The 116,369-nt window shown below is 40.8% G+C and overlaps 2 protein-coding genes across 6 annotated transcripts; one reads left to right on the top strand and one right to left on the bottom strand.

The window, feature by feature from the left end:
- Positions 1–1,297: 1,297 nt before the first annotated feature.
- Positions 1,298–54,414, top strand: PDE6C (phosphodiesterase 6C). The gene is made up of 22 exons (XM_073353864.2): positions 1,298–1,777; positions 25,061–25,213; positions 25,308–25,397; positions 25,662–25,802; positions 26,370–26,444; positions 26,536–26,600; positions 26,718–26,784; positions 27,683–27,730; positions 27,985–28,134; positions 29,182–29,325; positions 29,408–29,476; positions 33,693–33,839; positions 34,184–34,291; positions 34,407–34,516; positions 40,384–40,471; positions 44,766–44,866; positions 46,170–46,277; positions 46,557–46,620; positions 48,303–48,377; positions 48,518–48,601; positions 49,587–49,740; positions 54,222–54,414. The coding sequence occupies exons 1-22, from the start codon at positions 1,298–1,300 to the stop codon at positions 54,299–54,301; spliced, it is 2,601 nt and encodes an 866-aa protein (XP_073209965.1). The 3' UTR covers positions 54,302–54,414.
- Positions 23,934–111,609, bottom strand: LOC140914895 (protein FRA10AC1). Of its 5 annotated transcripts, none has more exons than XM_073353862.2 (14): positions 111,190–111,603; positions 104,856–104,932; positions 103,290–103,385; positions 103,166–103,211; positions 99,438–99,514; positions 98,345–98,428; positions 97,750–97,834; positions 86,384–86,429; positions 72,109–72,222; positions 69,010–69,052; positions 64,001–64,128; positions 63,432–63,470; positions 60,886–60,964; positions 23,934–24,671 (listed from the first exon to the last, which is right to left on the bottom strand). In XM_073353862.2, the coding sequence occupies exons 1-14, from the start codon at positions 111,220–111,222 to the stop codon at positions 24,668–24,670; spliced, it is 951 nt and encodes a 316-aa protein (XP_073209963.1). In that variant the 5' UTR covers positions 111,223–111,603; the 3' UTR covers positions 23,934–24,667. The 5 variants fall into 5 exon arrangements, with proteins under 5 accessions (XP_073209963.1, XP_073209961.1, XP_073209962.1 ...); XM_073353860.2 differs by lacking the exon at positions 23,934–24,671 and adding an exon at positions 34,415–34,579 and having other exon boundaries at positions 111,190–111,606; XM_073353861.2 differs by lacking the exon at positions 23,934–24,671 and adding an exon at positions 50,231–50,806 and having other exon boundaries at positions 111,190–111,604.
- Positions 111,610–116,369: the final 4,760 nt, after the last annotated feature.

Raw genomic sequence — 116,369 nt, 5'->3', positions numbered from 1 at the left:
TTGGGTCCTTAGTTTCTTAGATAATATGTTTCCCCACACATTTTACCTGGACAATTGACATCAGCTGAAATATTCAGCATTCACTTGATTTAAATGTTAGCAAGCAGGTTGCAGAGTGTTCTGGTGAACTCCAGAACTCACTCGCTGCCCACCCTAGTGTGAGAGAGAGCCCAAGTGTGTTGACATTCCGGACATGTTGTGAGTCTTGTCCATTCAACCAGACTTTTCCTGAGGGATCAGGGGAAAAGAGACAGTTTAAGTTGGTTAGAGAGCACATTTAATGCAACTCTTTTATAAGATGTTTTGTCATTGTGCAATTTGTGGTTTTAATTAATGTTTTTATCGCATGGATGATTAGAGGCAGATGACTGGACAACAATAGAAATACAACCATATGTATTTCATTCATATGGAACTCTGGGCAGACTAAGGATTTTGCCAATAAGGTTTAACACTGTAATTTGCATTTGGTCACTTTCTTTATTTTACCCTTTTTTTAGATCATGTCTATGTACCAAAAGAAAAAAAAAAGTAACATGGCAGTCCTGTTTGGTTTCCTGCATTTACTGTACCAAATCCTAAGGCTTTCATTCCATCCCTACACAGGTAAAAACCCTTTGACTTGAACAGGCTTTTCCTGTGTAAGGCCCATGTATAGCTTTATAGTTCTTAACTACCTGGAAGGGAAGAAAATCTTGAAATTTTAAGCAACTTTACTATGCAACTCTGTTTTCTATTCCCTCTTCACCCCGCAATCACGTGTGTCTGTTCATGTGCATGTCTGAGCACATGTATGTACATGCAGCAATAATTTGCAAACATATGGGGAGAGATTCTAAGAGGCATTCCCCACATTAACTGTCAATGGAAACCTTTTGTACAGTACGTCATACAGCATATGCAAGAGAGAGCATGTGTGTATATACATGAACATATTTACTCATTATCACACTGCCGCACAGAGCCTAAGACCGGACTGGTTAGTTTAAAATGCTAAAATGATTCCCTTGGGATTTATGAGCTAAGAGTGCTCAAGGGTTTAGTGTCCTGACATCTCTTTAATTAGCAGCCTCCAAGATCCCACACTAAGAAGACACTAAGCCAGTGCCTTCTGTCATATCTCAAGGGTTCCAGAAGGTTTGGAAGCCACAGAGCAAGCCTACTGTACTATGCCCGTGACCGCTACAGTATGTGCAACGGACTTTTTTCCTACTAGCATCAGATTTGGACTTCTTGCTGCTGCTCCTTCTTCTAGGGTGATGCAGTTCTAAAAAGCCATAAGAAAGAGCCACACAAAATGGGTGGGATAAATAAAGACGATGTTGAGAAATACTTAGAGAACAACCCCCAGTTTGCCAAGGAGTATTTCGATCGAAAGCTGAGGGCAGAAGTGCTGGGAACTGTCTTCAAAGTCAGCCCTGGGGAAGTGAAGGATGGAGTTTCCTTCAAAGAGATGTCCCGGCTGGAGGAGTCTCATTTGCTCTTTGAGCTGCTGACAGAAATCCAGGAGGAAGCAAGCAGCATGGAGAAGATAGTACACAAGGCCCTACAGAGGCTGGCACAGCTGGTGGCAGCTGACCGGTGTAGCATGTTCATCTGCCGTGCCCGCAATGGCACCCCTGAGGTTGCCACCAGACTTTTCAATATCACCGCCACCTCCAAGTTTGAGGAGAACCTGGTGGCCCCAGACAATGAGATTGTTTTTCCTCTGGACATTGGGCTAGTGGGATGGGTTGCTCATACCAAGAAGCTTTTTAATGTACCTGATGTGAAAAAGGTAAGTGAGTGTCTTGTTCTGGGGCCTGGGTCTCTATTCCTTTGCTGAATTTCTTGTAGAAGGCCTATGGTACAGAATGGGGTTTTTGCATAGACTTGTTCCTCAAAGTGCCAAACCCCAAACAGGAGACAGAAACCCAGAATGAGAAACATGAGAAAACCAACGGCATATGAAGTTTAAAATCAGGTGGGGTCATTTTATCTAGTGTGGTTTGTTACTTCATATTTCCTGATTCAACATTTGTGATGTAAATAATTTACTGTGCAACAAGGAGGAGGACATCAGATTAGTTTGGGACTGATGTAAATTTGAATCCTTAATGACCAAGGTAGGCTCCTCTCTGTTGTCCTAAGCAAAGTGATAAATGTTCTCCCTTATTATTCCATAGTCACCCATTCAGACCGTTACTGAATAGATCAGTTATTAGCATTTTGCTTCCCTAGGTCACTGCATGTCTGGTAGTCTGAGCTGGCAGTGATTTTTAAGGCGGTGAATGAGCTGAGAGAAAAGATGGGCACAAACCAGAGTATTCAGATTGAAGTCTAGTTTTCAATGTAAAACACCCAGAAAGCTTGAGGGTGTTAAAACCCTGGCTTTCGGTTCAGATCCGTCTCTAGCTGAGACATAACTGGTCAGATCTGCTCATCACCTTTCAGAGCACCTAATCTATTTTCACAGACTCATCCTTTTCACTTGTAACTTAGACAAAGGTTACATCATAAGTATCATAGGACGAGCATTACTCCAATTCCAAATGTATGAACGAAGACAGCTTCAGAATGTCTGCTCTGAAATAAATGGGGAAGCAGACACGTTCTCTCATGGATATTGACATCTGCAGACTTGCTGAATTTAAGTTATCGAATGATGGCATTTCGTCTGTAAACCTCTCAGCACCAGACATCAGCTGGTGTAAAGTGGAATACTCCAGTGGAGCTATGCCAGTTAGATCAGCTGAGGATCTGGCTCCTCGACATTTAATTCATAGTTTTATATCAAAATTCAGTGCCGTTTTAGAGAAAGAAGGCCTGATCCTGAATTCAATGAGAATTTTGAGTGTACAAACAATGCACAATGGGAGCCTTTATGGATTGCAACTATCCATGGCTTCATGGAGATAAACAAGACATTTTACATTTAATCATATTGCTAAGAGTCAGCCAAAATCAAGGCTATTTTAATTACAAGCTTATATTGGCCTGGTTTCAGGCTATTATTAAAACTCAAGAAAAGAGACAAGTATGTGTGAAAAGAACTTTTCCTAATTTTTAAAAAACAAAAGGCTCAGACCTGCAGTCATTACATAGATTAAACTCCTGCTGAAGTCAATGGGAATTTTGGGAGTCAAAGTACTGCAGGATTGGGCCCAATATCTGACTGACTGCTAAGATGCTGCTGCTTTTGTGACACAGAGTATCCTACTTACTGCCTCTTACCGACAAATGGAGAGACTGGTGGATAATCCTTCTAAATTCATAAGGCTGATTATGTGAGAAAAGATCAAGAGGATCAAGAAAGATGTGCATTTCTTTAGACCTTGCACTGTTCACTTCATATGATCATGTGTAAGGCTGCTTGCAGTGGGGCGGCTCATCTAGTTCTACTGTTCTTCTGTTCTGTGTCCAAAAAACTGTGCCAAGCTAAAAATAATCTGAATGTTTTTAAATAAGATCACAATGTTCTTTTTGCCCCATTAGTGGTTCTGTGTGTATGTTCTGGGAACGTAATAGAGCCAAGGTCTGATGTCCAATTATTATTCAACCAACCAATTTTTAAAAGTAATTTAATATAATTAATGAAATTATTGTATTTTTACTCATACATGCATTTATTAGGGAAACTGAAGTCTATGCCAATACAGCAGCACTAGAAACTTCGGGGCCAAATCCTGGTGCCACTGAAGTCAATTGCAAAACTCCCATAGATTTCAATGGGACCAAGATTTGGCCTTTAAAAATAATTGTGCAATCCTTAAAATGATCAACATCTCCATTCTACCAGTAAAAGAGTTAAAGGGTCCAAACTCACACTCCTTACTCATGCAAAACTCCCACTCACGTCACTGCGAGGTTTACCTAAGTAGGGACTGCAGGATTGGGCTTTTAATCAGTAATATTTCTTATGTCATGGGTTAATTATAATACTGAAGCAGGAGCTCCTGCTGATCAGACCTTAAATCCTTATCATGTAGTCTTGAAAAGGGAGTCGTTTTCATTCAAATTGCATTCTGCGTGCTTCCAGGAAAACAGGTCTGTCCACTACCTGAGTGCTAAGCAAAAATATGACGATGGGCCTTTCTGGCCCTGGAATCTATGAAATCATTTACACCTATATATAGGGCCCTACCAAATTCATGGTCCATTTTGGTCAATTTCATGGTCATAGAATTTTAAAAATCATAAATGTCATGATCTCAGTTATTTAAATCTGAAATTTCAGGGTGTTGTAACTGTCGGGATCCTGACCCAAAAAGGAGCTGTGGAGCGTCACAAGCTTATTGTAGGGGAGGTTGCAGTACTGCTACCCTTCCTTCTGTCCTGCTGCTGGCAGCGGCGCTGCCTTCAGAGCTGGGCAGCTGGAGAGCGGTGGCTGTTGGCTGGGAGCCCAGCTCTGAAGGCAGAGACGGTGCCAGCAGCGCAGAAGTAAGGATGGCCTGGTCTGGTATTGCCACCCTTATTTCTGCACTGCTGCCTGCAGAGCTGGGCCTTCAGTCAGCAGCCACCACTCTTTGGCCACCCAGCTCTGAAGTCAGCAGTGCAGAAGTAAGGGTGGCGTGAGATGGTATTGCCAACCTCACTTCTGCGCTGCTGCCTTCAGAGCTGGGTGCCTGGCCAACAGCTGCCACTCTCTGGTCTTCCAGCTCTGAAGGCAGTGAGGAAGTAAGGGTGCCAATACATGACCCCCCTAAAATAACCTTGCAACCCCACCTGCAACTCCCTTTGGGTCAGGACCCCCAATTTACGCTAGTCTCCCCTGTGAAATCTGTACAGTGTACGGTAAAAGCACACAAAAGACCAGATTTCACAGGGGGGAGACCAGACTTCACGATCCGTGATGCATTTTTCATGGCCGTGAATTTGGTAGGGCCCTACCTATATACAGTTTAATTTTATTTAGTGATGTAATAACAATACATAGCTATAGAATCATCTCGTTGTGTGGACGTGGCCATGGAGCGCAATGAGTGAACATTTTCACATACCGATGTCTCAAGAACATTTATGTTGTGACTTACTGACAGTAGGGATTTACCACTGCTGACCACTTTCCACTTCATATTCATTGTCTAGTATTTAACTGTGTGTCACCGATTAAGGAGAAGGGAAAGAATTCATCCCTATGTAACTTTGTTCAAGTTAATGTGCTGTGACAAAGCTCTGTCCTTGCCTCCGTGGGTCCCGCATTTCCTGGCGGATTTTGCTAGCCTTAGAGGCTCACCGTGACCCTGCATGTAACCCTTCTCTCTCTAGAGACAAGGGTCACAGTCTACTGAGCCATTTTCATCATAAGCCAGCGAGGGAGGTGAGGAGAAGTTATCCTTCCTTGCACAGTCCCTGTTGTCTCCCAGTCTCAGTGATTAATCAGGGGGCAATGGTGGTGGGGGGAACCTGGGCCCACCCTCTACTCCGGGCTCCAGCCCAGGGATGCTAATAGTATCAGCTATGGTAGCTGACCTTTTAGAAACATGACATGTACAATTCCCTGGGCTACTTCCCGCACAGCAGCCCTCACTTCCTCAAGCTCCACTTCACCCTTACCTCAGGGCCTCTTTCCTTGTGCCTGATATGGTGTGTACTACTCAGCCTCTCCAACAGCGCAACTTCCTCTCACAGCTCCTGACATGCACACCCACCTGACTAACTGGGAGGCTTTTAACTAGTTTCAGCGAGCCCCTGATTGGCTTCAGGGGTCCCAATCAACCTAGCCTTCTCCCTGCCTTCTTAATTGGCCCCAGGTGTCTTAATTGACCAGGAGCAGCTGCCATTTCACTTATCCTGGTACCAGGGATTTGTTTAGCCTGGAGCTAATATATCTATCTCCCACTACTTTTCTATAGCCATCTGGTCTTGCCCTGTCCCCTGCTCAACACCATAGAGTTGGGCAACTTGGGACGCCAGGCAGTATGCTCGTGACAGACCATCAGTGTTGCCATGGTGGCATCCAGCCCTGTGCCATATGTGGAACTGGAATGGTTGGAGAGATAAGAACCACCTGGTGACCCTTGCACTCTTTTCCTTATTCCGCTGCATCCACTGGAGGGGTTCCTGGTCCGTCACAAGAGTAAATCCCCAGCCTAAGAGGTAATAATGCAGTGTCTCCATAGCCCATTTGACAGCAAGGCATTCTCTCTCGACTACTGCATATTTCTGTTCTCTTGGGAGAAGCTTTCTGCTTAGGTAGAGGACCGGTGTTCCTCTTCTCCCACCATTTGCGACAGAACTGCCCCCAACCCCACCTTGGAAGCGTCTGTTTGTAAAATAAATTCCCTGTTAAAGTATGGGGCTATGAGTATGGGGGTCATTACAGAGGGCCGTCCAAAGGTCTGTAAATGCCCCCTCTGCTGCGTCGGTCCACTTTACCATGTCTGGACCTCGGGCCTTCACCAGGTCCGTTAGGGGACTTGCCCTAGTGGCGAAGTGGGGAATAAAACGTCGGTAGTAGCCTACCAGGCCTAGGAATGCATGGACCTGCTTCTTTTGGGTCGGCCGGGGCCAGTTTTGAATTGCCTCTAGCTTATTTGTTTGGGGCTTCACTATGCCCCTTCCCTCAATATATCCCAGGTACCTAGCCTCTGCTAGCACTATGGCGCATTTAGCGGGATTAGCAGTGAGACCAGCCCGCCTTAAGGTGCACAGTACTGCCTCAACTTTCTCCAAGTGGGTTCCCCAGTCTGGCGTATGGATGATGACATCATCTAGGTATGCAGCTGCGTAACTAGTATGGGGGCGCAGCAGCTTATCCATGAGGCGCTGGAATGTGGCTGGAGCCCCATGTAGCCCAAAAGGGAGGACGGTGTACTGGAATAGCCCATCCAGAGTGGAGAATGCTGTCTTTTTCTTTATCTTCTTTGATCAGAGGAATCTGCCAGTACCCTTTTGTCAGATCCAGTGTAGTCAAGAATCGGGCACTACCCAGTTGGTCAACCAGTTCGTCGATGCGTGGTATGGGATATGCATCAAACTGGGATATTTCATTCAGTCGGTGAAAGTCATTACAGAATCTCATGGTACCGTCGGGTTTAGGCACTAGAACAATGGGACTGGACCACTGACTGGACCACCAGATTCTTCAATAACCCATAATTCTAACATTTTCTTTACTTCGGCCTTGATTTCTTCTCTTTTGACTTCTGGGATTCGGTAGGGTCTCAATGTTACCTTGGCTCCAGGGATCGTGCGAATATGGTGATAGGTCTCAGTCATCCACCCTGGTTTTGTAGAGAACACATCTCAGTTGCAATTAATCATGTCGGCTGCCTCGATCTTTCGGATCGGCGTCAAGTCGGATGATATCCTCACTTGCTCGTGTAAGTTATCCTCTTGGGGAAGGGTCTCCTGCATGACTAAGCATGCCTCTCGATCATGCCAAGGTTTTAGAAGATTGATGTGGTAAATTTGCTCTGATTTCCGGCGGCCTGGCTGCCGCACCTTATAGTTCACCTCTCCTACGGCTTCAGTTATTTCGTAGGGTCCCTGCCACTGGGCCAACAGTTTACTTTCTGCTGTGGGCACCAGTGATGCCTGGTTGGAACCGTCGAAGCTTCGCTTGGTTCGTTGTGTCTCCTGTGCTCTCTCCAAGTGTTCCTGTACAATGGGTGTAATCGGGCTATCCGATCTCTCATCTGCAGTACATGCTCAACTATGTTCCTTCTGGGATTTGGCTCCTCTTCCCAGGCTTCTCTGGCTATATCCAATATGCCTCGAGGGTGGTGCCCATATAGTAGTTCGAATGGAGAGAAACCCGTGGAGGCTTGTGGAACCTCCCGGATGGCGAATATGAGGTAAGGCAATAGGGTATCACAATCTTTCCCATTCCGGCTCACCACTTTCCTGATCATGGCCTTGAGGGTCCTATTGAACCTTTCCACAAGGCCATCTGTTTGTGGGTTGTATACAGAGGTCTGTAGGGCTTGTACATGGAGCAATGAACAGAGATCTTTCATCAACTTGGACAGTCAATATCTCCTTGGATAGCCCAACCCAGGCAAAGATCTGTACTAGCTCCTTAGCTATTGTCTTGGAAGCTGTGTTGCGCAGGGGAACAGCTTCTGGGTACCGGGTTGCATAGTCCAGTACAACAAGCACATGTTGGTGGCCCCGAGCTGTCTTCTCTAGGGGCCCTACCAGATCGATGGCTATCCATTCGAAAGGAACCTCTATTATTGGAAGAGGTATCAAAGGAGCCCACAAGTGCGGGTGAGGGCTGTGTAACTGACACTCCGGACAAGAGGTGCAGTATCACTGGACATCTTCATGTACTCCTGGCCAGAGGAACCTCCGCAGGATCCGTGCCTGAGTTTTCTCTACCCCTAGGTGTCCTCCAAACAGGTGACTGTGGGCGAGACTCAATATGGATTTTTGATGTTTTCATGACACCAGAAGTTGTTGTATCTCTTGCTCCTGCATTTGCACCATGCGGTACAGGAGATCTTTCTTCACTATAAAGTGAGGTCCGGGACCCCGGACCTTCCCATCCACGGGTATCCCATCGATCTCAGCCACCTATTTCCTGGTGTTATCATATCTGGGGTCCTCCGCCTGGTCCCGCCCAAAAGTCTCTCTCCCAGGACTAACCTGCCCAAGCTCCCAGGGGCCGGCTTCTGCTTCTTCCAACGGCTCGCCACCATCATGGCTGGGGGCAGCTTCTGGCTCACCTTCTGTGGTGGAAGTTTCTCTGTTGGCTGCTAGCGTCCATCTGCCTGCTAGGGAGGTCCTCTGGCCCTGGGTCAGGATCCAGGTTCCAAGGCCTTCATGGCCTTCCTCTCTTTTTTTGTCTTCCGGGTCTTTCGGAGGGCTGAGAACAGATCCCGAGAAATCTCAGTGAACATCGGGGGTTTACATTCCCCCAGTGACAAGTCACTGTCCTCAGGGTCCCCATCTCCCTCCAACCTCTCCGGGGGGAGTACATTATCAAACCCTGGATAGTCCCTCCCAATGACTACAGGATATGGGAGTTTAGGACCTACACCCACAGTCACCTCAATGGGGTTTCCCTGAACCTCTATCTCCACTGGGATGGTGGGGTAATGGTTCATGGCCCCATGCACGCAAGTCACTGCTACGCATTTGGCTCATAGCAGCTGAATACTTTTTACCAGCTTACCCAATATGAGGGTGATAGCACTCCCAGAGTCCACAAGCGCTGTAGTCTCTACTCCATTTATCCTCACTGGCCTGGTGTAATTAAGCGGGGCTAATGCAACCCCCACAAGGTGGATAAGGGAGCATGGGGTCTCCCAATCCCCCAAGTTACATTGCATAGGCTCCTTGGTGCTGGGACACTGTGCTGCTATGTGTCCCCACTACCCACATGCATAACATCTATAATTGCTTTTAATCACTCCCCTATCCCAGGGTTAGGGGGTTTAGTTCCGGGGTTCCCCCCACTCAGGCCAATCCCTTCCTTCTGGGGTCCCTGCTGGTTTTCGGCCCCCCCCCCGCCTTCTTCCACCTAGGACTCCCCGGGGGTTTGACTGCCCAACCTTCTAGGGTTGGGGTCGGGTGCTTGCTTCGAAAGGGGCCTTCCTTGGGTAGTCGGGTCAGTTCCCTGGCTATCATACATCTTTCTACCAGTGTGATCATCTCGTCGTACGTGGACGGATAGTTCTGGCCTACCCATTTGCAGAGATCAGGCGGCAGTCCCCTCATGTAATGGTCTATGACCAGGGTCTCCAAAATCTCCTCTGGCCTGCACACCTCAGACTGTAACCACTTCCGCACAAGGTGTATGAGGTCGAATAGCTGGGACCTCGGGGGTTTGTTCTCCTGGTATTTCCACTCATGGAACCTCTAGGCCCTTACCGCTGCCGTTACCCCTGATTGTGCCAGGATCTCTGCCTTCAGACGGGTATAGTCAGTGGCATCCATGGCAGGCAAGTCAAAGTAGGCCTTCTGGGCCTCTCCACACAAAAAAGGGGTGAGAATGCTGGCCCACTGCTCCTGAGGCCACGCCTCACGCTGAGCAATCCTTTCAAATGAGAGGAGATATGCCTCTATGTCATCTCCTGATGTCATCTTTAGCAGACAACCAGTGGCCCTCAGGGTTCGCGTCCCGTCAGACCCCCGGGCCTAGGTGATGAGGATCTTCAGCTGGTCCACCACCTCTCTCAAGAGGGCATGATCTTGGGTCGCCTGGCTCATCAATAATTGATTGGTTTCCTGCTGTAGCCACATAGACTCCTGTTGTGCCATTGCCTGAACCCAGGTGGCCTCCTGCTGGGCTGCTGTGGCTTGTACCAGAGCTCTTACCACCTCCTCCATTGTGGTACAAAGCAAACAAACAAATCAAAACAAAAAAAAATCCAAACCCCCAGTGCACTGTTTTTTTTTTAACCTTTTTCTTCCGCCACACTGTGTATGAAGTCCCACTCCTGACACCAGTTGTGACAAAGCTCTGTCCTTGCCTCCATGGGTCCTGCATTTCCTGGCGGATTTCGCTAGCCTCAGAGGCTCACCGTGACCCTGCACATAACCCTCCTCTCTCTAGAGACAAGGGTCACAGTCTACTGAGCCATTTTCATCATAAGCCAGCGAGGGAGGTGAGGAGAAGTTATCCTTCCTTGCACAGTCCCTGTTGTCTCCCAGTCTCAGTGATTAATCGGGGGCAATGGTGGGGGGCCCACCCTCTACTCCGGGCTCCAGCCCAAGGATGCTAATAGTATCAGCTACGGTAGCTGACCTTTTAGAAACATGACATGTACAATTCCCTGGGCTACTTCCCCCACAGCAGCCCTCACTTCCTCAAGCTCCACTTCACCCTTACCTCAGGGCCTCCTTCCTTGTTCCTGATATGGTGTGTACTACTCAGCCTCTCCAACAGAGCAACTTCCTCTCACAGCTCCTGACATGCACACCCACCTGACTATCTGGGAGGCTTTTAACCAGTTTCAGCCAGCCCCTGATTGGCTTCAGGTGTCCCAATCTACCTAGCCTTCTCCCTGCCTTCTAGAAAGTTCTTAATTGGCCCCAGGTGTCTTAATTGACCAGGAGCAGCTGCCATTTCACTTATCCTGGTACCAGGGATTTGTTTAGCCTGGAGCTAATATATCTATCTCCCACTACTTTTCTATAGCTTGCCCCATCACAGCGCTTACACCAGGAATTAATTTGGTCCATTATTATCTTCCAGCATATGAACTGCACAACAAAGAATTCAAGGTTGCCACACTGCTTTAGAAGATGTCATGTCTAATAATTTCTAATGTTGATATACACTGTATTTCAACAGCAACATATATTGTTAAAGTACAGTACTAAGTAATCACTTTGGGACCAATATTTAAAAAGACTATTGCACCAACCAGTGCTACACATAAAAGAAAGAAAAGAATATAGAGTAACAAAATACTTCCTGGCCATAGGGGTGAGGAAGGAATCAGATTAAGATAGTGGTATATCTAATTCAATATTAACAAAGGACCAGATTCTGCCACTTTTACTCAAAACAGTAGGACTTTGTTCTAGGAGTAGTCCCACTGAATCCACGTGGAGTAAAATACTATTCAGTTGAGTAAGAATTGCAGAATCTGGTCCAAACTGTTTAGGATTTTCAGTATGACAAGATTCTCCCATGGGGTTTTTGCCCCTTCTTTCAAAGATAGGGCTACAAGGGAAAGAAAACAAAAGGCAATATGCAAACAGGAAAGAAAACTGATTTAAAAGTATAGGGACTATGTTATGTGTGTGCTTGTATACATACACACTGATATTAGATACTGTTCACTGTTTTATGAATTCATATTGGTAATTGATTCACACATTAGTAGGAAACCTGGTTGTTGTTTGTTTGTTTTTGTTTTGTTTGTTTTAGGTTAAATTGTTTGGGGCTGGACAGGAGATAGTTCAAATAGGAAAAGTGACTGTGGAACAAAATGACAGCAAGTAATCATTTAAAACATGAGACATTCCCCTTTTCAGCACCTGGTAACCAGTTCTTGAAGGATTATCTTTTTTCAACCTGGAAAAGTACCAATTAACGTGAGGAAGCTCCTCATCCTAACAGTTCACAAGAGAAAAACAAAGGAAAAGATCCAGACTTTCAATAATTACCTTAGTAACAACAGCAGTTCCCTCCCCGTGAAGAAAAAGAAAAGGAGTACTTGTGGCATCTTAAAGACTAACCAATTTATTTGAGCATAAGCTTTCGTGAGCTACAGCTCACTTTATCGGATGCATACTGTGGAAAGTACACAAGATCTTTTTATACACACAAAGCATGAAAAAATGGGTGTTTACCACTACAAAAGGTTTTCTCTCCCCCCACCCCACTCTCCTGCTGGTAATAGCTTATCTAAAGTGATCACTCCACAGTATGCATCCGATGAAGTGAGCTGTAGCTCACGAAAGCTTATGTTCAAATAAATTGGTTAGTCTCTAAGGTGCCACAAGTACTCCTTTTCTTTTTGCGAATACAGACTAACACGGCTGTTACTCTGAAACCTCCCCCTGAGGATTAGAGACCTGTTGATCTTTGGAGCTAATAGTGTTTAATCCAGGATTTAATAGTAGTGAGAAACAGAAGGCCAGGCAGGTCTGCTGTCCTGACAAATGGTGCTTCATTATTCTCAGTGATTGGTAGAGTATATTGCTCTAATATACAAATGCAAAATAATGGATTCTCATAAACTCTTATAGCTTGAGTCTATTAGCTTAACAAAAACCAGGAAATATAGTAAGTGTAACTGAAGGCAATGAGGTGCACAGTTATTGAGCATCTTTGGACATGCATCTCTCAGTGCCAGCCATTCAATATTTCAGAATTCTAAAAGATGTTATTACTTATGGGACTACTTCAGCAAAGACAGGGATTTTGGAGACTTACAAATAAATCCAGGGTCTCAGCCTTTAAGTATAAGTACATATGTAATTTTATAGTCAGATCAGTATATTGTTTTCTTTTATTCTTTAATTTAAACCAGTATATAATATGTAAATTTTTTTTTCAAATTTATAGCTAATTGAAGGCAATATATTTGACTAAGAATTAGATTCCAGTTCAAGAAACAGTGTTCCAAATTAGAACATAGCTTTAATGGTGTCATACTACATGAATGGTGAAAATTTGTTTCAAAATAAGCCAATACTGAGAACTGTGAAATCAGAACTCTTTTTTGGATCCAGGAAACAGTTTTCTATCGTAGATTGCATTGGAAGATAACGTAATGGTCAGGTCTGAACTTCAAAAGAACAAAAGAGGAGTTACTTAGGATAAAGCAAATGATTGTCTTAGAGGCCACCATTTCCAACCTCTGGCTGTTCAGAAGAGAAAGGGTTGTCACCTCCCTAATTAACACAGTATTATAATAAGGTGTGTCTGATGGAGAAGGAGAATCTTAAACCAAGCTTTGGAAGCTGGAGGGAGATTATTAGATCAGCCTTGGGAAAGGAGTTTCCAAGAAACAAGGTCAGGATTATTAAAGATTAGAGGAGGAGGGAGAAAGAGCACTATTCTAATGCTACGGCAACTCTGCCTTCTTGAAGATCTGAAAGGCTAATTGAATTTGAAGAAGAGATCCCAAGATCAACTAATGGAGCAGAATGATCTTTTTTATTGGGAATGTTGTAACTTGAGTAGTATCTGCTCCTAGGCAAATCTTCTGAATACTGATCTTCATGAGAAAAAAATAGACTACCTCAGTTCTCATGCCCAAGAGCAACTTGTTGGAAAAGGGACACAAATTATTCCAGCCCATTGTACTAGACAATACCCATTTGACTGACAAAAAAATATTTTAAAAACAGGAACCAATTTCCATTAAGCTTCCCAGAAAAGGGGGAGGCTGCCTGTCAGCTTGATTTTCTTTATTTTTTATGAAATGATTACTTACAGCAACCATACCTACAGATTGCTCTTCTTTTGCAAAGGTCTCAAAATGGTCACTACTTTACAACAAAATTACAGAGACATTACAGTTATTTCTCTGCTTACTTTCAGCTCCAAAAACCCTAATTATCTTGAAGATATCAGGGTTCAGTTTTTCTGTGTTGCTAATAAATTACATGGCAAAGAATACAGACCAAAACTGCTTTACTCTCCTGCTTTGAAATCAATGGGAATTTTGTGTAAATAAAACAAGCAGGATTTAGCTCCAAGTGATTTAAGTTACCAAAGATGTATAGGTTTCAGAGTAACAGCCGTGTTAGTCTGTATTCGCAAAAAGAAAAGGAATACTTGTGGCACCTTAGAGACTAACCAATTTATTTGAGCATAAGCTTTCATGAGCTACAGCTCACTTCATCGGTTTTCTTACCCAAGATTAGATATGCTTCTGATTCCATTCAAATTCACAATTGAATCATCATAAGCAAAACCCAGTGCCCACATAACAGTTGTGTAGGTTGGTCAGAAAACAAGGTTAGTGTATGTAAGAGGTAAAGTAAAAAGCATACCAGTTTGATGTAACTCAGCTGTTAACATCTTGTTTTAAAAGGCTGAGTCTCTGGTAACACTGACAACAGGAATCCAAAAATAAGTGTCGCTATCACAGAGAAGGGGCAGAAGAGGCTATAGCAGGAACAGAAACTAATGGGAGGATGTAAAATAAACCAGTACACCACCCTCCTTCCAGCTCCTTTAGTAGTAGGATAAAGAAGCCAGGCAGGCCTGCTAGGAAGAGGGCCCCACATTCACTTACCCTCTTTTTCAGTTGCTTTTTCTGCTACTCCCTTTCCACCTCCCCCCCTTAAATGTGTAAGTACTAAGTTACATTCTTTTAAACATCCAGTGAACATCATATTAGTGCAGGTTTCAGGACATTGCCACTTATGACAATGTTCCCAATTTCTGATACCATTTACCCCAATGAGAAATTTACACCACTGAAATTGACCCGGAGACTTGCATGGGAGTTGAACTCGTCTACCTGAGTCTGTATTTTGCCTGTAAATGCAGTCATAAATGCTGAAGACTTTTAGATTAGCTAATGATAATGTTATAGGATAATACACATTTCTGAGTCAACACTGCATTAAATGGTTGGATGAAGTCTAGACCGTCAGAACTTTGATCTGTATCACTGTTTTTAAGTCTGACGTAAACAATAAAAAAAAAAACCCATGAAATATTTGTAACATTTTGCATAACTTTTTTGTCAGAATACATTTAAGATTTTCAGGATGTCTAAAAGTAGAGAAATAAGAAGGGGTCATTGCAAAAGACACAAGGCTTGTCAAAAAATGTGCTGTAATGTTAAAGGAGAAAACATACCTTTCATTGAAGAACCTGAGATCTGGAATGAGGCCCATGGGAGGGGACAGATACAGAGCAAATAGCTTTTCCGGGGAAAGACCAGACAGTGAGAACCTCTCTGAACTGATTTTTAAACTAAGGCTGGATTCACTATAAATGAATGGTACAATTATTCCAGAAAATTCAAATGTGGATTTCAGTTTTTTAATTTATTTTCTTCTTCAGAAGATCTGCAGTGTTTCAACTCACTTACTCTTGTTTTACCCCATAATGGGTGTATTGTATTCAGTGCAGTTACCCTTGATTCACAGTGGTGTAACCTGGTATCAGAATTAGACTCCATATATGGTAGTCTAAATATGCAAGCTGGATCTTAATTACACATGTTCACATTTGCACCAGCCTTATGAAAAATATATGCAAGTTGTTTTCAGAAATAGTGGGCCTGATTTTCCTGCCAGTTACACTGATTTTACTGCATTGCTTTCACTAAAATTACTCTTGATTTCCGTTGGTGCAAGTGAGAGGAAGATTGGGCCCAGAGTCTAAAGTCATTTAAAACTTGAGATCAAATTATCAGTATCTAAATTTATGGAAAAATATTGATATATTTGGTTTTATAATCAACAATTTCAGGCTTTTTCTCATTATTCTATATGAAGACACTGTGGAGTTACACTGAGGTAAAACAATAGATAGGAGAAGAAGGACTTAGTCTGCAGCAAGGGAGATTTAGGTTAGCTATTAGGAAAATCTTTCTAGCTATAAGGGTAGTAAAGATCTGCAATAGGCTTCCAAGGGAGGTTGTGGAATACCCATCGTTAGAGGTTTTTAAGAACCTGTTGGACAAAAACCTGTCAGGGATGGTCTAGGCTAGGTCTACTTGGTCCTGCCTCAGTGCAGGGGGCTGGAGTCCTGGACTGGATGACCTCTCCAATCCTACATTTCTATGACTCTATGACTCAGGATAACTGAGTCAGATTCTGATTTCAGTTACACAGAGTAAATCCAGGGTGACTCCATGAGCTTATCCTGTTTTGTGATTCTTACCGGTGTAACAAAGAGCAGAATCTGACCCAGTGGTCCTGGTTCTCCATTCCATTACCTAAACTACTAATGCTAAATCTCCACTCTCTTTTATGTATCTTATGTCAAGACATTCAAAGATGCCAAAACTTACTATTATCCATGTTTGGGGTGACTCATCTTGATAAAAATTAAGATCGTTCCTCGAACACTGTATTTCCTACAAGTCCTCCCAGTACTGCTACTTACTTCAGATAAACAAAGAATTAGACAAAATAACAGCAATTTTAATGTAATAGAAAGTTACCAAGAATCAGCTTGCTGAGGGTCAAAAGAAAAAGGAAGGAGACACTGATCTCTTTGACTGGAAACTTTGTAACAGGGCAGCTGTAATGTGATGAATTTGGAACTGAGTATATTTTACAGAAACTCAAAACAATAGCCCCATATATCAAAGCACCAAAACTGTATATTACTCTCCTTTTATTCTTTCCAACTTGATTTATGGTGAAGATATTTTATTTCCTCAGGAGCTCAAACATTCTATACAAGAGACCACTCTGCAAATATGGTAGAAAGCATAAAGTACCTTGGTTTCGTGAAAAAATCCTCATTCCATTCCCAGATATGAAGACTACCCAGATTTGTGGGCTAGCAGATATTCCTCTAGGACAGAAAGATGCAAATTTTAAAAGATGGGATGTCAAAAGACTAATACTAAAGGAGACCTTTTCCAGGGAACAACACTAAAGACTTCTGAACAATTCAGCATTTCTATATTGGCCTACAAGTTAGACATTGGCTAACAACAATTATTAAAGGCAAAACTCCTCAAGTGGGAAAGCAAAGATTAGAGGAACACAGAGGTGGTGGCCCAATCCAAATACATTTCCATCTCTGCCATGCCACCTCTTCACTGAGAGACACTTATAAGTCCTCTACCTGGAACTCAAGATCTTAAAATTCCTCTTGAGGATACTCAATAGCAGAAAAACAATTGAATACCCCTTTGAAGCTTCTAATGGCAAATCTTAAAAGCCGTGTGGTACTTTGTACTCTGCAAACAGTACTATTTTCTTTCATTTTTGGCCTCCTTTTGCCAGTGCATTAAGATACAATCTAGGGCTGTCAAGCAATTAAAAAAATTAATCACGATTTATCACACTAACAATAATAGAATACCATTTATTTAAATATTTTTGGATGTTTTCTACATTTTCAAATATATTGATTTCACTTACAACACAGAATACAAAGTGTACAGGGCTCACTTTATATTTATTTTTTATTACAAATATTTGCACTGTAAAAAACAAAAGAAATAGTATTTTTCAATTCACCTAATACAAGTACTGTAGTGCAATCTCTTTGTCATGAAAGTTGAACTTACAAACGTAAAATTATGTAAAAAAAATAAAACAATGTAAAACTTTAGAGCCTACAAGTCCACTCATTTCTATTTCTTGTTCAGCCAATCATTCAGACAAACAAGTTTGTTTACATTTGTAGGAGATAATGCTTCCCACTTTTTGTTCACAATGTCACCTGAAATGAGCACAGGTGTTCTCATGGCACTGTTTAGCTGGCATCGCAAGATATTTACATGCCAGATGCACTAAAGATTCATATGTCCCTTCACGCTTCAACCAACATTCCAGAGGACATGTGTCCATGCTGATGACGGATTCTGCTCGATAATGATGCAAAGCAGTGTGGACTGATGCATGTTCATTTTCATCATCTGAGTCAGATGCCACCAGCAGAAGGTTAATTTTATTTTTTGGTGGTTCAGGTTCTGTAGTTTTGGAAGGCACTTCAGATTCTTAAACCTTGGGTTGAGTGCTGTAGCTATCTTAAGAAATCTCACATTGGTACCTTCTTTGCATTTTGTCAAATCTGCAGTGAAAGTGTTCTTAAAATGAACATGTGCTGGGTCATCATTTGAGACTCCTATAACATGAAATATATGGCAGAATGCAGGTAAAATAGAGCCAAAGACATACAATTCTCCCCCAAGGAGTTCAGTCACTAATTTTATTAACGAGCATCATCTGTATGGAAGCATGTCCCCTGGAATGGTGGCTGAAGCATGAAGAGGCATACGAATGTTTAGCATATCTGGCATGTAAATACCTTGCAATGCCGGCTACAAAAGTCCCATGCAAACGCCTGTTCTCAATTTCTGGTGACACTGTAAATAAGAAGAGGGCAGTATTATCTCCCGTAAATGTAAACAAACTTGTTTGTCTTAGCGATTGGCTCAACAAGAAGTAGGACTGAGTGGACTTGTAGGCTCTAAAATTTTGCCTTATTTTGTGTTTTAGTGCAGTTTTGTAACAAAAAAAATCTACATTTGTAAGTTGCACTTTCACGATAAAGAGACTGCACTACAGTACTTGTAAGAGGTGAACTGAAAAATACTGTTTCTTTTGTTTATCATTTTACAGTACAAATATTTGTAATAAAAATAATAATATAAAGTGAGCAGTCTACACTTTATAATCTGGGTTGAAACTGAAATCAGTGTATTTGAAAATGTAGAAAAAGATCCAAAAATATTTAATAAATTTAAATTGGTATTCTATTGTTTTACAGTGTGATTTAAACTGTGATTAATCATGATTTATTTTGCTAATCGTGATTAATTTTTTTGAGTTAATTGCATGAGTTAACTGTGATTAATCGACAACTCTAATACAGTCTTTAATTACACACTCAAATACTATTTTTCCACAAAAAGAAAAGGAGGACTTGTGGCACCTTAGAGACTAACCAATTTATTAGAGCATAAGCTTTCGTGAGCTACAGCTCACTTCCTCAGAAGGCTTATGCTCTAATAAATTGGTTAGTCTCTAAGGTGCCACAAGTCCTCCTTTTCTTTTTGCGAATACAGACTAACACGGCTGTTACTCTGAAACCTATTTTTCCACAGATTCCCTGCCTCATTCAGTTGACAGGCTGGATGGTGCTCAGTTAATGAACAGTTATTCATTATTTCGTTTTACAGTCATTGCTCAATGTGCGGCCATAGGCCTTATTTACTGCACACTATTTAAACCCTTCTCTGAAGATACAGCTATCCGGTTCCACATGGGTTTTCTATGGTGCTCATTAATATAGTATCTGAGTGCTTCATTAACATTATTTCATTTATTGTCACAACACCCCTGTGAGGGTGGCATTATCTCCATTTTATAGACAAGAAAATAGAGAGATTAAGGTCATAAGAAACCACTAATTTGGGGTGTCTAGTTTGAGATGCTTGGGACCTGATTTTTCAGTCTAGTTAGCATTATATAGCACTTTATATATTCGTAGGGTGACCAGATGTCCCAATTTTAATACGGACAGTCCTGATATTTAGGGCTTTTTCTTACATAGGCACCTATTACCCCCAATCCCATCCCAATTTTTCACATTTGCTATCTGGTCACCCTATATATTCGAGCACAGCTCCCATTAAATTCAGTTGCAGCTGTGTGTGCTCAGTACTTCTGCAAATCAGGCCCAAGGATCTCACCTTGGCCACCCAGAAAATGTGGAACACGTAATTACTGAGCACCTGTGAAAAGTTTGGTTTAAGTCTCTGATCTAGCATCACACAGGAACTGTGTGGCAAAGGCAGGGATAGAATCAAATTTTGACAGACTCCCTAGACACCTTTGAGGAGCAGTGTGTGCTGACTGGGATTCTGTGCTTGTTGTCCCCTCCCGGTTCCTTGATTTTCATCCTTTGATCTCATTTCCATTCCTATTTTCTCCTTTGTTGTCCCCCACAATCAACTGGAGTCTGAACTTCTGAACTGGAGCTCCCTCTATTGAGGGTAAAGGACTTTAGTTTTGTGCAGGCCTAGACCTGCTGATTTCCAGGACTTTCAAATAGTACACATCTTCCAGACAGTCTGTTGTTCAGTCACATCTCTGGACAGTGGCCACTGACTCCTTGGACACCCTTGAGGAGCAGGGGACACTGTCAGGGGTTCTTTACTTGGTGTTCTACTCTGGATCCATGATTTTTTACCTTTGATCTCACTCCCACTCCTGTTTTTTTCATTTGTTGTCCCCAGAAATCAATTGTGGCCTGAGCTTAGTGGTTTCTCCCCCTTAATTGAGGGGGATGGGCCTTTAGTTATGGGCAGGCCTAGATCCACCTTCCTCAGTGCTACAAAATAGTATACAACTCCCAACTTCTGTAACAAAAGAGGCAGGAGTCCTACAGACAACATTCTCCTTCATTGCACAATCTTGATTAATCCCCAGAGCAGATCATCCTAGGTCCTGGGGAACAAAAAAGTTTGTGATCATAATGCATATGCATAAGGGAACTGAATTAATGTTACAATGGTAACTTTATTCTGTCATTTCCTAACTTTTAGGAGCCTGATTTTGCAATCTTAATAATCTTCTTTTAACTTAAAGTTTGTGTGTATGTGTAGTCATCTCAGTTTTGAAAAAAAGCAAACAGAAAAACAGAAATTCCACTGTGTGGCATCATATTAACATGCAAAAGTTCATCAGCCAGGTTGGAACCTTTAGGTCCACACCACAGTCCCCTGCCACTTGAGCTAATTGAATGACTGATAGCATCGGAGATTGTCAACTAGAAGAGGATAAGGTGCATACTTTGCCAGTGAGTTTCAGATTTTGCTGATAGCAGAGGAAAGGTGAGACTCAGAAGTCTTGGGTTCCATTCCAGGTTCTGGAGGAAAGTATGTGCACTAGTGGGTACAGACTGTTCTGCTGGGTTTCCCCAAGCTTGACCTCTTCTGTCCCATTCCCTTCAACCTGTCTCTGTCCCAGTCCTGTCTCTTTCCTACTCCTGGCTCCTTGTCCCAGTCTCATTTTCCTTTCCTTCTCAGGCCCAGCCTCCACTCCTCCAGCTTCTCAACACAATCCCAGTCTTCTTGTCCAACCAGTCCTCGTCTTCTGCTCTGGGATCACTCTCCGAACTTCAATTTCCCCCATGACTCCCAGTCTCCTTGCTCAGCCTGCCCCAGTTCCCCACTTCTGTCCCAGCTTCTTGTCCCCAGTCTCCATGCTCAGGCAGTCCCAGTTCATGCTGCCTAGCTCCTCATTTGATACATCTCTCCCCTCAGCCCCTTCTCTTGCTCTCAGTCCCATCTAACCCCTCCAGGCTCCTCATCCAATCTCAGTGTCTCCCAGCAATTCCATACCCAGCTCCTTCTCCCAATCACTTTGCCCAGCCAGCCTCAGTACTTCCCTTCTCTGCCCCCCACACTCCAGCTCATCAGGTCTATCTCTTATTCCCTCCCTACTGTTTTTCCTCCAGTGTTTCCTAGACTCAGCCCCCTTGTCCAGCAAGAAGCAGTTTCCCTCTTACCCCCAGCTCCATGTCCAATCTCAGTGTTCCCCACTCCGCTCAGCCAACTGACTCCCATTTCCCATCCCATTTTGCTCACCAGCTCCTAATTCCAATCTCCCCCTCCAAAGGCCCTACAGGACCAGTCTTCTTGTCCAACAAGTCCCAGCCTCCTCCCACAGCTCCCAGGCAGTCCCAGCTCCCAGTCAAAGTGTCTCTCCCCTCTCCTGTCCAAGTCTCATCAGACTCCTTGTCCCAATTTATTCCATTCTCTCCCCTCCCTGCCCATCTGGTTCTTGTTCCTTCTCCATTTGAATCAGGTGGTTTCCTCTTCTACTCTGCCTACGTGCCAGCAGGTGGGTCATTGAGAGCACAAGACAGGCTCCAGGTTCTCAGTTCTGGGGCATGGCCCCACCCCAGCCTGCAGCAGCAATTACAAGGAAAGTCCTTCTGAAACCTCAGAGCTCTGGGCTGAAGCACGCTCAGTTGCTCTGTGGGGGTGGTGCATGCACGATCTGGTCAGCTCTAGGAGGTGTGACTTTGTGAGCATGCTCAGTGAAGATGGAATCTTCAGTGATTTTAGGTGTGAAGCTCTAGCAAGTCTCTAGTCAGTATGTGCAAACTTTTGATTTTTCAAAAGCTTTTAACATGGCCAAATTTAGAAAGAATTTCACAGAGACATTGAGAGGCTCATCCCTGCCACAAAGGCTCCCCCACCTCCACTACCAAATTTCAAGTCCCTGTTCCAAAGCATAGGAATGCCAAGGCATTTCAAAGAAAAGGCCTTAAGAATTTTTTAACATGAGCAAAACAACATATATTTCCCTAACTTTATTCTCAGAAATGGCTGGACCATTTTGGCTGAAATTTTCTAAACATTTTTCAGTCTGAAGCAAACAAATGGTTAATGTTTGGCAAAGTTACAAGCAACTGAAAACAGGGTCTTATAATGGGAAGTGTTGGGAGACCTTAATAATGGATGGTGCTACCACTTCTACCTATAATGAAAATTAAGAGAGCTTTAATGCTTGTATGGATTTCCTTCATTAGTTTATTTTCTAATCAGATTATTATTGAAAAGATACCAAGTAGCATTTTTACCATGGGGTAAAAAAGAATTCATCTAATACTGAAAGCTCTTAGCAGAAGCTATTTTGATGACTATGTTTGGATCAGGATAGACGGTTGGTCTATGACCCGTGCACTCTCTGCCAATAGGCCCTCAAGTGCTTTCTTTCACTGCTCACCTTCCCTGGAAATTCTCCATACAGCAAAGGAATTACAAGAAAAGACAGATAAACAGAAAAATGTAAAAACAAAACAGTAAACTCTGCTTATGTAGTGCCTGCAAAACAAGAGATGTTAGAGATGACACAGAAGCAGCAAGCAAATCAGTGTAGTAAAGTGACATGTTACAGACGAAGGTAATTAAAAAGGTACTTGGTCCACTGAAACACCTTGGGTTATGAATGCTAATAACATTAGTAGACAATGTTTCCATTAATAAACAAGAGGCTCTGCAACCTATTCCAGGTGCTATGTTATGATTTATACGAAGGTTAGAGACTTAATGACAAGCAATACTTAACTGAGAGGGTTATCAAACAGAAAACTGCTAGTGACATTTTTTTAAAAACTGTCTATATTTGTTTGTGTGTAAATTTAGGGAAGTTATTGTTTACAGGAGAGGGGTATTAGATATGCACATTGCATAATTTTAATCCAATGGGTAAAGGGTTAGTCTACAATCCTAAAATCTGGCTGTTGACTAGGCATCGCTTGGAAGAAAGAAAAGTTGAGACTTTGTTGCAGCAAATGTTCTGGTTTATTGTTGTATCTAATTAATTGGGGTCTGATCCTGCAAAGGAGCACACATGCAGTCAATGGGACTGCTCTTGTGCATACGTGTTTGCAGTATGGCCCCTTAGTCAAAAGTTAGGCAGTTGTGCAGAGAAGCAATTTAAAAGCTGCTACTGTGAATGTGCCAGCATCTTAGCTAGTTAGACTTCTGTATTGTTCTCTAAAAGCTCAATGAACTTTTCTTTTGGGGTAAAATTCATCCCTGTGCAGAAAATCAGCACAAAGCCTATGGACCACTTAAGTCTCATTTACTCCCTCAAAATAGGTCTTAAGGCACAAGCCTTTTGTGCTGGCTTTTATTTCACCCTCTGTGTTAAACAAAAGCTAATCATTTCATAAAAGAAATAGGATAATTTGCGATGCTTCTTCAAGTATAACAGCCATGTATTTTAGCTGAAAATTCAAATGGTCACAATCTCATCTTTAATATACCACAAAGGAGCATCATCCAGGCATGAAGAGATACTTTCCATCAAGTGCTGCAGTCTTCCTAGTTGCAGTCAGCTTGATGAAGCTTGGAGAGTGATGTCCACTGGCCAACAGCATTCACCATTTGACTGAAGTCATGCAGCCCCAATGAGCAGACTGACTGGCTAGTCTAATGGCGGAGCTACCCTTAACAGCTGGTTGCATGGGAAGGGTACAGCTTCCATTTTCCATCATCCTGGGGTTCTCAAGCAAATTGTGAAACCAAATATCTCCAGAGTTTGTGTTTTATCAGGTGTCCTTGATAATATAATGATTTTAAATATTACTACTTGTTACAAGCATTGCAAATGGATCTTTAAGTTTACTTCAAAATATAAATACAAAACAGCTGCACAGAACAGCAACTTATTCCCTAACAATAACAGCATTTTACTAAAGCACATTGATGACATCAAATCTTGTTTTCAAAGATCACAGATTCTTTGCTGCATCCAGTTTCAGGAGTGGGCTGTCAGAGAGAGGGCTCTGGTTTCTTGTTTAACTGCGTGACCATGGCCCCAAGGGATCAGATACAAAGTTGGGAATTGTCCTTCACACTCTGGTCATTCCCTCTGTCATGTCCTCCTAGCCCAAGCATGCCTTCTGTGCAGGGAGTGGGGGATGGCCAGGAGGGAAGTGTAGCAGCTATCTCTGCTAGGTCTATACCTGCTGGGAACTCTTCCCTGCCAGAAGCATCCGCAGCAGTACACTTGTGAGAGTTTGATCATTTAGAATGGAGCAGGCCTGAGAACGTGGCCTTATGTTTTTATGTCAGCTTCACAATCGTATGAGGAGGTAATATCAAGCATTTTATCTACAGGAATGATTAAATAATAAGTATTAGTAATACATACATAAATATAAACAATTATTTTCAAGTCATAGGCATTAGTCTCCCAAATAACCACATAGTCATATTATTCTCTCCTTTGTCCTTCCTCCTCCTGTTTGTCATTGTTTTAAGGATAACCTGTGTGAGCTCAGTACCAACACGTACTCACGTGCTTAATGTTAAAGTGAAGCACACACCTAAATGTTTGCAGGATTGGGGCCTCTGATCAGTGTGCTCTTTTGGGCTGGGAATCCATCTCTCTCTGTAGTGTGAAACTCCATTCACATATATGGCACCGTGTAAATAAGTAACAAATAATAAATGGTCTTCATCATAACTAAATGTGGTTTGTTTTTTGTTTGTTTTTTCAGAATAACCATTTTTCTGACTTTGTGGACAAGCAAACTGGTTACACAACTAACAGCATGCTGGCAACCCCTATTATGCAGGGCAAGGAGGTGCTTGCTGTTGTAATGGCACTTAACAAAATAAATGCCCCCGAATTCTCTAAAGAGGATGAAGAGGTAACTGTAGACATTAAAACAGGAACACTATTGTTCTTTTAACAATAAATATGGTTTGATATTTTGTCTTATTTTTGTTCTCTGTCATTTATAGGTCTTTAAGAAATACCTCAATTTTGTTTCTGTTGCCATAAAACAATACCATATCACATATCTCTACAATATTGAAACCCGAAGAAGTCAGGTAAAGAAGGATTTGTTAATGAGAACCTTTATTAGCTTTTTCTTATGTGAAATCATTACTAGTGATATGGTCTCGCACTGTTCCATAGACAATACATAAAAACAAGGGTAGGATATATTTATCATGTTACAGAATGGTATCAACATCCATTATTAATTCATTCTTTAATATCTGAAATGCATGAGGCTATGTTTTCTTTTCATCTGTAATACATTCTCTTTTCACCACCTGAATATTTACCCAGTTTTCTCTCATTGTAAGCAGATGCTTTTGTGGTCTGCCAACAAAGTATTTGAAGAACTGACAGATATTGAGCGACAGTTTCACAAAGCACTGTACACTATTCGAATGTATTTGAACTGTGAAAGATACTCTGTTGGTCTGCTGGATATGACCAAAGAGAAGGTAACCAGCATTTTACCAGTTAATTGGAAATGTAGAATTCACTTAACTCAAGATCATTATAAAAAATTAATCCCTCTAACTACCTAATCTGTCTGTCATGTCTAATGTGCCTTTCTCCATGGAATTAATCCGCTATACTTTCTAAGTTTGGTTTGGTTTGGTTTGGTTTGGTTGGTCCAAATGACATGAGGCATGGACTATATTCAACTAATATAAATCACCAAAATTACATGTGAGATATATAAAAATAGAGCCAGCCATATATGTAAGGCATGCAGATTAGGCTCAGATGGTTATTTTTATTTTTACTTCTCCCACCCACTAAAATGCTGAGAAAGCCATGCAGTTTTCTGGCATTAGTTTCACACTAACCTGCAAGTTACTTGCTAAAACTTTTGTTTGGTGTATGTTTAACAATGTTTTCTTCATACTGTTTTGAGATGTGACCAGACCAAGTAGGGTTATGGAGAAGTATAGCTTAAATTATGGTCCATGCATTTCATGTTACCTATTGGTATGTAACTGAAAAATGCTTTCTTTTGTTAATTTGTGGGTAATTATTTTTAGGAGTTCTATGATGAATGGCCAATCAAGCTGGGAGAAGTAGAGCCTTATAAAGGACCAAAAACACCTGATGGCAGAGTAAGTATAAATGCTTCCTTTTTACACATCATAATTTTGGAATTTAGTTGCACAGGATGATTAATGCATGTTTTTCTCATCTTTTCTTTAGGAAGTCATCTTTTATAAGATTATTGATTATATTTTAGTTGGAAAAGAAGAAATCAAAGTCATTCCGTAAGTATTCATTATCAGCTTGTTAACTATGTAGCAGTTAACGGTGTTGCTCAGGTAGAACTGCAACATGTTTATATCTGTGACATTGACTTATTTAATCTCATTGTCTCTCTACAGGTCACCTCCTGCAGATCACTGGAGTCTTGTCAGTGGGTTGCCAACGTATGTTGCTGAAAATGGATTTGTAAGTTAATTGCAAAAAAAGAAAGTTACACATTCTATAGAGTTCTTTGATCAAGCAGAGACTACAGAGGCCATCACCAAAACTTCCTTATATTGGCTAAAGGACTGGAAATATTCTCATATAGTCATTTATTGTATCACACTGTCTCCAGGATTATAGCTGTCATGGAGAACAGGGGCCAATCAGTAGCCTGGAGGGACAAACCCTCTATGCAGATGACCTGTGAATCAGTGGATTTCCTGACAGATCTTAGGACATCTCATGGGTAGGAGGGCTTAGGTCTCTGACTCACATTGCAGGCGTACAAATCCATTCTCGCAAAAGAATGATCTGTCAGCAACTCAGCAAACAGAAACTTGTAGAATTTTCTGTTTAGTTTTAGTCCTGGTACAGGTTATAAGCAGAAAGATGGATTGGCCCCAAATCTGAACCAAGGCTTCAGCATGGTGTAAGATATTGTCTTTCAGTGGAAATACAAAATTAAAGGTCTCCATGTGTACTGTAGTCATTGCTGATTCTGTGGCACTTTTTCTAACAGTAGGCATTAGCCCTAGTGAGCTGAGTTTCAACTCAACTATTTACTTCTTCCTAAAACTCCCCATACAGTTTCAAATTGGATATAATATTCTTCTTTAATGTCCTGCCATAAAATTTTGCCTTCTTCCTGCATATCGTTAAGTAACTATTATGCTTAATAAAATATATTATGAGTACCATACACAAGGCAGAGTGTTTTCAGAACTCCCAGAGGCATATACCAGAGTAGCTAATTCTACTTTAATAATAGTTAATTTTCTCTTAGAAATGAATATGTCTCTTTAAAATGCCAGACTATGGATCTGAGTGTATATACTGCACCTAAACAATGGGGATTTTTTTTTGTTTCCTTATATCACAGATTTGTAACATGATGAATGCACGAGCAGATGAGTATTTTTTATTTCAGGTAATAACACAGTATTTCTTTTATTGTAATTATTATAGGAAAATACCCTAATGCCATCTACCCCTTAGTCATAAAGTTGATTGCACAAATATTCATACATTCCACAGTTGTGGAGATGGCTGATAATTTTGTTATTGTACTTATTTGTGATCTTTGGGTACCAACTGTGACATTTACAATTATAATACCAAAATATTGTATGACTATTTTTAAAGAAATATGCAATAGGTCGTCTTCTTTTGGCTTGCTTGCAGAAAGGGCCTGTGGATGAGACAGGCTGGGTAATCAAAAATGTCCTGTCTTTGCCTATTGTCAACAAAAAAGAAGAAATTGTGGGAGTAGCTACATTTTACAACAGAAAAGATGGAAAACCCTTTGATGAATTTGATGAACAGATCACTGAAGTAAGTTTAATGAGACAAAAGATTTTGTAGATGATCATTTAATGTTAAGAGATATTTTAGTTAAGACTCAGTTAAAAATTACTAAAAGGATTATTTTAGGTAGCAATTATTCTTAATAGTAAAAGTATTTCCATTAAAACTCTTTACACACTTGTAGTTATGATGGATTGTGAACTTTTTTCCAGTAGTGAACAGACAGCAGATACCATAAAAAATCATTCTAACAAATAAACAAAAAAACCCATATTAGATTAGTTAAGGATGGTCAAAATCCTTTAACTAACATTAATTAGTATTTGTAGTCTTCAGGGCAGAGATGACAGACCATCTGATTCACTGGATGTCACCCCTAAGGCTCTGATCCTGCAAGGAGCTCCTTGAGAGCAAGCCTGTGTAAAGTCCCGTTGACATCAGTGTGGTTGTGCACCCATATACTGGGCAAGTCACTTAACCTCTGTGCACCTCAGACCCCCGTCTGCAAAATGGGAAAAATGCTTTCCTATATTACTTGGTTGTTGTGAAGCTGCATGTATTAAAGTTTGTGCAGGGCTCAGAGCATGGGCGCCGACTCTATGGGTGCTCCAGGGCTGGAGCACTCACAAAATAAAATTAGCGGGTGCTTAGCACCCACCAGCAGCCAGCTCCCCTCCAGCGCCTCCACCAATCAACTCCTCCTCCTCCCCCTCCCTTCCAGCACCTCACACCAGCCGCGATCAGCTGTTCCGGCCTTGCAGGAGACATTGGGGGGGAGGTGGAAGAGCGGGGACTGGGCACACTAGAGAGAGGGAGCAGAACTGGGTGGGAAGAGACAGGGGTGGAAGCTTGGGGAAGGGGTGGAGCGGGGGTGGGTCCTGGGGTGGAGCGGGGGTTGAGCTTTCTCGGGGCAAGGAAGGAAGCCAGTGCCTAGAGCTCAGAAGCTGTATTGGTTGGAGGCACGTAAGTACCCTGCTGGACATTTTAAGGAGTTCAAAGTGTCAGTTTTCCTTTAATATTAAGCCAAATTAATTGTCACTACATCATTTCCCATTTTCCCCTGTTTTGTTCCAGAGTCTTACACAATTCCTTGGATGGTCTGTTTTAAATACTGACACCTATGACAAAATGAATAAGCTTGAAAACAGGAAAGACATTGCTCAGGAAATGCTCATGTACCAGACAAAGGCCACCCCTGAAGAAATTCAGTCCATATTGGTGAGCGTCTTTCTAGTACCCCAGAATTCAAATAGAAATCTTGTGGAACAGAAACTTAAGTTTTCATTTATTTTCATTTTAGAAATACAAAGAGAAATTAAATGTAACCAGTATTGAAGACTGTGATGAGAAAGCCCTCCTCAAGATTTTGGTAAGTTATGAAACCTGATTCTTAAATTTCAGTGGCCGATTAACTTCAGTCTGTGATGGGACTCCTTTGTGTTAATAATGTGTTATTTAACCTTCTTCTACTTAATACAACATATTTATCTTAGTCATCAGCTCCAGGGATCTTGTGCAGGTGCCTCGTAAAAATATTTCTGGCAATATGTTACATTCTCTCATACACAGATATTCAACCTATACACTTCCCATGGTACCAACCCACTAAAACAGTATCCTCCCTGGATTGTCATATGACAGTCTGTCAGAGGTAATGCAGGAAGTAAAGACTTTGTACTGTTCAAGAGGAGCTGAACTAGCCAAGGATCATTATGATAGTATTCTGATTCAAAGAAAATAGACCAAATTCTATTCTAGGCTGCATGGTCAGCATCACCATACAGGGGTTGAAAACTGAATACATTGCTTGTATTGTTTGGTTGCCAGAAGTAGGTAAAAAGGGGCAAAATGCAAAATTAGGACCTAGGACTGACCTGAATGTTCACAAAGCAATCAATTAATTTTCAGTAAATAGACAACTTGCTACCTCTTTGCATAATACCTTTTGAAAGATGCTAAAGTCAGATAGGTAAGAGAGGGAAAAGAACAAGGATGAGTTAGGTGGTTTAAAAGAGACTTTGGGCTAATGTCATCTGTGTTGCATCTCTATCAGAATCAGCATCGTATCAGAAATTCTTTATTATTTGTATAGCATGAGCACCTAGCCACCGCAGTCTTTAACCAGGATTCCATTGCATTAGGCACTGTACAAAGCCATAGTTAAAATTCCCACCATTATGTTAACCAGTAATGGCATAATAGAGATCAAGAAAATAAACACCAAATGTGTTTTTGATATCTGGACAGATATATTGCTAACATACACAGCATGCTGACTTAGGGCCTGATCTTCCAAACATTTAGGCACATGCTTACTGTCACTCACATGAGTATTTCCATTGAAAATTACTTACATTCTTAAGTGCTTGCAGGCTCTTATTTCCCAAAGAGAAAAAAGGGACTATCCTAGTTACTATTGCAGGCTGAAGGAGTTATAGCTGCCTCCTTAAAATGCATTGCTATTTGTTTCTCTTAATAATTTTAATTTTTTTTTCATTTTATTTTATGATTAATTGGATTGACTCTGCTCATTCGTCATTCAGTCTGCATGAATGAATATTACTGAGTTTTATATGGGAACCTACTGTATATAAGAATGGCAAAAACTCAATTTAAAGGTATAGTTGTGTGTATATTAGTACAACATACATCGAAGGAAGAGGAAATTGGCAGGACACCAGAATAAGAAGTGAATGTATAGGGCATGAAGGGGGTTAATAACAGCAGTAGCACACACCTGATGTGTTTCTATAATTTGTTAGGATTTGAAAAACTTTAGTTAATTGGCTTTTATTTACTTTGCCATGTAGCAGGAATTTATGGTTAAAGTTACAGATAGTTATCAGTAAAATGAACTCTGCCTTTCCCCTACTTCCTTCTTCCTCTAAAAACATTGCAGATATCAGGTTTAGGACTGTACACAGTTTTTACAGTTGAAAGATTGTGTTAAATTACATTTGATTATATAAGCACATCCACTAGTGAAATGAAAAGTATGAATAGAAAATTATACCTTCACATTTTAAAGTAAATTCATTTTAAATTTAAGACTTACAAAAATTAATAGCAATAATGCATTTTTAGATCTCTCCATTTGCAAATCAAGGTGCCTTAATTACTCTCTGGGGGCATCCAAGTGGAGTAAAACACTGGAATGGATTTTTAAAACCTCTAGAAATGAAATTAAATAGCTTTTTTATACATCAGGGTATCAAGAACTGAAGGTTTGATATCTCATGCCGTGCCCTGGCTACATAGAAATGTTTAATCCTAGGAAGCCTGGAATGTCAGATCACTAATGGGATAAAGCAAGCAGGTGTTTTCTAGATCTGCTGGCTCACAAAACATTGGGCCTTAAAACTGTCACTGCTCCAGAACTGACCATTCTCTCTTCTTGAGCTCAGACCAGAGTAAATTTAAAGGGAAATTCCACATTTGGGAGAAAAGGCAGAAATATTTTTGCATGTACATTAATCAATATTTACAGCAAGTATCTCCAACCAAACAGCAACAATTGCAGAGGTGTGACATCACTGTTCCACATCCCATTCATTTCAATTAAGTGGGTACTCTAACTTGCATGTGCAGTTTCTTTTTTTGTGTTTTTTTAAACAAGAACATTAAATATAAAGTTATAGCATCAATACACAATGAAGATTCTCTTTTAAAGAGAAATCCAAATTAGAGTTCTCATCCTAACGTTGCCCACATTACACTTGTAATATATTCAGTTACCAGTTTCCCCATCTGTAAAATGGAATCTGACATTTCACTGACTTCCTTTGTAAAGGGCTTTGAGATGTACTACTGAAAAACAAGACCTCTGATCTAGGTACTTATTATTACCACCACTAATTATAGTATAAATATATATTTAATAGCTTATGTACAATGTGGACAAATTAAAGTTACTACAAGAGTCTTAATTTTTGCATTTCGTGACATTTGAGCATCATGAGTAAATACCCTTGGTGTATTATTTGTATGTGTATGAGTGCAACTAATATAAATAAAGCAAGTCATAAGTGAAAATAGAGATCTTTTGTGCTAATAACTCTAAAGGCTAGAGATCTTCATACACATTAAATCTGCTTTGTTGGTGGTCCCTCAGTGCAAAGCAGTCTTAAACCAAGCAGACAGGGTAGTGGTCATTTCTGACAGTAGCTACACTTGCCTCTAAAATAAAGGGTATTCATGAGGGGGAAGAGCATCCACTCAGGCAGTCCTCTGCTGCCAGAACTGTCCCTTGGGGTGACTGGAAGCCAGTGTAGTTTAGAGCAGAGTTTGCTCTAAACTACACGAGGGACACAACTGGCACAGAACCATCCACAAGCAGGTAGGGAGGGGCAAATGACTGTGATGGATTTGGAGTTTCCTGTAATCTACCAAATACATCAGTTCTATGTTTGCCTGAGCATTGTTAAGATATTTACTGTACTTTAGCCAGATGGTAAAAAAAACTACCCAGGAAGACAGACAGTGGCCCAGATAAGAGTTCCTCAGAAAACACCTAGGATTATTAACTGATATGCTACCTCCGCCTCCCTGGTGAGCTCGCCAGACCAGCTTTTCCAGGACTAAGTCACCCACTCTGTGAAGGTGGGGAGATCAAAGGCTGAGAGGGATTTATAGGGACATTCTCTGAAGGGGAGAGGGATTGGTTTTGTGAGATGCTTAAGGGGAAGAAACTGCCTTCCAGAGGTTGGGAGTGTCTCAAGGTAGCTTAGCTCAACTAGGGTCTCTGCTAAGGGAAGGCAGGTCTTTAGTCAAGATAAACATGCATGTAGGCCTTTTATTGCCCTAAAAATACTTTTCTCTGGCTATGCTGTATTCCTACTGATAAGATTCAGCAATACATAGTTTTAAGAAAGTTGTTTTGGGTCACTTTATTCACTGCTGGTCTCAAGTTCCTGAAGGGAAGAACTGCAGGTATTGAGTCCAGTCAGACTTGCTGAGTAATCTTTCTTGGTGGGAGAATCATGGGATTCTGCCATAGAGGGAAAGTGAGAGGCCTAAGACCTAGAGGCGGGTGCACTCAGAAGACACCAGAGAAGGGAGTCAGAGGCCCAGGTAGCCCTGAACTATGATCCCTCCCCACCCTCAGTAGCACCCATGATTTCTAGGGTAACAGTTGATCATCTGTCCCAAAGATTCACTGAAGTCCCACAGGTGAGGTATGTAATACAATAATAATAATAATCTGAAGTACAATAATTATATGCATAATTAAGAAATGCATTCTAAAATAAAGTAACCATTGGTTTTACCCAATATAGGGCTAAAGAAACTATAATTGTAACGTGGATTTTGTTGGAATACAGGTGGGGAAGAACTACCAGTTTGCAGGAAGCAATAAACGGTACCCATCCCCTCTGAGCAGAAAAACAGCAGTGATCTAAAGTATATATTATAGTTTAATATACAGTAGTGTGCATTGAAACCTGAGAGCTATGTACACATGATAGGCCTGACCATGAACTCTTTATACAGGGATAGAGTAAAAAAAGCAAGGAAAAAACTGAATTTACTCTAGTTTCCTTCTAACAAAGCAAAACTGTTGTGGTCCTTTTTTTTTTTCCTAACAGAGAGAGGAATTACCTGATCCAAAGGAAGTGGAACTTTATGAATTCCGCTTCAGTGACTTTCCCGTTACAGAGCATGGCTTGATTAAGTGCGGAATACGATTATTCTTTGAGATAAATGTGGTTGAAAAATTCAAAGTCCCAGCAGAGGTCAGATTTATTTTGTCATATTAGGTACATTTTTCCCCTTAGTACCAAGTTCTTTTAACTAGAACTGTCCCACAGTAAAATATTAGAAGCAACGGTAGCATACATTTGTTCTTAGCTTTTTATATATAAAACATTCTATATCTTTTACCTTTCCACTGTTCCGAGTAGATTTTTTCACAGATTCATAATAAGTATATAAAGTATGTTTATTTTAATTAGAAACAATTTCCAAAAGCTGCATATTTCCTGTAAAGATATGAAATTCCATCTTAATTTTACACACATTCCAGGACTTGGTTATATTTTAACACTATTGAGTAGAATATGCCTTTTATTTGAAACAGGTACTTACAAGATGGATGTACACAGTCAGAAAGGGTTATCGAAATATAACTTACCATAACTGGCGGCATGGATTCAACGTGGGACAGACAATGTTCACCTTACTAATGGTATGTTTTGTCACTGAAAACTTACCTTACATTCAATTTGTAGTTCTTTTAAATTCAACAGAAATTGTAAATTTCAAGCAGGTATATACTCAAAAAAGTCTCTCCTGCTTTATAGACAGGTAGACTAAAGAAATACTATACCGATCTCGAAGCCTTCGCCATGGTTGCGGCTGCTTTCTGCCATGACATTGATCACAGAGGGACCAATAATTTGTATCAGATGAAGTAAGTTCAGCTACACTGATTTATATGTACAAACACCTGTACATATAACATTTGTACCAGTAACTAAAAGAAAGATGTGAACATATCAGCACATGCAAAGATACGAACTATACTATTTTCCATAATTATTTGGAAAGCATGCACTGTGTGTTCAGCGCTATACAAAGCGCATCTATCAAGAGGGTCTGACACAGAGTATTTATAACCTATTTGAAAACACCAAGACATTGGGAGAGCCTGAGGAAGGAGTTCTCTTAGCTAATGTTTTTCCTAATTTGTCTTAAAGAGAGGGTGACCCACTTTTATGCTTGGATTCTGACTTCTTTTTTCAAGACTAAACATGTCCAGTTTTAACCTTTCCTCATAGGTCAGTTTCTAAACCGTTTATCCTTTTTGTTGCTCTCCTCTGGGCTCTCTCCAATTTGTCCACATCTTTCTTAAAGTGTGGAGCTGAGAACTGGATATAGTACTGAGGCCTCACCAGGACCAAGTAGAGCAGGACGATTAGCTCCTGTGTCTTATACATAACACTCCTGTTAATAGACCCCCAGAATATCAGCTTTTTTTTTTTTGCAACTGTATCACGTTGTTTATTCATTCAATTTGTGATCCACTATAACCCCCAGAACCTTTTCAGTAGTACTACCACCTAGTCATTTATTCCACATTTTATAGTTGTGTATTTTTCCTTCCTAAGTGAAGTACTTTGTACAGTTTTTTTTATTGAATTTCATCTGCTTGGTCTAATTTCAGAGCAGTTCTCCAATTTGTCAAGATAGTTTTGAATTCTAATCCTGACCTCCAAAGTACTTGCAACTCCTCCCAGCTTGGTATCATTTGCAAATTTTATAAACACGTTCTCCACTCCATTATCCAAGTCATTAATGAAAATATTGACCAGTATTAGACCCAGGACTGACCTTTGTGGGTCACAGTTTGACCATGAACTAGTCTTTGAGTACAGGTTTCAGAGTAGCATCCGTGTTAGTCTGTATTCGCAAAAAGAAAAGGAGGACTTGTGGCACCTTAGAGACTAACCAATTTATTTGAGCATAAGCTTTCATGAGCTACAGCTCACTTCATCAGATGAATTCAGTGGGACAGTGAATTCCCCCTTGTTGTTAACATTAATTATGTTATGTATATGGCCACAATTTACCTTTTTAATGAAGACTGAAGCAAAATAGGCATTAAACATATCAGCCTTCTTGATGTTGTCCTTTATTGCCTCTCCTTCCCCAATAACTAGAGGATCTACACTTTCCGTCCTCTTTCTCTTGCTTCTGATATATTTATAAAACCTCCTCTAATTGCCTTTATGTCCCTTGCTAGGTGCAACTCATTTTGAGCGTTAGCCTTTCAATTTTTGTTCCTAATTGCTTGTGCTATTCTTTTGTAATCGTCCTGAGCAATTGGTCTGTATTTCCATTTTTTCTAGGCCTTCTTTCTGATTTTCAGCCAACGAGCTTCTGCTGGAGCCATAGTTGACTCTTATTATTCTTCCTATCTCTCCTTCATATCAGGATTGTTTTTGGTGTTGCACCTTTAATATTGCCTCTTGGAGAAACTGCCAGCTCTCCTGAACTCCTTTTTCCCTTGGATTTTCTTCCCATGGGATCTTACCTCCTTTGCTTTGAGCTTAAGTCTGCATTTCTGAAATTCGTTGCCTTTATTCTGCTACTCTGACTCCTTCCTGTCCTTAGAACCAGGAAATCTATCATTTCATGATCACTTTGAACTGAGTTGCCTTCCACCTTCAGATTCACTACCAATTCCTTCCTGTTGGTCAGAATCAAGCCTAAAATGACTGCCCCCTGGTTTCTTCCTCCACCTTCTGAAACAAAAAGTTGTCCCCAACATATTTCAAGAACTTATTAGGCAATTTGTGTTTTGCCGTATTACTTTTCCAACAGATCTCTGGGGAGTCCTCCACTACTACCAGGTCTTGGATATTTATTATTTATTCTACAAATGCCTCATCTACCTCTTCTTGCTTATTTGAGCTATAATAGTCCCTCTACCGTGACTTTCCCCTCCTTTTATATTCACCCAGAGACTTCCAACTGGTCTGCCTCTCACCTCCTTTTGGACCTCAGAATAAGTGTATATATTCTTGATGTATAATGCAACACCTCCTTCCTTTTTTCTCTGCCTGTCCTTCCTGAACAAGCTGCACTCCTCTGTATCAATAGTTCAGTCATGAGATTTATCCCATTCATTCATATTTTAGCGTATGTACTCATACTACCAGTTCTTCCTGTTTATTCCCCTTGCATTTGTGAACAGACATCTAAAACGTCAAGCAGATTCCTCATCCCCACCCCGTGATCACTCTGGTTGCTCCTGTGGACCCTGTTGTAATTTTCTGTCTCTGCCCTCTTCCTGACTGAACATTTAGCTTTCTGTTAAGGTCATTTTTTTTATACCTGTGGGCTTTTGTCACCTGCCCCCTTTGAACCTAGTTTAAAGGGCTCCTTACTAGGTTGGCTAGACAGTGGCTGAATATGCTTTTCCCCTTCTCGGTCATTGTGGACATTCTGGCATGGACAGTGGCTTGAGCACAGATCCAGGGGGTCATGTGGGCATGGACTTGGGTGGCTTGCTCAAGCCACCACTTATGCCACAATGTCCATACCACTATTTTTAGTGTGCTTGCTCGAGCCGAGCTAGCGCTTGTCTGTCTACCTTGACTGGAAGGTATGTTCCCAGCTGCAGTGTGGACATACCCTAAAAGACCCCTACTGCCAAGAGCTGCGACTACAACTCTTGTACACATACCAAGCCACCTTTCATCTAGCTAGAGTGGCTAAATAGCAGTGAGGCTGTGACTGCACAGGTTTTCGTGCAGGCTTTAGCACGAGCTATAAAAGCTACCCCAAACTACTAACATTCCTAGCCTACACCAGGGTCCACACTGCCATATCTTTACTGTTGTATTTACCCACACTAGCTAGCTAGATTAAAGATAGCACATTATGCCTACATGAGCTGCAAATCACACCTTCAATGGCAATGTAAACATACTCTAAGCTACGCAGAGAAGCCCAGGTTTGGGAGGGTGCAAAGCTGGCTTAAAGCCACCTTAGCTTCCCCCTCCACTATGCTGCAAGGTCTTATCCTAGAAGTTTTAGCTGGATACTCTGTGTAAGGCAAATGCAGTGGAGCAACGCAGAGAGGGCTGTGACATATGATCAATTAACAAAGTATGACAGGTTTCAGAGTAACAGCCGTGTTAGTCTGTATTCGCAAAAAGAAAAGGAGTACTTGTGGTACCTTAGAGACCAACCAATTTATTTGAGCATGAGCTTTCGTGAGCTACAGCTCACTTCATCGGATGCATACTGCTGCAGTTTCCACGGTATGCATCCGATGAAGTGAGCTGTAGCTCACGAAAGCTCATGCTCAAATAAATTGGTTAGTCTCTAAGGTGCCACAAGTACTCCTTTTCTTTTTGCGAATTAACAAAGTAGTAATTTTGGCTGTAGGGAGGCCAAATTGGGGGAAGATGTAGTAGTTAAGATGGGAGATTAAAACACTGGTCTATGGTGTTGTAATTGTCAGGATGAAGAGACAAAATAGGATTTTCAAAATGTTAGAGAAAGAAGTGGCAAGATTTAATGGCAATGTAGGTGTGTGGGGAGCAAATTCATAAAGACATTATCATGGCTGGAATGCAATAACAAAGCCTGACCTACTTATTTTCTTGTACAAAGTTTGCCAAGTCCTTGTAATATTTTGTGTCAAGTCCCCTTAAGATATTGCTGCCAGCCCACTACTCATAAGCAACTGTACAACAAACTAGTGCGATACAGAAAAACAATTTGGTAAGGAAACAGATTTCAGACTTATTTCAAGAGATTATTCTAAAGCTCAGTTTGCAAAATATTACTTTTGAAGATAAGCTAAAATACTGTGTGTCCCTTTAGGAATGTCATCAGACAGAACAGACTTATGCTCGGTACAGTGATTTAAAAAAACTAATAGAGAGAGTCAGAGCCACAGTTGGTGTAAATAAGTGTAGTTCTGCTGACTGCAATGGAGCGATGCCAATTTACACCAGTAAGGATCTGGTGGCCATAGCTCTGTGTATAAAATATTGTAAATGATGGGTGGGGCGCGGAGGTAGAGGGGTTTCCTTTTCACTAGTAAATGTTTGCAGTGATCCAATATGTATACACACTTACATTTTATTTTTTTCTGCATTTTACATCTTGTAGGGCCCCACTTTTCATCTGTAGGTCAATTAATCTTTCATACATTCTTTCTCATAATATATACTGTACATTGTAATCACTTGCTTCTGTGCATTTGCTAGCCAACAAGAACTCCATAGGCTCTTAGTCCCCAGTAGCTAGGGAACATAATAATCATGATCTTTAGGAGACTATCCTGCCAGTTATGCAGAATGACTTATTAGGTAACAACCCTCATCCTCTACCATGAAGGAACTTTCAAGTTGTACTTTGTGGCAGTGGCATTAAGGGATTTTCTGATTATTGTCAGGGATTCTCCAGCTGACACAGGAGAGAGACAGACTGATTGCCCCTTACCTCTTTTCCCACCCCCCCACAGGCACCTTTTTAGCCAGCCTGGGGAGTAACACTCTGCAGATGAACTTTTGAACTCTGGGGCTGGACTTTTTTTTGGACTTTGGGTGATTTTTTTGGATTGCTGGACTCGAGAGATGTTTGGGTTGTGGGACTCAAGAACCCAAGGGAAAGGTCTTTTAATTGGGGGGAGGGATAGCTCAGTGGTTTGAGCATTGGCCTGCTAAACCCAGGGTTGTGAGTTCAATCCTTGGAGGGGGCCATTTAGGAATTTGGGCAAAAATTCGGGATTGGTCCTGCTTTGGGCAGGGGGTTGGACTAGATGACCTCCTGAGGTCCCTTCCAATCCTGATATTCTAGGATTCTATTATTCTTACTGAGCATCGCTCAGCCAAAGAACTTTAAAAGGGCTGAGGCCAGATCTTCCTACCAGGATCCTCCCTGACTGAAAGGTCCATTCATGAGGTCAGCCAGGGTGAGCAATCTATGACAGCTTTACCACATGTACAGATTAATGAATGGCATGCACATTCCTCCTTGGTTCACCCCAGAAATTGACCTGTTAGCTAAGGAAAAGAAAAAGAAAAGCTAAGCATGGCCCATGTTCAAAACAACTACAATAAAGCATGAATATGACCCTCTCCCTCACTGCCCAGAACTCTAGTGTAGACTGGAATTACTTCTGCTTAACACTCAGCATGAGGTAAGAAGAAGGGTTTCTGTGGCAGGCTGACGATGTATGAACTTCCACAGACTGCGCTGTCATAAAGCTATAAGTACTTTCTGCGGGATAGGGCCCAACGACATGAAAGGAATGAAATAGCATTGCATAGTCGATTTAAGCAAACCATAATAAATTAGAAATGCAGTGGCACGGTCCACTTTGAATGATACCAACCAAAAGAAAGGTCAAGAGCCTACCAAAGTTATAAATACAAACAGCTGGATAATAGGTACATTTCTACACAGGGAAGGTGCATTGATTAAAGAAACAAGAACTACTAACACACAGGACAAAATGGGGTAAATTTTCAAAGGCACAAATGGGAGTTATGCACCTAACTGTTCCTTGTGTTTTTGAAACTCTCTCCCTTGATCTTTTCTCAATGACAGTGCTGAAGGCATATACGTATTGTGTCATTTTTAACCAGGTATTGTTCTGTGTCATGCCACAGAACTAGGTTAGTCAAGCAATGTTAAACCATTTCAAACTCCCTCTGTGGAATATGCAGCTCGATAGAACGTTAATACTACAAACTTAAAACAGTCATAAAAATATGTATTCTGAAACACTGTAAACAATTATTTGTTTTTCAACAGGTCAGCTGCTCCATTAGCAAAACTTCATGGATCTTCCATTTTAGAAAGACATCATCTAGAGTACAGTAAAACTCTGCTACAAGACGAGGTTAGTATATAAGCACTTTCTACTAAAACTGATAAATACCAAAGCTCTTTTATAGATTCTGACCTTTCCAAGAGGCCTGGGTTTAACTTTGTATCTCTCTGATGAATTCATTACTCTTAGGTTGCTGGCTGGCTATTTTGTTTGGATTAGATTTCCAAGAAAATACTTTCTTAAAATTAGCCATATTCAAATAATGTTAAGGCTTTAACCAAAACTTACAATAGCTATGATGTTCAAAATAAACTCTTACACATGGGCTAAATTCTGGTCTCAATTATAGACATGCAACTCCATTGACAGTGACAGAACTGTTGTCTAAATACAGTCTGAATAAGGACTGTAGGATTTACCCTTTACGCTTAACTCACACTATTAGAACTTTTTTCTACTTTTGCAACACAGTTAATGATCTGCAACACAAAATAAAAGAATGCTTTAGGGATTAAGGCACTAGACTGAGATTCTGGAGATCTGGATTCAGTTCCTAGGCATGGTATCTGGTGCCCAAAGTAAGTGATTGGGCTGTGATTAGAAATAAGATTCCAGGCTCCCCCATACCCTCACTTTCACTCACAGTTGTTTCTGATTTCCCAAATAAAATCAATTGAACAGCTGGTACTCTTTCCCCTCCTTCGATAGCTCCTTTGCTGTAACTCCCACCACTAATTCTCCTTGCTCCTTCAGTTTTCCCTTCTTGGGACCCTGGTGTTGCTCCCAAGACACTGATCGTGAAACTCTACACTGAGACTGCTCAGACTTTTTGGGTATGTCTACACTGCAATAAAACACCTGTGACTGTCCTGTGTCAGCTGACCAGGGTCATGGGGATGAGGATACAGGGCTATAAAATTGCAGTGTCAACATTCCAAGCCCCAATATCTACACTGCAATTTTATAGCCCTGTAGCCTGAGTCAGCTGACACGGGCCAGCTGCAGGTATTTCTTGCAGTGTAGACATAGCCTTTGGGGATAACCAAAAGGCAGCTTCTGAGCATGTGCAGTGGAGAGAGGAGCTCATTTAGGATGTGGAGACTAAATAACCCCACATGTACCTTCCTCCCCAGACTGCACTTTATGGTGCTGCTTCAGAAGATGTTACAGATGCTGCTAGTCCCTCTCACCCTGAATGGTGCTGCACTGAAGGGCTGGAATCCTTCCCACCCCTGCTCTCCCCACTGTGCTGTTCAAGAGAAGTGGGGGGGGAGGGGGGGAAGAAAAGCATCTGCCACAAAGGTCATTGTTAGTTTGTTTAAAGAAATAAAGGAGAGGGTGAGGCTACTTCTACACTGCACACCTCTTGCGGGAGCAAGTAGGATATGTGTAGCTACACACTGCAGTGAAAAGCAAGCTGCCTCCACACAGCAGTTTGTAGCTACATACGGCAATGAAAGGCACTGGCAGGGAATGTCTCTAACAGTTGGGAGGCAATGGGATACTACACTGCTAAAAATAGCAGTGTAATGGGGAAGGCACTGCTTGGGGGAGTAGAGACACACATAGGGTACATACCTGCAGGGTTCAGGCATGTCTTTACTCACCTAAGCAGTGCCTCACCGTCTACACTGCTATTTGTACCCATGTTGGGGGGGAATGCAGTGTATGTACTCCACAAAAGGAGTGTGCATTGTAGCCGTTCCTACAGACTTCCTGTGTGCCCTTCGACAAGTCAACCACTCTCACTATGCCTCAATTTCCCACTTGTGAAAGTGTACTATTTCCCTCCTGCACAGGGAGGTTGGCAGGATAAATCCATAAATACCTGGGACATGCTTCAACACTGTGGTGATGGGAAACTAGCTGGGAGCTTCATGAATAAAGATGGCCTCAAACATTTTTGAAAATATTTTTCTACTTGTTTTTCATTCTAGAAATATCAGACCCTAACTTCCTCTTGTTGCTGGAGAAACTTGTCAAGATCTTTGGAGCTCCTGAATATTGATATCACAAGAGGCTGTAATCTGAACTGCAGCTCTCCTCCTCTCCCCAATTTAAGGGGGAAGAGAGAGAGGGGCCAGAAAGCTTAAACAGTCTAAGAAATATGTCAAAGTCTGAGGCTATCGAAAGCTCAGTATCCTCATTCTCTTCCATGGAGGGGAAGGAGAGCAGCAGCTTAGGTTAGAGTCAGATGTGATATATTATTAGTAGTACTTACATGGAAAAAAAGAATCACTGCCCTGAAAGGCTTAAAATCTAGACACATGAAAGGCGGGGAATGTGGCTACAACATACAAGCAAATGAACATGGGGAAGAATTGGTCCTGCTGTGTTACATGTATTGTAGGTTATGTTGTTTGTTTCTAATTGTGTATACAGGTAGCAGAGTTACATCTTCATAACACCCCAAGAACGGAGTGGATCTGGGGTCTAGTGCAATCTGGAAAGATAAGCTCTGGTCTATGTACAGTTCACTGACATGGGGTAAAGCCCATCACACAGCCATAGGTCACCTATCCCAGCCCCATCCAACCATCCCCTTTCCCCATGACTCCTCCAAAGGTAACAGATGTTTTCTGGGGTGACTGGCAGCCTGATCCTTCCTGCTCCAAAGGTGGTCTCTTTTTCTTAAGGACTTTAGGGCACTTGGTAGGCATTCCCTCCATCTTAAAAGAGGTGCTAGTTAAGGGCGTCTGCTCTCCAACCAATAAGGTTAGAGAGCAGTCACACCCTTCACCACTGAGTGAAATCACAAACACACCCACAGCCTTACTGCCAGCACTACTAAAGTGAAAGCAGGAGAATTAATGCTCCATAATTCCTAGCTTTCAAATCCATGAATCCCCGCTGGGTTCCATACTACGGGCTTCAAGGACACTACAATGCTAACTTTTAGGGGTTCCCCAGCTACTGTCTTGGAATCATCAGGCACTTATGACCCTGCTCTCAACTTAGCAGCAGTAGGAATGGGAACATGTCTTCATCCTGTCTGCCCTCTGAAGTCGAGGATGGTTAGGCTGCTATCTATCCTTATGAATTTCAAAAGGCCACGGGGCCCTTGCCTAGTGTCATCCCTTCCCTGCCCCCTCAATCTGCAAGATGTATGAAGGAGCAACTATGCCCCAAGAGGAGCTGTACAGTAAGGGAGTTTCTGCTACCAAGGACACCAAAAAAGGGCTAATATAAAACAAGGTGGCCCTTGGGCAGTTCTTCTAGATTCTGTTACTATAAAAAGATCAGATCAGATATTTCACCCATCTAGTTTAGCCACCACAAGGAATATAGGAACTACTTTATATATGTTTTCATAATCACACCTTATTAGAATCCACTGGTTTACATTCCAAGCAAATTCTTGTTTCATTTTAAGATAAATGCCACTCAATCTTTATTCTAAGAGGTTTGAAAATGGAGAACAGGTATGCATCTCCCAAAAACAATGTGGTCTGGATAAGATATGGGATGGGCAGGGATCCAGCCAATAAAAGATAATTAAACTTCATGGTGAGCATGTGTTGGCTGCTCACTGCATCATGCAAGCGAAGACTGTAGTTGCTCAGATATTCTCATAATTTACCATTCCACAGGAGCTCCAAAGCTACTTTCTATTTTGGTTTGTCCAAGGAAGTAGAAGTATTATTTATTTTAAAGAGACAAGGTGGGTGAGGTAATATCTTTTATTCAACCAACTTTTATTCAACCAAGAAAGACAAGCTTTTGAGCTTACACAGCTCTTCAAGCTCAAAAGGTTGTCTCTCTCACCAACAGAAATTGGTTCAATAAAAGATACCACACCTCATCCACCTTGTCTCTCCTCAGTTCTGGGACCAACACAGCTACAACATGGCATATGTATTATTTGTTTTGTTATTTTACTAAAAATTCAAGGATCTAACTACCTCCCAATTTCAACTGTCCTAGACCAAGCTATTTTAAGACATGATTCAACATTTGTAGGGCCTTTCAGAAAAAGAAGAAAGCCTGTGGAAATCTCACTCTTACCTTCACAAACACTGTACTTGTATATTGCTTCAGATAACTCAAAATCAAACGTCTTACTATTGTCACTATAATATCACATCAATAGTAACAGAAGTTTTTAGGCTATGGAATATAAAATAATTTTGGTGTTCTTATTAAACCATCTTCAACTCTCCTCACAGTACACCATAAGGTTACCTGTTTTTTTTTAAGCTACACCTGTTTTTCCAAAACTGCACCTAACATTTTATTTTGATTGAAGGAACCATAGATGGCTGTATAGCAGGCTTATTGTAATATACTAAGGTACAGCCTGTAGAGTACAAACCAAAGATAATTTTGTAAGAGGAACTGAATTTGTAAACTTTCCATCTTGCAGAGTTTAAACATCTTCCAGAACCTAAATAAGCGCCAGTTTGAAACCGTTTTACATTTATTTGAAGTTGCAATAATAGCAACTGACTTGGCTTTGTATTTCAAGTAAGTACTAAATTATGTATAACTTCCTACTGAAAAAAATTCTTAATCCTGTACAATTCATGACTGTAGTTTTTCCTAGTTATACACAGATTATAGAGCTATATTTTAAAATGAAGTTATTCTGAAAAACGTCATTCTTCAAGCTCGTTATAAGGAATAAGATTTTTTTTAATTCACTTGAGGCCTTTAAATCTCAAAACACAAATCATGAATTTTTCTCCATGTCTCATACTGATATATAGCATATATTTATTAGGCCATCCAAACACACCTTCCATTGACAGTGCACACTATATTTTAAAAGGCACTAAATATGCTGATAGTGTAGTCCAATTGTAGTGTGTGTGTGTGTGATATTTTATGTAGCTATTCTGTACTAGAATCACTCATACTGAAATTGTCAAAATGCTGCCATAAACTTAAACAGGGATGGCCTATGATGTAGAAATTAAAGTATGATCAAAGAAATCCAGACATTAAAAAATCTCCAGTGTCAAATGTGTCAAGAATTCCAATGGTCAAATAATTTGTCTATTTACTATCTTAACCAACCTGATTCACCACCCACTGAAGTCAATGGAAATATTCCCACTGACTAAAATGAATGCTGGATCAGGCCCTATGAGTGCTGAAGTTTTTCTAAAAAAAGACACATGGAGCTCTTTTCCTTTAACTGTTTTAAGATTTGACGCTTCAGAGTTGGCAGATAACAGGGAAGTCAACAAGTAATCCATATTCAGTGCACTTTTTATAATGAATGATAAATATTTCTAATTTTATTAGAATGTTTTGTGTGTGTTACAACTCTGTTCAGTGAGGTGAAACCTCTAAATGCAAATGAAGAGATTTATTAAGCAATAACTCTCTACCGCACCTCTCATCCAGAAGGATCACATAGCATGTTACTTAACCTCTTTTTATAAATAGCGATCTTTTCACCTTTTCCAGTGGATTTCTTTGCAGAATCAATCAAGAATGAACATATGTAAACTGACAATATTTGGATAAGATTCAAGAAATAAAGTCACCACAAGTAGCAATATACAGATTTAGGAAATCTCTTGCTTTTCATATTAAAGCTTGACATATTGACAAAAGCAGTACATGTCAGGAATCTATGGCCAAGTCTATGAGCTACAGAATACCTAAATATAACTCCCATTAAAATAAATGGACTTCAGTGGGAGTTAGACAAGCATACTATTTTAGAAAAGCATTAATATAAGAAGCACCTAATATGCAAAAGCCCAGCCATTTTTGGATACCAATACTTTATATATGAAATATTCATATATTTTTACAGGAAACGGACTATGTTTCAAAAGATTGTGGATGCAGTTGAAAAAATGCAAACAGAAGAGGAAGCAATTAAATATATATCTATCGACCCAACCAAAAAAGAAGTTATCATGTAAGTAGTCAGTATCATACTCTTCTTTCAATCAGTTATCTAGGGCCAGATTTTTAGAAGTATTAAGAAGCCATAAGATGCAGATAGGCGCCTAGTGGGATTTTCAGAAGTGACTAGGCACCTAACTCACATTGGCTTCACTTTGGAGTTAGTCTCCTAGGCACTTCTGAAAATCTCACTAGGTGCCTATCTGCACCTTTAGGTGCCCGAATAAGTTTAAAAATCTGTCCCCTAGGTTTTTTCTCTATCATACTTATAGTATTTCTGTTTTTTCAAAAGGGCTATGATGATGACTGGTTGTGACTTGTCAGCTATAACTAAGCCGTGGGAGGTGCAAAGTCAGGTTAGTATCTCAAAAAAATTGTATACAAATATTTTAATTTTGATTTCATACACATTTATATTTGCTCTCTCTCTCTCATTACATCATCAGTGAATGACAATACAGAAAATTCATTTTATATTGCAAGTCTATAGATATTTAAGTGTAAAACAAAGCATAACCACTTGCATCTACAAATTGTGCCTGAGAATTGGACACCATTTTCTGGAAGCAAAGACGGATTAAGGCAATCTATGCTAGGCAGTCCAAGCCATGAGCCCTCTGTGGCATCGCCCCATTGTCCCCACCTTCCCATTTGCGAATCGATTAGTATAGCTGTCCCTGCCTGTAGTATCCATTCTAGCTTTCTTTAAAGGATCCTAGATAACTGACTGTCACTCACTTTTATTTTATCAAAATTCTTGCCTTTCTTCTGCCAGTTTTAGGGTGCGGTTTTTACAATAGCATGATCTTAAACTAGACACCAACACACAGACAAATGTAGATCCTTGCACTATTTTAGTGTGATTAAGTCACTCTAAAATGGATTCAACAATATGAGCTTTTATGGCTTTGAAGGGATCATCTTGCACACTACTTAGAAATGCTGTCAGTGCTTGAATTATAGGTATCTATACAGACAAGATGGCTTTAATCAGAGCTGATCTCTCGGGTTACTTCCTTGAACAATTCTAAAACTAGAATTAGATTCTCTGTAAGGTTCCACTGGGATGAAACAGAGTCTGTGTAGATCCATAGTAACAAAAAGATAGATCCTTCACACAAAGAATGAAATCCTATTTATTTTCCAATTGGCATCTGAGTATACTAAAAGTAGAGTTTCCTGGTCATGACATCTTGAATCAGGTATGTAAGAGGCAGGCCTAGCAAAAGAGCTATGTCAGGAGACAGACATTCATTAGCCTGCAGATGGCTATTCTAATAATGTAACACAATATACTTTATAATTAGGAGTTTTTATTATGTTGCTCTATCGTCTTGGAATACCACGGAAAATACTATTTTCAGCTATGTACCATTTATTGAGCATACCCAAAAATACCATCAAAATGGCAGACACCATCTGTTTAATAACAAAAGCCTCACACTGCAGCACTCCTGTTCTGTAATTCACCTATACCGTGTGTTAATGATCCCAGAAAGAACAGTGTGGAGTAGTTTTGTGTCTACACGTTCTACAATGATGGTATTTTGCTGTTTTTTATTTACCAGAATTCTCTCCTCCTGGAGAACCTTTCCAAATATCTCATGGATAGCATTGGTAGCAAGAAAACTTGCAGGAGGGGAGCTGGTAGCAAGGTTTCAGTAGTTCAATAATATGCAAAAATGTTTCCTGTCAGTTCCTAGGTAATTTTGTTCAGTTGATACATACATAATATGCACAAGTATTACAGCAAAAAACATACTGGCAAAATTCAATTAATAGCTATGATAACAGGATTATACATTTTCCTTCTGTCTGGCAGATCTGTTACTGGATATATTAGGAATCACTCTGCCAGTTGAAGGACCAGCAGCACTCCTAGCTTGAAAAAAATTGGTTGTTTTAAAAATGAAACAACCTAATTAACTCAAGCAAAACTGTTCAACATTTTCTGGAAAGACTTGAATACATTCCAGCATCATTCTACAACTGTATTGATTAATACAACATCAGTAACGCAGGAGATTCTCATTCTCAGGTTGCCCTTATGGTTGCGAATGAATTTTGGGAACAAGGTGATCTGGAGCGAACTGTGCTAGAGCAACAGCCAATTGTAAGTATTTTGACATGTTAAACAGCATTATCTTCAATATGAAATAATAGCTATTGAAGACATGTTTGTCAGTAACAGTTGTCTTATTATTGAATCAAAATGTCACAAATTCACATTAAAATATTGATATTCTTTTCTAGCCTATGATGGACAGAAACAAAGGAGATGAATTGCCTAAGCTTCAAGTTGGTTTCATTGATTTTGTGTGTACATTTGTATACAAGGTAAGAATAAAACTTTTATTCTTCCTTTGTATTGATTCTAATGACACAAGTGACAAACAATAGTTTGGATTAAAACATTCTAGATGTTAGCGGGGCCTTTCTAGTCATTCAAATAGTTGTCATTCAAAGAGTCATGATTTTTCACCTCCTCCCGTATAGTACCACACACTCCTAAAAGGTGCTTAGCATCTTCTGGAGATGTGGAACCCCCTGAAATCCCAAGGAACACAATGGCACTCAGCATCTCCAGAAGTTGCTCAGTTCCTTAAAAAAATTGAGTTAGAGCTTAATCACAGAGCTTCACAGAGCCCCACTAACACGAAGAGCATAACACATGGATGGATTGGGGATCAATGAAAAGTATGCACCTGTGCTGCATTAGCACAGGAAGTACTTGAGTTGTTCACACCTTCTAAACAGCAATGTAATCTATGTTTCTACACCATCTGGATTTTAAGGCTCTTCCAAAATGCCATGCAGTAGAATGAAATGTAGTATTTTGAACAGCAACAGGTAAAAGTCCAGTCTTCAGATATCACAGATATAGTGAGTATGGGCAAAGACACACCAGAAGAGTGCATTGGGACGGGGGGAGGCTTAGGGAAAAGGGTGGACTTTACAGCACACAATTTGGGCCTTTGATGTTACTGACTCAGTTTGGTACTTCTGATAAACTCCCACCACAGGCCTCATACCCCACCACCAATGGAACAGTGCCAGCAAGTACCACAACTGCACTTCATCTTCTCCCTTCACCAGAAAAACCCACAAGCTAGGCATACACCAACAAAGTGCTGAGCTTATAACACAAAACAAACTTAAATCTCTCTCACTGTGCCTGCCACATAATCAAACAGCTAAAATGGGAAGGTGAAAGCAAATGAAGTTTCTGTACACATCAACAATATTTGTGATTTCGTGCTAGAATCTGAAAACAACCATTCATTATAAATGGACAATTTATTAATTCGTATTGTTTATTTAGGAATTCTCAAGGTTTCACAAGGAAATTACACCAATGTTGGACGGGCTTCAGAACAACAGGGTGGAATGGAAAACACAGGCTGATGAATATGAAGAAAAGATGAAAATTATTGAGGAAGAAAAGAAAAAGCTGGAAGAAGCAGCAGCTAAAAAAGGTTAGGCATCTTTAAGGTTTTCATTCATATACTACGCAACCACTTGGCATATTCTGTCTGAAGCACACACATCCAAATACACATTTATTTCAGTGCTCAAGTGCTGTGAGGCCAGAACTAGCAGAATTTGCTTTGTTTATAGTGGAATGATGAGTAACTTGCCAAGATTACATAATCCAGGACTTACTTGACTGATGTCCTAGACTGCCATGTTGGAAAGTGTGACAAAATCACCATGGATACTTACCCAAGGATAAAGCAGTTTCAGGCACCAGAAGGGCTAGAAATGATTCTCTGTGGGCGTCAACCTGTAAACTATTAAGCAATTTGAGCTTGTCTCTGCTTACCCAGAGGATGGAAAGCAAGCTGAGAACAAGGACATGGTTCAGTATACTGTCTTCATAATGAAAACGCAATGAATATTCCCTGTAAAACTGCAAAAATCTTTGGGGTTGATCTTTTGTCCTGGTCTCTTCTCTTTTTTCACCAGTTTCACTGCCAAAGAAAGCAAATCCCTCAAATAAGTCTAACACTTTCCCTTCAACCTTCCAGGACAGCCCCAAGTTCTGAAGCTAAAACTACATTCTCACAAGTCAGAGAACGCTGCTCTGTGTGAAGCCTCAAACACAGCCCAAAGCATATACCTAGTCTTCTGGATTTGAGATTTCATGGGCTACTTATGAAAGTCAGGGAGGAGATCCATGATGGGGATAAGCTTATTCAAAAGATCTTAATCATACTGCACTCTCACAACATGGTAATTTGAAATCTTCACTGACAGTGTAGCTAAGGAGTAAACATTTTTCTTCCTACGATCTAACCTTCAAACAATCTTGTAAGGAGTGTCTACCTGGAAGCTTCACTTTTTAAAACATTTTCAAGTATGCAGAACCTACCAGAGATCTCAGAATACTTTGCTGAGGAACCTAGTCAAGTTTCCTGGATGTTGACGGAATTGATGGTAGTTGTTGCCAGGTCTAGTAAACCATATCCCGTCAACTCTTCATGGACAAAACCATCTTAACTTTTTCCAGAGTCTGGAGAATATCAACATCTCACGAAAGTTCTGTCAGTGGAAAAGGAAATGGGAGAAATAATCCCTTAGGTGAGTCAATGCAGGTGAACTTCCAGGAGTTAGTGATGACTCAACAGTTTTACTCTCTTGATGAACTGGAGGTTATAACTAAGCCCACACCTTTTTCTTCAAGGGATGACAAGAAAGGACTTCTGATTTGGTCAAAAAATAAGGCCATAAGATTGAATAAAGGGTGTAAGAGTGAATGAATCCAACTATGTTATAAAAATAACTACATTTGGATCAGCAGCAATAAGGGCTAAAGTGTGCCAGCCCTTCAATAGCGGAGCTACTTTGAAAGGATCAGAGATGACAAGCTATGACAAATGACTCCAAAAGTGAACTGCAGGCACAATTTCATGAACAAAAAGCTTGCTCTTAAATAGTGTTTTACATCTTCAAGGCACTGTGCAATCATTAATTTATTCATTAATCTTCACAATATCCATCGGAAGTAGGTACGTTTTCTTCCCGTATTATACAGACGTGGAAGTTGCTCAAGGCCACACACCAACTCACTGTTAGAGGCTGGACCAGAACTAAAGAGTTCCTGACTCAGTTTAAACAATAAGACTAACCCAAAAATTCAGAAGGATACACTGTAAAGGTGGTTTAAGCATGCTGTAAAAGGCATCACTTATTGAAAACTAATTTTTGAAAGAGAAGTCCAGCAAAATGGGTCAAGTGTTGAAATGAAAGACTGTCCACCTGAATACTTTCAAAGTCTTATATTTTAGAAATATGGCTTAAGGTGTGCAGTACCTTAAGTTATCATGTCAAGTTTATCATCACAAAAACACACCACCTTTTGTATAAACATGCATGGACTACTACAACAATAATTCATTCTTATAGTAAAATTGCAAGAGATAAATTGTTTGCCATATTGCATCAGGATATCTATTACACACTGTAATAGAGCCAGACTCACCCGGCGGCGCCTCCTGCTGGTTTCCTTGGGAATTAGCTCGTTAGCCTCTGGAGCGCCCTCTGCCATCTGGTGATCCACCTCGCCGCCAGCCCCAGTCCTTCCCAGGACCCGGTGCCTCCTCCCAGTGGGGTGTTGCCCCACGGCAGTAAACCCCAACAATCCCTGAGGGTCTCCCCTCCCTGGAGAATGCCCACCCACTACCCCCATCTCACCTCAGTCTTGGCTACTGCCAGTCATCGCTTAGCTCCGCTCCCCAGGGCAGACTGCAGTGTATCAGCCACTTATCACAGGTGAGGGGGTTTGGACCTGCTGCCTCTGTCTACCCGTGGGCTGCCCCCTTGCAACCCCAGTACCTAATAAGCCCTAATCTAGGCCTCGCAGCCTGGGGGTTTCCAGGCTGGAGCTACCCTGCTCCCCCGGCCTTTCCCCCTCAGTCCTGCTCCAATCTAGGTATTCCCTCAGGTCCCTGCAGCCAGACCCTTCCCTCTCTGAACGCAGAGAGAGACTCTGGCTAAGCTTCAGCCTAGCAGCCTCTTTATAGGCCCAGCTGCAGCCTGATTGGAGTGTGGCCAAGCTGCAGCCATTTCCCCAATCAGCCTAGCTTTTCTTGCCCTCAGCCCTGGCTCTCTCCCAGGGCTGGCTTTTAAGCCCCACAGGGCAGGAGCAGGTAACCACCCCTCTACACACACACTTTATAGGTGTGGAGTACATTCCATTTTCTTCTAATTTGATATGCACCTGTATACTTTTCTGATGTAGTAGCAATCCTCTCTCTTTCAAGCTGGATCCACTGACACAAGAGACACAAGAGACACCAAATATGGGATTTACGGATGTAACTTCTAGAAGTGCCAAAAAGTGAGAAATCCCACTGAAAATAGCAACATTTCACACCAACACAAAGTTTCATCTTTCTAAATTATTGGCAAAGAAGATCATCATTTAGGGTCTGATTTTATGCCAATTGAAGTCAATGACACACTCCCACTGATTTTAATAGGTGCAGGATCAAGCCCTTAAAACTAAGATTCCACTTAAAGAACAATCAAATTATATGTCTGGAAAGAATAGCAAACTTGCACTCTCACCAGATATCGTGACCATTTAAAATTGCTGGTACTTGGGGTTACTCAGTTGATGTGATCACTGTGACTTATACAAAATTTGATCATCCCCAAGTATATATATGCACACAGGCAGACATCTCTGAAGACACAACTGGCCAGATCCTCAGCCAGTCCTTTGCAGTCAATGAGGAAATTGGCCAATATGCATATTAACATAATTGATAGTATTACAAAAGGTTATAAGTTATCCAGTATTTTGAAAATGCACACTGGGATGAGGTCAAACAGACTTACAAGGTACAGAATGTGATAAATTATTATACCACCAAAATCAAGGCTATGTAAATACAGAACAGGTCAATGGTTTAATTTTTGCAGAGTTTTACAAATCCTTCTCAGTTTCATATAGTTGGTTGTGGGTTTGTTAAATTGCTTCAGACAAACTATTCAGAGATAAATATGTTGAAATACAGCCATTTCCCTAGATCACACTGACCTGGTTATACCACCTCCTTGTCTAACCATCAGGCAGACAAAAAATGAAATAAACATATTTGCTGAACCACAACAGTGGAAAGTTCAGAACAGAAAATAGAAAAGATATTATAAAATTAAAACAAATTATATTTAATATCATACTGTTAATTTTAACCACACATTTCAGAGGGTAGGGCACTGATTATGTGACATGTTTTAATGCAGGTGGAAAGGGTCGAAAATAACCTAGTAACATGGTGATCCACAGCTTTCAAATGTAAGTTTTAATTCTAATATTGGTATGTCAACTTAAAATGAATCTGAAAACAAGTTACTATACGGAACAGATCAGAACTTAGACCAACAAAAACATGTGGAATCATTTGAGAGAGATGTTAACACTGTTAGTGACAGCAGTTATTGAACATACAAAAAAGTACCTCTCTCTTGATTGGTAACAGATTTCTACAGGGCTAGATAAAAGTTTATATAATCATAATCAACACTTAAGTGAAAGTTTCCATACCCTCCACCCCCATAGTCTCAAAGATTATAATTCATCCAAGAGTTTATTCCCTTTGAAGGCTTTCATTATTCAGTTGTGGGGGGTAGGGTGGAGAGGGACAGGATTAAGTAAGTATATAATTGCTGAAACTTTCCAGTAAAAGTGGTTCAGTGTGTGTTTGTCCATTGATAAATGCTGATATTAACTACTGCACCCTTTGTCAACAGTTTGGTTGTTCAATATTAATCAAAGAATATATATAAATCCTGAAAGTGCGTTCAGTTTTCAAGTGGACAAACACACTTGTGTTATAGAATAAAATTAAAATGCATGTCACAAAATTAACATTTATAATGCAAAAAATGAAGCTTATTAAAATGAAAAGAATTTGCTCATTATTCACATTCCTTTTGTGTTTTTTATTAGCTGAACAAGACGCAGCGAAAGGTGGAGGAGGAGGTGGCGGAGATGATGATGGCAAATCAAAAACATGTATAATTTTGTAATGCATTTCAATGGCACTAAAAGAGTCTCAAAGTCTATGTTTCTGCTACAGGAAAAAATATCTAGAAAGAACTTCAAAAAGCCTCAGTGGATTTCTGCAAAGCATAGGATAGCATAGGCCAGATAATCCTCTTAAACAACTGCCATCTATTCGGTGTCATTACTAATGGCATAAAAGAGGCAGAATCCATTGAAAACTAGAAAACATGAATGATGGTGCAAAATAAGTTGATTATGAGTTCAATTCTTGGTATTGTTTCTTGTCACTCAATTTATATACAGTATTTTTTATTAAAATGTATAAATGCTGCAGACTGTCCAGAAAAATATAAATGATTTTTAATGGTAGATTACAACCAGTAATTTTGTTGACAAGATCTAAATTGCACATACCATAACCAAAAATTGCAGACAATTTCATAACTCACAGCTTTACATTTTTATATTATGTTTATTTCTTTCATCTGGACCGAACTAAACCCCAACTAAACAATCCTGGAGTTGTCCCTTTTACCACTTCAGAAGACCTAACTACTCACATCAGTCCTGTGCCTAAAAAACAGGCCCATGGCCTCCTGAAGCTACCACTGCCAATCTGTAATTGCAGCAGTGGCTTTGGAGAAACCATTCCCTTCTCCACAAGTACACAATTTTGCCCACTCTTATCTGCCAATGGCCCTTGAACATGACATGCTATATAAACAAAAACAGTCTCTTTACCTAAAACCGAAATGTAGTCTTAAGAATTGTAAGCTTTTTATTTAGAATAAAGAATTTATCAAAGGACCTACACCAATATCCCTGGAGCAGGACTTACATGTTCAAATGTCTTCTTAAAAGGTGTATGAAATGCGGATACAACATTTTTGGACAAAATAACCAACAAATTTGTCTGGTATTTCAGAATCACTAAATTTACCCCCAACAAGATTAGGAAAAAAACAAACAGTCTTCACACCCTAGGAAGCTAGTCTGTGCATTAATGGTCTCTTCATAAGCAACTATAAAGAATGGCAATGGAGCTTCTCCACAGCCACTCTCCCGCTCTTGGTCTGGAGTGTCTGCATTCCCATAAGCAGGGGAAAGAACAGTGGATTTATGTACTAAATTCATATTCCAGCATATCCATTGGACCCAATTCCAAATCTAACAGTGCAGAGGTATAAAGGGTAGTCCTGCAGTACCCAGAAATTATTCTGCCCATGTTCAGGCTCCCCGAATCCCGCCACCCTTTCTTTCTCCCCAAAACAGGATTGTACAGGTTCTACTGCTTGAAGGGAATCTTAACACCCACGGAGGCAGGGGGAATATTTGCCCCATGATGAATACTTTTACTGTATATTAAGTTTCCCTACAAAGTGCAGAAGGAGAAAAACATTTCAGAATTTTCTCTTCAATTGTGATGTGCAGTTACTGACCAAAGTTCCATTAATAAGTCTGTGATTTTGTATCTCCAGACATTAAACACTATTCTTTCTAAATGTGCACAGGTAACACCAAAATTATGCTGTATACATGGCATGATGAACTACATTCTCCTTTCTCTCTTGCCCCATATCCTAGCATTTTTATAAAAAATGCTTCAAAAATGTTCTCACATACGTAAGACATAGATATTGTGCAACTATAATGAGAAATAAAACATCCTTCCACCAAAAAATTCCCATTTGTTGTATCCTTAATGTATTAATGGGCCAAATATATATGCAGATTTAAAAATGCCATAAACTGGTTATAATGTATTATTTTCTGTACTAAATGTAGATCTGAGAAAACACCAAGTTTGCTTTTATCATCTACTTTTAATTCAAAATATATTAAATGAAACAACATATTTAATATGTGTATTGTACCATTTTATAACTGTCTTGTGACGGCCCAGAGAAGAGTTAGGTATCCAAAATACATGCCTATTCTACAGTATTTGCAGCAGCAAATATAGCAACAGACTCTACTAAAGCCCCTACAGACAAGTTACACAGACTTAAGCTGATTGCTGCAGATTGGATTTGGCTCCCAACCAAGCTTGCAAGACGACAAAGAATTAACCTTTAAATCCATCTTCTTACCTAAAGAAGACTCCACACACACAAGGCTACCTTTACTTGTTATTCAAGGACACCTTAAATGTGTCTCTGAACTGTCATCCCTTCTGTATGTATGAACTGTTAAAATTGTATTATGTTAAGTAATACTGAATGTAAATATAGATATGTGGATATACACATAAATCATTCACATGTAATAACATGTTCATGGATATATTACAACCATGTCTGCAATTATGTTGTCTACACCAAGTACTTTGTTATATGGCATCTATTGCATGAACGACTCATCCAATTAAGGTTTCAGCTTTCAAAAATACAGACAGTATTTTATAAACCATTAACTTTACGAGACTGTTTAAAATGTAAATTTCATTCAATACTGTGGTAACACAAATGTCTCTTATGTAGCTGATGTAATCTTCCATTGAAAAAAGAATGGACACTGTAATTAATCTTGTGCAGACTGTTTCTTTGGAAACATACAATAAAATGAATTTAAAGTTATGCTGCAATTTGAATAGGAAAAAAACCAGTAAGTCTCAAGTGTTATTACATGTTCTTGTTTCGTATGCTCAGGATTACACTTTAAAGTAGGATTACCATTCATTCACTGCTAAGGGGATCAGAAACCACAGATAACGTGTTAGCCATATGTAGGTTTCCCAGAGGCAAACCACGTACCTTATTTATTAAAACAAATATGACAAGCTAACATCCCGAACGACCAGTAGAGTGACCATGGGACTGTCAGTCAAACAACACTTAAAATAAAAGACTTAAAATGAGGAGGGTAATAGTGAACTAACGCTTATACAAAATTATTAAAGAAAACATCATCATTAATTTTAGGAAGAAAAGATTTACTTAGGCCAAGCAAAATGTAAGTTTTATAGAATCGGAAACTTCAGTATCAATATTTCAAGAAGATTTACACATACAGATGTCTGAGTCTTAAACACCGCCTGACTGATTAATTTAAATCCACGAACTCTTGCTGCATGGTTTAATAGATTTAAAAGAGAACTATATATATCTATAGATATATAGATATATAGATATAGATATATTAAAGAGTTTAGTGGTTAATACAGAACAGGGAGTCAACTAGAACATGCCTTTAAAACAATTAACTAAAAAGCACAGCATGGAAGAAAATACTGGAAACACTGTAGTCTGTCAGTAAACTGCATTCTGATATGTCTCCTCACCCTCTTTTGAGGTTAATGTGCAGCGTCTTCTATAATTTTTTAGATTTGTACTTTACAATACACTCAGCTGAAAATAAATTATAACAAAGTATGTTATATGTCATTCTTCATTAATGTACAGGGAATCTATCGTCTTCCAAGTGAAATCAGTAATGCTCTATGTAGGCAGGGGTATGTGTCCACGCACAGTCAATTGTAGGATCAGTGCCTTTAATGGAATTTTTACAGGAAAAAAAAATATAGGTTTCTAAATTTGATTTGGTATTCAGATACGAATCATTACAATTCAAGAAGAAATTAATCTATGTTTCCACATGAAGTATCAGAGAAACAAGTCTTGAAAATACTCATCAAATTCTTCCTCCCTGTAAGAAAAATCAAATAATAATATTAAAATATGTGAGTAGTGGATGTAGGGCTTTTTATCTGTAACCACACAGCCTTTATTCCTTGTGCTGCAAAAGTTTGGTGAGATTTCAGGTTATAAGAACAAGTTCAAAGCCATGCTCATGAGGTACACTACATTTCTATTTTCCCTCATTTCCACCTCTTTCTAACTGACTGAAGCAGTGTTTTGGTATTTAGGACTCCTAATAATGTAATTATTGTGGCATGACATTACTCTTGTAATAAATATTAGGGAATGTATAGTATATAAATGATCAAAGTTTATTGTCTCCTCTGTGAGTAGAACCAATATAATTAAAACAAAGTTATGCTTGCCCTCAATCATAATCCAACATTTAAAGATAACTATCCCTAAAAAATAAGGGAATAGGACACAGTTTATCTGTCTGGGGTTTCAGGAGATCTGCTACATTTCTCTTTATACCTGCTGTCTATAATCTCACCTCTCCCGCCTTAGCATGAAATGGCTTTGGAATCAAGGAGGGTTAGATTTGTTTTTCATCTTTTCCAATGAAATAAGTATCCTGGAGTTTGTGGCTCTGCAAGCCCAACAACAGCTTTTTAGGGCATTTTTCTATTAATATCTCTAGCTGAGTAAGTATGCAAATAGGGTTTTGTACAAGTAACGTCACCTCAGACAGACACCATCACTCCCTGGCTGTTACTAGAGCTGCAGTAGTGGGAAGGAGGTGTCTTTTCACATGTATCTGTAGAGCCCTGCGCGGATCCAAAAATCTATATCCGTGGATGCAGATATCTGTGGATATAAATTGGGTATCCGCAGAGCTGCAGGGCTCGACCAGGAACTGCAGCGCCAAAGGAACAGCATGTCGGGCTGCTGCTCACAGGAGCCAGCGCCCTGCATGGGCAGGTCCTCTGGCATTTACTAAGGCAGGTAGCAGCCTCACCAGCAGCGGTCCCGGGTCATACTAGCATGTGCGAGCAGCTTGTACACTCCCAGAAAGGTATCCCTTCCACACAGCAGTCTGCGGCTCCTGTCCAGAGTGTGTGAACTGCTTGCACACACTAGCGCGACCAGGGACAGCAGCCAGTGAATCTGGTGCCCACCCCAATGGGCGGGGCTGGAGGCAGTACAACCACGCTAGAGGAGCTTCCCGCATGGGGTATTGACTCCTGCGAGAGGCAACCCGACATGCTGCTGCTTTTGCCACTGCAGTTCCCAATAGAGCCCTGCAGCTCCACGGATACCCAATTTATATCCACGGATATAGATTTTGTATCAGTGCAGAGCTCTGTATCTGCATAGTGGCAGATTGCCTCACTACAATACTTCCAAGCTGAAGAAAGGTGCTGCTGAGCACTGCTCCATGGTATGTAGCACGTGTAGTGTTTCCTTGCATGGCCTCTCATTGACTGCCTCACCACATAGGAGTTCTGCAACTTTGTGTGTCTTTATCCCCAAGGAGTGGGAGTAGGATATGACTGACCCCCTGTGATCTGACCTGCACGGATGTAGCTATTTCCTCTAATGTATTTCAAGAATAGATTGATTTCAAGTAAATTTTGGCCAAAAATTTGAGAAAAATTCAAATACAGTTTGAATTGTTTGTTAGGTCTTCCTAATGAGTGAAGAGTAGCAGGGCATCTGGAGAATAAGACCAGCACTAGATCCTAAATAAATTCCTATTTTGGGAAAGGTTGGATACATACATGCACTGGAAATTTATGCTACAGAGAAACTTTCTTCCCACTCTTCAAAATATAAGTTGTGTCACTGGTGCTTTTTGTTTAAGTAGCGTCCAATGTAGGTTTTATTTTTAAAGGATCTAAAGCAAAAATCCGCAATTTTATTATCTTGTTACCGGTTTTAAAGCAAGTAAATGGGAGGTATTCTATTACCAGAAATCAAATTACTTCCCATTGTGCAAATATTCCAACATATTTACTGGTGAAAAAAGTGAAAAGGAGCAAATTATGGTCACAAGAATCCCCTCAAGGGGTGTGCATGTCCATTACAACATGGAGCCCAGGCCTGTGGCAGGTCCTTCCACAGTGCTGCAAAGGCCCAAGGTAACGGCTGGGGAAGAGGAAGAGCAGGGAAGGGCCAATGAGTCAATTACTAAGTGGATGAATGACAGGTCACTTAACAGACTAAAAGTGGCAATTTTTCAACAAAAAAAACCTTCAAAAACAGTCTCCAACGTGAAACTGCAGAACTGGAATTAATTTGCAAACTGGACACCATCACATTCGGCTGAATAAAGACTGGGAGTGATTGGGTCATTACAAAACCTAAACCCAATTTCCCCCATACTAATTTCCCCCTACTGTTACTCACACCTTCTTGTCAACTGTTTGAAATGGGCCACTTTCATTACCACTACAAAAGTTATTTTTCCTCCCTTGGTATTCTACTGTTAATTGAATTGTCTCGTTAGACTGACCTCGCACTTGGTAGGGCAACTCCCATCTTTTCATGTATTTATACCTGCTCCTATATTTTCCACTCCATGCATCTGATGAAGTGGATTCTAGCCCACAAAAGCTTATGCCCAAATACATTTGTTAGTCTCTAAGGTGCCACAAGGACTGCTCGCTGTTCTTGCTGATACAGACTAACACGGCTACCACTCTGAAACCTAAGTGGAGTCACCTTCCTTTCCATAGAGGTGAAGGAGCAGAGGGAATAGCAAGCAAAACAGAGGCTACTGTAGTGCTGAGGCTGCAACAGCAGGGCTGGAGCATCTCCCTGCCTTGAGGGGAGGATTTCTCCAAGTTTCACACACTTCCTCTCCTTCTAAGGGTATATACTTGGGTGTGGTGAAGGGAAGAAGATTTGGCATTGATTTTCAGTGTTGGAATAATCATAATAAATCCTGAAAAGACGCATACAGCCACATGATTTTTGAATAGGCATAACTATTACAAGATATACAAGCTATTGGTATCAGAACTAACCGTGATTTTTCATGTGTCTCTTGTAGAGGACCCTTCCAAAAGTCAGCATCTGAAGGATGCTCTTCACTGTCATCTGCGTCTGTTAAAGATTATAAAAACGTCTTACGAAAATTAATTTTCAAAAAAAGTTTTCTTCCAAATTTTACATGGCAAGTATTAGTATAGTATTAGTAAGTCTAAGCCTCTGAATCAAAGTATAACTTTAAGCATGAGAATTCTGGGGGAATTTTTTTTTTTTTTTTGCAAATCGCTTTTCATACAAATGTGCAGTTGTCTCCCTAGTACGTATCTCATGGGACGTGCAACCTTAAAAAGGAAAATCAATACAAGAAATTTATTTTCTACCTTAAAATGAAATATTTATTATTAAAAAAGAGACATGAAAAACATGAGAGAATAGTGTTCAATCCAGCTTTTGGGGTCCAGTTTTCAATCTGGATTGGGACCGTATTGGTAGCCTGCACACATTTTTCATTATTAGCTGATGTTCTTTAATTTTTAAGGTTGTCTTCCATATTTTTTCTACAATTAAAATAGGTTATTATATAGAGGACTTTCAAGACTGTGCAGAAATGAAACTTTAACATCCTCAACTCATCTTTTGCCCAAAACATAAGTTATGGCAAATTCATCTGACAATCATTTCTGCTTACCAACTAAAATTGTTACGTTACAGCATTTGTTTTTTAAAAGCTGTATTGATTTGATATGGTGGCTCTAATGCCTTAATCTGTTGGACTCTGCTCCAGAACACTGATCCTTGTATCAACAGTAGTGTTAGCACTTTGCTCCTAAAATTAAACAAAGAAATGCTGCACATGCTCCATGTTGGCACACAGATCCTCACAGAGTAGGGGAACAGAATTATAATCTCCCATCTATCTAAGAACAAAGATATAATACAGAAAATTAGAGGCATATTAGCAAATTCAGGACCTTACAGCTCATGTGTTCTAATCTCACCAGCAGAGATCAATGTGAGCATCTAAAATTAGAGTAATATAGTGTTTTGAATCATGGTAATAAAAAAGGAATAAGCGATTCAATTTCTATTTATGTACTGATTTATGTCAACTAATTATAAATTGTAATAATGTAGAGAAACTAACAGATTGCCTCAGCCTCAAATACCTAACACTTTATATCTTATACCTCAAAAAATATGTAATGGTTTGTAACTGTACAATGCAATTTTTAAAAATTATTTTATTTATTTTTTTGGGGGAGGTAAAAGACTGGAGGTTATGGACCTCTAGCCCTCAACCTCCCCACACCCCAATTGCTCCCTAGGGCTCCTTTCTGACAGCAGCAGGGGGCAGCCCAAAGTCTTCCACTGTGGAGAGAGGGACCCACTCCAGGACTCTCTTTGTCTGGCAGGGAACTGAGGTCTGGAAGGCATCCCCAAATGTTCTATTTCAGGAGGGCAGGTAAACAGGAACTATCAGTTTCTTCCAGACACTCTGCAACAAGGAAGTAGGAGGCCCAGAGGCAGGAGCCCCCATAATAAAACAGGCATTGGGGAGTGGAATTAGTGAGGAGCAGGGAATGCCATTGCCAAAGCAGCCACTAGGACCCTCAGCTCTTCTTACTATAGCAGGGGGCTCTATGAAGTACTGCGGGTGGGAACTGGAATGGACTTTGGTTTAGAGCATATTGGGCAAAGTACCTCCCCCACACTGCTCTCTAATAATTTATTCTGAGGTCACAGATAACTTACACATACCTCACATACCTCTCACGCCCCTACAGTGATTAGCAGAGCAATATTTGTTTTCACCTTTATAGTCTTTGTTGCACAAATGTAACCCAAATCTTGAACTATTTTTCCTAGTATTACTATTCTTCTATTATCTTCTCCTTCCTAGATTCCACAATTTCACTTCCTTCCATAAACTTGAAAAGGATTCCTGCCAAGTGTCCTTCATCTATCCTTCCTATGAATTTAAATCAGTGGCTCTCAATCTTTCCAAACTACTATACCCCATTTCAGGAATCTGATCTGTCTTGTGTACCTCCAAGTTTCACCTCACTTAAAAACTTCTTGCTTACAAAATCAGACAAAAATACAGAAGTGTCACAACACGCTATTACTGAAAAATTTCTTACTTTCTTATTTTTACCCATATAATTATAAAATAAATGAACTGGAATATAAATATTGTACTTACATTTCAGTATATAGTATATAGAGCAGCGTAAAGAAGTCATTATCTGTATGTAATTTTAGGTGGTAATGACTTCGCTAGTACTTTTTCTGTAGCCTGTTGTAAAACTAGGCAAATATCTAGATGAGTTGATGTACCACCCAGAAAACCCTTGTGTGGAGGTACATGTACCCTTGGTTGAGAATCACTGATTTAAATCAATCTTTTTTTTTTTTGTTTGATAATCCTATGTTTGCTTCTCTTCCTACAGTATTTCATAAACGATATTTCAAATCATTGTATCAGAAGACCAAAACTGCTGATGAATAGAACTGAAACCGAGGACAAACCAACTTGTAATAGAATAAGTAAAAAATTTAGGAAGTCATTTGAATAATTTACCGTTATCAAAATCATCTGAATCATCTGAGGAAACTTGATCTGAAAAGAAACAGCCATTTAAAAACAATTAGTTTACCTTGATTTTATGCACTATTTTTAACATGTTTTACAAGGGCACACTTACCACCTAATAAACCTCTCTCTCTCTCTCGCGCACACACAAAATAAGGCAAACACTTAAGTAAAGGGATTATTTTTCTACAAAATGGAAAGTCATCAGTTTCAGGTAAAATATGTTATCCCCATATCTGTGATATGAAAAAGGTTATCTTAGGTTATCAAAAGGCTTGCAACCCCAGAGCCACATGGAACCAAACACTTTAGTACTCTTTTTGGTATGCTGCTTCCCTTTGTTTGGACAGGTCTTTCTTCAAATAGTATATTACTCTGGAGGCTCTTCTGGTCTATGAATCATTAGAAATTCATCCCCTTTCTCTTTCCCCTGACAATCCAGTTAATGAGCCATTGAAATCCAGTAACATAAATGTATCTCTCACTTTGATAGGGTTAAACACTCAATATTTGTATTTAATATTTAAAAATAGAGACAGTTTAAAAACTTATTTTACCTTTCTGTTTATTTCTCTGTTTAGATCTGTGTTTTTCTGAATGAGATAATCTTGACTTCTTACTTTTGGGGTCTTCAGTGTTTTGTTCAGTTCTCCCTCTCTTCTTGTTTGGTTTGACTTCTCTCCTCCTTTATAATAAAAAATGAATACATAAGTTCTGCCAATGTACTCTTCGAGCAACAGAAAACATATCAGAAATCAAGCCCCATCAAGAGATTATATACTACTTCCAACATTTGTTTATTACAGATTAAACATTTAAAATGAATGTCTAATGCAAAAAATATTATTGTTACCTTAAGGCTGTTACCTACATCCGAACACAAAAAGACAGGAAATGCTAAAATGAAGGTTACTTACTTATACACGGAGTTCTTTGCAATGACTCTGTATATTCACACTTATGGGTAATACACCGACCAGTGCATCCTAACGGTAGAACCTTCTTCAAGTAGTGCCCGTTAGAGACCAGTTGCGCCCCCTCCTATCCCTTCCCTCAGCATCTTCCAACACTGATTAGGGGCAACACTATATAAGGGGGTGTTGAGCCCTCTCCTGCCTTGGGTTCCTTCTACCACAACTGAGAGAAACCAAGATAGGACTCTGAGAAAGAGGGGAAGGTGGGCGGGATGAGTGAACATAGAGTCATCTCAAGAATTTCAGTTACAAGGAACCTTCATATCTTCTTTGAGTGGTTCTGCATATTCCCACTTAAGGGTAGTCTGGCAAGCAGTACTGAAAACTCAGGAGAAGGGGACGGAGTCCTAATTAAACAATGACTGAAGCACTGTTCCATCTAATCTAGCATCTGCTCTTGAAGCCAAATACAAATCATAACGTTTACTAATCATATGGTCTGACTTCCAAGTAGGAGCCTTACAGATTTCCAAGACAGAGAAACGTCTAAGACAAGCAAATGATGCTGCCGCTGCCCTAGCGGAAAGAAATCTCACAAAAGTAGGCACAGGCACGGCTGCTAATTTGTCACATTCAAAGACACATTATTTAATCCATTTGGAAATAGCAGATACACTAAAACCCATATACGTTTTAGCATACAAAACAAATAACATACAAGACTTTCAAAAAATCTGTAGTTTATTTAAATAATATGTTAAAACTAGGGCTGCCAATTAATCGCAGTTAACTCAAGCAATTAACTCAAAAAAATTAATGATTAAAAAAATTAATCATGATTAAACAATAGACTACCAACTGACATTAAATATTTCTGATGTTTTTCTACATTTTCAAATGTATCAGTTTCAATTACAACACAGAATACAAGTGTATAGTGCTCACTTTATATTATTTTTGCTTACAAATATTTGCATTTAAAATGGTAAACAAAAGTAGTATTTTTTAATTCACCTCATACAAGTACTGTAGTGCAATCTCTATCATGAAAGTGCAACTTCAAATGTAGTTTTTTTGTAACATAACTGCACTCAAAAACAAAACAATGCAAAACTTTAGAGCTTACAAGTCCTTTCAGTCCTACTTCTCGTTCAGCCAAGTGCGAAGAGAAACAAGTTTGTTGACATTTATGGGAGATAAATGCTGCCTACTTCTTGTTTATAGTGTCACCTGAAAGTGAGAATAGGCATTCGCATGGCACTGTTGTAGCTGGCATCGCAAGATATTTACATGCCAGATGCGCTAAAGAGTCATATGCCTCTTCATGCTTTGGCCATCATTCCAGAGGACACACTTCCATGCTGATGACGCTCATTAAAAAAATAACACGCTATTTAAATTTGTGACTGAACTCCTTGGGGGAGAACTGCATGTCTACTGCTCTGTTTTACCCACATTCTGCCATATATTTCATGTTCTAGCAGTCTCGGATGATGACCCAGCACATGTTGATCGTTTTAAGAACACTTTCACTGCGAATTTGACAAAAGGCAAAGAAGGTACCAGTGTGAAATTTCTAAAGACAGCTACAGCCCTCAACCCAAGATTTAAGAATCTGAAGTGCCTTCCGAGAGAGGCATGAGGCGTAGAGCATGCTTTCAGAAGTCTTAAAAGAGCAACACTCTGATGCAGAAACTACAGAAACCAAACCACCAAAAAAGAAAATCAACTTTCTGCTGGTAGCATCTGACTCAGATGATGAAAATGAACATGTATCAGTCCGCACTGCTTTGGATCATTATTGAGCAGAACCTGTCATCAGCATGGACGCATGTTCTCTGGAACGGTGGTTGAAGCATCAAGGGACATATGAATCTTTAGCGCACCTGACATGTAAATATCTTACAACTCTGCTACAACGGTGCCATGCAAATGCCTGTTCTCACTTTCAGGTGACATTGTAAACAAAAAGCAGGCAGCATCATCTTCTGCAAATGTAAACAAACTTGTTTGTCCGAGTGATTGGCTGAACAAGAAGTAGGACTGATTGGACTTGTAGGCTCTAAAGTTTTACAATTTTTGAATGGAGGGTTTTTTTGTACAAAATTCTACATTTGTAGGTTCAACTTTCATGATAAAGAGATTATACTACAGTACTTGTATTAGGTGAATTGAAAAATACTATTTCTTTTGTTTTTTATAATGCAAATATTTGTAATAAAAATAAAGTGAGCACTGTACACTTTGTATTCTATGCTGTAATTGAAATCAATATATTTGAAAATGTAGAAAACATCCAAAATTAATTAAATAAATGGTATTCTATTATTGTTTAATCGCACGATTAATTGGGATTCATTTTTTTTTAATTTCTTGACAGCCCTAGTTAAAACTCTTCTAGCGTCTAAAGTATGTTACACAGATTCTCCTTTATTAGCATGCGGCTTTGAAAAAATACCGGTAAATTAATTATCTGATTGATTTGCAACTTAGATATTATTTTTGGTAAAAAACTGGGATCAGGCATAAGAACCACTTTTCTTTATGAAAACCCTGCAACAAGGCATGTAATTCACTCATTCTTCTGAATGATGTTATAGCAACAATAAACACAGTTTAAGAGATATAAAGAACGAACGAACGAAAGAACACACTGCCAAGGGTTCAAAAGGCAGCTTCATAAGCACAGATAAAACCAAATTAAGATCCCATGAGGACACCAGATCTGTCAAAGAGGATACAAGTTAGATAACCCCTTTGTGCCATGCAAAAATGATGATCTACCGTTAAGCAAAACATGGTAAGCTGGAAGAGCCATCAAATGAACTCTTAAAGAAGAATTAGATAATTACTCAGATTTTAAATACATCGAATACTCCAATACACCCACAATACAAGCTGTAACTGGTGAGACAGATTTGCCTTGCAACCAAAAAACAAATCTACCTCATTTCAAGTAATAACATTGCTTTCACCACTTGCTTTCTAGAACTAAGTAATGCATTTTAAACCAACAAGGAACAAGACTGTTCTACATTCATCAAATCCCAGGTGCTGAGGAATGGAGAGACTGAGGATCGGTAGCACAGTGGCTAAGTTATGCATCCTGGGCTCTTAGAGACCCTGGTTCAAGTCTTCTGTGGGCATCCCACTGTCTTTCCTCTTAAGCCTCAATTGAGGCTAATGAACCATGAATGTTCTCACTTTCTCCCTTGGGCTTGTGCATAAAATTAGAGCCCCTATGTAAATGTGCCAGGCTGTCAAATAACATCAGGATAAAGAATCCTGCCATGCTGCTGCATCAACAGGTCTGGGGACAAGGGAAGCAGTTTGCAGTCTCCTTCCAACTGCTGACGCAGGTCCACGTACCACTGCACTCTCAGCCAAGCTGGCACAATCGAGATCACCTTTGCCCTGACCTGTTTTATCTTCCTCACCACCTTCTGAATTAATGGAAAATGGAAGTATACAGAAGGTCATTTCACCCAAAACATTAGGAAAGCATCCGACTGACTCTCCGTTCCTGCTCTGGAACAAAATAGATGACACTTTTTGTTGAACCTGATCGCAAACAGGTCTGTACTGGGCTGACCTCAGCTGGAGAAAATCTCTGTACTACCTGGTCCTTCAGAGACCTCACATACATCTGAAAATGGTCTCTGCTGAGATGATCTGCCAACACATTGCTCTCCCCTGCTAAATGAAGAGCTACTGGATAGACGGCGTGAAGAATGCACCAATCCCACAGACCAGAGGTCCCCAAACTGTGGGGCACGCCCCCCTAGGGGGGTGTAGAGGAACATTGGGGGGGGGGGGCACGCAGTGGGCCCAGTCCAGCCCCGCCCCCACCGGGGGGCGGTGGAGGAGGAGGGAGCGCCACCCAGCCCAGCCTCACCCCCAGCTCTGCTCTGACCCTGCCCACATCCATGGCCCTGGCTCCCAGCCCCATGCCTGGCCCTGTCCCCAGCTTCAATGCGGCCCCTCACCCCCAGCTCTGCTCTAACCCTGCCCACATCCATGGCCCTGGCTCCCAGCCCCTCCGCTGGCCCCCAGCACGGCCCTGCACCCGGCCAGGGGCCCAGGCCCCAGCCCCCACCGCAGCCCAGGCCCCAGCCCCCACTGCAACCCTCTGCTCTGCTCCTGGCCGCAGCTCCATTCCCAGCCCAGGGCTGAGGCTGGGGGAATGGCCGGGAGTGGAGCCACACTCAGCTACAGGCCCAGCTGCTGGGCCTCACTGCAGCCCAGCTGCAGCTCCACCCCAACCCGGAAAAAAAATTTTAAATAGGAAAAGCATAAACATTTTTCCTGCTTGCCTAACTCAAAAAATCACTAGGTAGATTTTGCATAAGCTTCCCAAAACCTAATCTTTGGGCTAAAATCTAGCATGGAAATTTCAGCCTAAAAGGCAAATTTGAGATAAGTATGAGCAAATGAAAAAAAAGTTATAATTTGAGTTGCAACTTTTATTATGAATTTCATTAATCCAAAAATACATAATTAGCAATGTTAGAGTATCGATTTCATATAAATGATAAGGAAGTCAGTATAAACAAAAGTTATAGTAATTTTTGCAGCATTCTTACAATTAAACTTATAGGAAAGCTTGGAACAGATTTATTATTTAATCTGAATTTTTCAAAAGGCTCCATTACCTGTGATGAAAATTTAATTTGCAGGAACATTGTGGACACAGTCCTGGGGAGGTGAAAAAAGACAATTTGAACATGAAAATGTCATATTGAGCAGAAATACTTTATTATTATTATGAACATTGTTATCCCAATCTTTATACATTTCTTTCAATTTCACTAATTTTTACAACAACATAAAAATTCCAATGTAGCTATAACCAGGGTTCAAAAAAAGGGAAAAATAGTATGTGATAAAACTGTCAGTATGACTCCAAAGTACTGAATCACTTTGAAGGACGATGGGAGACTCAGCATTGGCTATTGTTCACAAAAAGTAAGTAGCATTTATTGTTTCTGGGGATCATGTTAGAGTATGATTTGGATGTGCTTTTGTGGACAGAATCAAACCACATTATGAATATATTGAAAGAAACACAAACACTACTAAGGCTTCTCACAGAGCAAGTATTATTGTATAGATGGACCCATAGTCAAGAAAAGAAAGATTAAAAAGACCCCACCCCTCTCTCTCACACTATTTACAAAAAAAAGCTTAATTATTTTTTGTATGTATCCATATACTGTTATGCACACATATTCAATAAGATCGGACTGAATAGATGAGACTTTGTGGCATGGGAATTATCCTTAGTGCAGTTAAAGATTTTCTGGGGAAAATCATAGAAATGGGCTGGAAGTGACTTTGAGAGGTCATCAAATACACCCCCATGTACTGAGGCAGGACCAAGTGATTCTAGACCAGGGGTGGTCAAACTTTTTAGCCGGAGGGCCACAGCGTTGTTGCGAAACTGTATGGAGGGCTGGGTAGGGAAGGCTGTGCCTCCCCAAACAGCCTGGCCCCCGCCCCATCCCAATTCCCGCCCCCTGACTGCCCCCCTCAGAACCTCTGCCCCATCCCACCTCCCCCTGCTCCCTGTCCCCTGACTGCCCCTACCCCTATTCACACCCCCGCCAGTCCCCCTGGGACTCCCACATCTATCCAACCCCCCCGTTCCCCGTCCCCTGACCCTCCCCCCCCCCGAACCTCTGCCCTATCCAACCTCCCCCTGCTCCCTGTCCCCTGACTGCCCCGACCCCTATCCACACCCCTGCCCCAACCGTCCCCTGGGACCCCACCCCCTATCCAACCTCCCCCTGCTCCCTGTCCCCCAATTGCCCCCCCCCCCAGAACCTCCACCCCATCCAACCGCCTCCTGTCCCCTGACTGCCTCTGGGACTCCCTGCCCATTATCCACCTCCCTCACCCTGCCCCCTTACCATGCTGCTCAGAGCAGCAGGAGCTCGCAGGCACACGGCCCACCACCCACACTGCCTGGCAGAAGCAGCGGGCCAGAGCGCTGGTGGCACAGCGTGCTGAGGCTGCGGGGAAGGGGGAACAGCAGGGAAGGGGCCAGGGGCTAGCTTCCCTAGTCAGGAGCTCAGGGGCCAGGCAGGATGGTCCCGTGGGCCGGATGTGGCCCACAGGCCATAGTTTGTCCACCCTCTGTTCTAGACCAACTCTGAGAGGTATTTGTCCAACTTGTTCTTTAAAACCTCCAGTGATGCAGATTCCACAACCTACCTTGGAAGCCCGTTCTAGAGCTTACCTATTTTTTTAGCTACGAAGTTTTTCCTAATATCTAACCTAAATTTCCCTTGCTGCAGATTAAGCCTACTGTTTCTTGCCCTACCTTCAGAACAATTATGGAGAACAATTGATCACAGTCCTCTTTATAAGAGCCCTTAACATCTCTAAAGGCTTAGAAGATCCCCCTCCAGTCTTCTTTTCTCAAGACTAAACATGCCCAGTTTTTTTTAACCTTTCCGCTTAGGTCACAGTTTGTAAAACTGCTCTCCTCTGGACTCTTTCTGATTTGTCCACATCTTTCCTAAAGTGTGGTGCCCAGAACTGGATACACTACTCCAGCTGAGGCCTCACCAGTGCTGAATAGAGCAGCACAACTACCTCCCAGGTCTTACAGACAACGCGCCTGTTAATAGACCCCAGAATGATGATATCCATTTTTTGCAACTGCATCACATTTTTAGTGCATTCAATGTGTGATCCACTATAACTGCCAGATGCTTCTCAGCGGTAGTACCGCGTAGCCAGTTATTCCCCATTTTATAGTTGTGCATTTGATTTTTTCTTCCCAAGTGTTTTACTTTGCACATGTCTTTACTGAATTTCATCTGGTTGATTTCAGACCAGATTTCTCCAATTTGTCAAGGTAGTTTTGAATTCTAATCTTGTCCTCTAAAGTGCATGCAACCCCTCTCATCTTTGTATCATTTCCAAATTTTATAATCATATTCTCCACTCCATTATCCAAGTCATTAATGAAAATATTTAATAGTACTGGTTCCAGGACTGACCCTACAGAACACCACTAGACAGAACACTCCCAGTTTGACAGCGAACCACAGATAACTACTTTTGAGTATATTGCTTCAACCAGTTGTGCATCCACCTTATGGTAATTACATCTAGACCACATTTGCCCAGTTTGCTTATAAGAATGCCATGTGGGACTGTGTCAAAAACCTTACTAAAATCAGGATATACCACATCTACTGTTTCCCCTGCCTCCAGAAGCCCAGTAACCTTGTCAAAGAAGGAAAATAGGTATGCTAGTATTAGAATTAAGAAATGTCAGTATTAAAAATAAAATTAAGTTAATGTAATGCTTGCAAAAGGTGTTTGACAGCACTAAAGACTATTTAGCCACAGAAATGGTTCAGCATGAGTTGTGCTGAAACTTCACATATGCTGTTCAGTCTTCCTCTTAAAAAAAATAAATGAAGCAGCTGTGTTACAACAATACGACTAGAAGAATCTATGGCAGTAAGAATTAGACAGCAAGAAGTGTTCAGGTAATAAAGCAATTATAGGTTGTACTGATTGAAAGAGAGCGGTTTCCCTAAAGCACAGCCATTATTATATTTGTAACTAGTCCAACCAAAAGTATCATATACAACAACTTATTTTCCTCCTTGCCTACTATCCTAAGCATGACTACAATTTCTAGGTTTTTCATTATATCATTAAATAGTAAGATATTAGCCTTCATTTGCATTTACATAAGCTTGAAGGCCAACCATAGGAAGGGGCTGACTTACGCAATTTCACAAGGGCATTCCTCTTTTCACCATATTCAGTGTACCCAAAATTCACCTCCCAGCTCTTCAGTCCTTCTTTCTCATCACAGTGCTTATTTCCACAGGAAAACTGACCTGTCAAGAGACCAAAAGAAAAAATCATGGTTAAATCATTAGCTCATTTGGGCTTGACATTGTTATATCCAGTCTTCCTTTTTTACATTACTCAGCATTAAAAAGGTAGAAAGTAATGTCTAGAGGTAATGAACTAGTAGCAAACAACACTTAAGGACATAGCCACACTATTTGTTTAATATTGCACAATATTTGCAAAGAAAAAACAATTTAACAAATTAGATCGGTTCATGTCAGCTCTAATCTCTTTAGGTATTTTGAGGGCAGGCAGAAAGGAGTAAATTAAACCTACCAACACCAAATTTTGGAAAAGCTAACAGCTAATGATCAAATGAATGTCATTAGGCTACCTTCATCCTAAATGATTATTTACTTAGTGGAGTGTGATGGATCAGAAGGTGCCTTTCAGACACGTGAGCATTTTTAATGACACCAAATGACTAAGTATGAATTATGTGCAAAAATAAAATGCCTAAATATTGTTTAACGTGCATGCTTCCTTCCCTGTTCTATTGGAAAGCAATTTGCTTTCTAAAGTGTTCTAGACACATTTTGTTTTCCTCTTCTTCTACAATTTCTAAAAAGAATTAAGGCACACCATAATGAGTAAAGTATGAAACAACTTGTTTAAGAACTTTCTGGTTTTGTTACATTAAATCCTAATGTTAAAATTATGTAAACAGTCTACTTGTATTCAATGTTGTTGACACCACTGCGTTTCTAATACCATACTTAATACAGAGAACATACACCCAATTGGTAGAGGGTACATTCATACACCGAGCTGGTGACAAGGATCTGTATTAATAGGCTCACCTCTGTTTTCAGTACTGTTTTCAAAAGATTAACCTCAGAATGTTCTGCCTAAGCTGCTAACCAATGGATTGACAGTGTCCTTGGATACTTCAATTGTACAGTGGAAAACCACTTGTAATGCTAATGCTTAAAACAAAGAAAATAGAATTTGCATTTAAATAATGCTGCAAAATTCATTACACCAGAAAAAAGGTGGGGATTTTTTTATCATAAAGAAGGAGCAAGTAAGCAGCAAGTTATACCATGTATCATAGAAAACATCCAGGTTTTTTGGACATTAGCTACAACTATGTTTCATGACTCCAAAAACCACAACTCCCACACAGGCATAGACAATAGTCACATGCATCAGTTTTATTACCAGTTAGCCTCTCTTTTAAAGGTGGTGCCTGGAAACACCAAAGATTTCATGCAGTCAGCAAACCCAAATGTTACATACATAAAAACTACATTAAAATAATGTTCTCTCATCATCATTCAGTTAGTGTCCCTCACCTTATTTACCTCACACCATCCAAATCCTGTACTGAATACAGAATTATCCATTTTCTCCTGGCCTTTTTTAGAGCGTTTATTATCATAGTGTCTGACTGCTTCACAAACATTAATGATTTTATCTCTGCTATGAGATGAGAGCATTATTATCCCCATTTTACCAGTGACGAAACTGAGACCAAGACTTGTCTGAGGACACAGAGTGAGTCAGTGGTAGAGCCAGGATTAGAACTCAGGATCTCAAATACTAACCCTGCGCTCATTCCTTCACCCCACAGTGCCTTATTGACAGAAGTTTTCAGCATCTACAACTCCCATTGATTACACTTATTCTTTTCAGTGCTCAACATGGCTACATCCAAACCCGGGTTGTTTCAAGTCAGGCATCCAGAAAGTAAGGAATATGCAATTAGGGGCCGCCTACCAACATTAAGGTTTAAAAGACTAGCTCTGCATCAGATAGGAAGATGGGGGAGAGAGAGAGAGACATAGACTGAGTTCACCTGTGTGGCATTCCCCTGACTTATCCACCAGACCATTCTCACTTCCTGCCAATCCCCTACCTTGTTCTCTACACATATTCCAACTACTAGAGCAAATAAAGCACGGATCCTAAAAGCAGCTTCATGCTCCACACAATCCTGATTTATTCTCTATGCACTATTCATCCTGTACACTGAATGAGGTAAGGGTGTGGCTAAGGGTTTCAGAGTGTGGGAGGGGGCTCAGGGCTGGGGCAGAGGATTAGGGTGCTGGCTCTGGCTGGGGGTGAGGACTCTGGGGTGGGGCCAGGGATGAGGGGGTCAGGATGCGGGAGGGGACTCAGGGCTGGGGCAGAGGGCTGGGGTGCAAAGGCTGCAGGGGGTGGGAAATGAGGGGCTTGGAGTGCAGGCTGCCCTTGGGCTGCGGCGGGGAGAAAGGACTCCCCCCAGCCCTCTCTTGCCGCAGCTGGGGCTGGAGGAGAGGTGCCTGTCCCCAGCCGCAGCAGCTCCGGGGCTGTGGGAGAGGCACTTCTCCCCACCTGCGCAGCTGTTGATAGCCTGCTGCGCGGCCGCACAGCTTAGAGGGAACTTAGGTTGTATCACATACAACTGTAATAACTTCTCTATTATGCATCACCGTAAAGTCGAACAAAATACAGAGTGTATTATCAGACCATGCTGTGTTCAAATTAATCAAAATATTTGGAAATTTCTTATTTAATTATCCTGTTGTATAAAAGCTATTACCCAAAATATAAAACATTGTAACTGTTTTTAAATATTTCAGATTTTTCTGTCCAGCTTTGTATAAAAATTAAGATTTCTGTATCTCTAGTATTTAGTAGCAAAAATGACATTTCATATCATTCTATGTCATGGTTTATAAATTTTATTTGTGATTTAAGTAGAATGTCTCCAGTGATTTAGTGTTTTAACCTTGCATATAACTGAATGAGATCTCAAATGGTTCAATAATATGGCACTATTCAGCCTCATTTCATGAAAAAGATCTTTTAAGAAGCAGTTATATTACATAATGTCCATTTAAAACATGATCTAGTTTGAATACCATACTCTGTAGGCAACACCATATTCAGAGGCAATGCGTGGGGGGGGGGTGTCCCACAGGGTCGGGTGTGTCCCGTTCCCCCCCCCCCCCCCGATATCTGCCAGGGCTCACACCAGAATCTTTATATTGTTCCCCTCCTTCCCCACTACAACAGTTATACATCGGCTCTGCTCAGAGCCATCTAGTGAGGGCAGCTGCCATCATTCCCTTTACCTTGCCCAGGAGCTGCCCCTGGCCTGTGTCTTTGCAGAGCTTACCCCTTCCCACTGCCTCACCGGAGGTTGGAAGCAGTCCTGTCCCTTCCTGCCCAGACAGCACTGCTGCCACTTACACAGGCTGCCACTTGCCCCCAACATAGCCCAGTCACCTCCTGTTCCCTGGCTGAAGTGCAGGCAGGAAGGGGTTAAGGAGGCTGCACTGGGAGCCCCAGGAGCCACAGGGGTAATTGGGATCTGGCAGAGAGGAGAAGATGACACCAAACCTCAGCCCAGGGAGAGTGCGGTGAGGGGTCCAGTGCAGCTTGGCTCCTTCCTTCCCGGCCAGTGGCACTGATACCATCCTGGGGTGGAGATGCCTCCTGCCATCGGCTGCCCTTCCGCACAGACAGCGGCAGCCAGGTAGGGCGGCCTCCTGCATGTGCCCCTGGATGCAGAGCTGAGGGGTACAGACAGGGCACAGGAGCTCAGCCTGCTCCGGATAGCCTGAGCTACCTGCTGAAGGTGGGGGAAGGGATGGAGGGGCACTGCCTGAGGAGCGAAAGGCGTTCAGAGCTACCCCTAGGCTGGCAGAAATCTGGAAGGTCTCAGTGCAGCATGGATGGCCTCAGAGGCTGGCTCACAGGTCACAGCAATTAGCTTGCCCTGCTCCAGCAGTGTCTCTCCGAGAGTCTCAAAGCTCTTTACAAACCACAGTGCACCGCTGGGAGCGAGGCAGGGATGCCCGATTATACAGAGGGGGAGGCCTTGCATTTAACCTCATGCACCTGTGCGGGCATGTATCTGTGCAGGGGCTGCACCTGTAGTCTTAAGAATTGGGCCCAGCTGCCTTGTCCAAGCTCACAGAGTCCATCAAGGAGCCAGGAGGGTTGGGATCCAGCAGCCAAAGTCCAGGCAGGACCAGGAGCCTGTGGCCAAAGGTGGGACTGGCCAGGAGCTGGCTCTGAGCTGGATGGTGCTAGGAAACTGCTCTGTGTTGCACTAAAGGCGGCGCACGGCTGTGCTGCAGCCCACAAGACCATATAGTGTATTCCTCCCCGGGCGTCGCTTCTGCTGCCAGGGTTCACACCAGAACCTCTAAATTGTACCCCCACCTTTTATCAACATCACCTCTGTTCACTTTGCTGGTGAAATGCTGGTGAAACCTCAGATTACATGTGGAAGTGGTTAGGTGACAGACCATGAATCCCAGTGACCCTGGTGATATTCTAAACTAAAAGCAATCATGTGTGTACCTATTTCCATCATTTCACACTGACTCATCAGACAGTCATGGCTTCAGAACGATGTTTGGGGTTATTGTGTATGCTGGTTATGTAGCTGGTAATATTTTTTTATATTTATATTTATTTATTTATATTATATATATATATATATATATATATATATATATATATATATATATATATATATATATATATATATATATATATATATATATATATATATATATATAACCAGCTACACAACAACATAACCAGCATACACATATAGTATGCACTATATATATATATATATATATAAAAATATAATATAGTGCATACTACAAACCTTTGCACTTTTAAAAACAAAATATTTAGGGCCATTAGCCAATTTGATACATTTAGTTTACAAAGCTTACAATGCATATTTTTATCTCTACATGTTTGTTTCTACAGCATAATTATGTAATTATTATAACTAGCTAACTATGATATAGTTACATGTACTTACACTGTTAACAGTTGAGACATAACCATTTCTCTTAACTACAAATTCTCATTGAAGGTGTACGCTTTTATTCTGGGAGCCAAATACTTCCATTATAGTTTAATGCATCTCTTGGTTTGTCTATCTGCAGTTGACCTACCAAGGCCTTTTGTACCTGAAACTTGGGTGTTGGCAAGAAGACAAATACAGTCATTGAAAAGTTTTAACATTTCCTACTATGTATCAGTCAAAAAAATTTCTCTCTTACATTACATAAGATTAGTAAAAGTTTAAAGTATGAACTCCGTGATTGTTTGTTATCACAGTTTAAAAGACGTGAATATTTGTTTTGTATAGTCTGCCACTGAAAATTGGGCATATATATTACAATTATTAATGGTCACTAGGTATAGATATGATTCAGTTCTAGGACATATTGGTCACCAAACATGATTTCCCTTCATAATACCCAAGGGAAAAGACTGAATAAAAGAGAAGGAAAAATGAAAGAAAGAATCCTGGATTTAAAAGGAAAAAAATGTAAAATAATAATAGAAAATAGATGAAGGTACAAGGCCTAATGGATCTGCTTTAAAAAAAAAAAATCCAACCCTTAGGAAAAACTGAATATCATCACTATTTTCATGTCCTTAATAAGGACATGCCACAAACTTATAGGTTAACAGTGCTGCAAAAGTCACCCCTTTTTTATACTATTTAGAAAATATTCATAGCTAAGCACGTTGATGCAAAACAGAGTTGTACTCCCATTTACTAATATACCTTGTTACATTACTGAATGAAATTTGACAATTCTAACCAAACCAAAACAAACATCTTGCATGAAGGAAAAAAAAGTTAGGGATAATCACTTGTTTCAAAAGAATATATCAAAGAACTAGATCTGAAAAAACAGTCCCTGCTACACTGTATAATACTGAATTCTTGTGCCCCATAGTGGTGAAGTGTATTATTGCTCAATGCTGCTTAAGTTATAGTTGTCTCTATAGAATAAACATTAATCTTTTAATAAACACTTAGGAAAGAATGCTTTTAAATAAATCTTGAATTTTCTACCACGTTAATTAATATGAAATGTCGAATATAAAATATGAAACAGTTGAAAAAAACTCCATCTAGAGACACTTATACAAAGGGTTTTTAATTTTTTTTTCATAAGTTATCCTACTGAATGTTTAGGGCACATTGTAACATTTTCTTAGTTATCCTACTTTATGTTTAGGGCACATTTACTGCATTAAGATTTCCTGTATTCCACCACCAGTAACATAACCATGCGAGTTACAAACTAACATTTAAACTTGAAAACATATCAGAAAATTAGAAGTCTGAAGGTTACATTTGCAGATTTAAAACTACAAATTATAGGATACAGTACAATGCATATGTGGTCATCAGATGCACCACTTACAATTTTCAAAAAATTAGGCACTTATGATTGAGCTGTCCACTAATAAAGCTTGTCTACTGTCTATCACTCCTACTCTTTACTTCATTAAACAGATTACTTAATATTTACTAATAAAATTCATGCTCTCTCCCACAGAGCATGAGATTATAAAAAACAAATAAGGCTACTATGACAACAGGCCTAAGAGAACTCAGCTACATAATAAAAAGATCTATTTACTGAGCCATACCGATCAACAAGAATGCCAGTTCAATTACTCAGAAATTAAGGCAGCTAAACCTGCACCTACAATTAAGATTTTTAACTGAAGTGCTGCACCTTCTGCATAAGACAATGTTAGATATAGTTCTAAAATATTAAGAAGTATATTTATAATTCCAGTTACAGGCTATTTGATACATCTAGTATTTCTGAAATGATAAAAACAGCATATATGCTTTCTCGTCATTCCTATTCCTGTCCTACTCCACTTCCGCTTGCCTGACTTAAAGATGGAAAATAAAATCACTCACACACACACACACATTATAAAAAACCACATTACATATACTCCTCAGAAATCAAAGTCACTTCCAAATAATATAATTCCTGATTTTTCTTATATGTAGTGAATAGAGAAATTACACTTTGCAACTGAGAATAATCACTTTAGTGCACAAATTCTAGTGCAGAAAAGCATTTCTATAAACGCCTAAAATATAAATTCCTATTTGTGGATTCATTTTTTCAGAGAAAGCATGTCTATGAATTCTAGCTACAGGGCATTGTCTCATTCCTAGAGCAGGACTGGGGCAGCTGAAATGCTGTAATTCTCAAGCCTAGTTACTGAAAGGACCACTTCCTCCAAAAATGAATTATTTCAATTTGGATTAGTGAGGAGAACTAATGTTCTTCCAATCTTTATACTGTGAAGCATTCTTGCCAGCGAAGGAAGGAAGTGCTCATTCTACTAAGCATGTGACAGTGTAGCTATCCATGAACTTTGGTTCCTATTCCTTGAAGGCCTCTAGTCATAAGGATTTTCTCCTTATGTAAAGAGATCTACCTCGTTTCCCACACGTTTATTATACCCATCTTTTGCTGCTCTGACATATTGCTTAATTAACCTGCCTATATACCAAGACTTCATTTTACATCCATAGCCTCTGAAGACGATTCATTTAAGTGACTTTTTTTTATTATAGATTACAGTGTTATGTAACTGTATTGGTCCCAGGATACAAGAGAGACAAGGTGGGAGAGGTAATATATTTTATTAGACTAATGTCTGTTGGTGAAAGAGACAGGCTTTCAAGCTCCACAGAGCTCTTCTTCAGGTCATCAGAAGAAAATGACAACCTGAAGACCTCTGTGGAACTCAAAAGCTTGTCTCTTTCACCAACAGACATTAGTCCAATAAAATGATAGATATTTTACTCACCTTGTCTCTTTTTATATTACTATAGCACCTACTAGCTGTAGTCATGTCCCAGGGTCCCACTGTGGTAGGCGCTGTGCAAACAGAATATGAGGATGATCCCCAACCCCAAGAAGCTTACAATCTAAGTATAAGACAAGACAACAGAGGGACACAGACAGACGGGGGAGTGCAAGGAAGCAATAAGACAATACTACTCAACATAATAAGCAGTGGTCTCTGAACACCAATAGCCTAACTGCAATATCCCCTAGAATTGCAAACATGGCCACACGAAGTAACATGGAACTCTCTTTCTTGTTTAATTACTTAAAAGCAGATACTGATGTGATTTTGCCAGGTCTGAATAATAAATACTGACTTCTCAGAGTGCATACAATGACATGTTTCTCAGCTCCAGAAAATGGTTGCTACTCCCTTTTGTCCTTTTATAGAACAGTGAAACAGTAAAACTTGTTTACAACCTAAAATGTTCAGGTTAGTTAAATGTAGAGGACTATGAGGAACTCCAACAGGCCTAATAGCACCAGGTACACTAATCACCATTAAAAAGCAAATGGGCCAAACGTGCTCTGTTCTATCGTCATTGCACTATGCCAAGACTTAAATAGCCAGTTGCAAAGGTGAATCCCCAAGTAGTATAATTCCAACAAAGGGTGTATGTTACTAATGGTTACTCTTTGTATTACAGTAGCATCTACCCAACTCAGATTGAGCCCCGTTGTGCTCGGTGCTGTACAAACACATAGTAGGAGGCAGTCCCTGCTCTGAAGAGCTTACAATGAAAACTGACAAGACAGACAGTAGGTGGGAGAGGAAACAAAGGCACAGAGAAGTGAAGTAACTTGCCTAGGTTCACAGAGAAAGTCAGCAGTAGAGCCAAGAATAGAATCCTGATCTCCTGCCTTCTAGACGGGTGTGCTCTGTCCACTGGATCATGCTGCCTCTCCTGACATTTCCCAATCATGAATAAGTTTGCTGGATGAATCTATAAACTAAATATCAGGGCCCATTTAATGAATTTCAGTATAAACTGAGTCTTCCAGAATATGCACAGCCATAGTTGTAACCTTTCAACATCTGCTCATGATGAAACAGCTATTAAAATTAACAAAATATTAAACTAACAGAAACACAAATTACTACAATACTGTGATTTAGACATAGATATGGTCCATTTTGTATACTGCATTCCAGAAAATAAAATAGTCTCCTCGCTCTAGGTTTAATATTATCAAGAAGCAAATCTGAGTGTTATAACATTGCTCTTCTTGGTGGTGGAGGAAGGCTGATGGACCTTCACATCTTCCTCTGCTGATCCTCTTACCTAACATATATATATGACCAAAGAATAAAATGAGGAAGATGAATCTTCAGATACTGAAGTTTCTGACACAGGCCATGTGGCAGTAAGAAGGAACTGGAGAGGCAGCCAGTCTGTTCTGCCCTTTATCTCCTCAGCTGGAAGCACAAGGAGACCAAGGGTACGTGAGCAGACCAACAGATACCTCTTTCAAGAATCCCCCATATTCAGGTACTCGGAGAACATGTGTACACCTATGTGAAACACATATAGGGACTGGTACTCAAAGAAGAAACACTGTTTAGTAAATACTTTATAGTCCCTTTGACATGATGGTGTCTCCCTTATAAGCCTGCCTTTCCAACACCCTTCTCTAGTAAAAAGAAAAGGAGTACTTGTGGCACCTTAGAAATTAACAATTTGTTAGTGCTCAAATAAATTTGTTAGTCTCTAAGGTGCCACAAGTACTCCCTTTCTTTTTGCAGATATAGACTAACACGACTGCTACTCTGAAACCCTTCACCAGTATATCTCCAAACAGCCTACGTCCAGCAAAATTTGCAGAGAATATCGTGCCCACCCATTTCCTATTGTTCAAGTCACAGCCATTTTATTATAGATGCTACACAGATATTACCAAATACCTGAATGATTACATACATCCCCTTATTCATGTACCATAACTAACTTAGTCTAAGAAAATTTATTTTGATATAATTGATGCATTTTTAAATAATTTGTTTGTGAAGATATTTTGACCTATTAGCTTCTGAGTATCAGGTGGAGTCAGTAAAAAAAATGAGATTACAAAGATTTTTAAGCATCCATATATACCCCAGAAGAAAAGGAACAGCCAACTCTTGCTTATTTAAAACTGACTTTACTGTTTTATCTTTATAGTTATCATACTAGGTCATAACGTAGAGTAGATGCTGAAAACTCACAGTTCCTACTCAAATATACCTCAGTGGTTTCGGTATTTAGGAAATAAATCTCTTCATATGCTTTAGTACCATTTAGTCAACACACAAAGAATCTAGAGAACTCTTTAAAGAATCTAGAGAACTTATCAAAATTGTTTCAAAATAGACAACAGGAAAAAATGTCTCTCTGAATCTCAAATCTTGAATCAAATGTTTTTCTGTGGAGTAAAAACAGCCTAAAGTAGTAATAAAAGAATGAGCATTAATTTTGCTTTTCCTAGCTTTCTTTTTGTATTCTGTAGAATTTATTATTTTCTTATCTACCATGTCAGCAGAATACTATGACAAACAAAATTACCTCTCCTGTCTCTCACGTTTAGATAAAATTGAGCACCAAATCAGCTCTTGTAACATCTCTGCATTAAAGGCCTTGGAATCTGTCCAGTATATTATCCATGTCTAAATTATCTTAATAGCGGGGCCTGTATCTTTTTTCACTTCTGAATCAAAGATAAGGAAGTGACACCTGCTATCTTCCCTATAACTACAAACTAGGGCTGTCAATTACTTGCTGTTAACCCATGTGATTAACTCAAAAAAATTATGCACGATTAATTTCAGTTTTAATCACACTGTTAAACAAAAGCAGAATACCAATTATTTTCGGATGTTTCTCTACATTTTCAAATATATTTATTTCCATGACAACACAGAATACAAAGTGTAGTACTCACTTTATATTATAATTTTTTATTAAAAATATTTGCACAGTAAAAATGATAAACAAAAGAAATAGTATTTTTCAATTTACCTCATTCAAGCACTGTAGTGCAATCTCTTTATCGTGAAACTGCAACTTACAAATGTAGATTTTTTTGTGTTACATAACTGCACTCAAAAACTAAACAATGTAAAACTTTAGAGCCTACAAGTCCACTCAGTCCTACTTCTTGTTCAGCCAATTGCTAAGACAAACAAGTTTGTTTACATTTACAGGAGATAATGCTGCCCACTTCTTATTTACATTACCTGAAAGTGAGAACGGGCGTTCTCATGGCACTTGTGTAGCCAGCATTGCAAAGTAGTTACGTGCCAAATATGCTAAACATTTGCATGCCCCGAAATTGTTAATTCTTTAGGATATGAACTGTCTATTATATACAGCACCAGGCACAAGGGGATCCTTGACTACGGCCTCTACATACTACTGTAATATAAATACTTAAACACAAAAAGGTAAAAGAATATCAAGGTTGCGAGGTCAAGCAGCCAAATGTTAGGAAATGCCAAAATTAAGGTTACGCATGCAATGTGAATTTGGCCCCCTTGAGTGCATATAGCTACTTTATAATAATTACACGATCACATACTATTTTTTCCACATGACATCAATATATACACACAAAAGTGTTGAATTAAAGTTGCACAGGGAACTTTAATTCTGGCAATTTTAGCTTTTGAGTGCTTGACTTTGCTATCACAACAGTCTAATTTTTTTTTTTTTTTTTTGGTATGTAATTTCCTAGTTTTTTTAAAAAACTGAAAAAAAAATTCCATCTTGTGGCATCATATTGACATCTGTATGGGTCATTACCAACACTGGATCTGTTAGATCCACAGCACAGTCCTCTCTGCCTTTTGAGCTAACAGAGTAACTGACAGCAGTAGTATGCTAGCATTCTCTATGTGGCCGAGCAGGAAATACATACTCTGCCAGTGGGTTTTACATATTTTTGCTGACAGAAGAGAAATACTCTAACATAGAAACCTTCGGTTTCATTCCAGGCTCTGAAAAGCAGTGTTCTCTAGTGGTCATAGACCTCTCTGCCCTGGTTCCTCCCAAACCTAATCACTTCTGTCCCAGTCCTGTCCCTTCCCTCACCCTCCTCTGCTCCTCATCCATCCATCCTCCCACCCCACACCCACTTCCACATCCAAATCTCCTCATCCAACTAGTCCCAGTCCCACCCCCTGGAACTCCTCACTCTAGTTCTAGTCTTCCCCTCATGGCTTCCCATCCAGCTTCCCATTTTCTCCCCATCCTAGCCTCCTCATTCTAGTCCCCCTCATAGTCTTGTTGCTCAGCTAGTCCCAGTTTCCACCATCTAAATTCCTTATCCAGTCTCAGACTTCCCACCCAGTCCCAATCTCCTGCCCCCATCATCTCCCAGCCCTCAACCCCAGTCTCCTTGTCACAATTTACTCCCTTCATACCGCCCTAAACACACAGAGGTCCCAGTTCTTGGTCCTTTGCATTCATGCCAGATTAATTTTTCCTCCATGCTGTCTGAGTGCCAGCAGAGGGAGCACTGAGCACATAGGACAGAAAAAAGAACAGGAGTACTTGTGGCACCTTAGAGACTAACAAATTTATTTAAGCATAAGCTTTTGGGGGCTAGAGCCCACTTCATCAGATGCATAGAATGGAACATATAGTAAGAGGATATACACACACACACACACACACACACACACACACACATATATACACACACACACACACACACACACACACACATATATATATACACATATATATATACACATACACACACACATACACACACATATATACACACACACACACACACATATACACACACACACACACACATATACACACACACACACACACATATACACACACACACACATATACACACACACACACATATACACACACACACACATATACACACACACACACATACAGAGAAAATATGAAAAGGTGGAAGTTGTCAGACCAACTCTAAGAGGCTAATTAATTAAGGTTAGCTATTATCAGCAGGAGAAAAAAAACTTTTGTAGTGATAATCAAGATGGCCCATTTCAGACAGTTGACAAGAGGTGTGAGGATGCTTAACATGGGGAAATAGATTCAATTTGTGTAATGACCCAGCCACTCCCAGTCTCTATTCAAGCCTGAGTTAATGGTATCTAGTTTGCAAATCAATTCAAGTTCTAAGCATCCTCACACCTCTTGTCAATTGTCTGAAATGGGCCATCTTGATTATCACTACAAAAGTTTTTTTCTCCTGCTGATAATAGCTCATCTTAATTAATTAGCCTCTTAGAGTTGGTCTGGCAACTTCCACCTTTTCATCTTTTCTGAATGTACATATATCCTCTTACTATGTTCCATTCTATGCATCTGATGAAGTGGGCTCTAGCCCACGAAAGCTTATGCTCAAATAAGTCTCACTGCTCTCATTTCTTGTGCCTGGCACCACAATGTCCTGCACCAGCCAGGAGCAATTGCAGGGATAGTTCTTCTCAGCCCCTGTAGCCCTGGGCTAAAGCATGCTATGTGCTGACAGTCTTGAAAAAGTCTTGACGGCCTGTCCTATGGTGGGTGACTTCTGGGAGCTCTTCTGGCTCTATCGATCTGTTTCTTCACTTCCGCAGTATGCATCCGATGAAGTGAGCTGTAGCTCACGAAAGCTTATGCGCAAATAAATTGGTTAGTCTCTAAGGTGCCACAAGTACCTCTTTTCTTTTTGCGAATACAGACTAACACGGCTGCTCCTCTGAAACCTGACAGAATCTTTAGAGAATCTAGCTTCCAAACTCAAGCAAAACTCTAATGAGCATATGCAAACTGAACTTTTTCAAAGGCCAAATTTTGTCAATTTTTCACAAGAGCAACAAAGGCCTCACAGACAAAGGGCCATCCATCGGTCAAATTTCAAATCCCTACTCCATGGAGAGCTAGAGTGCCTCAATTAAATGGTTGTGATAATTTTTGTTTTGTTTTGTTTAAACATATGGACAAAAAGCCCTTATTTTTCCCTAATCTCATTCTTGGGGAAAAAAAAACCATTTTTACTGAAATTTACCAAAGCAATTCAACCTGAGGCAGACACCTTGCATAACAAATTTTAGCCTAAATGGCTGAAGTCTGACAAAATAGTAAGCACCTAAAAACAGGGTCTTATACTGGGAAGTGCTGGGCAACCTTAATTATTCAGTGTTGTATATAGTTAAGTAGTGCAGAAGCACCAGCTATTCGCCAGTGCCATTTAAGATGAATGAGCATGAAATTTCACGTTGGAAAACCAGTATAAAGGCTTTTTGCTGCAAATATTCTGCAAGATGAAAACAAAGCACAGATTTCCTAAGTCATTACTGATGTAGATGAGTGAGCACTCTAAAGATGTAAAATGATATAATGCAAGAAGTGCTAAGAATTATTACACATTATTGTCAACATTTCGGAAAACTTTCATCTATACCTCCACTTGCACAAACAAGATAGCAAAAAACCCACCACAAATAACTAACCAAGTAAGAACTGTAATACAAGAAGAAAGGCAATATTACCTTTTCCTGAAACTACTTCTTTCTCATGTCTCCATCTAAATCCAAACTGTGATAAAGATAAAAACTGAAATTAAGTTCTGAACAGTCAAATAAATTCCAAAGACATACAAAATTTTAAAAAGTTAATTTCAACTGCTTGCTGCCTTTTAGTACTGTTTCCTTGTTTAGCTCTGTTAAATAAAATAATAATCCCTCACCCAATAAAAAGAAACTCACTGATTTTTTATTGTTGGATTGAATCATGAATGGAATCTGATTTAGTAGACACGGATCTACAAGTCTACAATGTTTTGCTAGCAGGCAGAAAGTAAGAGAAATCAGGAGAGAAAGAATTGTATTTCATTCTGCATTGCAATTCCTTCTTTATTGTATACAGTGAGGAGAGCGCTGGAAGTTGAAACGGAATGTGAAATAGACATTTTAGTTACGTTTCAACATCCCATTCTCCACCTCATCCCTACATGAATTAAAACAAAACTACATTTATCTAAGGCCTTGTCTACACTACACTGCTAAGCGTCTACACTGAAATGTAGCTCCCACCAATGTCACTCACCCACTACACCAACCTAATAACTCCACCTCCGCGAGAGGCATAAACGTGTAAGTTGATGCTGTTAGGTTGACGCAGCGTCAGCTTGCTTACTTTCAGAAACCATCACACAATGCCCCTCACTGGCAGTTAAATCAGTGCAAGCACACCTTGGTGAGGATGCACACTGCCAACACAAGGAGCATAGTGTGGACATGTAAAACTGATTCAATTACCGCAGTGGCTGTGCGTCAACACAACTTAGGTCGACTTAATTTTGTAGTCGAGACTTGCCCTAACTTGTATTTCTTTTTGTTTCTAGACTTTGTCCAGGAATTTCATATGAAGATAACACAAGCTCCTTTCCCTGAGAAATCGATCTCCGCACTATTCCCTGCTTTTTCTGCCCAGCACCCTTAAATCAAACCATTCCCTGACATATTAGGTGGAGTCTAGTGAGAAGGCCAGACTGTAAGAAAGAAAGCTGATATCAGGATACACAGAGGGAGGGAGGATAGTCTGAAGGAAATGGTCTGGTCTAAGATCACTGCTAATTAAAAAGCAGAGAGGGGAGAACAGAGATCAGCAGCACATCATTTCCCTGGAAGGAGGGTGCTTTTTATCTAATCAGTGTTGCCAACTCATGTGCTTTCTTGGAGAATGATGAAATTTTGGAGGGTGCTGGGCTGGCGATGATGCAAGAAGTGCCAGCCCCCTTGAGAAATTCAGCCGTGTTGGAAGCCAGTAGAGTTTCTCCCCTCCACTCACTGTTCTCACAGAGGGGAGGAGGGAGCAGAGTCTAGCAGCCTAGCACAGTTCCGCTCCTTCCTCCCTCCCCTCCTCTGAGAAATATGGACAGGACAATGCCTCTACTCCTCACCCCTACAGCCTCTAGCTGGGGCAGAAGGGGGGTGAAGAGCCCATGTAGCCACCCACCCCCAAGACCGGGATAGGGGAGAAAGAAGCCTGCTCAAGCCCACCCACAGGTGGAGCAGGGGTGAGGTTGGGGGGCTGAACAGAGGAAGGGGAGTGAACTGATGGTGAGGGCTGAGGGAACTGTACTGGGAGGGGAAGGGGAACTGAATTGATGGTGGGGGTTGGGGGCTGACCTAATGGAGGTGAGGCTGATAAGGCCAAACTGAGTGGGGGGCAGGGGTGAGGATCAATTGGTGGGCAGGACATGGGCAGACGTGGGGGTGAGAGCCCCTGTGGCAAGGACCAATACTTTTGGGAAAGTGAGAAACACTAAATGTCTCTCTCACTTTCACAAATGATGAGCTGGGACAGTTAAAAAAAATAAAATAATAATGTTTTTTCATCTAATTTTTTTTTTAAATCCTCATGATTTTGATCTCTTGAGGGGGACCAACTCATGATTTTGGCAATACTGTGTCTTCATCTGAAATTCCTGGACCAAATAAACATGTCAACCATATAAAATTAAAACTCTTTGGGCCAGGGACCACATATTCATATGTGTTTATAGAGCAATTTACACTATAGGACCCTGATTGGAGAGCTAAGTAAATATAATTTTGTTTGAAAACAAGTTAATACGTATTTAAACTCACCTAAAATTGCCATATAAATTTAGTGCTCTTCTCAATTATTTCAGTGCAGAATCTTCTTTTTTATTTCCTAGCTTTTAGCAAGAAAATGGCAGGTTTGTCAGGGAGTGAATTTTACCTTTTTGTTAAATGTAATAATTCATTTAAAAGATATTTTCTGTTTTACTACATATCATTTTTTGAGAAAAAACAAAACACTTGAGTGTCCCTTCAATGCCCAAACTGTCTGTAGTTTTTTTTAAACATAATCCAGTAGTGACCAGACTGTGCATTTTTAGCCCATTGATACACGATGAACACAAAGCAACTCCAATAGCTTAACGATGCACATCTCCTGACTTATTGCTTAATTACAGAACTACTCATATGGTATACCCATAATACAATCTGCTAAATGGAAAACCCAGAAAGCAGCCTAGGAATGCATCTGGGAGAATTTCAATTTATCAACTGAGAGTACAGCTGCTGACAGTAAAAGATTACAAAGCTCCTGTTGATGGCTGAATTGGAAAACTCAACTGAGTTCAAAGGAGGCTATCTGCATGTTGTAACATTTATCAAAGGTTAAACCGGACAGAAAAAATACAAAAATGTCATATGGAAATGGAGTAACAACATCATGTAGTGCACACAAAAAAAACAAATAAGAGGAACATGATGCTATTAATATATATAGACCACTAAGAAAAAACTGCAAGCTGTAATGGGCTACAGTATCACCAATATGTAGATGCTCAGTTCCATAACTCACATGGTATAATCTGCGTTTCATACAATCTCTCTGCTTCTCTGACCTGGTCTATAATTGCAAACATTGTAGCTAAAATTTTGCTACGGCTAGGGCTTAGGCATTTTTTCCTACAGTAGAACCTCAGAGTTACGAACACCAGAGTTATGAACTGACCAGTCAACCACACCTGTCATTTGGAACCGGAAGTACACAATCAGACAGCAGCAGAGACAAAAAAAACCAAACACACACACAAAAATAAGGTACAGTACTGCATTAAACTTTAACTACTAAAAAAATAAAGGGAAAGCAGCATTTTTCTTCTGCATAGTAAAGTTTTGAAGCTGTATTAAGTCACTGTTCAGTTGTAAACTTTCCAAAGAACCACCATAGTGTTTTCTTCAGTTATAAGCATTTCAGAGTTATGAACAACCTCCATTCCAAGGTATTTGTTATTGTGAGGTTCTACTGTACGGTGTCACCTAACTCTGCTCTGTGGTAAAAACACCTGAGCCCTGCCTGTAAACAGATTCCAGGGTTGCCATCAGTGCTAGAGCAGCGCTGGAGATGATTTATGGTTATGTAGACAAGAATAAGTGGTGCTAGCTGGCAACAGGAGATGCATCTGTAGGAATAGGTGGGAATGTATTGGCCCTCTCTATTCAAGGTACATATTTGCCCTTCATTAATGTAGTTTTAAGTCTTTTAAGACTTAAGGTCCTATTGAACCCATAACTATTTCCTGGATACTCCAGATGCAAGTGACCCATAATGCTTATTTATCATCTATGGTTGACCAGAAAGAAGCAGACCACCTGAAGTGAGGTTGATTATTATGACCGAATTATATCACTGCTCCATTCCTTTATGTGTTTACTTTCAAGTGAAATTTAAGGAATTGGTTCATATTCTTCAAAGTTCTTAATGGTCTGGGATCTGCCTAACTCAGACTTATTATGACTATTATTATTCATTTATACAAGCTACAAACTTATGCAGTTTAAGTATATGTAAACTTTACAATACAGAATAAGACAAGTTAAATGTCCTAAAGTACTTACAAGACACAGGACACACTGTAGTTTGTGAGAAGGAAAAAACACTGGTGAGGAAATCAAGGTCAGAAATATTTTTGAAATAAGTTGCTTTTAACAAGGGATTTGATGGATGAAAGAGAATGCCAAGCAGACAAAGATTAGGAGCCTGCTTCAAGCATTGAGGCCTACATGAAAAAAGTTGCACAGTTTTGTGGAAGATTGTGATAAGGGAGAACTGAAGAGAGAATACTGGAAAGAAGTCTGGAGGGAGAGAGGGAGCAAGACTATATAGGGTCTTGACAGGAAGCACCAAGATCTCAAATTTTATGTGGAAAGAGACAGAGAAGCCAGTGAAGGTGCTACAGTTAAAAGCACTGCTTAATTATTATATGTACTGTGTACTCCTCCTTCATTCATTCAAAATCTTTACCTGAAATGAAACTTTCCCAAGCCACCTTCTATTCAAAGAACAAAAAGACTGCATGGAACACTGCAAAATAAAGTTACTAGAACTATTTGACTACTCCAGAACATTCAGCCACTTTGTACCTCCACATCATACTGGGGCCACTTGATGCCAGGGCCAAAGCACAATCAAAATTCAACCAGTGGAATGAACCCCCTAAAGACTTTTCTAGGCAGAATAACTTAACAGCAGTCTAGTGGCTGTTCTAACTGGTGCCAGATTCAACTGCCCAAGACTTAAAAGTGGCTCAAAACCACCTTTGTCTCCTCTATCCCAAGTTGTGTCTTCAGTTAACTTGGTACATCTGAGTATTAAACCCACTCATATATAATGGTGCAAATCTCCATGTATTTGTATTTCATATATAATGGTGCAAATCTCCATTATGCATTGCCTTCATTTTTTAATGTTCCTACTTTCAGTACAGAAATATATTGTACAGAACTACTTTTTTTTTCCTTATGATCAATAATCATTACCATAAAGGCAATAGCGCAGAATGCTTATGTAAAAAAATGCCACATGGCCCAAGCTACACAGAAAAGAACTGGGAGCCAAAAAGTTGCTGGGTCTTAAGTCACGATGAGCCACTTATTCACAGAGTGATTGTGGACAAGTCATTTGAGCTCTTTGCACCCCAGCTGGAAAACTGGGCAGAATCACATCACAAATAATCAGATGTTCCATCTGTACTGAATTTGCCTAGTTAACTGTATTCTAAATAAGATTCTTAACATGTCACTTTTATTCTGAAGGGCCATGTTTTTCTATAAATTCAATTTTAAGAAGTATTGCATTCAGGACTTAATATAATTTGAACAAAAATATTTTTGGACAAATATTAACTGGAAAATCATTCAATAGAAACAGAAAATATTAGGTTCCATATTATTCTACTTATGCTGACAATTTGCTAAGGAAGGAACATCTTGTGCTTGGCTAACTAAGCAATCTGCAGTGTGATCTAAAATAAGTTTTACTTGAGCCACTCATGCTTCAGACTAGCACACATAAATCAACTGCATAACATGGGAATTACATTAAACAACCGTTCACTAAACTAGAATAGAAAAATACTTTTAAATTGAGGATCACTGAAGAATCCAACATCCATGGTTTTTAATTGGTTTTTAAATAACTTGTACAATCTAATGTAGTGTTGCCCATCTAATAAAACTGCAGAACATTGTCTCCAGATAAATACTGCAGTAGTAAAATGTTGACAGTGTTGTTGTAGTTGTGGTAGTCCCAGGATATTAGAGACACAAGATGGATGAGGAATATCTTTTATTGGACCAAATTCTGTTGGTGAAATAGACAAACTTTTGAGCTTCCACAGAGCTCTTCTTCAGGTCTGGGAAAGGTAGTCAGCGTGTCACAGCTAAATACAAGATGGAAGAGATTATTTAGTGTAAGTAGGTAACACATATTTCAAGAGATCATTCAAGGTGAAACACTTTTGCAGTCACAGGACAAAAAGGGGAGTTGTTAGTTTACAGATTGTTGTAATAAACTATAAATCCTGTGTCTTTATTAAGTCCATGATTTTTAGTGTCTAGCAAAAGTTATGAATTTTAAGCTCACAGGCTCACCTTTTGAACGTGTTATGCAGCTTTCCTTGAGGATGAGACCGAAAGGTCAGACAGGGAGTGATCGCTTGTGAAAAAAGCGTCCACCCATAGGTGATATGGTACTTTTCTCTTATCATTTTTCTGTGTGAGTTCACTCAAGAGCATAGTGATGGTCTTGTTTCACCCAGATAGCTGTTTTTTGGGGCATTTAGTGCACTAGATGAGGTACACCACAAGTTGTGATAGGCATGTGTGGGACCCATGGATCTTGAAAGGTGTTTTGTGGGGGCAATAATCATCATAAAAGTGGAGATATAGCTACAGGTTTTGTATCTGTTACGGCAAAATCTAGTGCACTTTGAGCTGGTGCATCCTGATGTGTACAGAGCTTGTTTCTGATGATGTGCTTGGTGAGGTTGGGGGGATTGTTTGAAGGCCAGAAGAGCAGGGTTAGGAAAGTTTTCTTTCAGGACTTGGTCCCCACTGCGTACGGGTTGTAACTGTTTAATGATATCCCGAATGGACTGCAGTGTGGGGTGACAACTAGGGGTGTGCAATCAGAGGGTTCCCCCTCACATCGATGCAGGTTAGCTGTGATACTGAGTATCCTTTTCAAACCTGAAGAGCTCTGTATGCACTCAAAAGAAGTTGATCCAATGAAAGATATTGCCTCACCCACTTTGTCACTGTAGTAAAATGTGTAAATTATAATCCTCCTAACACCCTGCTTGCTTCAGTTAAATATTAATGATAAAGCTCCACTGTGACTACTTAAATACTAAGATTCAAATTTTGTGAGACAAGCTTTGAACTGGAGTCTGGTTTCCGTGTTTGAATTTCCAGTAGCAGAGTTCAGGCCTACTATGTTGTTACTTCATAGTATCCTGTCCCAAGTGATTTGTGCAGCACCTAAGAAGCTAAAGGCTTATCTTCCTACCTACTGTTTAGTTGATGCATGGAAACCAGAATCCTGATCTAGGTTCGTCTCCTGCACCTAGATGCAAGATGTTGCTTCTAATGTATTTATGTCGCAATACGGTTCGATCCAAGCCACCGTGGTAATGTTCACATGTCCCATTTAAAAGTATACCTCTAAATGGTTAAAAATTGTCCCATTCTGAAAAGCTTGTGATGTAACACGTAAAAAAGTTTGGGTGAAAGCATCAACAGAATTTGTCATACCTCTGTGCATATCTAATGGCTATACAGTCAAAATAAAGGATCATTTTGCCTTACCTGTATATTTGTTATCTCAGAATCCCTCAGCCAATCCACCAGCCACTGCATTATCCATGTTCACTTATATTAATGAGGTATTCTTATGTAATTTTTCCTTTTGGGTCCAAATCTGGCCCAATAAGGAACTACATGTGATCTTCCCTAGAGAGTATTTCCTAAACAGACTAGTCTGGAAAGCAAGAGCAAAGATAGAAGAAAGCGAGGGATCCAGGACTGGCAGAGGAATTCTCTACAAGACTAATTTACAAGTAAGACAACTGTCCTCATAGGAGAGTCACTTTGCTAATAATGCTTCCACCAAACACTGGAAAATGACAAGCAGTGGATAAGGGTGGACAGTAAATAAAATAAGTCAAATGTGTGTAAAGAGTGTTTTTTAAAAAATAATACTGAATAAGCTGAAACACCAACAACAGAGATGAACTCAATGGAAAAATAAGAAGTGAAGTTAGTCTGTTAGATAGGAGGGATGGTTCACAGAATCAAGAAACCAAAAGGCAGCATCAACAGACCTTATAGCATTTGGTAAAGGAGTTCAGTGAGGCCCTAATAGCAGCTATGCAGACCTCCTAATAAGAAGTGCTAATTCTCTGACCACAGATAGGAACAAAGTACAATGGACCCTTATCCCCAAGAAAAGCACTAAGTGGCACGCAGTATATTAATCTTTTTTTGCACTCTGAACACAAAGGGAAATCATAGTCCTGGAAACCTTAATACCTCATTTTGTTATAGCCACAAGCAATATAAAATAAAAAGGAGTCAGTCCAAAAAGTATATGTCCTATCTAATAATTAATGGCTCTGGCAACATCTAATGGGTGCATGGTGATCTCTTTCAGACAAGGAAGGGAAATGTTTTGATTAACACAGAAAGAACAAACAGAGAAATTATGTGGTGAGTCTAAGGATAATCTTTTCATGGAAAAACTAAATGTAGTAGCACTCCGGGCTGAAGTAATGGTGACAAGAGTAAGCACCTTCACAGCCAGGAAGTACAAGAACTGGCCCAGGGGCTTGAAACATGGCCTTGAAAGAACCTTAAGAATGAAGCTGAAACTCCACTACACTACAATAGAAAACCCACAGTGCTGAGTCTCAGAGCCAAGGTCTACTGACTCGGGCTAGTGGAGCTTGGGCTGCGAGGGCTAAAAATTGCAGACATTTGGACCCATCTGAGAAAAACACTATGATGGCAGAACAGAATGTCTGAATAAGAGTTACATTCCTAGCCAAACATCAAAGAAAGTAACACTTAAATGCAGAGTGCTCTCCTGACAGCATTAGGAAATGGACTATATGAGAGCAATAATCAAAGGATTGTAGAGTCACTTGTCAGCCTCCAGGCTTCTAGGCAGAGACTGGTGAGGTTCAGGTATAGGACCTGGCCCTGATAAAAAGAACTTTGGGCTGAGGAAAGAGCCAGAAATCATAGATAGATATGTGAAAGAGGCTGGTGAACCAAGGTCTTCTGGGCCTAGCGGCAGCTATGAAAATAACTTTGGTCTGGTCCCTCTGGATCTTCCTGGCAATGCCCAGGAGGAGTAGAGGAGGAAAGACATACATGCAAGGTCCTGACTATGCAAAAAAGAAAGCACCCACCCCTCCAGTTGTAGGAATCCTAGTGTCTGGAGCAAACTGAGTTTGTCTGGGGGGCAGGGAGGGGGACGTGTCTGGTTGGTTGAAGTGGAAAGCAAGAAGTTACATCTCTTAGGGACTGCAGGACTTGAACCCCAATCCACAGGATTCTTAGGCGCTAGTAAGCTGCAACCTGCCACCGAGTGACTGCTAACAAATTCCAAGGGCTGAAATCCCGACAGAGGACTCCAGTCCTGGAACCTAATTGGCAGATTGCTAGGGGTCCTGATTGGTCCACAACTTTTATCTAAACCCAGCAGTGGATCCCTGTTGTACAAAACTGGGATCCACCCTGCTCTGGACCATGTGCTTCCTGCTCCCCTGATTTGACTTCCTGGCATCCCAACCCACTTGACTTCTTGCATCTGACTTGTGGTCCCAATATCTGGTTTGTCTCCTACCTCTGACCTTTCGGTATCCTGACCGAGCCCGATTCTGACTCCCGACCCATGGTTCTGATCTCCAGTTTGTCTCCTGCCTCTGACCCCTGGTATCCTAACCTGGGCTGACTCCGGTTACAGATTCATGGTTCTGCCCTCAAGTTTGTCTCATGCTTCTGATCTCCTGGTATCCTGATCCAAAACAATTCTTGACTCCCATCCCATGACTGTGGACCCTGGCTCTGACCACTAAGTATGGCTGCCCACGACCCAGCCATGACAACATCTGACAAAGTCTTGCTGCACCACCACCTTGTTCAGTTGCCTCTTGCCCAGAACTGTCTCCTGCCTCACTCAGTCTATGTGGACATGAAGCTGTTCTGGATATACCTATCTGATATCGATAGGCGAGCTCTTTCCACTTTGGACAGAATCTTTATGATCTAATGACAAAGAGAAGGGCTTCTGGTCCTTCCCTGTTAATCTACAGACTCTTGGAGCTTGATTGTTTATTTCTAACAGGACTGCAAATATGATGATGTAAGGAAGAAACAATAGAAAGCCTAGTCCCACAGCCTGAAGCTTCAAGAAGATGTTATTTTTTGTGCTTCAATCTTCAACCAAATGCTTTGACATGATGTAGGGCCCTGAGACTACCACCTATCATGATTCCACTGGCTAAAAGGACTGAGTGTGGTTTCCAAGATGAGAGGTTCTTCTTGACAAGACACTGCTTGAGGAATTTCCACACAATTCTGTAGAAGAATCAATTAGATGAGGGACTTTTCTTGTGATGCAACAAATGAATAGGCACATGGAGATAAGCCCCCTCTTCATCCATGCAGCACAGAAAGTCATCTCCACCTTGAATCTGATATATTACATGGAGGAATTCTGAGGGATAGAGCTAGAATAGGATGAAACACTCAGTCTTCTTGATCATCATAAAATACTAGGACTAACCCCTATCCCACCCCTAAGGTTGTTCTTTGTTGATGGGCCAGTTCTTGTGATAAGCAGATTATGTAACATATGAAAGAGCCTGTTTTTTGTTGGAATGAGGAGCAATATGATTTGGGAATTGAGGAGGAAATTCTATGGTGCAAACCGTCTAAAGGCAGGCATAAACAGAATGTTGTAGGCAGGGATACCTAATGCAAGTTGTGCATCTCTAAAGTATCCTCTGCAGAAGTTTAGCAGGATACCTAAAGTTCTGTGGGGAAAGTCACATGAAGAACTGGTGGCTATCACATGAAGAAACCAGTGCTCTACTGAGCCTGTCTGCAGTAGTTGAGGGCTGCAGAAAAGAGAAGGCAATAAAATTCTCAATATTTGGACGTGCAGAGGAAAACAAATAGGACAGCACAAAGTTGAATCCAATCTGTAGCTGCAGAGGTAGTAGGGTGGAGCTGACTGTGCCTTAAAGGGCCAGTTTTACATTCCAAAAGAAAAATCCGTATAGGACTCCCTCTGTACCAGAAATGGACATGGATAAGCCAACAGTTGATAAAGATTTGGAGGAGGCACTTAGTATGAGAATAGCGTTTGAAGAAAGTGTATAAAATAGCTTAAGAGAAAACAAATTACACAATCTGTCAAAGCTATGCTAAAAGATAAACATTTTCCAATGCTTATAATCATGAGGAAAAGTTAAAGAAACAGGACTTATTCTCATTTAGAATAGAGGGGAATTCAAGGTGACCTAACAGAGCTTAGAAAAGTCATATGTGAAGCAGGGAAAAAAAATATTGTTCACACCAGACAAAGATTCAAAAACGTTAAGAAAATTAGCAAACTGGGGAAAAAACTTTTCCCACAAAGTATAATAAACACATGGAATAAGGTACCGGGCATGATAATTAAAGAAAACAAAAGAAAACTATAAATGAGTTCAAGGGAGACTCAGATTATTTTCTGATGGTGGAACGCTTGAGGAATGTGGCATATATGTAGGAAGATGAGATAAAGATGAACCAAAAAATCAGGGAAGGCATCTTAAGCATTTTTCTGTTGCTTAAGTTTCTTAAGAAAATTAATTCTGAACAAATTTAGGGCCCAATCTTACAGACATTTATCATGAGTAGTCCCACAGAATTCAGCATAGGCAGTGTTTGCAGGACTGGATCTTAATGCAGTGCCCTCTATCAATATATAGAATAAAGAACCTATTTTGCAACCAAAGAGATTTATGAATTTAAAAATGTACCTTGTTCTCTTTGTATCTAGTCAGATCTGCTATACAATACTCTTTGAATAATTTATCATAGTATTTCTTTGCCAGTCTCTTTTCCCTGTAACCAGAAAGACAACGTTATTGATTAAGCATATGGAAAATATAGAGTGAGGTCAAATAACAAACCCTAATACATAGTTAGGTCATTAACAGGACAGGGGCATTGCAAGTTTGTTTTCTCTAATGAATAAAAGTTGTAGTGGTAAAAATAAAAAAATATACAGCTTGATGAGAGTAATTGTCATGAAACAGTTTTAATTTCTCTTGAAAATAATTATGTATTTTAAAAAATATATTTAAAGCACAAACAAAGCATAATTTTGAAGTTGTACTCTTCTGGGTTTCTGAATGGTAGTTTAGTTATCTTAGGGAATGAACAATAGTTTATTCATTTCTGTGTCATTAGTTCATTTTGACACAGAGCTGTATTACTTTATCTCCTACCCTTTTTTAATTTATTAAGAGTTCAAAGCAATAAGAACAAATATGCATGGCAATTTTTAATGAATGAGGAAAAAGAAAAATACAAAGTGATCTAAAAATAATGTTTTATTATAGCCCAAGTTACCAATTCATGTCCACAGCATCTTCCTCTTTCCACAGGAATCTATAGTTTTCTCTTACAATATCAAGGTCTGTCTTGTCACTTGCTCTGTGAAAGGGTACATTTTTCTTAAAAAGCAGATCTAGTATTAAAATTAAATTTTACAGCACCAGAAACAAAATAATCAGATCATTTGGCAAACAGTGGTATTTTATAATTCCTTGTATTATTTATTGAGTTGGCCATACTGGGAGATACTTTTAAGAAGCAACAGTTGTTCATGAGAACAAGTATTATTCACTAACTTTTTTCCTAAAAGAATAAAAGAGCTTGCTTCCAACGTTAAAGTCACTCATAACTATTAAAACTGTGTGAGATTTAATTCTATATGAAAAGTTATGTTTAAAACATAAAAAGAGGATTATCTGCAGCTCAGAACAAGGGTTTAGCTTCCCTGGGCAGATGTTTAGTGATATTCCAGACTTCACAAGTCTCCTGGGTTCAGATTGCCAAAACAGTGCAGGGGATTTATCCACACATCTTCATTAACATTAATGAAGAATGTGTAAATAACTGCCTGCAATTCTTAGGAAACCTCAACCCTAGTAACTAGCCTCTCGTGACTTTGGTAAATTTGATAATTATCCTTTAAAAATTGCCCTGTACTCCAAATGGCAAACAATTTTACTACCTGCAAGCAGTTATTTCACCATTATGTGCTGCAACCCAGAAGTCTGAGTACAAGATTGTCATTTTCTACTATCAGAGCAGCATTTGACATTCTAGGAATGAGAGTTGAACACTCAGCAAATACTGGATTATTTTAGATACACCCTCCATGTGTTGTCTTTTAATCTACATAACACAAAAATAAAAACTCCCATCTGAATTTCATCTAACTTTTCATGTATAGATACAAATTGTATAAAGTTAAATCAAGACAACTAACAATTCTCCACATCTAATTCAGATATTTACAACTACCATAGTTGGTACATTTTAGCAAAAAGGTTAATGTTTCGATACACAAATAAATCTCTGGCCACAGAATTAATTACCCAGCATATATTTTAGCTGTATTATAAAACAGGTAAGTATGTTCTCTAACGGTACTTACCCTGAACGTTGGAAGTCCTCCTTTTTGCCACCATAGTATAAAATGTAGTCATTCACAAACTTTTTATGTCTTGCATACTGAATAAAGCAAAATTAAGGAATTTATTTTCAGTGTTCTCTCTCACTCCACGGCTGGTTTATTTGGCTTCACACTACCATTACCTCAGATAAAAAGATTAGTACAAAATTGTTTCTACAGTATAAAGGATTTAAAGAAGCTATTACCAAAATTAATTTTAATGGAAAGGAAGTTTAAAGAACTCTTATTATAAATTAATTCTCAACAGAAGAATTTTAGGACAGAATTTAAATTGTAAAACCCATCCACATGCTACACCCTTATAATATTTTTTAGTATATTTGAAGATGTACAAAGATGTACAAATGCTTGTTCACAAGCAAAAGCAAAACCATATAAACAATCACGTTATTCTAGAAATAAGCACCTCCACAAATGGAAATAAAACAGTAAAACAATAACCTAAAATATATAACAAATTTCTCAGACATTTATGGAACTACAGAATTGGAAATAAATTATCTTTCTGGCATGTTCTTAAGCCACATGTTAAATTGAGTTCAATAAGAATTCATTTCTGTCAACCTACTGCCTGCATTAAAATCATTTTATAGAATAAAATATTGTACATGTATTTTTTGGTAGAAGTTTCCAAATGTGACACCATCATAGGGCCTAATCACATCAGCCACAATATCAGAGGCTCGTTCACCTGCACATCTACCAATGTGATATATGCCATCATGTGCCAGCAATGCCCTTCTGCCATGTACATTGGTCAAACTGGACAGTCTCTACGTAAAAGAATAAATGGACACAAATCAGAAGTCAAGAATTATAACATTCAAAAACCAGTTAGAGAACACTTCAATCTCTCTGGTCACTCGATTACAGACCTAAAAGTGGCAATTCTTCAACAAAAAAACTTCAAAAACAGACTCCAACAAGAGACTGTTGAATTGGAATTAATATGCAAACTGGATACAATTAACTTAAGCTTGAATGGAGACTGGGAGTGGATGGGTCATTACACAAAGTAAAACCATTTCCCCATGTTTATCCCCCCCCACTGTTCCTCAGACGTTCTTGTCAACTGCTGGAAATGGCCCACCTTGATTATCACTACAAAAGGCTCCCCCCCTCCCCCCGCTCACCTGCTGGTAATAGCTCACCTTACCTGATCACTCTCATTACAGTGTGTATGGTAACACGCATTGTTTCATGTTCTCTGTGTATATAAATCTCCCCACTGTATTTTCCACTGAATGCATCCGATGAAATGAGCTGTAGCTCACGAAAGCTTATGCTCAAATAAATTTGTTAGTCTCTAAGGTGCCACAAGTACTCTTTTTCTTTTTGCGAATACAGACTAACACGGCTGCTACTCTGAAACCTGTCAATCTTAATGTTATTCTTCAAAAATTAAAGACTTAAATTCAAGAATACAGTTAGGTGCCTTTATTTAGCAAGGCTACAGACTGTATACATCATGATGAAGCTGACTAACTTCAAGGAACTCCAGCTTCTTTGTCACCATTATCAACTTTGATAATGGTAGGCAACTGACTTGCCCCTACAACTGGAGGAAAAGAATAAGATGGTAGCAGTAGAGAAATTATCCAAATCTGGCACTTATACAAAGTTCCATGAAAACAGAAACACTATGGCTAACGAATTCTACTACGGGCTCTTTAATCACAGCTTCTTCAACTGCTTGTTTTTACAACTTGAGGATCATTAGCCACGTGCAGATGACTATGTAGAATGAGTGCAGAAAAAATAATGTAAAGGTGACACAGCATGGTTAATAATTTTGGAGGAACACCTGATTTTGTTACCTAAGCATAGCTCACTCAGCTAGAGCTACTGGATTTTATCCTTTTTTGGTCAATGAACCTTCTGGCCTTTAGCCAGGACATCACATTATTATAAAACATTTATAGCTCTATCAACTTACACAGCAAAAACAAAATATAAGACAAATTCCCTGCCCCGAAGAATTTACAATCTAAACAATACAGAACAAGAAACAGGTTAACACAGTTCAGCTCAGAACATCGTCATCTTGTAAATGTGCCTTTAGTTCGTGGCACTGTGTGTACTCAAGATTTTTGAGATAGACCTGACAAAGTACGAGCGTTTCTTAAAAATGAAGACCGAGCTGAAGAGTAAGTCTGAATTAAGTAGCACAAATGACAATTTCTCTCTATTGCAATGAAACGTGGCATCTCCAAATGTTTGCATGCTCCACATATGGATTGCCACAAGTCCACACAATATACCCATATTAATCCCAATATAACTAAAAAAATACAAGTTCTACTGTTTCCAAATAATTTACAATCATGGCCATATCAGGCAGGAAACTAATTCACTTCGGCTACTGAGACACTAGATAGATAATAATAAAAAACAACAATGCTAAGACTTACACAGGGCTATTTGAATTTCATCATGCAATACGGCAAGTCTCTGGTCGTTATGACACTCTGTACCTCAGAGTGGCACCCTGGAACCCCTATATTCACCACTGAGACGGATAACCCAGGTTAGTGGGACAGAGGGCTCAGCGATTACACAATCCAGGCTGCATCACGGGAACCCCGTTACAGTGATTTCTCTGTGCTAGTGAGAGGAATATGAGCACAATATCAAGCAGAAGCAGCATTACTACAGTACCTTCAAAATAACTATTTCATAGGATCATTGAACAAATCTGTATGTGCTTAACATAAAGGTCATACAGTATTACAAATCCTCCAAACATAAAGATGGTTGCAGATATGTCCTGGAGGATGTTTTTACCAAACTGGATTGGCAGCCTATAAAATAGCTTACATCACTTATGGCAGATAAATCACACAAATCTGTCAGGTGTATTACATTCTTTTCAATTCAATTAAATGAGTGCAATCTGCCACAAAATGCTACATCCCCCTACTGCTAAATTCCAAAGAGCAACTGCTAGGCAATAGTAAAGATGACTTGATGGAAAGTTCAACAGAGGAGTTATATGATCTTTCCCCTATCTACTATATAACTGGTTAGTTTCACTGTAAAAATAATTATTTTCATGCTAAACTTCAAAGAAAAATATGTTAAAAGGGAAATGTTGTAGCTAATGAAGACAGTAGTTTAGGACTGAAGCATTAAAGTAATCAAACCTGATTATGCCATTCAAAATAAAAGAGCTAAAATAAACAAAATGTGATATTAAACAGGTGTACAGTATCACATCTGTGGAGGACACTACTTGGGATAATCCTTTCTTGAACTGTCTTTTGGATTAATTATTGTGTTCTTGGCCTTCCAGCAGAAATATAAGTTTATTCAGATAATGATAGTCTCAGATAGAATTGTGAAGCAGCAAGGTCTGCTTGCGCTAAAAATCAAAGTATCTTGATCCAACACCACATGTTTAGTAATTGAGTCTTAGATATGGAACTCACAGCTACAACTTAAACACTAACTGCAATGAGGGACAGTTTGGAAACCCCTTTCATAGGTGGATCCAAAATACCTAGTTATCGGTGGTGGACAGATGATGATAGGAAACAATACCCAGTCTCTGCTGGTGCATGGAAATTCCCCAGGCAACAAGGAGACTCACATGAAAGTGTCCCTGACAGGAGCATTTCTCCCCAACTGAAAGAAAAGTTGAAAAGCTGAGAATGTGTTTTTACCAATATAAACAAATAATCAAAGGATACAGCATCCATGGCTATCAAATGAAATCTCCTATTTCTTGCTTCTTCCCTGTTAACAGAAATAATAATTTTGCTTGAGTAAAAGTTCAGTTTAAATATAAAAATCTCCGATAGAAGTGACCATTACCTATCCCATTCTTCTGCTGCAATTTGTCTGTCAGCCACCTTGACCTGTTTTACTTTCTGGAATGGTTTTATGAGTAGGGCATCTTCATTACTTGTCCTATGCATGGGGAAAAAGTAAGGAATAAATTATTCAGAAAGTTTTCATATACAATAAGTTCTAGTACACCAAAGTCAGCTTGGGTAGTCAGCACCTTGAATGTTCTAAGGAAAAGGTTGTTGTATAGATTAGCGTTGTTTGCCTCTTGTTAAGACAAGTCTATACTACCATGTTGCAGTGGCACAGCTGCACCAACGGAGCTGCGCTGCTGTAGAATATCTGATGAAGATACGCTATGCTGACAGGACAGTGCTCTCCCGTCAGCATAATTACTCCACCTCCGCAAGAGGCGGAAACTATGTTGGCAGGAGAGCATCTCCCGCTGACATAGCGCAGAGTGGACACTGCTTTAAGTCAATGTAACTTACATCGCTCTGGCTGCATGCCAGAACAAAGGGTAGAGAAGATGATTTCTTTGAAACAGCTCCCAATGTTTAATATTTCATCTAGCAACTAGAATGGTTAATTAAGGCACTTGGAAAAACGTTAAAACTGAACAAAAGGGTCAATATTTTAATAGAAGACAGCTAAAAATTCTAAAAAGAGAAAAAACACCTAAGTTTATTTAATGGTTAAAGCACCTTCAAGGTCAGCTACAAAATGGAGTCAGACACTACAAAACATTTCCCCTTACTTCCACTACAGAAAAATATAAAAGGCTCCCCGAAAAGGTCCCAGAAAACCTGACTGGAATGGAGCCTGACAGAAGATTAAGGAAAGAGTCACAAACAGATCCTGGAACAAAAAAATAATTCCTGAATCAATTCAGAACAAATCTGTAGTGTTGTGGGTGAACTGTCAAGGAAGCACAGTGCCACAGCAGAAAAAACTTCCCCAATAAAAGAAGATGGTCAGACAGCAAAATTCAGGGTCACAAAGTGTATGAATCGCTAAATGAAATTGACAAGGCTGAGCTTAAATGAGCATCTCAAGGGCTAAGTGTAAGTTAACTGACCCAATTTGTTGGTCTCTTGAAGCCAGGCTTAACAGAGAGAACAGAATAGAAGAAATTAAATAATAATCAAGCAGCGTTAGTGTTTCCTTTCCATGAGGTAGGTGTTTTATTCCTACAAAGCCTGCTGCCACCTGGCCTTGGTTCTTTTGATCTCTCTTTGCAGCTCCACAAGTCCTGGCGGGTGGTAACAAAGTGATACGAAATTGAACAGAGCAGCCAAAACCCAGCCGTTGATGCTAGTGCTTGGAAAAATGAAGCACTCAGCTGTGAGATATTAGAGGCATACAGACACCAGATGGACGTGGCAGAACTGATCTTTCTCAGTTGCTCCTTGGAGACAACATGCTCTGACAAGCCTGAGGAGGCAGTGGCATAGGAATCAAACGTATATTTTTATTTTTCATGAACAGCTTCACTATGTCAGAGTTAAAAAATGAGGGTATTCTATATATATAGCTATAAGTCATATGCACACAAGAAACGTAATGTACAATGCCAGTATTACAATGCATTACCTTTTATTCCTTTGGTCAGATTTCTCTCCACTCTCATCATCACTAAAATCAGAATCATAGCCTCCCCGGCCATGTACCTGGAAATAATTAAGAAATAAAGGAAAATTACCATAACACAATAAAATTAGAATCTTAGAAATGTAGGACTGGCAGGGACATCGAGTGGTCATCTAATCCAGCCCAATGCAGTGAGTTAGGACAAAGTATAGCTAGATCATCCCTGACAGGTGTTTGTCTAACCTGTTCTCCAACAATGGGGATTCCACAATCTTCCTTGGAAGCCTATTCCAGTGTTTAACTATCCTTACAGTTAGATCGTTTTTCCTAATATCTAACCTAAATCTCCTTTGCTGCAGATTGAGGGCTTTGTCTACATGGCACAACAGATCCAGATTACAAGGGTCTAAACTGTAGAGTGCAAAGTAACAGATACATAATTTCCCATTTCAGGACTTCATCAATGCAAACTAGATTCATTTTGAGAACTAAAAGGTAACTATATCAACACGAACTGGATATCTTTTAGTTCACGCCAACAGGGTCTACATGGGCAGTAAGAACACAACATGTTAGTGACCACAAACCATACTGGTACTGCCCACTGTCAAAGACACAATACTGGACTAGATGGCTATTGGGTCAGTCTAGAAATTCCTACATTTCCACAACCATTATCCTCAGACAAAAACCCTGAGAAAACAGGTAATCCTAACACTCTGCCTTGAAGGTTAACCAACTTGGATTCCACTGAACCTACAGGAAAATCAAATGTCAGAGACAATGCTCTTCCAGACTCCAAATGCTCAAAGCTATGAATGCTTATTTTTCATCAATTGTGGCAATTTTGCCCAGACAATCTCTTAGGTAGCCAGGACCAAACCATATAGTGTTTTATATATCAAAATCAACACCAACACCATCCTGATGTGCAGACAGAATAACAAATATGGCTTAACAGTGAAATCTGCAGTGAGCTTAAACACAAGAAGTGCAAACTTGGACAGAAGACTAGGGAGGAGTATAAAAATATTTCTCGAGCATGCAGGGGAGTAATCAGGAAGGCCAAGGCACAACTGGAGTTGCAGCTAGCAAGGGATGTGAAGGGTAACAAGAAGGGTTTCTACAGGTATGTTAGCAAGAAGAAGGTGGTCAGGGAAAGTGTGGGACCCTTACTGAATGGGGGAGTCAACCTAGTGACAGAAGATGTGGAAAAAGCTGAAGTACTCAATGTTTTTTTTTGCCTTGGTCGTCACAGAGAAGGTCAGCTCCCAGACTGCTGCACTGGGCAGCACAATATGGGGAGGAGGTAAGCAGCCCTCAGTAGTGAAAGAACAGGTTAAGGACTATTTAGAAAAGCTGGACATGCACAAGCCCATGGGCTCGGATGCAATGCATCAGAGGGTGCTGAGGGAGTTGGCTGATGTGATTGCAGAGCCATTGGCCATTATCTTTGAAAACTCGTGGCGATCAGGGGAGGTCCCTGACTATTGGAAAAAGGCAAATATAGTGCCCATCTTTAAAAAAGGGAAGAAACAGAATCCGGGGAACTACAGACCAGTCAACCTCACCTCAGTCCCTGGAAAAAATCATGGAACAGGTCCTCAAGGAATCCATTTTGAAGCACTTGTAGGAGAGGAAGGTGATCAGGAACAGTCAACATGGATTCACCGTGGCAAGTCATGCCTGACCAACCTGACTGCCTTCTATGATGAGATAAATGGCTCTGTGGAGATGGGGAAAGCAGTGGACGTGATACACCTTGACTTTAGCAAAGCTTTTGATAAGGTGTCCCACAGTATTCTTGTCAGCAAGTTAAAGGAGTATGGATTGGATGAATGCACTATAAGGTAGCTAAAAAGCTGGCTAGATTGTCGGGCTCAGCAGGTAGTGATCAACAGCTAGATGTCTAGTTGGCAGTTGGTATCAAGCAGAGTGCCCCGGAGGTCGGTCCTGGGGCTGGTTTTGGTTCAACATCTTTATTAATGATCTGGATGATGGGATGGATTGCACCCTCAGCAAGTTCACGGATGACACTAATCGCTAAGTAGGTAGATACAATGGAGGGCAGTAAATACGGTCCAGAGTGATCTAGACAAATTGGAGGATTGGGCCAAAAGAAATCTGATGAGGTACAAGAAGGACAAGTGCAGAGTCCTGCCCTTAGAACGGAAGAATCCTATGCACTGCTACAGGCTGGGGACCAACTGGTTAAGTGACAGTTCTGCAGAAAAGGACCTGGGGATTACAATGGACGAGAAGCTGCATATGTGTCAACAGTGTACCCTTATTGCCAAGAAAGCTAAAAGCATATTGGGCTGCGTTAGTATGAGCATTGCCAGCAGATCAAGGGAAGTGATTATTCCCCTCTATTTGGCACTGGTGAGGCCACATCTGGAGTATTGCGTCCAGTTTTGGGCCCCCCACTACAGAAAGGATGTGGACAAATGGTAGAGTATCCAGTGGAGGACAATGAAAATGATTAGGGGGCTGGGGCACATGACTTATAAGGAGAGGCTGAGGGAACTGAGCTTATTTAGTCTGCAGAAGAGTGAGGGGGATTTGATAGCAGCCTTCAACTATCTGAAGGGGGGTTCCAAAGAGGATGGAGCTCGGCTGTTCTCAGTGGTGACAGATGACAGAACAAGGAGCAATGGTCTCAAGTTGCAGTGGGGGTGGTCTAGGTTGGATATTAGGAAAAACTATTTCACCAAGAGGGTGGTGAAGCACAGGAATGGGTTACCTAGGGAGGTGGTGGAATCTCCATCCTGAGAGGTTTTTAAGGCCTGGCTTGACAAAGTCCTGGCTAGGATGATTTAGTTGGGGGTGGTCCTGCCTTGAGCAGGGGGTTGGACTAGATGACCTTCTGAGGTCTCTTCGAACCCTAATCTTCTATGATTCTATTATCTTGATTGCACTAGAAAGCAAACTGGGAGCTAGAACATACTATAGAGAACAGGTACAATGTTATGATAATTTGCAAATTACTCTGTAAGTTATGTCCCTTCTGCTATTCTCTGTCTTTTCTATTTACATTGCTAGTCCCTGCCCCAGAGTTTATCTATTACTCTGTATAGTGCCTAACACAATGCTTAGCCCCTAGTGCTATTATAATACCAACAAACAGTAACGATAGCAGCAGAACCCATAAACAAACAGAAAGCCACATCCTGCAATAGATGTAGCTTCCAAGTCACCTTGGAAGAGTAGCCTCACATAGAGTACATTGCAGTAACCCAATCTGGAGTTCAATGGTACAGGTAACTGTCTCGGTCAGTATCAGAAAAAAGCAGTCACAGTGACCTAACTACTGGCAGTTGGAAAATCGCATTTCTGACTACCAACAATACCAGGTGAATGTTACAATGGTGCACCTAGAGTGGTTACACCCTGACACCTGCAAATATCATTCTGGAGAGAAAACAGCATCTTCTGCTAGGCTGCTTGCAAGCTTGTGGACCAAATATATATTATGCTGAATACCACTGTCTTTGTGTAGCAATGTTCAAGGAGATTAAAAAAAAAGTTTGTTTTTTTTAAACTTTAATTTTATTATTGGGTTGTTGGAGTTTTGTTTTCCTTCCTGTTCTTCGTTTGAAACTACAGTTTCTCTCTCTCTCTTGTGCCTCCTCAAAGACAGAGACAAGACTGGTCTGGAGCAATAACATCCCTCCAGGATTCTCCATGCAACTCAGTACATTCCCCTGCTTCCCATCCCACACACAATACTATGGAGCCCAAAGAGGACCTATCACTTCTTGAGGAAAAACAGAGAGATGATAAGTGGGTACTTCCTGGAGCACTGTGGAGAGATAAGTGGATTTAATTAGCAACACAGAGTGCGGAGGGGATCAGCTTGCTATTCATCCATTAACTAAAAATCCAGTTCTCGTATTCTCTTTTCCACATTTCAGAAGTGTAGGAGCTGAGGCATTATCTGAAGAGTTGTAGCAACACCAAGTAAACTACATATATTGGGAAGGTGCACCCCGCATATATGTATTTCCTAATTAGCCATTATTAATTCTGGCCTCTATTTTTCAGGAAACTCCCCAAGAAACTAAACAGCAAAAATAAAACAAACATAAAAGATGACAGGTGCAACTCTACACTATTGCAGTGTCAGAGTAGCCAGCGTGTGCTGGCACAGAAGCTGCAATGGTGCAATAAATCCTCCCAGCACAACCCCTCAATGCTCTAAACCAGTGATACTCAGAATGAGGCTCTCAAACCCTAAGTAGCTCTTTGATACGTTTCCTGCACCTCTTTGAAGCATATGATACTAAACCACTGGTATGATTGAATATATAGTACTATAGTAAATGAAACAATTAAAATTCACACTACTGTGGCTCTTTTGGGTAATGCTGATTGCTAGTTTTACTCCTGAACCACTGAGGTTTGAGTATCTAAACCAGTGGTTTTCAAACTGTGGGTCACGACGCAGTACTGTGTCGCGGAATGTAAGGCACTGCGTCGCGGCGGCTCTGGTCAGCACCGCCGACCGGGCTGTTAAAAGTCCTGTTGGCAGTCCTTCCCGGCTAAGGCAGGTTAGCCCCTACCTGTTCTGACACCACGCTGTGCCCTGGAAGCGGAAGCAGCAAGTCCGGCTCCTAGACGGGCGGGCCACGGGGCTCCCTGAACTGCCCCTGCCCAAGCACCAGCTCTGCACTCCCATTGACCGGCTGGGGGCAGGGCGGTGCCTGCAGGTGAGAGCTGAGCGCCTCTGTCTAGGAGCCAGACCTGTTGCTGGCTGCTTCCAGGGCGCAGCACACTCGGTGGTGCCAGGAGAGAAGGGAAGCCTGCCTCTGCACCCTGGGTGCACCACTAATCGGGAGCCGCCGGAGGTAAGCCCGCACCCCAATCCCCTGCCCCAGCCCTGAGCCCCCCCTCAAACCCAGAGCCCCTTCCTGCACCCCAAGCCCCTCATCCCCATCCCCACCCCAGAGCCCGCACCCCCAGCCCAGAGTCTGGACCCCCTCCCGCACCTCAACCCCCTGCCCTGAGCCCCCTCCTGCACCCCAAGCCCCTCATCCTGGCTTCACCCCAGAGCCTGCAACCCCAGCCCAGAGCCCTGACCCCCTCCCACATCCCAACCCAGAGCCCTCTCCTGCCCCAAACCCCTCATCCCAGGCCCCATCCTGCACCCCCAGCCTGCACGCCCAGCCCAGAGCCCTGACCTCCTCCCACACCCCAACCCCCAACCCCAACCCACAGCCCCTTCCCACAGCCTGAACCCCTCATTCCCAGCCCCACCCAACAGCCTTCACCCCAGCACCCAAACCCTCTGCCCCAGCCCTGAGCCCCTCCCACACCCCAGACCTCCACAAGGGTGTAGTTCCCAGCACTGATGCACTGTCTACACTGGCACTTTACAGCACTGAAACTTGCTGCTCTCAGGGGGGTGTTTTTTCACACCCTTGAGCGAGAAACTTACAGTGCTATAAATTGCCAGTGTAGACAAGCCCTGAGTTTAATTCGCTCAGAAACATAGTGCAGCATGTCTCAATGAATAATTATAGTTTAGTAAATCATTTTCCCCATTTTGGGAAAAAAATATAAGAACCTGAAAGTCATCTAATTTATTGACCAACATGCAGCTTTTCATACTAAGGAGAATTAACTTTTCTTTAGAAAACAAAAACAAAACACTGAAACAGCAAAATTAAAACAAGGGACTCCAATTATGTTTGGTTGCCAATTTAAACCATGAACATTTAAATCAGCCCTACTTTTTGATTCAGTTAACAGGCTGGTGTATGCATCTTAGATACAAATCGCTATTAGCAATAGCACCCACACGAGCAACCTCAACAGAGCAGAGCAGTCATTGGAGAAGAGAAGGGAAGCCATCTACACTGGGGTGAAGGCACACTGGTGGAATGGGCAAGGAGTAAAGACGTTAGCAAAATAAAGTCAAAACGTTTTAATAAGGACAGTTCTCAAATGATAAAGGCAAAAGCAAGAATATAAAGGTAACTAAGAAGATCAAGAGACCAGAGGTTTGCAGGGCACCAAAGAAAAAATCTCATTGAAAATTTGCCAAAGATACTGGTCAGGATTCACTGACAAAACAAATGTTCATGCTTCAAAAACTACGGCGTCGCCTCTGCCTTCCACAGGCAGCGTCAGAAGCGGACAGAGAGGAACGGGAGTACCGAGGAGGAGCACGGCAGTCTAGGAGAAAAGCGCCCCCACCCCGTCTAGTGAGGGGCCTCTCCCTCGCCCCTGAACGCCCCTTCCCCTGGAGGACGGGGGCGGGGGGTCTCCTTGCTGCCCAGTGGCTGCCCCGGGCCCCGCTCTCCCCTCCCCGGGGAGCGCCGCGGCTGTTACTCACGGCCTGAGAGAGCAGCAGCTGGGCCGGCACCATGGTTGTCGGCTCGGTCAGCGCCCTGGGACGAGCGCCGGGGAGCGCTTGCCGCAGGCGAACCGGGCGCCGGTTGCGCGCTTCCAACCCCGACCGAGCGAGAGGCGCAGGCAGGGCCGGCTCCCAGCGGCGTCCCTCCGCGTGAAAGGCCCGGCCGGAAACCGGGGCCGGGGCAGGAGGGAGCCGGGCGGGGGGCAGGGCTCCCTCAACGCGGCCTTACGCAGTGAGCGCCGCGGCCGGGTCGGCGAGGCTCCCGCCCTGGAGCGGGGCTGCCTGGAGGGACGGAGACACCGGGGGAGACAGGCTCGCCGCCGGGGAGACCCCTGCTGCGCGGGCCCTCCTCGGGGACGCGGGGCTTGGCGCAGCGGGCGGGATTCGAACACAGAGCTGGCCCCGAGGCACGCAATTGAGCAGAGCTGGGAGCAGAGCGAGCTAAGCCTGGGGTGGGGGAGGTTAAATAAAATCTCCTCTGCACCCGAGAGCTGTACTGAGCGTGCTCCGGCATCCCCTGTCCCTCCCTATGCTGCCGCCTGGCTCTTCCCGCTTAGCCTGCGATCAGCGGAGCTGTATCCACCGCCGCAATGCACAGCTGCGGTAGGGCTTTGCTAGTGTTCTGGGTTCGAGTGCTGCGTGCCTTGTGTGAAGCGACTCCTCCAGCCCCTTGGCCTGATGAGCTTTTTAGGGTTCCTAACACAGCTGCCGCCTTCTTGGCCGCACAGGTTGCAGAAGGCTCTGGTAGACACTCGCTCTGCAACACTATCCTGCCCGCCTAGGCTGGAGAAAGTTTACCATACTGAAGACAGTAAAAAAGAAAACTGAGCGCCAGGAATATGCCAAGGTATTGAGTTAAAAGAAAAGTGCAAAGTCAATAAGGTTCCCTTCCTTCTCACTACAGCACCATCTCGGGGACTATGCTCTAGGAATTCCCCCAGGGCTTTATCATGCCAGTAGGGGAGAGATGGCAAAGGGGGTGGAATAACCATAGGCATAGTTTGACTTCTATGGGGGAAGCTCCAGTCAAGCCAATGTGGCTGTGCATGGGGGGAAGGACAAATTCTGTGCCAGCCCAAAGGGACACCATTTCAGATGGGGAGGGGACAACTTTAACTGTGATTCCAGGGGCTGTCTTATCTGCACACACAGACACACTTATCTGCACACGCACGCACACACACACACAAAATTTAGAGATTATCTGACAGGAGCACTATCTAATTCCTATATCAAGAAAGAAAATTAAATAAATATTACACCGATGCAGCTCTATTACTAACATGTTCTGACATCTTGTGGCAAGTCACTTAAGGGACACTGGTTAGGTTTAAAATTGTAATGTATATTCTCTCTCAGAGATACTCTTACTAAAGTCAGAAGGGACCATTGTGATCATCTAGTCTGACTTCCTGCACCTTGCAGGCCATAGAATGGCACTTACTCACTCCTGTAATAGACCCCTAACCTCTTGCTGAGTTTCCAAAATCCTCAAATCGTGGGTTAAAGACTTCAAGTTACAGAGAGTCCACCATTTACACTAGTTTAAACCTACAAGTGACTCATTCCCCATGCTGCAGATGAAGCAAAAAACCACCAGGGTCTCTGCCAATCTGACCAGAGGAAAATTCCTTCCCCACCACTAATACAGTGATCAGTTAGACCCTGAGCATATGGGCAAGATCCACCAGAAAGATACCCAGGAAAGAATTCTCTGTGGTAACTCAGAGCCCTCCTTATCCAGTGGCCCATCTCCAGCTGTTGGAGATTTTTGCTACAGGCAGTTATCAGTGGGCCACACACCATTGTAGACAGTCCCGTCATACCATCTCCTCCATAAATTTATCAAGCTGTTTATAAACAAGATCATCCAGATGTTTTTGTATGATATTCTGATCCTCCTCCATATTGGCAATACCTCCCAACTTTGTGTCATCTGCAAATGTTATTAGCACACTCCCACTTTTTGTGCCAAGGTCAGTAATAAAAAAGTTAAATAAGATTGGTCCTAAAACTGATCCCTGAGGAACTCCACTAGTAATCTCCCTCTAATCTGACAGTTCACCTTTCAGTATGACCCATTGTAGTCTCCCCTTCAACCAGTTCCTTATCCACCGTTCAGTTCTCATATTTATCTCCAATTTAACTAATAATTTCTCATGGGAAACTATATTGAATGCCTTACTGACATCCAGGTAGATTAGCTCTACCACATTTCCTTTCTCTAAAAATTAGTCATCTTCTCAAAGAAAGATATGAGTAACTTTGTTACTGCCTCTTGAATCCAACAATTGAAACAATTGTAGAAAAATCTACAATTATTTTCTGTCATTTAGGCTGCTTACTTTTTGCAGTTCACCAACTTGGAACAGATCATTTAACTTAAGGTGACATCCTAACAGGCCTTTCTTATCTTAATCACTCTGTTTATAAACAAAATTCCAACTCCCTGTCTCAGGGGCCCAAGCTGGGAGAATCTCCTATCTCCTGTGCAGAACTCATTACATTGCACACTCAGGCTGCCTGCCTGCAATCTGCATTTTGAGGGGTGCAAACTCTGCCCATGGGAATAATTTCCCTCAGTGACCCCAAGAGGGGAGGACAATCAGTCTTGGATTGTCCCTGAGCCATTAACAACAAAAACAAGAATATTTGCTGTTGAAGAAAGTCCCCAGGCAGTAGCTAGAAAGTGATGGTTGGGATACTCCCCTCAGTCTGTCTTTGGAGAGGGATGGGGAGATGGTATAGGGAAGAGAAGCTATCAGCCTAGGACAGAGGCTGTCAAACTTTTAGTTGGTGTGATCACATTTTGAGACAATGGCTCCGTTTCTCTCCCCATTCACAATTGCATAGATCTCCTAATCTAAGGGTACGTCTACTCTGGTAGAGTTACATTGCAGTTACATTAACTCTCAGAGAGCGCTGAAGGGAAACCACTGTTGTGTGTTCACATGGTCAGCTGCCTGCGCAATAGCATGTTCACACTTGCGGCACTTGCGTTGACATTCAGAGCAGTACACTCTAGGCAGCTATCCCACAGAGCATCTCTTCCTTTTCTGTCTCTAAGAGTTGTGGGAAGACAGAGGGGGCTGTGGGGCATCCTCGATCCTGTCCCAATGCCCCGAGATGCATTGCTTCATATCCCAGCAATCCCTGTGCTTCCGTCCGCATTTGGCACCATCTTTCAGCCGTTTGTGTACTGTGCGCTTTGCCTCTTCGGTCTGCAGGAACGGATCCCGCACTGTTGACCAATATGCTGCTCGCTCTCTCTAACATGTCATGAATGGCAGTGAAGTTACTCCTTAAACTACAAAGCCAAGAGGAGTTCAACATTGATCTCGCCATGCATAGTAGCTATGACACGAGATTGCTTGTGGCATTCATGGAGGTGCTGACCGCAGTGGGCTCGGGAAACAAGCACTGAGTGGTGGGATCACATCGTCATGCATGTCTGGGATGACAAGTAGTGGCTGCAGAACTTTCGGATGAGGAAAGCCACATTCATAGAACTGTGTGATTAGCTCGCCCCAGCCCAGCAGCGCAAGGACACAAGAATGAGAGCTGCCCTGTCGGAGAAGCGCGTGGTGATTGCACTGTGGAAGCTGGCTGCTCCAGACTGCTACCAATCGGTCACTGATCATTTTGGAGTGGGTAAGTCAACTGTTGGACTCATGTTGATGGAAGTGTGCAGGGCCATTAATCGCATCCTGCTCCAAAAGACCGTGACTCTGGGTAAAGTGCATGACATTGTGGATGGCTTTGCACAAATGGGCTTCCTTAACTGCAGTGGGGAGGAGGGGTGATAGATGGCATGCATATTCCAATTCTGGCACCAGACCACCTAGCCACTGAGTACATTAATCGGAAGGGGTATTTTTCTATGGTTCTCCAGGTGCTTGTGGATCACCGTGGGCGTTTCACGGACATTAACGCAGGCTGGTCTGGAAAGGTGCATGATACACGCATCTTTCAGAACACTGGCCTGTTCAGGAAGCTGCAAGTAGGGACTTTCTTCCCAGACCAGAAGATCACCATAGGGGAAGTTGAAATGCCCATTGTGATCCTGGGAGACCCTGCCTACACCTTAATGCTATGGCTTATGAAGCCATACATGGGGAACCTCGACAGCAGCAAGGAGCAGTTCAACAACAGGCTGAGCAAGTTCAGAATGACTGTTGAGAGTGCTTTTTGCCATTTAAAGGCCCACTGGTGCTGTCTATATGGGAGGCTGGACCTGGCCAATGACAATATTCCTATGCTTATAGCCACATGCTGTACACTACATAATATATGTGAAGGGAAGAGTGAAAGCTTCACTCAGGGCTAGACTGCTGAGGCTCAGCACCTGGAGGCTGAATTTGAACAGCTAGAGACCTGGCCTGTAAGAGGGGTGCAGCATGGGGCCATAAGGATCAGGAATGCCTTGAGGCAGCAATTTGAAGCTGAAAGCCACTAATATTTGGTGTTATGCTTGGGAGTGCCGTGCTTGTAAAGCTAGGAGGTGATTGTGATTGGTGCAGACGATGCACTGTGAACATTTAAGAAAATTGCCTGTTGCTTTGCAGGTCTCCGTTTGCTTCAATTAATGGAATAAAGAGTGCTTTCAAACCAAAACAATTCTTTTATTAAAAAACACCAACCAAAGGAGAGAGACAAACAAAAAACCACATCAGCACTGTGGGGGATAGGGGAAGGGATTGGAAGGGTCCCAGGAGGAGGTGGGGTCCTGGGATGGTTAAAGATTTGTGTATGTCGGGTATCATATGCAACCTTGTCCTTTGGAGTACAGTGCAGCGGGTACTGTACTTCAGCAGGGCTAAACTGCAGACGGACAGGTGTTGAGTGCAGCGGGTACTGAGAGTCCACAGGACTGGACTGTGACGAGGCAGGAGTGGAACGTAGCGGGTACAGACTGGAGCCAGGAGGTTGATAAGAGTGTGTTAGTGGTGTCTGGGGGGTGCACGGGAAAGTTTTGCGACAGCGACTGCAAGGGAGGGCGGGCACGGAACAAGTGCTCATAGTGCCTGGAGTGTGTCCGCTTGGTGCTCTGTAACCTTTAAGAGCCACTCCATAGCTTCATTCTGGTGCACTGTGTTCTCCTTTCAGTCCCTCTTCTCACTGTCCCGCCACTCCTTCAATTCTTGTTTTTTTGGCCACGG

Source organism: Lepidochelys kempii, chromosome 7 (genome assembly GCF_965140285.1).
Source record: "Lepidochelys kempii isolate rLepKem1 chromosome 7, rLepKem1.hap1, whole genome shotgun sequence".
NCBI classification, from domain to species: domain Eukaryota; kingdom Metazoa; phylum Chordata; order Testudines; family Cheloniidae; genus Lepidochelys; species Lepidochelys kempii.
Note: the sequence above shows the minus strand (reverse complement) of the source record. Positions and strands in the feature narration are given on the sequence as shown.

Bases quoted from the DNA above. Each gene is read 5' to 3' on its own strand.
- LOC140914895 (XM_073353860.2), bottom strand. From the start codon at position 111,222: ATGGTGCCGGCCCAGCTGCTGCTCTCTCAGGCC. The intron at 99,515-103,165 runs GTATCCTTTGAT...TGCTTTATTCAG, and splicing joins ATTTGATAGCCATGGATGCT to TATGCAAGACATAAAAAGTT. The intron at 86,430-97,749 runs GTACATTTTTAA...TCTTTATCACAG, and splicing joins CTAGATACAAAGAGAACAAG to TTTGGATTTAGATGGAGACA.
- PDE6C (XM_073353864.2), top strand. From the start codon at position 1,298: ATGGGTGGGATAAATAAAGACGATGTTGAGAAATACTTAGAGAACAAC. The intron at 29,477-33,692 runs GTAAGTTATGAA...TTTTCCTAACAG, and splicing joins AAGCCCTCCTCAAGATTTTG to AGAGAGGAATTACCTGATCC. The intron at 49,741-54,221 runs GTTAGGCATCTT...GTTTTTTATTAG, and splicing joins AGAAGCAGCAGCTAAAAAAG to CTGAACAAGACGCAGCGAAA.